Source organism: Prionailurus viverrinus, chromosome C2, assembly GCF_022837055.1.
Source record: "Prionailurus viverrinus isolate Anna chromosome C2, UM_Priviv_1.0, whole genome shotgun sequence".
NCBI lineage: Eukaryota > Metazoa > Chordata > Mammalia > Carnivora > Felidae > Prionailurus > Prionailurus viverrinus.
Genome location: NC_062569.1, coordinates 30,553,549 through 30,697,510, shown reverse-complemented (window position 1 = coordinate 30,697,510; position 143,962 = coordinate 30,553,549). Strand labels below are relative to the sequence as shown.

At 48.6% G+C, this 143,962-nt stretch overlaps 1 protein-coding gene across 1 annotated transcript; it reads left to right on the top strand.

Moving 5' to 3' along the window:
* Positions 1-97,199: 97,199 nt before the first annotated feature.
* KY (kyphoscoliosis peptidase) lies at positions 97,200-143,326 on the top strand. The gene is made up of 11 exons (XM_047873964.1): positions 97,200-97,335; positions 100,379-100,441; positions 104,242-104,304; positions 114,047-114,121; positions 115,851-115,913; positions 118,860-118,942; positions 123,298-123,406; positions 124,922-125,039; positions 133,595-133,783; positions 135,049-135,239; positions 138,934-143,326. The coding sequence occupies exons 1-11, from the start codon at positions 97,200-97,202 to the stop codon at positions 139,827-139,829; spliced, it is 1,986 nt and encodes a 661-aa protein (XP_047729920.1). The 3' UTR covers positions 139,830-143,326.
* Positions 143,327-143,962: the final 636 nt, after the last annotated feature.

Below are 143,962 nucleotides of genomic sequence, written 5' to 3'. Positions count from 1 at the left end.
CCCCGCCTACCCTGGATGGCTAGATCCACTTTCCCCGCACAAAGATGTCTGCAACTTGATCTCACCAGCACGCTTGCAAATAACCGTCATCCCTGGAACTTTTCCTGCCTCTAAGTCAGGGATCCAGAATGCATACAGATTTAAGAATACCCTTTAAGAATATTCTGGGTATTTCTCAAGGGTCAGTGGGCAGCAACCAGAAGATGAACTCATGTGGATCCAGATGGATATGGATTACTCTTCATCAGCCTTTCAGGCTGTCCACCTCCACTCAGCCTGGATGAAAGATAGACAAGGTTCTTTTGGCTGGATTCAAGAATCCAGCAAAGTTAATGGTATGGAAGCAGGAGGCTGGGTTTTCCTGCCTTGAGAATCTTAGCCTGTTGTGAGTCTCAGCACCCAGAACTGGAAGTGAGGATGTTGACTTCCTGTGTTAGCATCTGTCCAAATATATTCTTTTTTTTTTTTTTATAATTTTTTTTTCAACGTTTATTTATTTTTGGGACAGAGAGAGACAGAGCATGAACGGGGGAGGGGCAGAGAGAGAGGGAGACACAGAATCGGAAACAGGCTCCAGGCTCTGAGCCATCAGCCCAGAGCCTGACGCGGGGCTCGAACTCACGGACCGCGAGATCGTGACCTGGCTGAAGTCGGACGCTTAACCGACTGCTCCACCCAGGCGCCCCATGTCCAAATATAGTCTTAAAGTAACTTTCTGGCCAATGTGGATTGATAATTTAGTATCAAATCTGGGGATGGTTACTAAGGGAATGGAGAGAAAAGTGTTTGCTATGTAAATCTTATCATTGTTTTCCAAATTAGCATCAACACAAGCTGTAACTCTGAAAGACTTAGAAGCTAATTAGCCCAAGTACTGGTAAGACAAAACAGACACAAGAGGAGACTTTCTGGAGTGGGCCTGACAATACTATTATTTAACTATTTATAGTTTTCCTTTGACCAGTGGAAGGTGAAAGCTAAGAGGGAGAATGGCAAAGACCCCGTGGGTGGGGAGATCAGTTCCATCACCCCTCATCCACCATGCTACACCTAAGCAGTGATTGCATCTAGAAGGGGGAAAAGTAGAAGCATTTGAACGGTGTTTGATGACAAACTAGCTTAACGGCCCAAAATCACAAGGGGAAGAGAATTAAATTCTGAAACCAGAGATGAGGATGAGAAGTACCACTAAGTCCTGAGAACAGTGAAAAAGGAATGGAAGATAAGGAGAAAGAATTGTAACTCTTCTACAGCGTTTGCAATTCTTTAACTTCTACTCTAAATAATGCAGCTTTGATGATACAATCTTTTTGCTAAAGCCAGTTTACATTTAACAAATTTAAGACCTATTCTCATTTTCTAGAAAAAGAGTTATAACTTTGTGAAAAGAGTAGGTTAGGATGCAGTGATCCCCGAACTCCCATGGACTAGTGACATCAATCTCCAGGGGTCTATTCAAAGTACTGATCGAGAGCCCCATTACTGAACATCCTGATTTAATGGGTCTGGATGGGAACTGGTAGTATGAATTGTCACTCATCTCCAGGAGATTTCTATGGGCAGCCATATTTGAGAACTGCGGTTTGGGTCTCTCTCTGTTATCCACTCACTGGAGAAGACTGCTAGCCAGACTACAAAGACAAGGACCCACCACCGCACACTTGTTGGCAGCTTACCTTAGAGGAGAAAGTCTCCCCACAAGAAGACATGTAGCCTTGACGTGCCAGCCCTGCACATCAGTGAAATGACATGGAAGATGCTCAGAGGCACAAGAGAGAAGCTGGCATACTACAGCTACCCCATGTCTCAGAAATGCACCTGTTTACACTGCATATCCTAGGGCTGAAGACATGATGTAAAGGGAAATAGAAATAAGTGTAAGCTCTCCTCCTACATCTGCGTCTCATCTCCACCTCTTCTGGCTAAACAGAAACAGAGCAGATTAGAGGTCAGAAGACTGCTGGGTTGGAAGGATGACACCAGGACCAAGGCTGGGTGCACTCTTCCAAAAGCTGACCCCTCCCCCGACAATTCCCTGGGACCCCCAATTGTCCAGCTGTGGGGTTACTCCTCTTCTGGAGAATCACATACATCAGGATTTTTCAGCATATGTTATTAACCATCCATGCAGTCAGGCAATATTTATTCAGCTTCAATAATGTGCCAGGTACCTGAGCAGCAATTCTCAGTGTACGTTGGAGTCACTGACAGAACTGTTAAAAATTACAAATGTGCAGATCCCACCCTAGAAACGTTTAATAAATTGGTTTCATGTAGGGTCTAGGCAGCTGTAGTTTTGAGAGTATCTTGAGGGATCCTGATGTGGGGCCAAGGGGGAGACTGTGGTCCTCGTGTTACCCTAGTAACCCTCAAACACTGGAGCATCAAGATCACCTGGAGGGCTTGTTCACACAGACTCCGCCTTCACCCAACACTTTGACTCAGCAGTTCTGACATGGAACCCGGCAATCACTTCCCAAAAGTTCCCACGGGATGCCCACCCCACTGGTCCAGAACCACACTCAGAACTACTGAAGTACTTGGTACCTGCATCTCATGAAACCTATGGTTAATTAAAAATAAACTCTCTCATCTGTTTCTTAGCCAGCATCAGAGTCCACCCAAAGCCGTATCTCCCTCACCATAAAGCCACCCAAAGCTATTCTACTTCATGAGTCTCCAAGCCCAAGACTCCTGGCCTAACTTCTGTCCCTTTCTTATCAAACCAGGTCCTTGAGTCAGGCCAGGGCTCTTCGTAAGATAAGAAAGGGACAGAGAGCTATATTGCCTGCTGGGGGCTCTGGGGGAGAATCCCTCTCATGTACTGTCAGGTTACTACCAGAATCCAGTTCCTTGAGCTTATGGGACTAAAGTCCCCATTTCCTTGCTGGCTGTCAGCCGGGGTTCCTCCGAGTTAGTGCCTAAAACTAGTCTGATCTTTGCACACGGCCCCTCTATCTTAGAGCCAACAACAGTGCATCAGAGCCTTCTCATGCCTGAAACTTTCCTGCATCCTCTTCTGCTTTTAAGGACTCATGTGATTACATGGGGCCCACCTGGATAGCCCAGGATAATCACCCTGCCTTAAAGCCAGCTGACGGACAACCTTAATGCATCTTCAAAGTCTCTACTCAGCAGTACCCAGATTAGTGTTTGACTGAATAACTAGGGGGCAGGAGTTTTGAGAAGCATCTTTAGACATGTACCTACTCCAGGACTCTACCTGTTTGTCGTGCTTCCCAGCAAGCGAGGACTCGCAGAAATTACTCCTTCCTAGTGTCATCCATATAAGCAGTCAGTACCTGGACACAGAGTCTCAGGGCTTCCAGCACCTTGGCTCACCCAGAATTAGGAAGGGATGCCAAGGCCAACTGAGAAGAGAGATGGGTTTTTAGAGCCCTCTGGCACCATGAAGAGGAAGAGAGGGAAAAATGCCTCTGGTTACTGTTAAAACCTTTCATTGCCTTAATTAGAGCTCTAATAACCGTTAAGCAAGGTTTGCAAAATGAAGATCCGTAGGCAAAGTCTGCAGCAGGACAAACGCAGTCCTTGTTCCTGGGAAACTTGCATCTGGCTAGCTAAAGATAATCCTCAATAATGGGGTAGCATGTTACAGACACCCTTCTGACTCATGGCCTTTAGTCCATTGGCTGGGTCCACAGGCACAAAAGGATTATCCAAAATGCAAATCTGATCACGTCCCTGCCTGTTTCCCATCCTCCTCTAGCTCCCCATTTGATGCCAAAGATTCCAAGTTCCTTGAGTATGTAAAAGACCCCCTGATCTGGCCTTCCTGGTCCCTCCAGCCTCATCACTCCTGGCCTCACACCGTGTCCTGCCTAAATGTTCCAAACTCCCAGTGCATGTTGTGACATTCCACACATCCAAATCTTTGTTCTGGTTGACTCTGCCTAGAATATCTTTCCCTGGTCTTTGGAGGATCTTTAATCACCCAACACTCAACTCAGGTGTCTACTCCTTCAAGAAGGCTCTTCTCTCTCCATAGCTGGGCCAGATTAGGCACCCCTGAATGTTGATTATCCAGTTATGCATCTGTCTCTTCCCCTACACAACAGCTCCCTGCACCAGCATGCGCCTGGCACAGCATGGGCACTCAAAGATGTTCACTTACAAGCAACAAGAATAACGCCTTTGGCAAGAACTTAGGGTACACAGTCCCAGATTTGTGCACCTTCAAGCTGCACTGGAATAATCAGTGTGGGTGTCAGGAAAGAGCAAGAATAGGGCTCGGTCTGCAGGCCTTGTTTCTTTACCTATAGGGTTCAATGCAAAATGGGAACACAGGGCCCCTTGTTAAGATTTATTAAAAATTTCAAGAGGGCAGAGCATTAAACCAAGCAGGGTATTTCTGAGTGTGAGTGTGGAGCCCTGTGTGTCTTCATAGGTCACACAGCCATGAAGTCAGGCCTGCCAGCCTCCAATATTGACATGGGCTAAAGGGTGGAGCCAGAAAGGCCAGAATACTCACTTTGCATTTCCCAAAAACCTTCAAGCCTATCAAGTTAACCCTTTGACACAGTCTTTTAGTTGAAGGGGGAACGTAATTCAGCCTCCTCTTTGGCTAAGAGGAAAATACCACCTGTGTCAGAACACCAGCCACATGGCGTTGCAAGTCTATGTCCATAGCTGGGTACCTGGACACCTGGGAGCCCATTTTCTCCACACAGTGGTTGAAAAGGCCAAGTCACACCAATGTTCACATGTCCACACCAGCCTCCCTCCACAGCTGGGCACATAGGTGGCAAGATGGTGCCAAATGGGAAGGCCAGGATGCAGACCAGACTGGTCCCCAGGGCACAGTACAGTCTCCATCAGGGGGACAGGCGTCCCCGGGGCAGAGCAGACTCCGGACAGACCCAATCAGTCCCAGGCATACAACCAGTGATGAGGGGCAAAGAGCTACAATTAACAGAGATCTCTCAAGCCAGTTTTTAAAATGCTGTTGGGTGGGGGTGGAGAAACTCTCGCTGGATGCCACAGAGTGAAACTGGGGAGCTCCAGATCATGGGAAAACTGGAACTTGAGGCAGCCAGAGAGCAAGGAAGCTGTAAGGACAAGTTTCTCCCTCAGTGCCTCTGTGCATGCCTATGTCTTCCCACCTCTCCCCTCTGACCAGCACCTTCTGCCTCCATGTGCTTTGGACTGCACAAACCCCCGTGGCTGTGCTGGACTTACTCTCCCTGCACAAGGGCTGCGTTACTTCAGTCGCTACGCACATGGCTCAATCCTTGGTAATCTCCACATTCCCAAGGGAGCAGTCTGAACTGGCCTTAGTGAGCCCAGGCACAGAGTCCCACATGCCTGGCCAAACAGTGACAGAAGACCATTCTTGGTCCAGCTAGCCATGCTCAGGGGACAGGTTACGGGGTCCAGCCCCCAACCAGGCCCACTCAGCCTCCACTGAGGGTGTGGGCAGGGCAGGTAGGAAGGACCCTCTCTAGTACCAGACAGAACAGTCTGTACAGGGTTGTCCTGGTGGTTAAAGACCCAGATAGACATCAAGGCAGTGCCATAGGATCACTGAGATAGGCTTCACACTGGAGGGGCAGGATCCCAAGAATCTGAGGAAGGGCTCCCATCAGGAAGCAGACACCAGAACCGGGTGCAAGAAAAGGCAGAGCAAGACCTGACTCACAGTCACAGAGACTCTGCTGCATCCCAGAGGGAAGCTCATATCTGCATCTCCGACCCTCTACTGTCAGTCATCAGGAGGGGGAGTCCCATTGGAGAGGTAGATCCTAATACTAGAGACAGACAGAGACAGAGAGAGAGAGAACGAGAACAACACCCCTATCCCAAGTACTTTTATAGTAGGAGTATGTTCAACCCCAGCCGTCCAGAACCTTTCATGAACCAGAACACCCTTTCTTCCCACACAAGTTAATTGAGTTGATTCTACTGTAGGTATATATTAATAAATATATTTGAAAGTCATAGGGAGCCAGGCTCAGCCAATACTTTTACCTTCTGCGCTCTGTAAATATGGCCCCAAGGCCTTGCTTCAAAGAAAAGACAACTAACCCTGAGAATAAAGATATGCAGAGAAATGTAGTTGAAGACATTCTCCACACTGGCCAAAGAGATTTCCTGAAAATGCAAGTAGGTCACATTACCATTTTGTTTAAATTCTTTTCACTTGTTTGCTTATTCAATAAATATGTATTTACTGAGAAATGATTCTGTGATGTGGGTGCTGTAGGATCAAATCCAGATGCCCTAGTACAACTTACATGGATTCTATCCAGCTTCTGCCCACTTCTCTAAGTCAAATAGTTCTCAAACTTGAGCAGCATCAGGTCACTTGGATGGCTTGTTAAAACTGAAATGGCTCCAGGGTGCCTGGGTGGCTCAGTCAGTTGAGCATTCTACTCTTGATTTAGGCTCAGGTCATGATCCCAGGGTTGTGGGATCAAGCCCCACATCAAGCTCCGTGCTGAACGTGGAGCCTGCTTAAGATTCTCTCTTTCCCTCTGTCCCTCTCCCCTGTGTGCTCTCTTTCCCTCTCTCTAAAATTTAAAAAAAAAAAAAAAAAAAAAAAAAAGGAAGAAAAAATTGAAATGGCTGGACTTCATCCCCCCTTTGGCTCTGAGCCAAAAGGTCCTTGATGGGGCCTGAGAAGTTGTACTTCCAACGAATTCCCAAGTGATGCTGATGCTGCTGGTGCAAGAACTACTTAGGGAGTCACTGCCTAGCATCCCTTGTTACCATGATCAACTCCAGACTCCTGTCTCTCTCTCTACTTACTCCCCTTCCTCCTCTCACACACAAACACCTTCCCCACCAGCACTGAACTTCTTCCAGCTTCCATGTCACACCATGCCATAACTCTCCCCAGATCTTTAAACACGCTCTCTAGTTTAGCTAGAACACAATCCCTCCCCAAATTCCCCTGTTTCACTCCTATCTCTGTTTGAAGATCCAGCAGAGATGCCACTTCCTCCAGGAAGCCTTACAGGACCAGTCCCTTCCCCCTTATTTGCTATTCACACATGGGACTGGGCTGGCCCCCTGCTCTGAGCTTCAGGAGCAGCCTGTACATCTCCTACAGCCCTGAGTCCACTGAATCATCAGAGCTGGTCTGGCTCATCCTCTGTGAGGGTAGGAGTCAGATCCATCCTAGCCACCATTTCATGCCAAGGCCTGGCTAGTGAGTAATAGGTGGTCAGGAAATATTTGTTGACTAAATGAACAACATGAACTTGATTGTTTGTCTTACAGAGATGTTAGCCTACATTCGTAGTAGATGGGGTTTGAATACCTTAGGCCTATGCTGCCACAGTGGCTCTCAAGATGTAATTCTCCACCAGTAATATCAACCTGGCCTGGGAACCTCTTAGAAATGCAAATTCTCAGGCCCCACCCCAAACTCTCTGAATCAAGCTCTGCGGGTGGAGTCCGGCAATCTGGTTTTAATAAGCCTCTGGTGAGTCTGGTACATGCTCAAGTCTGAGAACCGCTGCACTGCCATATAACGAGTCTTCAAAGGAGTGAAAATACGACAGCATTCTAAAGGTCAAAGCACTCACCTGTATTTGGTGAAGGGCACTGACATGCGAACACTGCTAGACAGAGGTCTTGGGGATGGTCTACACTCGTGGGCAGCTGTAATCTCGAAGTAGTCACACTGGGGTCCATAATTCTCCAAATTATTAATATTTATAAAAGAGTCACTCCACGGGTGGAGGATTCACTGCAGACGAAGAGAGCTTGAAGGAGAGATGATCACTCTGTCAGGTGAATAACTTGGAGATCAAATCGAAAAGCAACAACAAGGAAACCCAGGTGAGCTGATGGTTAACTTCATGGCAGAAATAAGAAGCACTAGTGTGGGGAGGTGTTCAATTCACTGGCGAGTTTAGGGGAGCAACCCCTTCCAAATTCTGGGAACTGCCCCCTTGCGAAAAGTAAACACAGTGGGCATCAGAGGTGAGTGCTTCAGAAATGACAGCCAAGTGGCTGTGGGAATCTTGGGGCTTGAGAGGAGGCTCCAGGCCAGAAGTAGGGCCACAGGAGGGGTTAGGAACGATAAACAGTTGGACTCAGACAGATGAAGCAGGTTAGTACTGCACAAGACAAAGACTGTCCATACTCTCTCCAAGGTCAAGGTAAAAGAACCCAGGTGCTGTGGTCCAGGGGAGAGCAGAACATGGGTGGCCTCAGAGGCTTTGGAAAGAGGAACCCCAACCTGAGCTTGGGGGACTTACCCCTGAAGTCCCACCAGGAAGTGTTCACTTTCCCTCAAAGACTAGGCGTGTGCAAACTCATGCAGCCACTTGGCATTGAAGCAAAATGGAAATAAGAGGCTAGACTTGCTTGTTGAACCATGACGAGTGGCAGGCTGCAGATCTACCATATGCTTCTCAACTGTCCATCTCTGTAGAGTTTGCCCCCAGATACTCTTCAAATGCCCACTGAGCATACTGTACACAGTAAATGAAAATAGTCTTGGGCTGCCTTTCTGACCCAGAAAGTATACAGACCAGGCATGGATCTGCAGGCCTTTTCACCCTACCTTGTGCCTTGTATGGTGACACCCCCCTAGAAATGAGCAGTGAGGGATGGTACCCACCCTCCCCCCAACATTAAAAGCAGTTTTGCCACCTGGAGCTAGAAAAACATTCACTGGATCCTAAGAATGGGACCTTATTTAAAATGATTACTTCTCCTAAATTAGGCCAAAGCTCAGGGAGAGCGGCAGCAAGGACATCTCAGATATCTAGTGGGGACACTTGATTCACAGGAAACTAACTGTTCTGAAAAGCCTATGTGCTTTTGTGGGAGATATTCCTCCAACACACAGCTGTGTGAGTTCAGGCAAGTTACTGTGACCCTCTGATTCTCAGGGTTATCTCAAAATGGAAACAAAAATATCTCCTAAGCAGGACTATTTTAGAATTAAACAAAATATCACAGTATCTCTCACAGACACCCAATAAATCTTAAAATCTCACACCTCTCAATTATGGAGTCCTGGCCTGTCTGAATCCTGTTTCATAAAAGGAAGGCAGATATGGAACACCATAACATAGCCCTGAACTATGGAAAAGCCACAATTTGCAATGAGCCTTGCGAATTACTTTGAAAAAATTAATGATGAAACCCTTCTTGCCCTTGGATTTGGTTTGGCAAACTGCCTTCGCCTTCTTCTTCAAGTTAGAAATGTCATAAGCACATACCCCAGAAGTTGCCTGGTGAGGTTTCTGGGACCCCCTCTCCCCCTGCTGCCAGGGGAGGAACTTTTCATCCCCAGTTACTAAGTCCTAAAATTTTAGCTAGAGGTGTTTTTTGTGTAATTGTGTTTTGTTTTGCTTTGGCTGATGAAGTTCTCTGTAATACTTTGCCCATAACAAAGTACCACAAACTGGGTGGCTTATTCAACAGAAATATATTGCCTGAGGGTTCTGGAGGCTCAACATCTGAAATCAAAGTGTTGGCAGGGTCTCACACACCGCTGGGGGCTGTGAGGGAAGGCTTTCTCTGCGGCTTATAGATGACCTTCTCCCTGTGTCTGTTCACATCTCTCCCTTCTGTGCAAATTGCCCCTTCTTATAAGGACACCAGTCATATTGAATTAGAAACCACCCTAATGACTTCATGTTAGCTTGATTACTTCTATAATTACCCCATCTCCAAATAAGGTCAATGGGGGATGAGAGTGCCCTGTTACCTGGCTCAGCTCCTCCGGAGAATGGCCCATTTCCAGAGTGGAGGAGAGAAATTTTCACTCCTCATACAATATTCACCCTCAACAAGACCCAGCCCGGGGCAGCTAACTAGGAAGGTATGCACTTGGTCTCTCTCAGGCTGATTCCCTTTGGGCCCGCCAGTATGTTTAGAGACTGAACCTATAGGCTAGGCCTATCTTCATGGCTGTATTAACCATCCTGTAGATAAGGACCTTCACCACAGTGGTATCGATGTATCTGCTGGCCCCACACATCAGAAACTATATAACCAAGGGGTTCATAGCAAGGTTTCTCACTTCTCATTCTGCTCAACTAGCCACAATGTGGCAACTCCTGGGGCGCCTGGGTGGCTCAGTCGGTTGAGTGTCTGACCCTTCATTTCAGTTCAGGTCATGATTTCATGGTTAGTGGGACTGAGCCCTGTGTTAGGCTCTGCGCTGAGAGTGCAAAGCCTGCTTGGGATTCTGTCTGTCTCCCTTTCTCTCTGCCCCTCGCCCCCTCTCCAAACAAAATAAAAAAACATTTTACAAAACGTGGCAACTTTGTTAAATCTCAAGATAAGAACTGCTGGAAGGTTTTGCTCCTACAGGAACAATAAGGAGCAGGCAGTGAGTGTTAAAGGAAGTGGTGTCGTAGGTAAAATGTGGAGAGAAGCTCCCACAGGGTTCCGCTTACTTTCAGGCTTGGTGATTGAGAGCTTCAGGAGAAACTCCCAGAAGCAGCTCCACCTCAGGGACAAAGGAGGAGAACAGGTGACAGGCTCAGGCACACACCAGGTAGAGACAAAGAGGCAGCCTTTGCAAATTCTGTTCTGAATCTCCCATTCAAATCTGAAGCACAAATATGGGGCCAGGCTGCCAGCCCCCTGCCCTGAGTGTCTCACCCACTCGCTGCCCACAGTGGAGGCAGTGCCTTCGCTGACAGCCTTCTCAGCCAAAGTGCAGGTTCCCCCTTGCCCTTTCAGACAAAATGAATGTTTCTCGGTTCAGCTTTAAGATGAATCCAGCAGACACGTCCTCAGAGCCATCCTCTCTGAAGGCTGCACCATGCCAAGGGGGAGCCTCCTGGAAAGAGTCCAAGTCCTGACCTTGCCCTTCCAGCTACAGTAGGCCTTTCCACACCGGGTCCTCTCCCAGCCTCCCTTATGTTCCATATTCATGTATATGAAAATTAAAAGCCCTGAGATTTAATTAGGGGGATGTGTTGGGAGAACGAATGGGCAGAGCTTGGTGGTCAGCCAAGGAAGCCTTGCAGGCTCGGGGTGGGGCTGTCTGAACGTTCAAATGGAAGAGGACAGTGGATGTGCAGACCAATCACCCCATGAAAATGGAAGCTGGCTCCCATTCTTCCTTGGACACGAAGCTGAAATGCTTTTGCCTTAGAAGGTTATCATTTAAGAGCAAAAAAAAAAGACCCCTCAGCCTTTTTTTAGCAACAGTCTTTTGAATATTGAGTTTAGTCATTCCAAAGAATTAAAATTCCAACTATGGGGAAGGGTCCTCGCATGAGGATTTGGTGGAGGGTGCTGGGAAAGCGTGCCGTGGGCACTGAAGCAAGCACGAACTTTTGTCACCTTGAAGCAGCAGCCTGCAAGCAACGGAGAGAGAGAGAGAGAGGTCCCAGGAGAGCAGTGTCCCTTCTAAGTCTGTAAGTACTCATGAGGAAGCTATTTGCATTGAATTCTGGGCTCCTCTCACGTCAGGAGCCCAAGAGGCCTACAACATTTCTAGCTCCAGCTTGGCCAGTATGTGGCCACTGACCATGTGACCTCAAACAAGTCCCTTAACCTCTCTAGTCTCCACTTTAGGGCATTGTTATGAAAACTGAATGGGCCCATAATAATGTATTGACACCATCCCCAGCAGGCACATAAATGCTAACCCTTTCAAGTATCATATTTACTCTCCCATAACACTAGGTCGGGGTCATGCTCTGCAGATACCCCAGACAGGCACTGAGCAGGGATGGGGGTGGTGACTTTTCCTTGGACCCGTCTCTTGACCTGTTTCCTCATCTGAAGAATGCAGGCAAGGATTACTGCCTGCTGCTCTGGGCACCGTGACACCAAGAAGAGGAAAATGCTTTGAGATCTGTGGCGAAGCAGGTGCATATTTTTACACTTGATTCAAGAGTGTGTTCCCTAGAGTCAGACTCATCATGCGTTCTAATCATCTTTTAAGCAATTGCTTAACCTGTGTGCCAGTTTTTCATCTGCAAAACAGGAACAATAAAGGCAAACATTGTATGTGTTATTGAGAAGATTAAAAAGTATATGCTACACGTTTTTGTCTTGTGATGAGAATTCTGAAGATCCACTCTCTTAGCAACTATCAAATACACAATGAATGCTGTGTTATGAACTATAGTCACCATGCCGTACATTACACCCCCATGGCTTATTTATTCTACAACTGGAAGTTTGTACCTTTTGACCACCTTCACTTTTTTTCCAAAAGAAATTTGTAACTATGTGTGGCCACATCAGTGTTAACCAGGTTTATTGTAGTTGATCATTTTGTAATATACATGAGTATGGAATTATTACATTGTATACCTGAAACTAATATAATGTTACATGGGAATTATATCTCAGTAGAATAAAAGTTACATGTCTATGCACAAAGGATAAAAAAAAGTATGTGCTAAATACTTAGAAGAGTGCCTGGCACATTGCAAACGTTTGTTAGTCCTGTTTTATTGCAGTTTTTGTCTTTGTTGTTATCAATAGTAGCACATGCAATGATTGTGGCTGTATTTCCTCTTTTAGGGTTGCTTGTCCTAAAAGTTGTTCATGCTTATATATCACTGCCAGCGACCCAGCTCCTTATACATAAAAATCTGACCATTGGAAAAGTGACATGGTTTCTCTTCCTCCATGGGTAGCTACCACTTGAACTAGGGGTTCTTTCCACACCACAGTCCTACAAGTCAGGCTTTACTGGTCTCATGTTTTAAAATCCAGGTGCTACAAGTCAGCATGAGGGCCTGCCTGTGCTTCCTGTTCATTTGGATTCATTTCCTGTTGTTGGGAGCAGGATGGTCTCATGTAACAGCATTAGAGGGGAATGAGGTTTCCCTTGCCAGGAAAATTCTGTGGGTGATGATGCCAGAGGCAAAAGTCCGTCCTCTGTACAGGGTCAATTCATGCAGAAATACTGATGAGCTGATAGGGTAAGGCTCTGATTCCTAAGAAGACATGTTGGCCCCAGCCAACAGGGCTTTTCTTCTAACAGGGAAGGCAGAACCACTTGGTTACAGACTATATCTGTTTCCCAATGCTGCTATAAAAAACGACCACAAACTTAGTGGCTTAGAATAACACAAATTTACTATCTCATGGTTTTGGAGATCAGAAGTCTCAAATCAAGGTGTCTGTAGGGTACATCCTTTCTGTGAGTTCTAGGGGAGAATCTGTTTCCCTGCCTTTTTCAGCTTCTGGGGGCACCAGGTGCTCCATAGCTTGTGGCCACATCATCCCAATCTCTGACTCCACCTTCACATGGCCTTCCACCGACCTTCTCCCTGTGTCTTTTCCTCTTCTGCCTTTTATAAGGACACTTGTCATTGGATTCAAGGTCCAGCCGGTTAATCCATAATGATCTAATCTCAAGATCCTAAACTTAATTACATCTGCAAAAACTTTTTTTCTAATAAAGTCACATTCACAGGTACTGGAGGTGAGGACTGGGATATAACTTTGGGGGGGGGGTCACCATTCAACCCCCCTGTAATTCAACAATTACAGAAGGAATTGTTGGGCACATGAATTAATGAGCAGGATATGTGCCTGCTCCTTAATAACCAGGACCCCATCCCATGGGGAGGTACGCATAAGGATGGTCTGTGGGCTGGAAGGACCGCAGGGCATCACCAGCTTGACCCTAAAGCTGAAGCTGAGTCCCTAGAGAAGTGGGTGTCAAAACAGCACACACCCTGGGTTTGGATGTGGGCAAAACATCTGGGAGCTGCCTTGGACTGGAGCAGCTGGACGGTTGGGTAACAAAGAGCAAGAAAGGAAATAGTACAGGGCCATGTCTAGGGGACTTGGGTGTGGCTGCATTGGAACAAGGGGGCCAGAGACAGGCTGAGATGGGCCCAGCAAGTGAGGACTGCTGAGGTGCAGGCAGGTGGGAGACCCACAGCCAGACTCTTCTACTTGAAATAGCCTGTCAGGGTTACTGGCCCAGCCCCACTTTACAGGTGAGGAAACTGAGGCCCAGGGAGAGACAACACTCGCTCCCCCCTCAAACTACAATGGTCAATGTTGCAGCTGCAGCTGAGTCCTGGCTCTTTGCTCTTGGCCCAGGACCTTCCCTCTGTGTAGAAAGTGTCACTGTCTCCTGTGTTCTGGGGAGTCACAATGATGTGACCACATTACCCAGAGGGTCATCAGGCCCTGTGAGTGGTAGAGAACCTGACAGACATGATCAGAGTTGAGTGCAGAGTTCAAGGGCTCCCTAAAATAAAGCTAACCAGAAATGTGAATATTAAGTGGGTGGGGAAAATTGATTTAATGCAGTCTTCTGATGGAGCCTGCTATTCTTTTAGATAAGAACTTCTTCACATATGCCTGTTGGAGCCAAGGCTTCAGGGTAGGGGTACCTTCCCCAGGAAGACTCTAAAAGGCAGAGGAGAAAAGAGAGGAAGAGGAGACAGCTAGAGGTGAGGGGACGAGCTGGGGAGGGACAGAGATGGAGCAGGGCTGGTGTGATGCTCCCATGGGGGACAGACAATGAAGACAGTAAAGAGAAGGGGCAGGGGCACCTGGGGGTCTCAGTCAGTTAAGCATCTGACTCTTGTTTTCAGCTCAGGTCATGATCTCACAGTTCATGAGTTCAAGCCCCGTTTTGGGCTCTGTGCTGACAGTGCAGAGCCTGCTTGGGATTCTCTCTCCTCTCTCTCTCTCTCTCTCTGCCCCTCCCCTGTTTGCACTGTCTCTCTCTCAAAATAAATAAACTTAAAAAAATTGAAAAAGGAAAAAAAAAAAAGAAGGGGCAGTTGCATGGTCACTGCCTTGCCTTGACGTACACCTGACCTCAGGGACCCTGACCTCCTCCTTCAGAGGAGCCTGCGCTGTTCAGTCTCTGGAGAGCTCCAAGGAGAGGCTTACTTTGGATGGCAGTCAGACAACACAAGCAGCAACAGAAGCAGCACTGGAGGCAGAGAAGGCCTTGAGCAGCCTTTGCCCAGACACCTGCAGACACTTGGTGGAGCCTGGGCTCCCCAGACTGTGCAGTGGGGGTGGGCTTGGGCCCATCTAGTCCAGCTCTCCTGAGGCCCCAGCTGACACTCCCCAGTAGCAGCCCAAAAGTGGCAATAATCGATAACAGCTGGGATCAAGGGGGACTTTGTCGCAGACAAGTTGTGCTTTTTAAATGTTTTTGTTGTCCCGTCTCTACACACAGCACTGAAATGGACACTTTCCCGGCCCACATCTCATCTTGGGCTCAGCACACTTCACCACACACAAGCACAGGGTGAGGGAGGGGAGCACACACATGCTCTGGTTCAGGTTCAGCTGGGCCGGCACTCACTACCTCCCTGCTCTCCTAGCCCCTCATCCGGGCTCAGGGCGAAAGCCCCCACACCGACCCCTCCTCTCACTCAGTGCCAGGGCCCCTCCTGCCTCCTTTCCTCCCTCCTCAGTCTCTCCACTCACTTCTGCACCCCAACCCCCCTTGGACACCTCCACCACAGACTACACCTCTATCGTGTTCCCCTCAGCCTTGTTTGTAAACTGGTCCTTCCCTGATCCCTCTACCCCCATGTCGCCATCCCTCCTCCCATTCCCTTCATTTGGCAGTGAATCCTCAGCACCGAGGCTGCCTTCAGCTCCCCTCCCACAGCACCCTGCCCTCAGGCTCGATCCCAGTGCCCTTCTGCTCATCCCACTCTGGGATCCACTCAGCCCTGCTGACACAGGTGACCACGGAAGGTCCCACTCTTGTCCCAGGGACTCTGCCATCCTGATGCCATCCTCCCTCCCAGTGGCACCTTCCACGACTACCATCCCATCTCCCCACAATCTACTACACACACATATCTTAAACTTGCTCATCTCTTCCCTTACTGTGTATCTTCTTCCTCACTTGAGGACTCAAAATTTTGGAATAATTCTTGACTCCTCTTTTCCTATACCTGCCCTTAATATTCTGCCAGTCACCAAATCCTGTCCATACTTCATAAACATTGTTGCATTGAAGTGTTGATAAAACACCCTTGTTGTGGGAGTACAGAGTTCTGAGTTCTAGAACAAAGTCTAACACTGGCTATAGAACTATTTATGGATCTCGGTTTGCTTATCTGCAAAGTGGAGGTTTGGACTAGAAGAGCTTTACAGACTCTGGTAAACACTGCTGGTTACCCATTTAACATCCTTTCTCTTTGTGTTCCTTGGAAAAAGCATGCTTCTGTCCTGCATAGTAACATGCTCCCTGGTGGCCAGTCCTGGCCTAAGGGTGACATATGCTGTGCCCTGCAGGTCCTCCTGGTCCCAGAGTCACCAGCCATGTGTAAGCAGCCAGCCCTCCGGGAAAAAGATGCAAAAGCAAAGGCCTCTGCTTGTTTGATGTCTCTGTGGGAAGACAGTAGCCTATGTTTAGACACTCAGAACCTGCGGGGCTGGACAGAGACTGAGGTCCACAGGGTCCCAAATCCTATTTCACTCAGAGACCTGGATATTACTATGAGAGTCTCTCTGCCGTTGAGCTCAATCTGGGCCCATATAGAAGAATCTCCTACCAATCCTTCTGGAACCCGAAGGACAGAGTTCAGGACAAGCTTGCAGATGTGAAAGATGCTCTGTCCCTTGTGTCTCCTTTGTTCCAGGTTTAGCTGGACCTTCAGCTATCAGGACGGAACTGGTTTCCTGACCCCACCTCATACTGGTCCTTGAAATAGTACCAAACATTGCAGCCCTCCATGCCTGCACATAGTGGCATTTAATTTTCCCACACCAGCCTCTTGATAAAGATACTCTGCTTAACTGTTTCATGGCCTCCCTGACACTTTGCATGGCATTCAGTGCCAGGATGAGAATTTCCCAGCTGTCCATGGACAATCCCTCTGGAAATGCTCATTACATGGAGGCGTGGGCCCTCTTCTCTTCTGATCTTAACCTGAACTCAGGAATATGGACTGGAGAAAGCCATCTAGACCAGGAATACTCAAAATAGTCTTTGAGGCGCTGAATGGAGACATTCCCCTCTGCTGGGCAAACGCCCCGGCACAAAGGGCTCAGTGATTGTTAGGAGCTCCTCTGTCCATCCCTGCCTCCAGCTCCACTAACTCCAGCTTCCCAGCAGGACCACAAGTGGGCTTGGCCCACCTACGGACCACGTGTACAAGCCTTTCTCCAATCCAGGGGCAACTCCCCCTGTACCATCCCTCAGAGGCAAAGTGAGAATACCACTCTGTGCTGTGTTGTTAGCAACTGTTTATGGGAACTTCGCATTTGGGGGTATTCGAAGCCCCAGCACAGTGCTCTCACAGTTCTTTCTGGAATCAGACAGTCCGAGAACCAGGTAAGCATTCAACTTACAACTACTTAGCAGCAGTAGCCCAGCTGTGTGGGAAGTTACTGAAGTTCCTCTCAGGGATCTTCTCCCCAAAGGGAGCCGGGCTGAAGGAAGGAGGGGAAGGAAGCTGAGATTTGGCCACAGCCACAGAAGAAACACCTTGAGTGGGGCTGGGGGAAGCTCTGCCATGTGGGGAGCCCCAAGCAGCTGGCACTGAAGACCTAAGGAGGAAGGAATGATCTCTCCCCACATAGAGGCCAATCAGCCTTGAAGTAGCCCTGTGACTGCCCTTAAGCCAAATTGCTCGGTGCATACAATATGGCGGACCCCACTCTTTGTCTCCAGCAGAGCCCCCTGGAGATGCCTTCTGGAAGTTGAGAGGTGCTGACCCACCTGAGGGCTCAGTCGCCATTTGCAGACTCTCCACTAGAGGGCAGCTCTCAGCGGGGGCAGGGCTCTGCTGCTCCTCTTGGGAGCTCCCAGGGCCTCCAAGGATCAAGGCTCTGGAAGGAGCTCCCAGATTAGTGGAGGATAAGGGAGGTACTCCCATTCCCTCCACCGTAGTACATTCTGGGTTCCCCATAAATCAGCTCTCAGAGACCACATGAATGACCCAGCACCCTCCATCTGAGGTCACAACAAACTGACCTCACACCCAGATGGCCTGGCCTGGTCTGGGGTGAAGACAGAGCCGAGGGTGCAGCTGAGATGTGCAGAGGCATGTCAGAACCACCCATGCAGCCCCTGAATGTCCCTTCCAGCTCTCTCAAGTGGTCTGCTTCTCTCAGAACCACGGGGGAGACAGGGAGGGTTTTAAGGGGTTGAAATTTTGCCTATCCCTAGCTAAGAATCAGGAGGTAGGGCCTTGAGCCCTTTTTAAGAAGACAGATAAAAATGTGGCACGGGCCTGGGTACTGGCTTAGCCAAGCTATTAGAAAAAAGCCCAATTTGGAGAATATACAAAATCAGGGCTGCTTTGGTCAGTGGAGGGTAAACAGACTCCCATCCTCCGAGTAGCCTGTAACTACCCACTCTCTCCAGTCCTGGCTTCGAGCAGTCACTGAAGCACCTCTTGGAAAGGCTGAGAGTCTCAAGGATACAGTTTGTAAATCACCAGGCAAGTCTTGCTAAAGGCCATCCCTGTGCCTAGTCATAAGCCCAGGCAGCCCCAGGCCAATGCGCATGGGGGAATAACCTCCTGCCAGATAAAGGGAAGGGGGTTAGGAAGCAGGAGGGACACTCCTCACATCGGGGCAGCCCTTCTGTTTATAAGACAAGCTGCGTCATCCCCAAAAACCCTAGGAAAAAACCTCTGACCTTCCAAGTAGGTTCCTGATGGGCAAAATGAATAGCCCGGGGTCTCTGAGCATGAGCCCCACTGCTCCCATGACTGTCACAGCCTCAGCCAGAGACAGCCTCAGACACAAGGATTCCTTGAGGCCAAGATACAACCTCGCCTGCCTGGCCCAGCCCCAAGTACCATGCCTGTGTGGTGCAGGATGCCAAAGGAGGCAGGAGTGTGCTTCAGCTTGGGAGGCAGGGGCCTTGCACTGGGCAAGTCCCTTGGGCTCAGAGACACTGTTTTGTCACATTTTTTAGTAAAGACTGAAAGGAGCATTTTACACTGTCCTAGGGGAGTCCCTAAAAAGGAAGCAGATCTTTTTTTTTTTTTTTTGGATGAAATTAAAAGGCTTTGCTTTTTTATTTTCTCCTTTTAAAAATCTTTGTTTTCCAATTTTATTAGCATGAACTACACATTTGGAAAGATAAGAAACCCTGTGGATCCTTTTCAGAGAATTCCTACAACACAGAGTGAAAGAAAACGATACGAGTCAGGGGTATGAGCCATATTGGGGTATGAGTCAGGGGTATGAGCCATATTGGGGCTCCCTGGGCCTGGGGTCCTCCATGGTGGCTCTAGACCCTCCCCTCTGTAGAATGCCTCCTTCAACCCGAGGGTGGGAACTGTCGCCTCTCCTGCAGAATTCTGGCCCCAGAGTTCATCTCGGGGAACATTTCTGGCAACCGTCTTCCCCTGTGGTCCAACCAGCAAGGCAGGCAAAGCCCACACCTCTGTGGCCGCAGCCAGTCCCAACCCAACTATGCTGACCAGCCACCCTCCTGTGTCCTGTGCAAAGCTCAGAGGTTCCAGGACTCCAGGCAAACTCTGCCCCTGGCCGCCATCCCAATACCTCTGCCCAGGTTCCACAGGTTCTGTAAACCTCATACACATGAAGTTTATTTTCAATTAGGGAAAAATAAAGAGAATGGTCACTGTCCCCCTGACTAACCATGTCACAAAAATGCTTCTGTGCAGCCTTTCCAAAATTACTTCTAATTGGTAGAAATCATCCCTGGATGATTGGTTCATTCTGTCAGCTGGTATTTACTGGATTCCTGCCATGTGCCTGGTACACAATGCTTGCAAGTGAATTGATTTAGACCAACAGCCCTGGTGCAGGAGTAAGAAGGTGAACAAGACATTGTCCTTGTCTTCAAAGAGTTTAACGTCTCTAGAGGGAGATAGATAAGGGCCTGGAAACATGGTGACAGAGCTTGTGGGGAGTCACAGCCCCATTCATCAATGGACCGTTTCTGTCCACAAGCTTCCAAACCACACACATTCTTGTACCCCGTCCCCAGCCCTGCACAGTTAGATCTCAAGGGGAATGGAGTATTAGGGCCATGAGGAGCCTCGCTTCCCTTGGGCCTCCCCTGGTGCCCAAATTCTCTGGAACCCAAATCTCAAAAAGGAAGCAGATCTTAAAATATACCTAGCAGCAAACATACAAACAATCCCCACACATGTGCACATATAAACCTCACAGATACAATATGAGATACACATGAGTGTGTGGCTTACATACATTTGTGGCCCACATTACAGTGCCCTGAGGCAGTATTGCAAAGTGGTCAGGTGGGTGGATCCTGGGCCAAGAGCACTCTATTACTGTCTAGCTCTGTGTCCTCAGGTAAGTTACTCCACCTCTCTGAGCCTTTGCTTTCTCCTTTGTAAAACTGCATGTGTCAGAACCATCTACCTCCAAGGCTTATTATTAGAGCTGAATGGGAAGATGGTCTGCAAAACCCTAGCCAGAGATCTGTGCCTGGCCATGTGCGTGGACACCCAGGACAACAGTGTTGCACAGGGGACTCTGGAAACCAGGAGGCGCTCACTCAAAGTGTTGGACCATGGCCTGGGCAGCCATCACTGCTTTTAGGCCAGTTTTCCCACTGCAGTTTTCCCTGAGGAATGAGGGTCCACAGCCAGTGTCAGAAGGCCTGAAGCTTGGGGACTATCAGAGGGATGGAGCTGGGCACTTTCCAGCCTGCTTGCCGCCTGCCTGGAAGAACCGGGAGGGAGTTAATGACAAGTCCTCGTGGAGGAAGGCACTGACTGCAAGGAGACAATGCGGGGAAAGAGCTGGGATAAATATAGAGAAAGAGAAACTGTAAATAGAGCAGTGACAGATGCAAAGGGAATGAGCAGAAATGGCCTGTGTAGAGAGAGCAGCTTAGGAAGGCCGTGGAGAGACAGACAGCCAACCGACAGACAGAGAGAAGGACCACTGTCCAGGGCCATGGGCTTGAGTAACCACACAGGCACAGCCGTCCACAACTGAGGACGACGGGGAACAAAGGATGGAAACACAGAGCCCCAGCCGCCCATGACCTCTGTGCCCACTTCCTGCCTGGACATCCCAAGGGCCTTTCTCTCTGGGCACTAAGTTTCTGCCAGGCCTCTGGCTACCAGACCCGATTCGTGCCCGGGCAGTGGCAAAGCCTGGCGGGGCAGGCAGGAGGGGGCAGCGCAGGTCACCAGCAAGCCCAGGCAGGAGGAGAAGGAAGAGACGGCTCTTCAAAGAGCTCAGTCCCCGTGGGGCCATGGGCAATCACCAAGGACCTTTACTTGTCAGCCCTGCATTCTAATGACCTTAATGAGACCTTGCGCAATTTTCTCCCTGGAGAAGGTGCTTTTCTTCTGTGATTCCTGGCCCTGTAAGGCTACACCTCTTTCCTGTCCTGGCTTCACCTACTCTGTGGGGGAGTATGGTAGAAATTCTTTCTGTCTTCTTTTTATGATTGTAATTAATTTTTTCCAAGGGGGATAAATGAGCGCACTGTCCAGGTACCTAATCATCTGCCATCCCTCTGGTGATTCACCCAGAAGCGTAGCTGGCTGATGTCCACCACTAAGGAAGGGGGGGTGAGTGGGGGAGGGTGGCTTCCAGCTTCTTGATGGGAGAATGGTGGCCATGTCGCGTGCTCACAGACATACATGTTGAATGTTTACCTCTGGCACTGGGATGGTGACATCTGATATGGCCTCTGCTCTGGGAACCTGTGCCCAATGTCCACACACAAGGTGTTGTTGGGATGAGGTGACTTACCTTAAACTATGTCCCCTTGTGGGTTCCCTGGTTCCTTCCTATCTTTCTGAGCATTTTTCTTCGTTTCTTTTATTGATTAGTCTTTTTCCACTTGCCTTTAGATGTCAGGGTTCCCCAGGTGCCACTCTGGCCCTCTTCGCACTATGAAGCCCTAACTCAGGAAATTCATTCACCCTCAGGACCCACTGCACAAGAACACCAGCCCCTAAGCCAGGCCCAGAGGAGCAGAGAGGAAAGACCAGCCCGTGCCCTCAGGTTGCTCAGCCTTCCACAAGAGCAGCTAGAAACAAAGCAACAAGAAAATCGATGAGCTCTGTGCTCATGGGCTGTAAGAAGGGCTGAGGGAGCCCAGCACTTTTACCCTTATATGGTAAATGAGTATATTTCATAGAACCTCATAGGGGTGTTGAGGTGGTTAAGCAGCAGAAAGTACTCACAATGGTGCCTGAGAAAATAAGTGCTCAGTAAGTGAAGGCGCATGTGGCGGCCTGAGCCACGGATGAGCCCCACTTCAGTGTGCAGCTCACACCTTTCCCTATGGTTGCAGGCGAGCACAGCTATCCCTCCCCACAGACCGGTCCCTGGGGCATCCAACAGGCACTGCAAATCTGACAGATCCCAACGGAGTGCACCTCCTGTCCCCTACTGTGTTCTCCGTGGTGACGACACCACCATTCAACCATGGGACCGGTTGTCTGAGCTACAACCCAGGAGCCATCTGCACTATCACAGTGTCCTGGGAACTCTGGCGAGGTCAGGCCGAGGCATGAAAACCCCTGGACTAAAAGTTAACAAGATAAACATTGAATCCTCACAAAATCCATTCCCATATAAGCCATTCCAACTCATAGGTATATCCCCCAAAATAACTGAAAACGGATACTCCAACAAATCTTTGTACACAAATACTTATAGCAGCACTAGTCACAACAGCCAAGGCAACAACCCAATGTTCATCAGTGGATGACTGGATAAATGCAATGAGGTATATCTACACAGTGGAATACTATTCAGCCATAAAAAGGAACCAAGTACCAAAACACACCACCCACAATGCGGATGAACCTGGAAACTAGGCTAAGTGAAAGAGGCCAGACACAGAAGGTCACATATTAAGTGATGTGTCCAGAGTAGGCAAATCCACAGAGATAGAAAGTGCACTGGTGGTTACTAGGGATTGGAGAGAAGGGGAAATGAGAAGTCACTGCTTCATGGATACAAGGTTTTCTTTTGGAGTGATGGAAACATTTTGGAACCAGATAGAGGTTGTGGTTGCACAACATTGTGAATGTACTAAATGCCACTGAACTGTTCACTTTATGTGGTTGGTTTTATATGATATGAATTTCACCTCAATATTTTTAAAGGAGGCTATAAGGTTTTCTCCGGAAAATCTGTTGATCTTGGACACAGACCCCTTCCTGTTATCAGAATAGGAACACCAGCAACTTCCAGACAAGACTGGCTAGAGTGTGGACACTAAGTGGGGAAGACAGAGCTTACAGAAAGTCCCTTTGTCCACTAGAACCCTCCTCAGATAGGGGCGCCTGGGTGGCTCAGTTGGTTGAGCGGTTGACTTCAGTTCAGGTCACGAACTCGCGGTCCGTGGGTTCGAGCCCCGCGCTGGGCTCTGGGCTGACAGCTCAGAGCCTGGAGCCTGCTTCCGATTCTGTGTCTCCCTCTCTCTCTCTGCCCCTCCCCCATTCATGCTCTGTCTCTCTCTGTCTCAAAAATAAATAAACGTTAAAAAAAAAAATTAAAAAAAAAAAAAAGAACCCTCCTCAGATGAGCTGGCCTCCCCCCAACTTCCCTCATGAGGAGGATGCTGTATTGTCAGTGTAGAATTGGGAGCCTGGGAAAGAGAAGCTTGCCTGTGTGGGGTGCAGACAACAGCACTGAGGCCTGACCCCAGCAGCTCAGATGCTCAGAGCAGCCTTGCAGCTATCTGATCTTCAGAGCAGAGGGCAACTCCACCCCATCCCATGAGCTGCTGAGCAAGAAGATCAGGAGAATCCTGCTGCTCTGGGCTCAGGACTACTGGGGGGTAGCCCCGCTCCGGAAGTTCCCAGGGTCAGGAGCAGGGAGGATGGGTTCTGGAGGTGCTGGGGCTGCTCCTCCAGAAGCTGCCTATAGGGCCAGGACATTTATTAGCAGTGGGGGGAAGGGCTCTGGCCAAAGCGATAGGCCAGAGACCAGCCGGAGGCCCCTCTCCATCATGCCTTATAGCCTTGGTGAATGACTGGCCTGGTCTTGGACAAAAATGCTCCTACTGGAAGGAGTCCCAAAGGGCTCACACACTGGGACTGTTGGCCAGGGGAATCCTAAGGCTGACTCAGTCCTAGAGCATTGCAAACTGCAGGATTCTGGGAAAGCAGCAACCCAGGCAAAGCAGATGAAATGGTAAAGTGTCGTTTGACTGAGTGAGGCACTTGCTTCTAAGTGCCCCTCTCTCCAAAGCCAAGCTGCCATCCACCAGCGGTTGGTAGCATGGGCTGAATGAACCTACCATAGGGCATCGTGACCCATCAGTGGCTTGGGACACTCAACCTCCCACAAGTGAGGCCCAGAGCTGGAAGCTTGGGTCTGTCTCCTCTTACTTTACACCTGTCTGCCTAGCTCTCCTGGCCTCTGGATTTCAGATGGAGATCTACTTTATGCTTGTCTCTAATTTTGTTTTGTCAGCCCTCTTTAACTCCCTTATGGCACTTTTCCTCTCTTTGAACCATTCCTGTTGCTCTTCTAACTAGGTGGGGAAGGAGGTAGAAGGAACAAAGGGAAGGAAGGTGTGTACCTCTCCATACAATCCCCCTAGCTGGACACATGGACTCCTGGTCTGGAGATTTTGAGATGATGATAAGATCCACTTGGGTTTTTATATTATTTTTCCCCCAAACAACTTAAGTCCTGTTGATTCTCCATTTCTCCTTCCCATTCCCCTCTCCCCATCTCCAACTCTCCTCCAACTGCTTTGGGGGCCCTTCCAGCTCTCCACTGAATCTGTGGCAGCCAAAAGCCTTCTGACCCACCTACCTCTCTCTCCCAGAAAACCTCTGAGCATTTCACTTCCACACTTCACACCAGCATCAGCATCCCCTGGGAACTGGTTAAAAAGCAAATTTGCAGGACACATCTCAGACCTACCAATTCAGCAACTCTGGGGCAGGGCCCAACAATCTGTGTTTTAACAAGCTCTCCAACTGTTTGTGATACCTGCTGAAGTTGAAAACCACTGACCTACTTAAAAGCTTCAGTGGTTCCCACTGCCAGACCCAGATTCCTTGGCATGGTATCCGGAACCTCTGGGACCGACTCCCTGCCTATCTTCTGAAGCCCGCTTCCTCCTTCCCACCCTCTACAGTCATCCCTGTCCCCAGCACACCTTGCTTCAACTCCTCCCACCTGCCTACGGCTCCCTGGACAGGGGCTGCTGCAGGCCCCTGTGCCCTGTCCCCTCACACTAAGAGACCTTCTCCTCTCCCCTCAGAGCACACTGGCCACTCCTTCTCTGGATGTCCCCTCCAGCCTTGCCTCACCTACAATCCTACTACTTAATAGCAGCCTGTCCCTCTCTCTCTTCCTAGACTATGAGCTCTCTGAGGGCAGAGCCACAAGTTTGCCCTTTTGAAGCCCAGCACTTTGTATACACATGGCACCTGATTCCGAAGCCTCAATGACTTAAGCACTGTTCCCTGGGCTGTCACAACTTCCCTGGACACACACTGCCACACGGGGGTGGCTGTTTCACTTCACTCCTGGGTTTGATATTCCTCCAGAGATGTTGCTGGGCCCCCAAACGATACAGAGCAAGTTTCCCACAGCTCTTCCAGACCCGTGCTCTTATTAACATGTCTTCTGGGGGTGCCCAGAGTATGTGGAAAGAAGTAGGGAGTTGGAGTCCAAGCACCTGTGTTTGTATCCTGGCTCTACCACTTTCTAGCTCCATGTTTTCACCTGTACAATGGAACTGCACATCTAAGTTCAGATAAGTATATGTCTTAATTTGAGTCCACCCTGAAAGCAGAGCCTTGAGACAAGGACTTGGATGCAGGTCACTTATTTAGAAGGTTAACCCAGAGAGTGGGAGAAAAGATTTGGGGAGAGCACGTCAGGAAAGAGGAACACCAACATAACTATTGCTGTAGGTAATCGGGCCTTCATCCTGCCAGAACCTCTGAGAGGCATACGAGAAGCATACAGAATGCCCCCTTAAGGCTGTCCACCCAAAGCACGGGAAGTGGTGCCACTCATCACACCTCCCATCTGCTACTGGTTAAGGACTGACATGGCCATGAACTCCCCACTCCCTCCTCCAGACTATCCTTCTGAGGTGCTCTTGTTGGCAGATATGTGGGTTTCTGAAGCTTCAGGGAATGCCTGAGGCAGAAAAGCGGAAAGGTGCAAGGTGCACTTGAGGTGGGACTGAGCTCATGTGGAACTTTCCACCACAGCTGCAGCTGAAATCAGAGGTGGGCCAAGGGAATATGAAATGGGGCCCTAAAAGCATCTGCTCCAGTCTGTGAACACGCACTCCCGTAGAACGCCATGACCACCTTATGGGGCCCTGTTCCTTTGAACTGAGATTGTTTAGTTGTCCGTGTCTCCACTTGACAGAGATTTGCTTGAGGGCAGGGACTCTGTCTGTCTTGCCCATCACTGTATCCCCAATGGAGAGAGAGCTCTGCACACAAACATTCTCAAAACCATTTATTTGTTGAATGCCTGGAATGAAAGTACCTCTCACGTAATAGATACCCAAGGCATCAACTGCAACACTACTCAGACTTACTGAATCAAAGGAGAGAATGCACCATCTTCTTACCAAGTTGCAGAGAATCACTATCCATTCAAGATGGAGTAACAGAGACCAGGTTTCCCCTCTGACCTGAAACAACTACAAGCCCAGACAACCTATAGGAAACATGGTGCTCAAGACATTGGGCATTGGGCGGCAAAGAAGGGTTATCCCTTACAAACGGGAAACAAATGAGGTGAGCCCTGTGACTGCCCCAGTTTAATGCTCATGGAAAGTTTCCAGGCAGCAGTGAGAAGAGGAGATGATTGGGGGGGGGGGGGGGGGGAGGGGAGGTATAGGATTGAGGGGCACATTACAAAGGGACATGAGGGAACATTTTAGGGTGATGGATATGTTCACTACTTTGATTATGGAGATGATTTCACAGGTATATACATATGTCAAAACTTATCAAATTGGGGGCGCCTGGGTGGCTCAGTTGGTTAAGCGTCCGACTTCGGCTCAGGTCATGATCTCACGGTTTGTGAGTTCGAGCCCCATGTCAGGCTCTGTGCTGACAGCTCAGAGCCTGGAACCTACTTTGGATTCTGTGTCTCCCTCTCCCTCTGCCTCTCCCCCACTTGTGCTCTCTCTCTCTCTCTCTCTCTCAAAAATAAATAAAATGTAAAAAAAAAAAAAAAAAAAAACCCTACCAAATTGTTTGCTTTAAACTATGCCACTTTACTGAATGTAATTATACTTCAATAGGCTTTTTTTTTTTTTAATAATTGAGGGGACTGGTATTTCTGTTCAGGTAATGAAGAATAATCTACATTATAAAAACACATGCAGAAACTCATTAAAGAGTGTATAAGTAATCAATATCTTTCTGGTAGGATGCTTATCTCTCTGATTTTTGACAAATGATCTCTGTCCAAAATTTGTATCCAGTTTCCAGTGAGGGTTCAGGATTTTGAGAGCAGGCTAGACAACCAGAAACACATTTATAAGCTCCACATGAGTCTCTCCCCCATCCGCATCTTGAGCCAGTTGCCATAAGAGGGGCACATCCAGCTTACTAGGCCACCTGCCAGCCTATTTTCCTCTAGAGCTTTAACCTTGTTCCCCATATTCCACTGCCTCCGCCAGAGAAGCCCTAGGAGGCTACTTCCCACAGCTTCCCTGCCACACCTGGATCATTACTGCCACCTTCCTGAGCTCTCTGTCATTTGATCCTCTCTGCATCCACCCATCACCCCGCTCATGAACCACTCAGGTTCCCACTCCAAGGGTAGAGCCACTGGTCCCTCCACTAATCACTCAGCCCCTTGCTTCCCCCTGGGCAAGGAGAAGGAGGAGGCCCCTGCAGAGCTGTTTGGGCCCCTAGTAAAATTATTCCTCCCAATTTACCACCTATTTACCTAGCAGAGTAGCTTAAGTTCTTAAAGACACAATTCTTTCCATTTGCTCTTATACCCACCTCCTCCCCAGAATCCAAAGATGTCCCTAGGGAGCTTTGCTGGCACATATTCAAGCTTAGCCTGGTGCTCCCTTCTCTGCAGGACCTGAGGCTAAGTCTGGCCACTATGCCAAATCCCTTCTGTATTAAGGTGATCTTTTTTCCCCCTCAGGGCCCTGTTATGCTTCTTGACAACCTGGCATCAGTCTGCATGGTACACTCCCTCCTCAAGCACACACCCCCCTAACACACAGCAAATCTACCATCCAGCTATAGATAATTGAACCTCAATAGAGGACAGGGCTCTGGTTATTTCCCAATGGGATTGTGAGCCCAGTGAAAGTCAGCATAGGTGGGTGTTCGAGGCTGGGTGAACACCACACTCCACTGAGGACCCACACAGGCTCATACTAATAGTTCAGGATGGTGGCTCACCTGGGTGGTCAGTCGGTTAAGCATCTGACTCTTGATTTCAGCTCAGGTCATGATCTCATGGTCATGAGTTGGAGCCCTGTAAGGGGCTCCAAGCTGGGCATGGAGCCTTCTTGGGATTCTCTCTCTCCCCCTCTGCCTGTCATGCATGCTCTCTCTCTCTCTCTCTCTAAAATTAAAAAAAAAAAAAAAAAAAAAAGTCAGGATGGCCCACATAAAGCACTGCAAAGAGCACCATGACTTCCAGGCTCTGTCTCCTACTCCAACACCTTCTTGGAGAGAACGGTAGGGGAAAAGGGGGCACTATGGGAGACAAGATTGTTAACTGCAGGGGATTGTGTTAGAACGTCCTAGATCCTGGGGAAGGAGAACTTGTGTTGTGGCTGGAAGTTTGATGGAAGTGTGTTAGAAGGGAGAGTCTGGGAGAATAATGAAAGAAGCAGCCTTTGCCAAGTTCCTATTAAGGCAGATACGCTCAGCTTTCAGGCTTCGTGTCAGGACTGAGTAAAGAAAGACTGGTGGGATGTCATGGCTGTTGCAAACTCTTGCATCCTATGACATTCCTGACGGGACAAGAAGACTCGGGTCCACTCCAGCGGCTCCATGGTAAGCCCAGCAGTACCAGGTGCTCACGGTGTGAAGAGAATTCTAACCCAAACAGTTCCAAGAGCTCTAACAGCCCCCTTATCTCTGTTCGCACGGCCTGGCCCGAATCCTCGCCCCTCATGTGGGTTCCCGCACCAAGATTTCTGCCTCCGGTCCTGGACCCTCCGGCCAGCCCTGTCCATTCTGCCACCAGAGAGAGTTTTCTAAAACAATGATACCCGCCTTTCGTGCAACGCGCTGCGGAAACACGCGGTGCCGGCCCCATGCTGCTCTTAGTCACATCTCCTGGCATCTCCCACCCACCCAGGCCCATGTACCTACCCCTCGGGACTCGTCACCATCCACTCCACACACCAGACCCTCTCATCCTCTGTGTTTCGGGGGACGGAGACGGTGGAGTTGCAGGAGAGAGGAAGAATGGCAGATGGAAGGAGGCCCAAGTTAAGGACGGCTGAGGCAGCGAGGACAGAGTGGCAGCCGACTGCTGGCGGGCCAGAAGTGAGAGATGAACGTTGAAGGACATCCTATCCTCGGCCGCCACCATCTGAATTAAGTAGGAAATGGGATCAAAATCCGCGTCCCCTTGGAGCGCGCGTGCGCGCCCGCAGGCGCACGCGCACTCCTAGGCGCACGCTCCACGGTCACATGCTTACCGTCTCCGGCTTGTCTCTCTATGGTCCAGTGTGAGCCTCCATGAGCAGAAACGCAGACGTCCTGAGCATCCCTTAATGGGGGCAAGTCTGAGGACCCCCCTGGGGTCTAGGAAGTGCAGCAGAAGGGAACAAACCATCCCAGAAACATAAAAACACCCGTATTTAGTTTATGATAAAATTTTCATTCCTAAAACCATAGAGGAAATAAAGGGCTATTTAATAATTTGCCCTCAGACAATTAGAAGAACTCCTATCACACACCAAAACATACCCAGATGGGTTTAATGGAAACACAAACCATGATATAACTGGGGGAAAAAATAGGTAAATGTCTTTTCTAAAAGTCATTTGGTGGTGAAGCCTTTCTAAGCATGGAGCAAAAGCAGAAAGCATAAAGAAAAATGATTATCAGATTTGACTAAGTGAGAATTACAATCCCCATTTTTCAGATAAAGAAGCTAAGGCTAAAAAGGTCAGAGAGCCAGCCATTGTGGATGCTGACAGCCAATATGCACCTGAGACACATTTCCCTACCACATGAAAGTCTTCCAAGGCCATGGATCAGCATCTCAACTCTATGTCCCCTGGGGTCCGGCAGCGGGGAGGGAAGCAGAAGGCACTGTGTGTAGGTGTGTGAGGGAGAGACCCTGGAGAGAGGGAGAACACACACCCCAGCTAAAGAAGACAGTGTCCCCGTGCCCATGAACAACCCTGAACCCAGGCCAGGGAGGGACTCCCTGCCAGATCTCCAGACCTCCTGCCTTGTTTGTATGTTTACAGAAGGGGGAAAACAAAGCAAAGACCAAAATGGCCAAGTCTCCAGGCCAGACTGACGGCCTGTGTCCTCTGAGTTAGAGCTGCATGAAAACCTGCCCTGTGATGCAGAGCGTGGAGGCAGGCACGGAGGGGCAGAAGTGGAGGCCACTGAGACTGAGGGAGCCGCTTCAGTACACAGGCACCGCACGTCTGTTCAGAGGGGTTTCATGTTACCGCGTGAAACTGGGAGCTGCCCTCAGCTTACACCCACCAGCCTGCCCACCACCTTTCTTCCTCAAATAGCAGAGATGCTTGATGAGTAACATCCAAATAGGAACCAGTACAGGATGTCTGCCTCTGTCCTCCAAAAAGCAAGGTGAAAGGAACAAAATGGGCTGGAAGAGTTTGTCAAATATGAACTTATGTGTGTCCCCCTGGTGCTGTGGGATGTACCTATATGAGCCTCTGCCTTAAGTTCAGCCCTCATGCTTGAGGAGAGTTAACTTGAAGGGACCAGAAGGCAAAGGAGTCAGTCTTAATTTTGAATTCTACATCGGTGTTCCTCAACTTTCACGTGCAAAGGAGTCACCTAGGCACCTCGTTAAAGGGAAGATTTTCATGGCTCTGGGGTGGGCTGAGCTTCTGCAGTTCTCACAAGCTCCCAGGATGCTAGTTGGCACACCACATTTTGAGCGGTGAGGATCTAAGGTCCAGGACAGGAAAAACGGGAAAGAATACGTGATCCACCCTGACTTCCAAGACAATCAGTGAAAGGGAGAGGGGAGAGCAAGATAAACCCGGGAGAAAACTAACTTGATCATGATGTTTTTCCTACTTGCTGTTGGATTCAGATTTCTAGTATTCTGTTTAAATTTTTAATCTATTTTCTTGAGTGCTATTGTTTAATCAATAAATGTCCTCTGTTGAAGGACATTTTGGTTGTTTCCAGTTTGGGGTTATTACACAGATAAAGGTGCTGTAAACATCCATGTGTAGGTTTTTATGTGAACGTAAGTTTTCATTTCCCTGAGATCAATGTCCAGGAGTGTGATGACTGGGCCTTATGGTAAATACATATAGAGATGGCTTCTTTTCCAATTCTCATATCTTTAAGTGTTCACTCTTACCCAGTTGCATTGGCTAATGCCTCAAGGACAATGCCACCTCATACAAAGATAGTGGGCATCTTTGCCTTAGTGGGAATCCCTCTAGTGTTTCCCCATCGAGTAGTACCCTGGCTTTAGCATTTGAGTTTCATGCTAAGGAAGTAATCGGTTCCCCAGGGCCATAACAAAGTGTCACAAACTGGGTGGCTTCAAGCAACAGAATTGGTTTTGGAGGCTAGAAGCCTCAAATCAGGGTTGGCAAGGCCATGCTCCCTCTGAAAGCTGTCTAGGAGAATCCTTGCTTGCCTCTTCATAGCTTCTGGTTTGCAGGCCAGAGCGCTACACTCTCTGCCCCCATTGTCACGTGATATCTTCCCTTCTCCTTCCACGTCTCTGTGTCTTCTTATAAGGACACTGTCATATAGGAGTAAGGGCCCACCCTACTCCCGTGTGACCTCATCGTAAGTAATTATACTGGCAAGGACCCTCTGCCTTCTTTTGTATGTTTTTCTTGAGAGGAAGGGTAGAAACTTAATTTTCTTATGCACTGAAGTAATTTCATAGTTTTTCTTGGAAGCCCTGAGGACTTTTCTTTATCTATAAAGTCTAACAGGTTATGTCTCAGATTTGAGATGTGATCGTTCTGGGACAAATTTCTAGGCAAATGTGTTCGGAGACAATTCTCCACAAGTCACTCATGTTTCTGTATATATTTTGAGTGAGGCGCTGACTGCCCTTCACTCCAGACTATCTTTTCAAGGAAGTTTGTATCACAAACAGCCTCAGAAGGTAGAGACAGCCTCCAGGACAAAGAGAAGAACATGCTTATGGTCAACATAATGAAGCAAAGGGAAGGGATGTTTCATGCCCATTATATAAAATTCAGGTCAGGGGAGCCTGGGTGGTTCAGTCAGTTAAGCATCTGACTCTTGATCTCAGCTTAGGTCTTGATCTCAGGGTCATGAGTTCAAGGCCCCGATTGGGCTCCACACTGGGTGTGAAGCCAACTTAAAATTAAAAAATTCAGATTCCCTAAACTCAGAATTTCTCTCCTATAACATTGTATGTACAGATATCAGCCATCCCTCTGCCCATCACCCTTGAATACTAGAGCTTAGGGAACCAATATAAAAATGACAATACACTGGGTACTACCATTGCTGTGAGCAATGTATTATCTTTACCCTCTGGTCTAGGAGGCTCATGTTTTCTATTAACATCCATAAAACTGGCAAGCTAACTTATCAGCTTACAAGTAGGACAAAATATAAGACTCTTCCCAGTGCTTGACAATATAATGGGCCATTGTAATAAAGTTATTTAATTTTCTCTTATTTTTGGAAAGTTTCCTTGAATACAGTTTTAAATATTTATTTTGTTCCTTTGTTTTGATCTTTTCTTCCAGGAACTCCAAATACGTGTAGACTGAACCCTCTTTGCCCATCTTCCATTTCAATCACTTTCTCCCAGAAGCATTTCACTTCTTTCATTATTTTATTTTTATTGTTTTGGTTGGTTTTCTGCCTGTCATCAGTGGTTTTTTTCACTTCAATATATTCCTTCTTTCACACGTTCTAATTTATTCTTTATTTCTTAAATTGTGTTTCCTTTTTCTTCAGTTGCCTTCCTGAGTTTGGTCAATGTTTATTGCATTTTGCTCATTTCTGTTGTTTTTTTTTTTTTTAAGTTTATTTATTTATTTTCGACAGAGAGAGAGCAAGCAGGGGAGGGGCAGAGAGAGAGTGAGACGGAGAGAGAAAATAACAACAGGCTCTGCACCATCATCACAGAGCCTGATGTGGGGCTCAAACTCTTGAACAGTGAGTTCATGACCTGAGCTGAAACCAAGACTCGGGCATTCCAACTGACCGAGCCACCCAGGCACCCCTGCTCATTTCTGTTTTTAGTTTCTTAATTTTGATTCTAATTTTTTAAATCTCCGAGTGCTTTCTTAAGTGTATTCAATTCACATTGAAATGTGTTATCAGTTTCTTTCATTTTGTTGGTGTTTGTTATGGAAGAATTTTGGTCAGCAGTTGTCTTATATGGACTTCGTTTGCTTTTTTTTTTCTTTTTTTTTCCTCATTCCTGAGCATAGTGTAGACAGAGTTCACAGTTTAAGAGTATCTCTTTCATCAGTTCAGTAAAGTGCAGTTTCCTTACAGATGATCATGAGAGGAATGAAAAAGGTTGGCATATCTTGCTCCTTTTTCATTTCTGCAGGATCAGTACTTTTCCTCTCTTACTGTATCACTGTGATATACCGTGATTCACTTGGATATGATTACTATGTCAATCTACAAAGGGCATAATTCATCCCTACTTATTTGATTATTGACTAGAAGCTGTGCTTCTTTACAGCTGCCATTTCCTGCCCAGCTCACTACCAAGCCACTTTCCCTTTGGATGCTGGGAACAACTGTGTCCCAGACCTGTGCTCAGTATTTTGACACTCACTGTTGCCTTTATTTTTCTGGGAGTGATTTTGTGTGTGCTTTAGTATAGCTCTTGCAAACAGAAAAGATTTTTTAATTGAATCTGATAATTCTCTATTTTAGCTACAGTTTGGTACATTTCTATTGTGATTACAGATATATTTATATATTTATATAGAATAATTTTAGAATAGTTTTATATAGAATAATTTTTCTGTGTTATTTGTTTTTTACATTTACTTCAACTACTATTTTTTTAATTTACAGATTTTTTTAAGCTGATTTCTCTTGCTGTGAAAAAAAAATTTACCTGGAATTTAGTAATTCTATTAGTTACACTTTAATATTTTCTTCTGTCAAATCCAAGTAAAATTAAATGTATTGTTACAGGGGCGCCTGGGTGGCTCAGTCGGTTGAGCATCCGACTTCAGCTCAAGTCATGATCTCACAGTTTGTGAGTTCAAGCCCCACGTCGGGCTCCGTGCTGACAGCTCAGAGCCTGGAGCCTGCTTCCGATTCTGTCTCTCCCTCTCTCTCTGCCCCTCCCCCACTCATGCTCTGTCTCTGTCAAAAATAAACAAACATTTAAAAAATTAAAAAAAATGTATTGTTACATACATACTTGTATATATGTATACATACACACATTTCTATTTGTATCTATTTTTCCTACAATGAACACATATTATCTCTGTAATATAAAAATTATTTAAAGGTAGAGAGTTTAATATATAAATGGATAAATAAACGAGCAAATAAAAGTTATATGGAAATGATGTTGTTACACACAGGTAGACTTACCAACAGCCATAAAATGGAAGTATTCTGAAGGCAGGATCTCCTCAATCCCTCCTCTTCTAAGTGGTTTCACTTGCAAGTAGTAAACAGGTGCAGAAAAAGAATGGGTGCAAGCAGGAGTGTCTGAGCTGAGCCCCTATGGTAAGGTTTCAGATTTAGCAAATAAAAACATGACACGAGATATCCTTATACTAAAAATGTATATGCTGTATGTCTGCGATTGAGATATAACTGTGTGTCCTATATTTCAAGTGGTCTCACCCATGCATTACACAGGGGAGTGGAGGGAGGGCAAGAGGGCTCTTCCCTGTAAACCTCTGGTCTCTCCCTGCTGAATGGAGCTGAAATGTATGCCCTCTGTTTGGGCATCAGACTCATCATCTCTTATTTGCCAACACTCTCTCAAGGGCCACGTTAGCACTTAATCTAAGGAATGAGGACACTACTGCCATTGGTTTTCAGCCTAAGAGAGTCAGCATCCCAGAGCTCCAATCTGGCCCCTTGCTAACAACTCTCCCCGCCCCCGCCACACACACACCCAGACCTTCTGGCAGGTTCAGACCTCAGAAGCTGGAACTGACCAGAAAAAACCCACACTGAGGGATCATGGCCAGGTATTGTTTCCTCCGAAGCTCAAGAAGACTGTTAACCAGTTGCCCCAGCAGGACATTGCTTGCTTAAAAACAACATATGTATTGATTCCAATGGGTGTGAGCCCCCAAAATCACTGCAAAATCTGCCAGTATCTTTTGGTCACTCCCCACCCCCATCCTCACTCATGAATTTTCCTGCTAACAATTATTTAGAGGTTTCCACTGTTTCTTCTCCTTCCTAAAATAGTTACAATAAACTAATAGTTAACCATTTTGTATAAAACTCTTCAAGTTTCTGGTATATTCTTTCATTATATCTGTGATGATGATCTCTCAGTCAAGCTCTCAGAAAACGTGGGCTCAAAACAGGCTTGAGTTTGAGGCCTCAATCAATCATTTAATAGCTCGTGATTTGGACCAATTCACTGACCTTCTTCAAGATGTCTATCCCCAATCTATAAAGTGGGACTAGTACAAATGCCTTCTGTGAGCCACACCCTACTCTGTTAGAAACCATTCAGACTGACAGGGGAAAACGTTTTACACACCCCACATTTGAACTAGATCTTAACCTTTTAGAAGCCACAGCGATGAACAGGAAAAAAACAAAAACAAAAAAACTACAAGCTTCTTTTGCAGCAGAACTAGGAAGCAAATAGCCAGACTACAATGTATCTATCTGCAGGTAGGCAGGCATTACAAATTAGGAAATTCTTTTGTCTTCACAGGGGCAAGAGGTAGACTTCATTTTAGTGAGAAAGGCAAGATGGAAACAAGTATGTATAGCATGCAGCATTTTGTATAAGAAAGAAAAAATGGAAAAATATATTTTATTTTCTTATTTTATAGAAACGATACACAGAGCGTAATCAAAGTGGTTAAATCTGGTGTGAACATGGGGGATTGGTGGTGCAAAACATAGCTGTTCAGGAAGGGGGTGGGAATGAGATTTTTTTTTAATTTTTTTTAACGTTTATTTATTTTTGAGACAGAGAGAGACAGAGCATGAATGGGGGAGGGGCAGAGAGAGAGGGAGACACAGAATCAGAAGCAGGCTCCAGGCTCTGAGCCATCAGCCCAGAGCCCGACGCGGGGCTCGAACTCACGGACCGCGAGATCGTGACCCGAGCTGAAGTCAGACGCTTAACCGACTGAGCCACCCAGGCGCCCCGAGATTTTTAAACTGTGTATCTTCTTACACTGTTTTGATTCTGAGAACATGTGAATATATCTTATTCAAAAATAAATCGAAAGTTGAACAGAGGGGAGGAGGGTGTGGGGATGGGTTAAATGGGTGATGGATATCAAGGATGGCACTTGTGATGAGCACTGGGTGTTGTAAGTGATGAATCACTAAATTCTAACCTGAAACTAATATTACTCTGTATGTTAAGTAACTAGAATTTAAATAAAATCTTGAAATACATACATACATACATACATACATACATACATACAAAATTTAAAATAAAGTCTAGGGGCACCTGAGTGACTCAGTTAAGTGTCTGACTCTTGGTTTCAGCTCAGATCATGATCTCACAGTTTGTGAGTTCAAGCCCTGCATCAATCAGGCTCTGCACTGACAGTGCAGAGCCTGTTTGGGATTCTCTCTCTCTGCCCCTCTGCTGCTTGCATGCTCTCTCTCTCAAAATAAGCTTAAAAAAATAAAATAAAATAAAGTCTACTCCAAAAGTTGTGAGTTAAATAAGACTATGTGTGTTAGTGTATTATGTGGGGGGGGGGGGGGGTGGTGAAGGCGTCCAGAAATTTACTATGGCATATGATGGTGATTTATTAAATGTAGCCCCCTTCTCTTTTTTACAGTTTTTTTCTAGTTATAAAATTATACAGTTTGATTAGACAAAATTTTGCAAGTTAGAGGAAAGTCTAAGGAAAAATCATCATCCATTTTCCCACCACTCAGAAGTAACTCTCTTCACATTTTGCATATTGCTTATTAATCTTTATATTTTATTTAAATATTTCTACATAGGGCAATATACCTTAACTCAATGACATCCTTTGCAACCTCTGTTTTAATATCTGCAATATACTCCATTATATAAATGTCCTTTCTGTTCTGTTTACTTGCCTACGTTCCCATCGCCCTATCACCTCCCTGAGGATAGGGACTGTGTCTTCTCCATCTTTGTGTCCCCTGTGTGTGGCTTGTGGAGGGATCTTGGTAACTATCTGATGGAGAAATGCACAAATTAATTAATCAAAAGCATCTAAGTAGATGCTTATTGTTGGGTGTTTGGATCATTTCCAGTTGTTTTTAATCTCCTAAATAACGCTAGTACGGTCATCTGTATACATAAACCACAAATCACCACACGCGTCTTCACTTGTTTCCTTAGGCAAAATTCCTAGAAGTGGAATGACTGGCTGAACGGATAGGAAAAAACTTAAGGTTGTGGAAATCACATTGCTAATTTGCCTTCCAAAAAGTTGTCCCGATATGCACTCTCAGCAGCTGCCTAGCGGGGGCCTGGTACTGAGGCTCATCCTTGAATCTTTGCTCATTGCTTAGGAAGACCAAAAGCATCCTATCACTTTCATTTAAATGTGCCTCATTGTTTCAGTGAGGTTAAACAGGCTCTCCAATCTTATAAGACATGTTTTTTTTAACCAGTTGTCTGCTCAAACCCTGTGTTCATCCATCTCCTTGGACCTTCATGTTTTTCTTCTATATCTTCTCTTTTTAGATTTTGAATCTCCCTGCTTCTCTCCTGATTCATAGTTTACCTAATTGTCTCCGGGGAATTTTTCAGAGGCTTAGGAAAGATGTTGACTGTGGAAGATTTCCAGCAGACATGAAAGTAGACAGAATAGTACGACGTACCCCCACCTTCCTATCGCCTAACTTCAAGGATTCTGAACATTTGACAATTTCATCTGTTTATCTGTTTCTTCCCCAACACACACATTTAGACATTTAAGAAAATTTTTTTTCTGGAGTATTTTAGGCAAGTCCTAGACATCATAGCATTTTACCCATAAATATCTAAAGAATTTTTAAGCTGCCATATGAGTATTTCTATTTAAGTGCACGGATTGACTCCACAATTAGGAATTTATTTATAACCTTTCAGAATGCTGCCCTCTATCATTTCGCCACATTCCGTTGACACTTTCTTACATCAAATGTGGCCTTTGTCCTTCTTCAGGCCACCTGCATAGGGTACTGCATGGGGTACTGGTGAACTATCACAGTCATGCACTTAGAACAAACGCATGGCCAAGGCCTTGCCAAAGTCACCCAGGTAGGCAGGAGAGGAGAATCACCAATTTTGCATTTTGCACGTAAACAACTTGTCTCCAGGCCTGTGTTTTACTAACTGGCTTCCCACCTTAATCAAACTCAGAATTCAACAGCACCAACACTGTTAAATCTTCGTTCATCTTCATTAAATAGTAGCTGATGTTGACAGGGGCAAACGGGTTTATTCCCTTTCCCTGCCTATTAAATGCAGATTTCTCTGCCATGCTGGAAGCAGCAAATCACACTGCCTTCCCCTTTGCACACTGTGTTTCATGCAGTAACAGAACTCCAAAATGGTGACAGTATCTTTCTTTCCTCTGGTGAGACCATTTTTATCCAGTTTTAAGTAGCCATAGAAATCAGAATCCAAGCAAGCTGCCTCAAATGTGAGGACTACAGGTGTGCAGAGTGGAAAAGGACAGAAGAGAGAGAGATCATGAAGAAGACATGTCTGCAAGACAGCAAAAGTCGATTTTTAAAAATAAGTGCTTGCAAAGACATAACTGCAGCCAGGCTGGAAGAGGAGAAGGCCACGCCACCCCCGAGCTCCCGAGGCCCGTTCCCTGTGCTAATCCCAGTGAGAGCAACAGGAGCCGCCGGAATCTGAGCCGCCTGCCTGACTTCAGCATCTGGCGCTGCAGCCTAGGGCTGTAGGTCCGGAGAAGTTATGTCGTGCGAGTGAAGAAACACGGCTTGTCAAGGCCCGGGACCAGCCGTGGCCTGGGTCCCGAGCCTGCTCCAGAAAAGTCAAAATGCCCTTTATTGACCAGCACTTGCATTCAGGTCAAGCTTTCGCCCTGTGCCAGCCCTTTAGCATCTCCTGGCTGGGTGTGCTACGGGGAGAGCCAGGGGCAGCTCAGCCTGCCCTAATATCAAGGAACGTTGTTGTTGTTGTTGTTGTTGTTGTTGTTGTGTGCACATGCATGCACACCTTGCTGTTTCCTGCTTTGGAACCTGGAAGCTACAAAGCACCTCATTCGAAATGAAGCCTGCTGTCAAGTGGTAAACAAGGTGGATTCTGGGAATTAAAATGTCAACCCCGACCCAAAGCCAGGCCTTTGCGAACATGAGTGGTGGCCAGGTGGCACCCGGAAAGGTTTTTAAAGACTCTAGGCCGGCACGAGGTGTGTGAAACCAGAGCTTTGCCTTTCCGTGGAAAAAGCTAGGGGAGAACAGGAGGAGACAGGCTCTCTCACCATGAAACGTGTTTATAGGAGAATCTTTTGAATTAAAATAGATGTACTCCCGAAATAATCTTGTTTTGAAACATCAGAAATCTTAGGAAGAGGAAAAGGCTATCAATACACTTACCCTTTGAATCTGTTATGGCCCTTGCTATTTATAATGTATTTTTCCTCCATGTGGCTTAAAATAATCAACGGACATTATCACATTAACTCTTGCAATCCCCCCTGCCCTTCCACAGAAACCTCACCTTCAGGGCCACAGAGGACACAGCCCCAGGTCTGTGGATGTGGCCTCTGCTGCCCTTGCTCCTCTGAGCCCCCAGGCCTGCCGAGGCCCAGGAGAGCGTCCTGGCCGCCACAGTTCAGTCTTTCCTCACCTGCACTGCTGCCAAGTGGCAGAGAGCCTGCTGGACAGAGACCTTGGAGCATCAGAGCCACGGGACCCTAGACACTCCCTAGGCCCCAGTCCCTGCCACAGTGTCCTGACCTACTGGTGTCACTGTGAGGCCCACGGCAAGTCACTATGGTCAATGGTAAAGTGCTGGCACTTAAAAATTGTTCACCTTTTAAAAAGTAAATTAGAACAGGGTAGAGCTATCTCAAGAGAGGGTGCAAAGTGGCAGTCCACATGGTATGTGCGTGTTCACTTTTAAGACTGAGGAACGCTCCTATGAAATTTCGTATTATCAGCTTCTCTTGAAAAACCTGGGGCTGGTGCTCCCAAGCATCAGCCCTTGATGAGAGGTGAGGGGCCCTGCCCTTTCGGCAGTGAGTAGGTCTCTCTCCAAGGGACACTGTGAGTTCCTGAGGAGGCACGCCACTCCCAGTGAAGGTACTCCTGGCCCCTCACAGGCATTTGGGGTATGGCCCCTGGCAGGCAGAGGCAGGAGCAGGCTTTCCGGGGGGCCAAAACCTATACAATTTGGGAGGTGCGTTTTATGGGAAAAAAAACCAACAAAAAAAAAACCTATGCATGCGAAGTTAAATGCAAAATGAATATTTATTTACAATGAGAAAAGAATTGATAACAAATTACAGTTTTTGTGACAAATATCCATGGTGACAATTAGAAATCACAGGGATGACAATATATACACAATATGCACGAAATCTAGAAAGATAATACAGTGTTGAAAAATAATACTTCACTGCATGGCATCCTTCCATAATACTCTTGTCCTATGGTTTTTGGCTGTATATAGTCTGATTACATCTCCATATGAGATGATTTTATAACATTTTCTCTAGAGAGAATAGATAGACCTTTACTCTTTCCTCTAGATCAGCTGGCTGAAATTTAGTGTAAATTATTCATAGTTCAGAAAAGTTTCTTCTAGCTTCGCCCCTCATTATCAGTAATGTTATGTGCATTTTTAGGATTGTTGTCAGATTTAGAAAAACTTCTATCAAGTTTCTTTTATTGATGAGCTGCCCACAGTTGTACTTGAGGTTTGATATACTTCTATAGGCCTGTGCCTGTAGCACAGGAATTCTAATCGATTCTATTTTACATAATTCTCATAAAAAAAGGGTATATAGTACAATTATAATTGTATGCTCTGCCTTATTGAGAATATTCTTGAATAAAGTGGACTTCTGTTTTGACTAGGCACTGATGAGAATTGAATCCATTGCTTAGAGTTTTATGCGCCCAATAATCAGAACAGTATCCTACCATAGTCTCTGTACATTTCGAGCCTTGTTACTCCTGTGTTACCCAAATGCTTCAGGAACTGCATACCTTGGATACATCCATGTCATGATGCTGAGAGAGTTCACGGAACAGGCAGGAAGAGCATTCTTGGAAGCCATTCCTATACCAGCATGGCCAGCAATGACTTATCCATGAGACTGATGCAGACCACAGAAATACATCCCACTAAACCCAAATGGATCCCAACTTCAACCCCCTTCACAGATACCAGCAAAGCCCTTGGCCACTCCAATGACAGTTGACAGTCTCCAATGACAGTCTGGCAGAGCAGAAGAGAGAATGGACAGGCATCAGCCGTTGTACTATTGCAGTTCAAACCTCTTATCTTGGCCAATTTTACAAAAATGCAGAGCCATGCACACACACTATGAAGGTCCCTCCCAGGATTCTTGAAAGGGGGCCTGGAAAATCAGGGTCCTGAAGTTGGAGCTTCACTTGCTTCCAGGTGAATTTGCTTCTGGTGGATTATAACAGTCTCATTCCCCTGCTTTCTTAAATGGAAAAGAAAGAGGTTCAATAACCTGGAGAGACACACCCCACCGTATAAGCCATAATCCTGTGTGAGTGCCCTTTCCGGCAGTACCGCTGGCTGTCGTGGTGCTTATCAATCACTGAAGTGACTTACTTCCCCAAAATTATCTTTCTGAGCTCTGTCAAAACCTGGATCTTTTGGAGGAAATGCATCTTATATATGGCCATTGTCCACCAGATATGCCACACTTGCAGAAAAATGGCCAAGGACTGCTGTGCTGAGAAACCCTTATGCTACAGGTAGAGAGAAGTGAGAACTGCCCAAGGTGGTTGGGGCCAGGATTAGACCCCTCCTACAGCAATCCTTAGCCCAAAGCAATATTCTGCTAGTTCAGAGCAAAGTCTCAGCTTTAAGGTGGCTCTACCATCTCTTCTCATCCCTTCTCAAATACCACATGCACAGCCTTCTGTAGGGTCTTGCTTAGTGTATCAATCAGGTGTTGCTCCAATATTGTATAACCATCCACTCCAAAACTCCTTGGCTTGAAACCACCATCACGTATTCTCAGGAATCTATGGACTGGCTAGAGAGGCTCTGCTTCATGCTGGAGGATTGCAGGTCTGGGTCTGTTCCACACATTTCTCATCCTCCTTGGGCCAGAGGACTAGCTGAGGCATTTTCTTCTCAAGGTGATGGCAGAGGTACAAGATGATGAGCAGAAACATGTGAGGCCTCTTAAGATGCAGGCTTGGAATTGGCACACTATGGCTTTCATCCACGTGCCATTGGCCAAAGCAAGTCACACTGTCAAAATCAAAGTAAAAGATGTAAAGTGTACTCCACTTAGAAACTCATGACGAGGGTGTGAATGCAGAAAAGTGTGAAAAATTGGGGACAACTTCCACACCTAGGGAGGAGCACAGATGACAGATGGGCAAGGCCAGCAGCCCACTGTAGAGATGAGAGGATTGGGGAGCGCCACAGACAACACAGCTTTAGCAGGGCATTTGGCAGGGGCAAATGTGGACAGCTGGGTAGATTTATTGCTGAACCACAGTGCCCAAAGAGCATTGACTAACGGATTGATGTCCATCTGGAAGAGGTTTGCAGTGGCATACCATCAGCTTCTGCTCTGCTCCGCTCTTTTCATCCACATCTTGGTTGTAAGTATTTGAATCATGTTTTATCAGATTTGCAGATGATACACAGCTGAGTAGTGTGACTAATGCCCGTTGATGACGAAACCAAAGCTCAAACTGGCATCAACAGTCTGAGTTTATGGGCCCGAAATAACAAAGATGAATAAATTAGAAAGGAAACTAACATTTATTGAACACCTACTGTATGCCAGGCACACATTTTAATCCTCACAACACTTTGAAGCAAATATTATGCACATCTTTCAGATTAAAAAACCATACACTAGAAAAAGAAGTATAAACTACATCCAAATCAGGCAGAAGTATGGAAATAAAAAATGAGCATGGAAATTAATAAAATGGAGAATAGAAAGACACTGGAGAAAAATCAACAAAACCAACAGCAGTTCTTTAAAGATCCACAAAATTGACAAATCTTTAGCTATGCTGACCAAGAGAAAAAGAGAGAAAATTCAAATACCTAAAGTCAGGAATAAGAAGATATCATTACTGACCTTACAGAAATAAAAAGGATTATAAGGGAATACTATAAACAATTATACATCAACAAATTAGATAACTCAGGTGAAATTCCTAAAAGACACAAATCAGTGTGACTGACTCAAGAAGAAATAGCAAATCTGAACAGGCCTATAACAAGTAAAGAGATCATATTGGTAATTTAAAATGTTCCCATAAATTGGGGCACCTGGGTGGCTCAGTCTGTTAAGCATCCAACTTCAGCTCAGGTCATGGTCTCTCAGTTCGTGAGTTTGAGCCCTGCATTGGAGTCTGCTTTGGATTCTGTGTCTCCCTTTCTCTCTGCTCCTCCCTCACTCATGCCCTGTCTCTCTCTCTCTCTAAAATAAACATTAAGGAAAAAATTTAAAATTTCCCATAAGGATAAGCAGCCCAGGCTCATAGGGATTCACTGATAAATTCTACCAAGCATTCCAAAAAGAATTTATACCAATTCTTCACAACATTTTAGGAAAATTAGAAGAAGAGGAAACACTTTTTCTTAAATTTATTTATTTATTTTGAGGGGAGGGGCAGGGACACAGATAGAGGGGAAGAGAGAGTCCCAAGGAGGCTCCATGCTATCAGCACAGAGCCCAATGCAGGGCTCAAACTCACAAATACATGAGATCATGACCTGAGCTGAAATCAATAGTCCGACACTTAACCAACTGAGCCACCCAGACGCCCCAAGAGGAAATACTTTTCGATCAATTCCATGAAGCCAGTATTACCCTGATATCAAAACTAAAGACATCACAAGAAAAAGAAATCCTACGGAACAATATTCTTTATAACATTAGATGGAAAAACCCTCAACAAAATTCTAGCAAACCCAAACCAACAACATATAAAAAGAATTACGTGCCATGAGCAAATGGTATTTGTCCAGTGAATGCAAAGTTGTTTTAACCTTCAAAAATCAATTAATGTAATACAGCATATTAATGGAATAAAGGACAGAAAACATAAGGTTGTTCCAATAAATGCAGAAAAAGTACTTGACAACAATGAATTTTTTTGTTTTTTTATAAAAAAATGATTTTTTATGATAAAAACACTCAACAAACTAGGAACAGAAAGAAACATCTCAATCTGCTAAGGGATATCTATTTAAAAACCCATAGCTAGCAGTATACTAAATGGTGAAAAACTAAACACTTTCTCCCTAAGACTAAGATGTCCGTTCTCTCCACTTCTATTTAACGTGCACTGGAGGTTCTAGTCAGGGAAGTTGGGTAAAAGAAAGAAATAAAAATCATCATAATTGGAAAGGAAGAAGTAAAACTATTTTCAGATGATATGATCTTGTTTATAAAAATGTTAAGGAATCCACTTAAACACTATTAGAACTAATAAATGTATTTTTATAAACTAGCAATTCATAATTGAACAATGAAATTGAGTAAGTAAAATTAGAATTAGGAAAACAATTCCATTTACAATAGCATCAAAAAGAATAAGTACTCAGGTGTAAATGTAATGAAAGAAACTTAAGACTTGCCTTGATGAGAGAAATACAGGAAGATATAAATAAATGGAAAGGCATACTGTGTTTATTGCTGGGAAGACTTAATATTGTTAAGATGGCAATACTCCCCAAATTAATCTCCAGATTCGATGCAATCCCTATCAAAATCCCAGTTGCCACATTTTTTTTTTCTGAGAAATTGAAAATCTAAACTTAAAATTCATGTAGAAATCGAAGAGATCCAGAATAGCCCAAACAATCTTGAAAGCAAAGAACAAAGTTGGAAGACTCCCATTTCCCAATTTCAAAACTTACGACAATGCTATAGTAATCAATACTGCGTGGTACCAACATAAGAGAAGATGGATAGATCTATGGAATAGAATTAAGAATATAGAAATAAACTCTTACATTCATAGTCAATTGATATTTAACAAGTGTGCCAACATCATTCAGTGGGAAACAATAGTCTCCTTAATAAATGGCGCTGGGACAATTCAACATGCAGAAGAGTGAAGTTGAAACTCTACCTCACTCCACAGACAGAAATTGATTCAAAATGGATCACAGAGTCAAATGTGTGAGCCAAAACTACTCTTAAAATAAAGCATAAGAGTAAATTTTCATGACCTAAGATTTGGCAACGGATTCTTAGGTATGACATCAAAAGCAAGAGACAAAAGATAAATCGAAGTTGAGCAGAATTAAAAACTTTTGTGTGTTTTGATAAGGACATTATCAAAAAGTATGAAGACAACCTCAGAATGGGAGAAAATATTTTCAAATCCTATATCTGATATGAAAGTTGTACCTATAGTAAATAATTCTTCTAAATCAATAGTAAAAAGACAAATAAACAACCCAATTTAAACATGGGCAAAGGAGTTAAAAACATTGCTCCACAGAAGATATAGAATGGCCAATAGGTACATGAAAATATGCTCAAAACCACTAGTCATTAGGGGAATGCAAATCAAAACTACAGTGAAATACCACACATACCCATTAGGAAGGTATAATAAAGATAGACAATTTGTGTTTATGAGGAATTGAAGAAAATAGGCCCCTCGTGCATTGCTGGTGGAAATGTAAAATGGTGCAGCCACTTTGTAAAAGAGTTTGGCAATTCCTCAGAAAATAAATGTGGAGTTACCATATGGCCCAGCAATTTTACCCATAGGTGTACAGACAGGAGAAATGAAAACATGAATCTACACAGAGACCTGGACACACATGTTCATAGAAGCATTAGTCACAATAGCCAAAAAATGAGAACAACCCAAATGTTCATCAACTGATGAATGGAAACACAAAGTATGGTACATACACACAATGGAATATTATCTGGCAATAAAAAAGAATGAAGTCCTGATTTGCTGAAACATAACAAATCTTGAAAATATTATGCTAAGTGAAAGAAGCCAGACACAAAAGATCACACATTTTATACAAAATGTCCACCATGAGCAAATCAATAGACAGAAGGTAGATTAGTAATTACTTAGCACTGGGGGATGCGGGTCCGAGGGGAGTAGAAATTGATGGTTAATAGGTATGGGGTTTTCTCATTAAGGGGACCAAAAATTCTCTAAAATTAGAATGTGGTGATGATTGCACAATCCTGTGAATAAACTAAAAATACACATTGAATTGTATATTTCAATAGGTAAATTATGTGGCATGTGATGTATCTCAATAAGGCTCTTTAAAAAAAAAATTGCACAGGTGGAAAAAAGAGCTCTATCCTAGGAAAGTGCTTCTCACACTTTAATGTGCACGCAATTCACTGGGGGATTTGTTAAGATACAGATTCGGATTTATAGGTCTGGGATGGAGCTTAAGACTTGGCATTTCTGCTTGGACCACACCTAGAAGAGCAGGGCCCTAAGGTAGTTAGACAGCTTTCTCAGGGTTAGACAGCTACTAGATTGGGGAAGCCTGAGTTCCATTTGTGCGACACGGAGTTGCTAACAAATGTGAAGGGTGGATTAAGCCTGGTTCTCCTCAACTGCTATAAAAAACAGCTCTATATAACTATCACCTGAATGTATCAAGAGTTCACCACAGGCACTGAAACTCTGGACACTTAAACTGAATTAGTAGAAGCAGAGAGTCCATCCCAGTAAGGAAAGCCCTGGGTGCTCCCGTCTGATTAGATGGCCTCTGGAATCCCAGGTTCAGATGCGGCAGCCACATTTAAGAGGAACACTGGAGAGTGCTAGTTTGCCTAGAAGAAGGTAATGTGCATGGTGAGAGTATGAGAAACCTCACAAGGAGGACTGATAAAATGACTGGTGAGGTTTAGAAGCCAGAAGTAAAGACGCAGGCAAGCAATGCTGGCTTTAAATGAGGGCTATCCTGTGAAAGAGGAAATGAATGTTTTCTCTGTGACCCAGAGGGCAGAAAAAGATTAAGAAAGGAAGGTTGTTGGGAAGTCACTCCAATAAATTAAAGAGTCATACAATTTTAATAATTAAAAGCTTCCTGGATCATTCAGGACTCAGAAGCCGAACACAAATTGGCTCAAGCCAAATGGGAGGGTTATTTTTCATGTAACACGAAAGTCCAGAGACAGGTTTTAGGCATTCCATCTTTGCACACTGTCTTCCTCTCTGTTAATTCCATCTCCAGGCGTGTCCTCCTCTGGTGGTGCCATGATGGTCACTAGCAGCACCAGACTTAGCTCCTATCCGTTTAACAACCAAAAGAATGAGTGTGTCTCTCCCAAGGATTCCATCAAAACTCCCAGGACTTACTTTTGCTGCACAGCTTGAGTCACATGCCTATTCTTGAACCAATCGTTCATTATGGCTGTAGTGTGAAACGTGATAATGTGCCAGGCTGGGATCACATGCCCACCACTAAAGCTGCCCACACCACGAGAACTGAGACTGGAGAGGAGATGATTCTTCAAAGAAAGAAAATAGACTGGCTGTTTTTTTCCTGAAGGGAGAATAGAAGTTTGTCAGGAAAACCAACAGATTTCCCAAAACTGCAAATTAAAGAGGCTCCTTTGGGAGGGAAAGAGGGAGAGAGATCCCCATCTCTGGAGACCTCCAAGCAGAGGCTGAATGCTCACCATTATGATGCCCAGTAGGGTACAGTGGATAGGACGGATCCCACAGGATTGCCTCTAAGGACAGCAACTCTCCGTCGTCTTCCTTCTCATTCTCAGGCACTTGCTTCTGCCTGAAAATACCTTGCGTCATAAAGGTCCTAATTCATATTGCATAGAATTTTTCAAGCCCTTTCAGAAACAGACGTATTTCCTTTTGTCTTCCCTCTTCAGCTACTTTTTGTGGCCTGAATGTTCACTCACTCTCTGTGACTGTCCTTGGCCTTTTGTCTTTGCCATAATTAAAGATGCTCTCTGCAAGGACACATGGAATGAGGAGGCTTCAGCAGAGAATTATCATCTCTTGTACATTACTTTTTGGCAATTCACCCCTTATTCAAGGTAAGGCATTTTGTTTTGCAAGAAAACAAGATCACTCAAGCTAACTAAAGAAAGAGGCGTGCGTGTCTGTGTGCCTGTGTCTGTGTGTGTATGGAGCAGGGAGGATACAGCAGTGTCTGGGGATCATCTGGAACAGGAATCACTGTCAGCCAGCAGTCCTCACAGACTAGAAACTTACTGAGTTCTCACACTCAAGATCACCATCTCACCCAGCACTCTGCATTATTCACCTGGCCAACCATCGGTCACATGTTTGAATCTTCACATTTGGCCACCAACTGACTTGCTTTTCACTGTCTCAGGTCCTGGAAGAGGAATGTCACTGGACCAGCTCTTGCTTTGCCCTCAGACAATAGGCCAACCCTGGTCTAAATCTCAACTCTTTACCAAATATCTGTGTCCAGGAGGGAAGATACAGATTTGACAGCCCAGGATGCTCTTCACCAAGTCCATGGGTAAACCTATAGAACATGGTGTTCACCTAACCTGCGCCCCAAATTTGTCACGTGCATCCCTCCTCTTACACCTGAGAGTTGCAGAAAAGATTTAAGTGTGCAGCCTCATGTTCTCCCTATAAGTAACCAACCAACTTGAAAGGGTACAAACTGATTGGACCATCAGGCAACACAGAATAAATGTCTTTCCAAATGGCAAGGGCAGAGGAGGCTGGGAGTCTGTTGCACATGGCCTCGAAGACAGTGCCAAGAAAGGGGTTGAGATTAAGGAAAAGGAAAAAAAAATTCATCAAAGCTCAGGTGTCCTCTGCACCTCCAGCCTATGGGAGAGGGAGGCTCACACCTATGAGTCCATAATCTACCCAGAGATAGAGGCTACCTGTGTGACAGGCTGAACCAACCCTAAGAAGTCCCAGCTATGCACAAAAGGAAAGGCACCTGAGTCCCCCAGTGCCCCTGTTCAGAGACCAACCACCCCCTCTAAACCTCATGTCCCCTCCCTGTGGGGTTGTCAGGGGATTCACACAGGGAAGCAGCCAGACCAACAGGACTAAGGTATCAGGGAGAACCAGGCCACGTGTGACTCAGCCACCTGCCCCTTGCTGAAAATAAGGCTGAAAATACCTAATAATGTAAGTATCTGAGGGCTCACCAGCCCTAACTCAAAGACACCATTCCTATGAAAATATGCAGCCAGATAGAGAGAGACTGGAGGGAATTCTAAAAAATTGAAGGGAAGCACTGGTTCCAGCCACTGTGAGAGAATTAGACACGGTAATTAATGGAATCTTATAAAACAAATTCAAATTGATCGGTCAGTAAATGAGAGTATTGCCACCCAGACTGAAACGGATTTAAAGGAATATAAATTGAGTCAATAACAAACGTGGAAGGAGACAGGAGTCGGGACAAAGCAACTAGTGTAGCATTACTGGAGTTGATGTTATTTATTATAGGGGATTAATAGTAATAAAAAAAAAAAGCTCCCATGACAAAGTCTTTGAAAGAACCTACAATGTAAACTTAGATCTATAAGTAAGATCTGGTTTTAAGAGCTTAATTGAAAATATTAAGTGGGGGAACAGCAATTTAATTAAATATAAAGATGATGATAAATCACCAGGATTGTATTTAGTCATGGGAAGAGAGATCCTGAACAAGGGCTCTGGGGTAATAAAAATGTTGGGAAATGCAGACAGTTTTCTAAAGAGGACATTTGCAAAGCATCGGTTGTGAACTCCCTCCCATGCCTCCCCAGAGGGATACTGTACCAGGACCCCTTTAAGTGGTCAAGGCCCTCTGGGGTCTGTCTGTCTCCTACCCCACCTCAGAAAGAAAAAAAAAGAAACAAACAAAAAACAAAAAAACCTTCCCTGGCTGCACAGACCTCCTGTCATCAACCTCATCCCTGAATATGCAAAAGGGCAGGCCCCATCCCATGCCCATGACTCATGGAGCAGGAAATGCCAGAACCCCCTCACATTCTATACACAAGCCAGGAGAAGGGGGAACCCCGGGAGCCAGAAGGAGTGCAGTTCACCACCAGATGGCTCTGATTAATAAGTGAGGAAACAGGATTAAAGAGCCACAAAGCTGCTTAACCCCAGAGTAGCTGACGTCCAACCCTCGCACTTAAGTAGAGGGTCCAGAACATGTCCCTAACCTCAACAGTGCCACCCACCATGCCTCGTCCACACAGTCTCTCACAAGAGAGGCTGTGGCTGGCACAGGCTCAGTGTGGAGAGGAAGGACAGCGGCGCCGTGGCAATTGGACAAGGAGGATGCATGCAGATGACAGGAAGGAATCATGAGCTAAGAAGGGGCGGATGACTCTCACAGCAAGAGACACACAGCCCATGAACAAATACAGCAGGACCTTCTCCTCCTTAGCCCTGAAGACTTGGGCCTGCATTAGCAAGTTGGGAAGGCTTCCCTAGATCTCTTGCCTCCCCACCCTTGGGGCATCTGGGTGGCTCAGTCAGTTAACTGTTCAACTCCTGATTTCAGCTCAGATCATGATCTCATGGTCTATGAGTTTGAACCCTGCATGCTGTCCACATGGAGACTGCTTGGGATTCTCTCTCTCCCTTTCTTTTTGCCTCTCTCCCACTTGAGCTCTCTCTTTCTATAAACAAACAAACTTAAAAAAAAAAAAAAGATGCCTGCCCCAACTCTTCAGAAACAGCCTGACTTGGTCATCTCTCCATACTGCTAGACTCCAAAGAAGTGGCCTCTTTCTGAGCACTGGGGCCTGTGCTCTTGGGTGTGGGGAGAAAGGGGGCACATCCAGAAGGCATGAGTTAGTATATGTGGAAGCTGAGAGACAGGTACATGACAGCGTATTTAAACACCTCTCTACTTTTATATATGTTTGCATTTTTCCATAATAACATCATTTTAATAAAATAAATTTTAAAATCTAAAAAGACATTGACCTCAAATGATTTTCCCTAATGGTCTTACTCTCTCCCCACCTCCTCTAATACAATGGTTCTCAAACTGTGGGACCCAGGCCAGCACTATTGGCATTATCTAGGAACTTACTAAAAATGCAAATTCACAGGCTTACCTGGACCTACTGAATCAGAAATTCTGGGGTGGGACCCAGCAAACTATGCTTAACAAGTCATCTAGATTATTCTGAAGCATGCAGAAACTTGAGAATTACTGGTCTAATGGATTTTCTTTATGATCTTCCAACTCATGGCGTTCACAGATTGGTAATATTTCAAATTGTTGCAAGTCCCCTCCCCACTGCCTTTGAGAGAATGTGTTTTCTCCACAGCTGGCATCCCCTCAATCCCAGTCACATCTTACTCCCTGGACCAAACCTGCACCTGGCTTAGATCCCTGTGCCTAACTCCATGATTTAAGTACATATCCAGGTCCTGGAGGTTGGGACTATAATTTATTCACCTTAGTAAGACTTACCTTGTCACTTAGGGGGCTTCTAGGTACAAGGAACAAATTACTGGACCTAGACAGCAGGCAAAAGCTATCACCTCATCTAGCCGTTAAGGTGGCTGTGACAAGTTAACACAGTGGTTCCATGGTGCCATCAAGGATTCAGGCTCTCTCCTTCTTTCCTCCTAGCCACCTCTGCTTATACCTCTCTCCTCAAGATCAACCCCCATCATGGTCACAAGATGGCAACTGGCATCATGATCAGACAGGAAGAATAAGGGCTATTTCTTCTAGATATCTCCTATTTCACAGTAAGGGGTCCTTTCTTAGCAGACTTCTCCTCATGTCACATTGGCTGCAAGTAGGTGACATGCCATCTCTGAACCAATTGCTGCAAGGGGAAATGAGAATGCTTTGATGAGATTAGCCTAGTCTGTGGGACCCCTGAGTTCCCTGGTAGAGGTGTGGACATTCCAATGCAACTGGGAGTTGGCCAAAAATAAGAGGAAGGAATGGCTGCTCTGGGTCCTTCCCCAGGAGCCTGTGCATGGCTGTGGGGGAGGGGAAACTGTCCTAGTGTGCAGCCCCAGAGAGTGAAAAGCAAATGTTGCTGAGTTTAATCACTGAGATTTTAGTACTGTTAGCGAAGCCTATCCTGACTGACAGACGTGGGATTCCTCCCCATGCTGCACAGACATGAAACTGGATGATTTTGCTCCAGAGAAATAGAATCAGACAAGCTTTGGACTGGAAAACACCAGAGGTGATGATGAGTGGGATGAGGCATCATTCTGAGAGTCTCAGCCATCTCCCTACCATACTTTGCTCCCAGGTTGCTGACGGCCAGGCAGGAAACTGGAGAATGTTCTGGAAACTGGAAAAAACTGCCCCAAGAGAAACCACTCTCAACTCCCTTGAGTTCTTCTAACAAGATATCCAAGCCCCTGCCTGACCTCCCTACAGTGAAGCCCCCAGTCACCACACCCTGTATAGCCAAGAATACATCCTCTTAATGTGAACAGATAGCCAAGGGTGGACAGCATGGCAAAAGTTAAGACCAGATCAGATAATTACAAACAAACTGAAGCAAAAAAGAAAATTAACAAACTTGGAAGAAACAAAATTCAGGGAGAAGAAAATTTTTAAAAAATAAACAGTGAAATAAAATACTTCATATACAAAAGAATTATAAGAAAATAATGTCATTTTGAAGAGGTAAGAGAGAACAAATTTTGTTTATGAAGTTTTAAAAAATGGTAATTTAAATTTAAAAATTTCATAAAAAAAAAAAACAAGGGTGTCTGGGTGGCTCAGTAGGTTAAGTGTCTGAATGATGGCTCAGGTCATAATTTCGCAGTTCTTGAGTTTTAGCCCCGCATTGGGCTCTGTGCTGACAGCTCGGAGCCTAGAACCTGCTTCGGATTCCGTGTCTCCCTCTCTCGCTCTGTCCCTCCCCTGCTCATGCTCTGTCTCTCTCAAGAATAAATAAACATTAATTTTTTTAATTTAATAAAAAACAATAGAAAATAGAATTAAGGAAATTTCCCAAGAAGGTAGAATTTTTTAAAAAGATGACACTTAGGGAGAACAGGAGAGGAATAAAATAATCAACTCAGGAGTTCCAAACTCCAACAAAGAATTTGCAGAATGATAGAACAAAGAAAAGGGAGGCAGAAGAATTATCAAAGGAGAAATAACACAAGGGATTTTCCCAGGACTAAAGGACATGAATTTCCCAATTGAAGGACCCACTGAGTGCCCACCACAGAGGATGAATGAGAAACCCTCACCAAGGCATATAATCATGAAGTTTCAGAACACTGGGGCAAAAGTTCCCAGAGAGAAACAAATAAAAGTCATGTACATATGATCCAGAATGAGAACGGTATCAAGCCTCTAACCAAAAACTTTTAACAGTGGGTTAGAAGACAGCAGCACAGTGCTTTCAAAGGGATGAGGGAAAATTATGCTAATTAGTCATGTTACAACGTGGATGGAACTTGAGGCTATTATGCTAAGCAAAATAAGTCAGTCAGACAAAGATGGATATCATATGATTTCACTTCTATGTGGAATTTGAGGAACATTTTCAGACATTCAACAAACATTCAAGATCTCAGAATCATGCACCTTTCTCCGGAAGCCACAGGAAATCATGATTCACCAAACAAGGGAATACACTAAGGAAGAGGAAGAAATAGGACCTGGGACACAGGTGAATTTCTGAGATGGGGTGAAGGAAAGCCGCAGGGTGACCACCACAGGTGTGCAAAAGGTCTGGAGAGAAACCAGGAAGGTTAGAGGAATCTAGGGCAGATGTCCCCAAAAACTGTGAAGCTGGCAGTTCCCAGCTGTATTTGTAAAAGAGAATGGGAAGATTTCACGACAGAGACAGAAAGACAGAAAGTTAAGCAAATAAAAAATGAGGCAATTATCCCACTTCTCCACCCTCCCAGAAAACAAGAAGCAATAATTTGTCAAAGAATGGAAATGTAATCATGGAACAATAGGCTGCTTAATTGTCAATTATACTTGTAGTCATACTATTGTAAACACCAAATCTTTATTTAATCAAATCTTGTGATACAAGCAGATTGAGAGAAGGGAGGAGTAGAAGTGTGTGTGTTTGTGTGTATGCGTGTGTGTGTGTATGTTTGTAAAAGAGCTAAATCCTAATCTTGAAATAACAAGTCAACAGATAATGTTGAAGCTCGAAAATCAAAAAATTGAACTATAATCGTGTGTTTTTGAGAGAGGTGGACACAAGAAACCAGAGCAAGGGCTCTGTTGAGAATGGCACGCTTGGGTGGAAGAAGGCAAGCAAGGGCATCTGTTGTCCACCATCAGCCAGACTGTGCTATTTGAATTATTAAACTATGTTCCTGTTCTTTTTGCAAAAATATCTTCTGAAGATATAAATGATTTCCACTTGTTCCAGGAGAACCCACCAAAGCCTGGGCTTCTCTTGGAGATCCTGTGGGGATTCCAGCTAGAGGGCAGACACGTCCTCACAACAAACAGCCAGTGGCCCCCTCCTCACTTGCTGCAGAATCTTCATTTGTAACAACTGATACCACTGAAGCTTTTGAAAGCTCCCAGGGAGAAACCAACTAGCCACTCCCAGGTTAGCCTCAAACCTCCAAGGTGACCTTTCCGGGTCACCAAGACCAAAAGCGGTGGTGTCCATGTGCCAGGTTTCAGGGGCTGCGAGCCAATCCTGGGGCTCCAAACAGTCTGGAGCATCGAGACTGGGGCTAAGCTACAGCACATCTGCCCCAGACGGGGTCCCAGCCAGGCGCAGACCGACACGGGTGACCCCTCTCCTGCCAGCCCCAGACCTCCTCACCCCACTCACCGCACTTGTTTACACATCTGGTTACCTCTTCCCATGCAGAATCCCCCTGAAGCTAGTGCCATGGGTGGAGTGAAACTGAATCCCGATAGGAAAGACCGTGTGTTCAAATCCATACACGACCCCAACTGGCTGCATCTATGATCTATTTTTCTGCCATCAGCCAATCAGCAACCACAGTCCAGTAGCGGCAGCTACAGTCTAAATACTTTACCTTTCAGGGCACCTGGGTAGCTCAGTCAGTTGGGCATCCAACTTCGGCTCAGGTCATGACCTCATGGTTCTTGAGTTCGAGCCCCGCATCAGGCTTTGTGCTGACGGCTCAGAGCCTGGGGCCTGCTTCAGATTCTGTGTCCCCCTCTCTCTCTGCCCCTCCCCTGCTTGAGCTCTCTGTCTCTCAAAAATGAATAAACGTTTAAAAATATATAAGTAAGTAAATAAATAAATAAATACTTTACCCTTCTTACTCAAGGAGGCCGAATGACCACAGCCATATAGATAGTAACTGCCAACTCTGCCCTATTGGCTCCGACGTCTGAATTCTTTCCTTTATTCCAGCCTATCTCTATAAGTGGGGAGGGATACATTTTATTCCTGGGAGGGATGCAAAGTTTCCCTGGGAGAATATTTGTAAGCATCACTACACGACACAATTTGTTGATTCAAGAATTGTTTGTGCAAGGTCCGATGCTAGATGCAGTCCCTAGACTCAGAGAGGGCAGAGCCCAGTGTGGGAGGAAGACACTACAACAAATCAGCACAGCTTTGTGATAACAGAGTCCGACCCCCTACTGATTTCCAGGAATGCTCAAACGCCTCTCCTGTGCTGTGGACGTGTCCCATGACCGGCCACTTAGCAGCAGTCACTTTGCTCCTCTTTATTCCCTCTTGTCCAGGGCTGTCTGCTGCTGAGGCCTCAGCCATCTCCAAGCACCCCAGCGCCATGGTGCAGCCACCCTCACCATGCACCTCCTCTACCACCACAGCAAGAAAGCTCTGGAGTCCTGAAGCCCCCAGAATGTGGCCGTAGCATCTGGAGCCACTTTGCCTTCTGTGCCTGAAGGGAAGCTCTGTCACCTGGGGCCACAGCGAGGGAGCTCCTGCACCCAACATCTTTCAAGGTCTCCACTGAAAAAAATCTCCTTCCGTCTGAACCTTGAGTTTCATCTGTGTCCATAGGACATTGGGTTGGGGACAAATCCAAGTAACAGCCCTTCTAAAGACAAAGGTTTTACTCCTGAGCCTAACTCCTGCCTGTCTCCCTCTTCCCAAGAAGCTCCTCAATCCCTCATAAATATAGTCCATTCCCATCTCATCTTCCAGACACACACTGTCATGGCTCAGGGCCTATGGCGGGCTGACGCCCCAGTCCACACACATGTGCACACACGCATGCAGTTGCACACACCTGCACACACACACAGCTGTCCTCTGGTGCGTGACTGTCCCCCTGTCCATCCTGACTCTCCTGCCTGGTCATTCTGCCATGGTCAAGGCCCAACAACATTACACCGTATCAGTTGGGTACAGAAGGCTGCAAAAGGGCATGTGTCCTCCACACATTTCAGGACAATGTCCCGAAATTTCAGGAGGTACAAGTACCTAGTGATTGATGGTTATGTAATAGAACATAAAACCTGGTAGTCTGAGAATAAGTTGTCCAAAATGGGAGATATTGCCAGAACTGTGTTTGTGCTATGATGGGATAAAAGGCACATACTTCTCAACCATTTAGACACTGCAGAACAAGGGAAATAGGAGGGCCATCCCAAGCCTGGAGGGGCCTCACTGATGGGGCTCTCAATGACCACTGCAATCACATTGAGCCTCTAAACTTCCAGACTTCTTGATCATTCCCTCAATGACCCATCAAGATAATGAAAATCCTCCCTATTTCCTCAGGGCCCTGGCCTCTGCTAGGCAAAGTTTTATTGTTGTTGGAAATCCCTAACCAATCAGACAAATTAATCTCTGATAAAAGATTAATGTAAGGACGGCAAATGGATTTCATTTCTGCAGCCTGCCATGATTGATTGGTAGGGCAACCTGAAGTGCTCATCTGAAGACTGCCGGAGCTTAGCACAGCAAGAGTGCTGGGATCAATGCGGGCTGTCTGCCCCCAGCCCTCCAGGGACAATACCATCACAGGTGCTGCTTGTCTGCCATCCTAGCATTAGTGGCTGCCCTAGGTTAACCTGTGCCTCTCTCTTGGGCATGGTTCTTGGGAGAAGCAAGTCTTATTCCAGACAGGGAAAGACCTTGAGCCCATGAGGAGGTACGTGGAGCAGGGGGACCCCACCGGCCCTCTTAGGACAGCCTTTTCCATGCTCCAGGAAAACCTGAGCTCAATCAGTAGCATCTCAGAGGGGCCGCAGCCGTACTCCAGCCCAGGGTGAGATAAGGGCTGAGCAGCCATCAATTGCAGTTAATCACAATGAACATCATTAACCTGTACCCTCCAGGGTGGTAACAACCATCCACGTGGGGGTCAGTGTGATCTGCCCGTTGGTGGTTGGGCCCAGGTACCAGTGAGCAACCACCACCTGTTCTGGAGACTCAGGTCCCAGGAAAGAGGGTTGGAATCTGATCAGGCACTTACCGACATGAAGAGAAAGTGGATCAATCTTGTAAAGAAACCCTGGGTGCACTGAGGCCTCACAGTGGGATGAGGGATCCTTAGCCACCAGGTTATTTTTTTTTTTTAATTTTATTATTTTTCCAGGGCTGCTTATGCTCTTGCTAAAATAGTAAATATAAAGGGCTCTGAAAAGGTAGGAAGTTCCTGGGGACATTGTGTGGAACCCGTGATTTCTGGAACCTGGGTGTGCGAAGTAAGAGGAGAAGCAAGTAGAAGTAAGAGAACAAAGCCCATTCTGTCTGCTTCTGTGGGGCTGGCAGACCCTGAGCTGTCTCCCTCCAAGGAGAGTTCACAAACTCATGCCAGGCCCCACCTCTCCAGCAAGCCATGGCCCTTCCATTCTGGGATCCACACACTATTTGCAGAAGTTTCCAGCCCATGGACAAGTCCCAGCTTGCCCAGTTAGTCCAAATAAAGCACATAGGGACCATGATGGCAGATTGGCTCATCAGAGAGGTACACTGGGAACAGACTCCCGCAAATAGCAAGTGTGAGCTGACCCTGGCTCCAGAGGAGAGAGACCCATAAGCATCTTCCGATGGCAGCTTTGGGGTTGGAATGACTCTTAATACAGTGATCTCTGGGGGCGCTTGGGTGGCTCAGTTTGTTAAGCATCCAACTCTTGATTTCGGCTCAGCTCATGATCTCCCATTTTCGTGAGTTGGGCCTCTGTGTCAGGCTCTGTGCTGGCAGCACAGAGCTTGCTTGGGATTCTCTCTCTCCCTCTCTTTCTGCCCCTCCTCCCCACCTCAAGCTATCTCTGTCTCCCTCAAATAAATAAACAAGCTTAAAAAAATTTTTTTTAATACAATGATCACTAGATTCAACTGGAATTCCCTTGTAAGATGGCCTTCCATCATTTTCTCTTTCTCTTTGTCTTTTCTGTTCTTTACCTAATTCTTTTATCTCTTTTTCTTTCTTTTCTCCTTTGGCTTTCATTCTCTCTTTGTACAAGTGTAGACATCTACTGGATGTCAGGTGTGGCCCTGGGTGCTGGGGATGCAGAGATGAACAAAGCCCAATCCCTCTTCTGGGAGCTCTCAGGCTAGAAAGGGAGATCATAAATCTACATGCACGGAAGTACATGACAGTACAGAGCACAGGGAAAAGGGCAACTGCTACAGAGAATTTGTCATTTGGGTTGGCATTTAAAGGATTAATTGATGTTTAAGTGACAATCAGGTAAGGATGTTTCAGGCAAAGATGTTGTCATGGGTGAAAGTACCCAGGCCTGAGAGAATATGTGGTGTTTGGGAAAGTGCAGGCAACAAGGTGTTGCCAGAGTCTGTTAGCAGAGGAAGTGTAGGTGGGGAGACTGAACAGGTAAGTAGAGAGCATGGAGAACAGTGTGTGCTAAGATAGGATTTTATCCTGAGACCAGCAGGAAGTGGCCTCACTGGATTTACCTGAGAGAGAATTCTGCATTCGGGCCAGATATGGAAGAGCATGGCAGGCCAATGCTCCTGCTGCAGTGACTAGGGGGAAAAAAAGATAAATTGGGAAAAATTTAAAGATCTTTTATTATATCTTTTTTTTCAGATCTAAGAGTACTATAGAGGCAATGAAGTCCAGATGAACTAAATTTCAGCAAAGGAAAAGCCTTTCCTAGGTGAGCTGATGAATGTTGGCTGTGTTCTCCCTTGGAGACTCTCGCCAGTTCAGGACACAGGCTCGTGATGGGACTTGGCCCAGCCAAAGGAAACTTACCAAGGAAAGAGGAACAAGCAAAGTCTTCAAGGTCATACAGGCTGGCCGATGGATTGGAAATAAGAGGAGTCCCGAAGGCAAAGCTGGTTTTGACCTAGGACAGTGCTTAGAGGCTGGGCACCAGGGCTGGAAAAGGAATGAAGTCTCCCCCCATCATCAGAAGGAGGGGGGCTGTCACAAACATTCCAGTCTCCTTTAGGATACTTGCCAGATTTTGAACCCACCCAGAGTGGAAAGATAAAGATCTGAGCTCAAAATATCAGTGGTGTTAACTGTGTTAACTTAGCTAAATTGGAAGTGCCTTTCCCAGAATCCTTTTCCTTGTTTGGTACCAGATTATGGGTGATCACAAGATAAATTGGAGATTTGGAAAGTGGATTGAGGCAACAGTCCTCTGCTGATCTACAGCAACTGCAGGGCCCATCCCTGGACACAAACACAGCAGCCTTCCACAGACTCCCCCACAACCCCCTTCCATAACCACATAAGGTCTAATTCATATAATCACTATTCCATGTCATTCAGACTGGTTCTGCTACTCTGATCAAACTCTGACACAACAGAGGCCACCAAACTTCTTATGTAAACATTTTATTTAATAAAAGCTATTATCATTATTATTTATAAATAATATAGATTTATGTCATAAATATTTTTATACATGTCTTATGGATCAAGAGGCAAAAATGATATTATAAAGATACTTATATCTTTATAATGGCTCATTCGGTTGAGCATCTGACTCTTGATTTTGGTTCAGATCCTGACATCACGGTTGTGACATCAAGCCCTGCATCAGGCTCAGTGTTGACAGTGCAGAGCCTGCTTGGGATGCTATCTCTCCCTCTGTCTCTGCCCCTCCCATACTCACATGCGTGTTCTCTCACTTGCTCTGTCTCTCAAAATAAATAAATACACTTGAAAATATAAAAAATAGAGGTACTTATATAACAAAAGAGAAAACTGAGTTCCATAAATTTTTTGACTAAATTCAAAATGCAGTAAAAATAATTTGAAGAGGAATATTTTTTTGGTAATACAGGTCTGCTTATAAGAGGAACAGAATTCTTTTGGACATGATAGCTTTTCACTTAATAGGGAGGGATTCAGAGTTAATGCTCCCCATCACTAAATAGATTACAAATTCTTATCTCTAAAAACCATTCTTAGCTTGTGGGTCATACAAAACCAGGTGGTGGCAAGATATGACAGGTAAGCCATACTTTGTTGGCCCTGTGATACACCCTTTAAAGGGGAAGAACTTTTAGGGCTGAAGAGGTAGAGTGCCAGCAGGCTGTAAATCAAAACTTCAGAAAGATTTCACCGATGGAACAAGGACAAACTGAAGATAAGCTGAGTCTTACTAAAACTGCAATCCATTTCCAGCCCAGCTCAATCTCTGGCTGGATTGAGCTGGTAGTCTCTTTATCCTATCTACCTAACAAAGAAGGAATCCTTGCTGGTTGAGGATATTACCCAAAGCCTCTATAATTCTGTTATACACAATGACCAATATGTAATGAAAAATTACTAGATATGCAAAGGGACAAGAAAATGTGATTGATGATAAGGAGAAAAAACAAATAATAGAAATAAGTGAGAACACTTTTAAAATAGCTATAATAGTATATTAAAGAAAGTTGACACAGCTAAACAGAGGATTAGTGAATCCAAAGACAAGTCAATAGAAGATATCCAAAGTAAAGCACAGAGAGCTTTATCTGAAAGAAAGATCATTATGGCCGCAGGGTATAGTATAAGATGGATTTCTGGGGACAAAAATTGAAGTCAAAATCCTTTGAGGAGATGAGTAGAGATTTGCTTTTTAAAATCTTCTAAAAGCAGCCAGGATGAGGAGCAAATAGCACCCAAAGCCTTCTTCTCTCCCTCCTTAAGGAAAAAGGATCTTATTCAAAACACTGCCTACCCTGCCATAGCCTTACTCAACTGAAAGCAAATAAAATCAGAGGTCTCTCAGAGAAGCATCCCCATCTTAGGGTCAAACTAGGTCTCTTTGTTTCCTTATGATAATTGTATTTCTAGCTTGGCTGAGACTGGAGGAAGAGAGGAGGAAGAAAACCTTAAGATTCTCCGAATTCCCTGGCTCTTCCTTGGACAGAGAGAGAGAAACATTCCAGGCTCCAAACCAGCCTGCTGACTATCTCATCACTGACTGTTTCCCAGAATGTTAGTGGAGACTCTGCACCACTACCAACCCTCCTGGAAAACCATAAGCTTCCAGCTGATCAGAAGTTGTGAAGTGCAGCCAATTCAGGTCCTGGCAGAAAATCAGTCCACGTTAAAACGAAATAGCGAGCTGGGGGTAAAGGTGGGGAAGTGGGCAGGAAAACTCCCTTCAGGGGGAAAGCTCTACGTGATGCTCATTCGTTCAGCAACGTGAAACCTCTATTATGTGCCAGGTATAGGTCTAGGCCTGAGAACACAGCAGGAAACAAGATAGGCAAGGCTACTTGACTGTATCTCAGGCACTTTAATCAGTTTATACAGTAAATAAATACATAAGCAAGAAATTATCAGTTTGTGAAAAGTGTTATGACGAAATTAAAAAGGCATGATGTAGTAATATAAAATGGTAATTTGGGTGGCCAGGGAAGTCTTCTCTGAGTTGGTGATGTTTAGACTAAGATCTGAATGACAAGAAGGAGCCAGCCATGTGGAAACCTGAGTTAGGAACCTTTTAAGCTCCCTCACCAACCCCACCCCTCTACACCCCCCCCCCCCCCCCCACACACACACCAAAAAAAAGATCATTTCAAGCAGAGGAAGGAGCTAGGACAAATGTCCTAAAGGCTAGTGTAGCTGGAGGATAGTGGGTGCTGGGGAGAGAAAGAAAGAGTAAGGTAGGAAATGTGGGGGGTACCTGGGTGGCTCAGGTGGTTAAGCATCCGACTCTTGATCTCTGCTAAGATCATGATCTCACAGTTCATGAGACTGAGCCCCACATTAAGCTCTACACTGACACGTATGGAGCCTGCTTGGGTTTCCCTCTCTTTCTCTGCCCCTCCCTCACACTTGCGCTCTCTCTCAAAATAAATAAACTTAAAAAAGAGGGTAGGAAAGGTGGGAAGAAGCCAGTTATATAATTTCTTAATCATTATGACACAGAGCTTGATTTTATGTGCGATGGAAAGTCATCAGGGATTGAAACTACATAGAAGAGCCCTCTGCATTGTTTCCTGCTTCGGCTTGATTTCATGGCTCTGATCTCTGGTTACTAATGAATCTCTCCCCAAATTCTTCTACCCCTCAGCCTTTGTCAGGCCTTTGGCTCAGGCCAAAAATCTTGGAGTCACCCCTGACTCCTCTTTCTTGAAACCCCGAGAAAATTCTGTGGGGTTTACCTTTGGTGTATGTCAGTATCCAATACTTCTCACCAACCCCTCTGCTGTACCCCACATAAGCCACTGTCATCCCACACCTGGGTGATTAAAACTGTCTTTTTCCTCTTTTTTTTTTTAAATGGCTATCAGCAATGTTCATGTGATAGCCTTTTTTTTAATGTTTATTTTTGAGAGAGAAAGAGTAGGGGAGGGGCAGAGAGAAAGAGACAGAGGACCCAGAGTGGGCTCTGCACTGACATCTGAGAGCCTGACGCAGGGCTCAAATTCATGAACTGTGAGATCGTGACCTGAGCCAAAGTCGGATGCTCAACCTATTGAACCACCAAGGCGCCCCCCAGAGAGAGCCTCTTAAATAGCCAAGCATACCAGTTTATGCCACTCCCATGCTCTGAGAGCCTCCTTGGTTCCCATCTCACTCCAGGTAAAATCTGAAGTTCTTATACACAGTTATCAGGTCTCTAGGGTATCTGCTCCTCATCACTTCTCTCCCCTCACCACCTCCCACTGCCCCTCACTCACTCCATCCCCGGGTCCCTGGCCTCCCTGCCACCACAATGCTCTACCCCTGGGGCCTTTGCAGTTCCCTCTGTCCCGAACACCCTTTCCCTGGATAACCCACAATGTACCCCCTCCTCCAGCAAATGTTGGGTCAAAGGCTACCCCTCAGCAGAGCCCTGTTTGTCTACACTGTTAAGTCAAGCAAACTGTCCCCATCCTGGCACTCTGTACCCTCCTTACACAGCTTTAATGCTCTTTTGTGTGTGTGTGTGTGTGTGTGTGTGTGTGTGTGTGTGTGTGGTCTTGCCACCTTCTAAAACACTGTACAATTTACCTATTTATTATGGTAATTGATTATCATCTGGTCTGTCCGCCAATGTGGATGAATTTCTGTGAGGGTATACATCATGTCTATTTTGTTCTCTTTACGCCAAACCCCTGAAGAAGCATATAGTCAATGCTCAATTAGTATTTCTGAATAAACATTGTTGAATGTTTTGATAATTTTGAAATTTTTACGCTCTGCCCTAGATCAGCATAGGACATGAAAATCATTATATGTGACAATATTTATATCCACAGCATGTCACTCAATCATTCCAGAAAAGGTTTTTGAAAAGAAAAAAAAAAAACCAGTTTGAGCAGTGTATGCTGACCGCAAATGCACTACCTTGGCCTCCAAGTTGAACATGATGAATTGAATACATGCGTCCTCCCTAGATCCCAACAAAAAAGGCAGAATGAACCCATAAAGACAAAAAGAACAAGAGGGAGGTGACAGCAGACCAGATGCATGTACAAGGACTAATATGAAAAGCAGGTGGACAGGGGCAGCCACACGGGTGGCAAGGGAGAACTGTGCTTGTCCGAAGGGAGGGAAGCCAGGAAGGAAGCTGGTTCCTGCTGAAGCATCTAGAACTGGAAGAAGGAGGCTGCTCTGACAGGTGGGGTTGAGCACAAGAGGATGGACTGATGATCCGTGTGAGAGACAGCAGAAACCCCACACCCCCTTCCACCCCACGGACAGCAACCACACACGGACTGCTAACTTCATATAACTTGTGATGTAGCTACTTTAGAAAGATGTTTTCAGTAGGGTGTTGGGGTGGCTCAATCAATTAAGCGTCCAGCTCTTGATTTTCACTCAGGTCATGATCTCATGGTTTGCGAGAGTGAGCCCCGCGTGGGGCTCTGTGCTAACAGTGAGGAGCCTGCTTGGGGTTCTCTCTCTCTCTCTCTCTCTCTCTCTCTCTCTCTCTCTCTGTTCCTACTCTGCTCATGCTTGCTCTCTCTCTCAAAGTAAGTTTTATACAAAGAAAAGAAAAGAAGAGAAAAGAAAGATGTTATTAGGACACGTCTGCGAGATGGGGAGGGGATAAGAGAAAGAAGACGTATTCCATGTTTGGAATTCAGCAGGAAACAAGGAAAACCTGAAGCTCGCATGCTAGCAGTATTAGGAGGGTGGCAACTGCTGAGAGAGGAAAGTGCTCACCTGTGGGAAGCATGAGATGTGACGGAGGAGGGATGGAACAGGAGCCCGCCATTCTCCTCTATAAGCATTATAGAACTAGCCGTCTTTTAAACTATGTCCGTATAGCCCTTTTGTAAAAATGAAAACTGAATTTCTGGCTGCCATGTGGAGAATAGACTGGAGAAGGCAAGAAGGGAATGAGGGAAACCCCGTAAGTAGTCCAGGGGAGAGGTGGTAAGGACGGGGCCAGCGTGGCAAGAACAGAAGTGGAGAGAACTGGCCACATTTGCTAAGTTCACGACAGAGTCTACATGACTTCCTGAAGGACTGACTATAGGTGTTCAAAAGTAACAGGAATCAAATTTAATTTCTAGGCGTCTTGTTGGAGATGCTTGGGTCACAGTGGAGAAGTGAATGCCTAGGGCACAGCATTCAAGGAGGCCTTGCTCCCAGGGCCACCTAGGTCCAGGTGGGCACCTGAGGGTGAGGGTCTCCTGAACTGCTGTGCTTACCTCACTCTAGTCCCAGCCTTGACTTGGAAGATTCTAGTGCTGTTTACTGAGATGGGCAAATGAGTGGGAAAAGTACAAGTCACAAGGGAGGACAGAGAGTGATAAAAGTTTTAGTTTGGACAAGTCATGAATTGTCAAGCTGTACAAGTCTGCAGCTCAGGGGTATAGCCAGGTTGGAGATGGAAATTCAAATGTCTCAGCATAGAGATTATCCTGAAAGTCATGGGTCAAGACTGGATATCCCAGAGAGAGCGGGTATGAAGAGTAAAGGAGGGACCAGAGGAGAGATATTCCAACCTGTAACAATGAAGAGGAAAGGAATGAAAAGGGTGAAGGAGCAGCCAGAGAAGTAGGAAGGAAACTGGGAGAGGCTGCTGTTCCAAAGCCAAGAAGAAAGCCTTTGCAGAGGAGACCATCCCGAATGCTTCACAGCCCAACCCCTTACGGAGATTGTCCTGTGAAGAAGATAAAATGCATGAGGCGCCTGGATGGCTCAGTCGAGTGTCTGACTCTTGATTTCGACTCAGATCATGACCTCATGATTCATGAGATCAAGTCTCGCACTGTCAGTGCAGAGCCTACTTAGGATTCTCTCATTCTCTCTCTCTCTCTCTCTCTCTCTCTCTCTCTCTCTCCCTGTCTCTCTGCCCCTCCCTTCCCCCCCTCAAAATAAATAAATCCTAAAAAAAAGAAGACGAAATGTTTGTGTGCCCCATCTTGCCCACAGCCAGCCTCCATATGTCCACCTAGGACTTTAGATAACTCAGCTTTCCTCCACCTGTGGTATGGCCTGTCATTCTGCTTCCTCCCAGATTCCAGGTCATGCCTTTCCCTGCAGTCTGTGGCCTATCCATTCCCCAGGACTTCAGACGCCTCCTGTCTTGACCTTTGCTTTCTAAGGACTGGACTTTGGTCATTCATTCAACAACTGTTTACGAAGAACCCAGTGTGCCAGCTATGGTGCTGGGCACAGTGAATACAAAAATAATTAGGGCAAAGTAGTTACCCTGAAAGACTCTTGCCTGCCATGACACTCTCTGCCCTGCGCCCTTTCAGATAAAACTCTTCACCTGCCCGAGTCTGTATTCTGGCTCCAAGCCCCCTGGCCAAACCCACCAGAAGCCGCAGTGAGCCTCCACGGGATGGCGAGGGGCCTAAACATTTCCCTTTCCACGAGGTATGGCCTCATTGGAACACAGACCAATCCACTTTGGGGAAAGGCATGCCTAGGATAAGCCAAAGTATGTGCCCATTCAGCCCAGATCCTAGTACAGTGCCTGGCACATGGTCGTGCATGGAATGGTAGATGAATAAATGAAGTGCCCACCCTGATTTCAATTCAAATGATCTTTTGCAACAACAAAAACAAATACATAAGGGATCTTTGCATGGCAGACACTGATGAAGGTTGCCTTCGGGAGGGGTGTGCAAAATCAATCTGCCTAGAGACAAGGAAGGCATGGACGAGGGAAGCCCAGACATCTCCACTCCCATGGGACCCCCCGATCCCAAGCTGAGACCATGAACCCACTGCCTATTCCATCTGCAGTCTGATGCTCCGGCTGGGTCCTGGAGCTAGCCCAGCATCCCATTCTCCAGAACATGTGGCTGTAGCAGCAGTTTGGAGCTTGGAGCAGCCTCTCAACAATCTCAGCCTGACACGCAGCAACTGAAAACTCCCAACAAGAGGCTGCATTCCTGGGCTGGGGGGTGTGGAATGGAGGTGGGTATTCCAGACCTCTTATGGAAACTGACCCTGGACACAGAGGGCGGGAAGGGCAGCCCCAGGCTTTGTGCCACCTCAACCCCCTTCACTTAGAAGCCAGAGAAACTAGACTGCCTGACTCTAGCTAGCAGATGAAAGGAACCCGTTTACTGATTCGTGGCTCAGCCAAGGGACTGTTCAGCTCTTATTTCAGCCAGCCTTGTATAACTTTCCAGAGTCAACTGTCCAAGCACGTATATCATCATCCCAGCCTAGAGCTGCTTTGGGAACCTCTACACACGACCACATAGATACACAGCTTGTTGGTTTTAAGGCAAATCCTATTCAGGGCTCCCTCCCGAAGGTAAGTTGGAAAGTATGCCACCCATGCCCTCTCCCAGGGTGTCCGGCTGCCAGGCATCTTCCCCGATCCCCACCATTGCATCACAGCCCCCACGCAGACAATCTTCCACATCTGGACAAATGACCTGCACCACCATGCTGTCCACCCAACACCCCTGTCTGAATGTGGGGACCCCTATGCATCAGGGCAAAGCCCCCATCCCACTCTGTGGCCCCACCTGGCAGCCAGCTGGCCCTTCTCTCACAGCCCCATCAGCTTCATCCGTGTTGATTTTCCCATTAGTTTAATAGTTCATTTCAAAGTGCTAATATTGATTAGAACAGGTCTCAAAAGCTCAACACAGTCGACATGAAGGTGGGAACCTGCAGGCATTACCGGAAAAAACAAACCTGTAGCTCTGAGTTGAGGCTCACCAATCAGCTGTGTGTGTGTGTGTGTGTGTGTGATTGGAATGAAGAACAAATTCAAGAATGTTAAGGTGCCGGAACATACATTTTGAAAGACTAAGTCTCATAGGAATGGCCTCAGTGTTTACCCCCTGGAACTCTCTCCTCTCCCCCAGCTCCATTTTTAACATGAGATTCGACTCAATGACCTGTCCACACCCCACCTCTGTGGATGCTTCCAGGAAGGCGCATGCCCAGAGCCAGGCTACCTCTGCCCCAGCAGGCAGCATGTGCCTCAGCATCCCAACCCCCAACCCTGGCGAGTTCCATCCTGCAGTGTGAGGCAAAGCCTCCACGGAACACTGAGGTTTTCTCTTCCTTCGATTCTTCCTACATTCAGCCAAGATGCTACTTGTTCTCCGCATCTCCCCGTGGTGCCAGTTTCACCTTATGGAGTCATCGTGAGAATTCACTCCCCTTCTCACAGGGTGTCCCTTCAAACATTTCAAGGCAGCTGCTCTGTTCACACCTCCTCCCTTTTCAAAGTGAAAGGGTTCTCATCTTCTCAATAATCCCTCCAAGGAGCTGGTATCCACATCAGACCAATCTCTTGGCCCTGGACGTATTCTCCCGTGTCAAAGCCCCTCAAAGGTAGGCTGGACCTTTGCAATGGATATCAAGGAACTTGACGATGTTCCTAGCTTTTATTTCCAGAATCTACTTCTGGAAATCCATCCTAAAGAAAAGATCGCATACATAGCCAAGTGTTGTTCTTACAGCTCTTCCCTCGCACTGCTGGCCTTCATTATGGAACAATATACAATAAGGTGGGCGAGTAAATTATGGCATGTCCACATAATGACACAGTGTGCGACAACCATGCAATCCTATTTTTGGGGGGAATATGGAAAAAAGCAATATACGTAATTACATACTCAGTATCACACAGACGCACACCCACATGGCACACTCACATGTACTCATGCACACGGGGGCATGCACTGAAACAAGAAGGCACACCCTTAAACGTGAGCAGTGGGAATATGTATCGGTGGCATTCTGGGTGAGGATTCTTTTACATTCTGTCTGTATTTCTCAAATATTCAATGATGAGCATCTACTACTTCTCATTTGCAACTAGAAAAGTTATTGTTTAAAATAGAACTGGGAGCACCTGGGTGGTTGGTTAAGCGTCTGACTTCGGCTCAGGTCATGATCTCACGGTCTGTGGGTTCAAGCCCCAGGTCAGGCTCTGTGCTGACAGCTCAGAGCCTGGAGCCTGCTTCTGATTCTGTGTCTCCCTCTCTCTCTGCCCCTCCCCCACATCTCCCTCTCCCTCTCTCTCTCTTTCTAAAATAAAAAAAACATAAAAAAAAATTTTAATAAAATAAAATAGAACTGGACACAAGGCCCTCATATTGTCTGAACAGCACAGGGTGTGGGTCACTCTCCCTGTGCTGTGTCCTTGCCTCCCTTGTCCTGAAGCCTGATAACCACACACTCGTTGTCAGCCAACTGCCCTGAGGTGCTTTGCAGGAGCTGCCCTTACCCAGTACCCCTGCTGGTGACACCATGGGACATGTTTTTGCCTGGGGCAAGTCTTGTCCCAGACAGAGAATGCACACGCAGCAGAAGACAGGAGGTGGTGATTCAAGAGTAAGTCATACTTGGGGAATAAATAAAATACTGCCCACAGTAACAGGCCTGCCTTGCACGTATTCCCCTTGGGACCAGATCTTACCGGGTCATTATCACAGATGAAGGGTGGCCACAAGGGCAGATTTCACCTACGTTGTAAGTCCCCATGAAACTCTGAAAGAGCCCATCCAGGTGGTTGTCTCTTACATATAGACAGAGGGGAAAGTAATACCAGGAGGACATGGGAGGAATTCAGTGAAGTGGTGAAAAGCCCAGAAGCACTTACTAGCTGTGTGACCTTAGGCAAGTTACTCAACCTCTCTGAACCTTAGCTTCTACCAGTATGAAATGGAGATGATACTAGGACTGCATACCCCGGTGGTTGTGAGGATTCACTGAGTTCAATTCTTCCAAACACATAAAACAGAAACTATCAGCCATCGGTGTTCACAGGTTACATGTGGCAGACCAGGGAGGGGACCCTGGCTGCCTGGCCCCACATCAATTGCTTAGGCCATTGGGCCTATCGTCCTCTCTCTTTCTCTGTCCTTTAATAAATTCCCTGTGTGTAGACGAACTGCAGAAGCAGAAGTGCGTGCAGAGCAGGCTCTGAGCTTTTCTCTGGGAGTGGTGCAGAGCCCCTTCCTCCCCTTGGGGACTCCGCAGGACCCTAGCGTGGCGCCTCTGCTGTGCAGTGCCTCATGCCCAGCTTCCCCACCTGCCAGGATCCACATCCATCTGTTCACAAAGACCAGATGGGCCCCAATCTCCTCCTGTGAGTTGAGTATCTGGTCCAAGGAAGCAAGAAAGGTCACTGCCGTGTGTGGGCAGGCCCCCTCTCTCTGTAAACTCATCTCTCAATAAATGATGAGTGTTGTCACATCTCACTCGAGAAGCCAGAACAATATATGCTCAAGCCTTTCCAATCAGGATTGTTCCCACAAGCCTTTGGCTTGTGTGGGGAACATTTGGTTTAAAAGGAAATGGAATTTCCCCTTCAATATTCTTCTTGGATGACAGGTCTGTGATTGGAATCAGGGCATGAAAAATCATGCCCCGGTGGTTATTTCCATTAGTGGCTTTTGACTTTGCAGGGACACCTGGAGCACAGGGTGCCCAGCCTCTCCCACCTCCCACTTCCCACCCCCACGGTGTAGGCAGGTCCTGGCTGACTGACCTGGGGCTTCCTGATATTTCAGAGCCCTGTGCTGTCTGTCCAAGAGCATGGCTAACTCATCTTGGCAAGAACCTGCTATGCAGTCCCTCCTCACATCATTGTCCCTCTAGCCCACGTTCTAGTCCAGCCTTCTTCCTCTGCAGAATGTGACAGAACACCTGAAATGCACATGGACACACACGTGTGTGTGCACACACACAGTGAATGCTTGCTTCTCTGACTGTGATAAACAATCACAGGGAAGTTCTAATTGTCAATAAGACAGAAGAACTGTGCATTGTCTAGGTTTCAGGATACCACTGGGTTGTAGAATCCAGTGAAGGAAATGGACATGGGGCCTACAGACTCAAGGGAAGGATAAAATGAGACCACACTCAAGAATGAGTCCTTGAAGAAGGTTCGGTGGGAAATAGCGTGGCAGCAGCATCATGGCTGACTTGTGTGTGTCTCCTGTCCTATCCTGGAAGCCCTGGAGGGTGGCCACACATCTATGTCCCTCACCCCCAGCATGGGTCCAGGAAAGGCAAGTGCTCAGGAAATGTATGCTGATGATGTAAAGAAGGAAGAAACAAGAGGATCAGGGTGGCTAGCTTCTGCTCAGAGCTCTGGGTGCTGTTTTACTTTACTTCAGGCAGGGCTTGGAGAACAACAAAGTGTGTGTGTGTGTGTGTGTGTGTGTGTTGTGCAGGATGTAAACTAAGAGGAGCCAGGTCCTCTGCAGCCAGATGCGGAGCCTGGTCTGGTGACTCGGAGGGGAAGGCACCAGCTACATGATGCTCACACCCTGCTCCTGGACCAGGAGGGCGGGGGTGCAGATGCAGTGTAGTGAACGGGGTCACAGCACCTGCCTGCCAGCAGCACGGAGCCCACGCCAATCCCATTAACATTGAGAAGATGTCAAGAGCTCCCTGCCATTTTCTATAAAGAATCTTTCTATTCAATAAAGAAAACAATACCTTGCACTGTTTAAAGGTTGTGTTTGGCAACAGAAATCTGAAAAACAGTGACTTAAACACAGTCAGGTGAGGGCAGGCCATGACTGGCCCATCCCGAGAGCCGTGTATCAAGGACGCTGCCCTTCATCCTGCTGCAGGACCCAGGCAGCCTGGATTCCTGTCTTTTTTGACGCCTGATAGTCTACTCTCTTGGAAGTCTAGATATAACCCCCATGTTCTTCTGAAGTGGCTTTTAAAAAGTTAAGTTGAGGGGCGCCTGGGTGGCTCAGTCGGTTAAGCATCCGACTTCGGCTCAGGTCATGATCTCACGGTCCGTGAGTTAGAGCCCCGCATCGGGCTCTGGGCTGATGGCCCAGAGCCTGGAGCCTGCTTCCGATTCTGTGTCTCCCTCTCTCTCTGCTCCTCCCCCGTTCATGCTCTGTCTCTGTCTCAAAAATAAAATAAAAACGTTAAAAAAAATTTTTTTTTAAAAAGTTGAGTTGAGTGGGGTTCTGTCACTTGCAACAGCACCCATTTAAACTGTATACTTCCTACAGCCTCGTGTTCCTGACCCCAGTTGCAGCCAAAATGCCAAAGGTTTGCCTGAGCCCAGCAGGCAGCATGGGGTCAAGATTTATTCTTAATGGAGACGATCACTGGGGAAACCCCTGCAGCAACAAGGAGGAAGAAGCCATCTCTCAGCCTTCTGGGCACATGGGGTGACAAACAGCTCCTGTGTCCAGTCTGCAACTCCCCTCTCTGGACCTGCTGCAGGCTCAGCTGAGTTACGTCAGAGTTTCTCCTGGAGGAGCACATAAAGCGGTGAGAAGAGCCTGTAGCCTTTGAGAAACTGAATGAAGATGGAGGCACACTTGGTGGGTGTCAGAAAATGTGAGTCCTGGTGCACTCTGAGAACTTCTGCATGGTGCATTTTTTCTGGGGGACCACAGTTGGTTCTATGAAAGCATAGAGAGCTGTGTGTCCTGGGGTGAGTCATCCAACCTCTCTGAGCTATAGTTCGCAGAACTGTTGTGAGGCTTGGGGATGAGGGCAGCATCCCAGCATATGGATGATGCTTTCCCCAGCTTTCTTGGTAGGTCAAAGTTTACTGAAGGGAAGTAAAATAAAATGACCCTGCCTTAATCTTTTGCTTTGGGGGAGATGTTTGGGCATCGCAATTAAGAAAATGAACTTCCACGTTAGATGTGTCTACTGCAAGCCATACTGTGCCTGCCGTGTGTAGTCGGTCAAGTTACCCCATCTCATTAGCCTGTTCCCCCACCCCTACAATGATGCTCATGATAATGCCCTGCTCAGCAGGTGTGCTGTGAGACAGAAAGCAGCACTCACCAGCATTTGCTGATTTTGTAGCTGCTGTTAACTTGCATTTTTCTGACCTTTCCCTGGGTCGGGAGCTGCCCTTAGGGCTGCTGATGGGGAGCTGTCTCCAGGAAGAGACTTGCTATGTCTGGGGTGAACAGTGGGGTACCAGGATGACAGGAAGGAAGACTGGGGGATCCAGAGCAGCCCCCACTGCCCCTGCCAGGCCTCTGGCTATGAGAACCTGCAGCAGCCCCTGCTGGAAGGCCCTTGGCCAGCCAGCACCTCAGTGTGCCAAGGACACTGCTGACCCCACCCCAGGTCAGATGTGCGCTTGGTCGCCTGAGCTCCCCAACCCCTCCCGGCCCAGAACAGCAGGTGTATGTGCTCAGTAACTCGAGCCTACCTTCTGAGGGCCCAAGCAATTGAGAGAGGACAGACAGCTCTTTCTTCAGACAACCACAAGGCCAATAAACAACTTTTCAGGGAGACTATGGCCAGCTCAAGATTCTGCAGGGCCGGCTGTCAGTTTGGGGATTATCCAGGACCTTTGCTTCTCATAACAACAACGGCGGCAGCAACCAGTACCATTTGTTGAGCAGCCCGTGGTTGCCGGCACTGTCCCGGGTTCTTTCCACGCTGTCTCCCATTTCTTCCTCTCTACAGCCCTACGCGGAGAGTGACTGATAGAAGCAGAGTCCCAGAGTCACAAAGAGGAGGCTTGTGCCTCAGCTCTGTCACAGGCCAACTGTTTGACCTTGAGCAAGTCAAATTAGCCTTGTGGAGCCTCAGTTTCCTCATGTGTAAGATACAGCTGATCATCCCTACCTCATATGCTTTTTGAGAATGAGCTGAAGTAATATAGAAAATATTGGTAACCCAGAGCCTGGCACAGAGTAAACCCTCAAGACACGGCAGCAGTCTCCCCACTCTAAGTGCAAGGACACTGAAGCCCATTCAGGCAGAACCTGAAGCGGTCTGACAAGCTCATGCTCTTACCCACTATGTACTCTCTGGCACGTCTGGGTTGTTTCCCCAAGTCCCGGTAACTCTGCCAGTGAACAGAAGAGAGAGAAGAAAATCACTGGATTCAGGATTCCAGCCAGAAAGAGATAGAAAGCACCAGCTAAGACAGGGGGTGGGGGCATGGATGGCTTCTTCTTGTCCAAATCTTCTTCCTGCCCCAAATCTAGAACGTTCCCAAATCTTCCTGCCCCAAAATCCAGAACGTTCTTCAGAAAGCACTAAAGATGAGTACACAGAGAAGAAATCCCAAGTTATCTTGTTCCAAACACTGACTCTTCCCAAGGCACAGAAAGCCGCAGACCACATGTCCATGCCCCTGGGACCAAGGGCAAAGGATAAAAGCAGATGAGAATCGTCATTCAAAGGGTATGGTGACCGTCTTCAGAGAGAAGCCCTCTGTGTGTGTCTGTGTATGTGCTCACTCAGATGCCATGGGTCAAAGTGTACCCAAAGCTCTACAAAGGGTCCAAGTGACCACAATTCCCCAAAGTCTTAATTATTCTGATTATTGCTTCATTTCAACATAGCTTAAGCTGGGATAAATGTATCTATCAAGAAGACGTTTGTCATGAGGCTATGTATTTTCTTCATGACAACAATTTTATACACGACGTTTAGAAGTTTAAACCCATAAGGGTCTATTTAAAACATAATATGTAAGCAATGCCATGTCTTTGGGTGAAAATACATTTACATTAGAACATATTAAACATGTACCGCCCAATCAGACATGAAATGTCTACCCAGACCCAGCCCTTTCCCCCTCCACTCAAGCCACATGACGCCGAGGCCCCTAGCCCAGCCCCGGCTCCCGGGAAGGTCCTGGTTAGATAAGCACATCTCTTACCAGTGTTGTGTTCAAGAATCCAATCAGCACCTGGCATCCCTTTGGCAACTGTCATGGGTCCAGGGAGGGATGTGAGGGATGTGAAAGAACATTCCTTCATCCTGTGGGTGGAGGACAGGGCTCCTTGCCCGGGCCTCACTGTGCCGCACCACTCAGCCCCACCTCTGGACTTCCTAGTTGGCAGGATGGTGAACTCCTCTGCTGAACTGGAGGGGATTTTCCACAACTTGCAGCAGGAAAGCATCCTTGTGCTGGAGACAGGCCTGGAGATAATGGAAGGGAAGGGACTCTTGAGATAACTAGGCAAAACTGAAGGCAGTAGTGGAAGAAGGTAAAGTGTTCATGAAGGAGCCTTCGCTTAAGCAATAAAGACATTTCCCTGCGTAAAATTATTTGATTGGAGAATCGCAGGAGAAGATGAAAGGAGGGCCAGACTCGAGCCCCAGCCCCCGAGGGAGAAGGACGGTCAAAGTGGAGAGAAGTTTCCTGTAGGTGGAACCACACAATCAGCCCCAAACAGCTGGCTCCCATTTTTCAGGGAAGAAGTAAGGGAGGAGGGGAGAGACAGTGAGCCCCATGGGAGAGGGCACAGAGGGGACACGCAATCGGCGACCACGTTCCCGGGATGTGGGCACCTTTCTAGGGTCTCTGCGCCAGTTTGAACTTAAAGCCCTTGTAGACAGCTACTATTGTCTGCCAGGGGCTCCCTTCCAGCCCCTGATATATGAGAGAGTTCTTTTTCCTTTTCTCCCAGTCCAAAAGAAGATCTTAACTGTTCTCCAGGCCTCAGTCAACACTACATTTCCTTCCATGGCAAAAGCCAAATGAGAACGAAAACTGTCTTACAGCAACTTGCTCTCATGAAACCTTATAGTGCACATCTGTTGTTTTGCCTGCCTTACACCCATTTCTCCTGGGTCTATTGACAGCACCCCATCTTGCCCTGAGGCAGTGTGGTTTGCAGTGCATTTGACCCCACTCCGGGTCCAAGGTCCAGCCAGTGAGAGCACTGCACCTCCCAGCCGACAGTAATTGCTTCCAGTGTGGGCAGGTGGCCCCACCCCAGCCAATCTGAGCTAATGAGATGGAGCTGGTCGTGGTGGTAAGTGGGGAAGAGTGTTATCTATCTGCTGAGCCTATAAAGGTGCTGGCCACCTTGGAGCTGCTAGGGTAGCTGATGAGAAGAATCTGCCTGAAAATGAAGCAAACGTGGAAAGAGAGAAGCAGACCAAGAGACAGACTGAGTCCTGATTATATCATCTAAGTGCCATGTCTAAAGCCAGTGTCCTGGACTTTTCACTGACATGAGCGAATGATCTATTTTCTACTTTTGCGTAATCGCTTAAGTTGGTTTTTCTGTCACTCGTAAGTGATGGAGTTTGGGTTAACAAATTTCAACGTTAGAAGAGAATGATTTTCCTTCTCTCTTACTATTTAATTCCTAGTCCTACATAAAAGGCTTAGGTTATTCCTAATGTCATCAAATGCTTGCTGTCTGACCTTGAACAAGTCCTATCCGTGTGCCCTCATCAGTAAAATGAGGGCATTGGGCCCTATCTCCCCAGTTCCTTCCAGCTCTGAAATTGTACACTTCTATGAATAGTCTCTTAGCAACCTTCACGCTCAGAATTAGATACAAAACTATTTTCTTCAAGAGAGCGGATTCAAAACATTAAAATAAAACTTGAAAAAGTTTAAATCAAATGTCAGATGATGAAAACCACACAAGGCCTCTTTCTTTTTGCAAAGCATAGAGCCACATGGCACGGATGTGTCACCTGCTAGTTTCTGGTGCCTGAAAACTCCCTCCCCACCGCCCCCTCTCTCGCCCCTTCTCCTGAGGAATTTCCAGGTGTGGCCTCAGCCAGTCTATCCCATTTTGCCATTCGGGGATGGGGTAAGCATAACAGCTTAACAATCTTCAGACAGGTTTAAAAACAAGACTGTGGTTGCTTTGTCCGTAGAATCTCAGGTCCCTTCTCAAAGCCCCTCAGCGACTCTCTGTCACCCAGATGCCAGGTCAGATGTCTGTCCACAGGCTCCAATCCCTTCTCCTACTCCTGCCTTCTCGAGCATCCTCCATGCATCACTTAATCTCTTGGGGCCTCCGTTTCCTCATCTGTAAGGCGAGATGGTACCTTCCTCCCAGTGTTGCCATGAGTACTAAATGAGTAACATCCCCAGAACAGCACCCAGCATGCACTGAGGACCGCATGAGTGTTCACTCTCATCTCCAACGTCATTATCCCTGAAGAACTCCTCAGTGTCCACGGGTGTTTGCTTGAGCGGGTAGGTGAACAAACATGTGAAAAGCATCAAGTACTCAGAAATATTTCATGTCCAATAGGTTATTGGTAAATACTTATGAACAATGGCGTTCTAGAGACATAAAAGCGGCGATTCAGAAGGAACAAATCACACAGCCTGCTCCCCTTCCTGCCATTTCTGCCCACTCTCGGGTCCCCAACAAATCCTTTCTGTTTAGAGCTTTTGCTACTGGCTTGCAGGGCCTAGGATATCTAGTTAATGATTTGCGGATCTTGGCATAAATTTGCTCTTCTTGGTCCCTAATATGAACTGCTCCCAAGACAACTGCAGACTCATTTCTCACTTCTGTCTCTTTAGGCTGAAAGATACCCAGAGTGACCAGATGACCCCAGACCTCAATTCCCTGGGGCACCTGGAAGTAACAGGATTTGGGAACTAATTCTCCTAACCCGTTCTTAAATGAAACATCCGGTCAGTCAGAAAGACCATGTACTGAGAGTAAGAGGAAACAGATTAGACCAGAGCCCCAGTCCCTGGTTGTCGCTTAGAGAGTTCTCTCCCAGGAGACTCACCCTCTAAGCACCCAAAAGGCTGCTCACTGGCTGCAGAACAAAGTGGGCCGGCCGATCCGGAGGCGTAAACCCTCCAAATAGCATACAGAGCAAAATGAGAACAGGCCGAGGACCTGCAGAATTGGGTTGTTACTCTCCCAAGATTTGTTAGCTGGGTGACTTTGGGCAAATTCCTAACTTCTCTGAGCCCCGGTTTCTCCCAATGCAAAGAGGGACCATGATACTCACCCCACGAAGTAGCTGTGAGAACCGAGATCATACATGTAAAAGGCCTGCTACATCAATAAATGGTACATCTCCGTTGTTTTGAATGTCCTTCCTTCTCTTGGGAAATATTTCTGTGCCGGCAGCCAACATCAGCCCCTGGATCCACTCACTCCCCCTCATAGTGATGCATAGACTCCAAATGGTTTTCATGCTTACCTCCTGTCCCCAGATTCTACCATCTCCTACATAGCTTCATGGCAGTGCTCCCTGTAAAATACCCACACGTTTGCCCGTGATTTCCACAGGCTTACAGACTCCATGAAGCCTCTTCACATGCCCTCTAGGAACACAGCACCCCAAGGTTAAGATCCCCTGCCTTAGCTGACCTTCAGCAGCTTCTGGCCTTGCTTGGTGCTTGGTCAGTGTTCCTGTTACCAACGTGCTCTCAGCTCACCCTCAAAGGTGGGGGGTGGGGTGGTGAACAGGCCCTCACTTCACATTTACAAAGGGACATATTCTCACTTGGATGGTCACAAAAGGCTAATTCCACTCCTCCTCAGCCCCCTCTGTGTGGAGTCTGCCTCAAAAGGCACGCTTTCCCAGCTTTCTGCTGAAAATCAAAGGCCCCTCCCAGGAACTGGGCCTACAGAGAGCCCACCACCCACTTCCCTCCAGCTCTCCCCGTCCTGAGCCTCCTCCCACTCTGAGGCCCACCCCTGTGTGTTTCCAGGCTCCGGTCCTGAGAGCCACCTGTCCCTGCACTTCACTGACAAGTGCCGCTGTCCTGTAAAGCTCCTCTGGGCTCTGTCACCAGGGCAGGAGGAAGAATTAAGATACCAGAGTTGAAAGATAGCAGGCTTCAGAAGCAGGCTCTAAACAGACTTGAATAGCAGGAAGTTTCAAAGGCTTTCGCTGAAGTCCTCATAAAACTCCTGTCGCCTCTTCTATGAGCTGGCAGTCCCAGGCTCTTTTAGATCTCTGAGCCACCTCCTCACTGAGCCACCAGGTCCTGTCCTGCCAAGAAAGCAAAGGGCCTTTTGTATTTAAGCCTCTCAGTAGAGAGAGACTGGTGAGGGGCTTTGGGCCCTCCCAATCTGAAACGTGAACGTCTCATAGCATCACTAAGCCAGAAATTCTCTACCCTCTCCTGCCAGGGAATGATGACAATCTTGAGCTGGAAGGGGACTTAGTCACATGCCTCCCCATGCTCATCTAGCAGATGAGGAAACTGAAGCTCAGTAAAGTCTACTTGTTTGCCCAGACCTCTTGGGAGGGAGTGGCCGAGCTGGACACGCTCATGGTGGTGCAGACTCCTTGCCTCATCTGAATGCTGCTCAGAGGGTGACGTAACAGGAGTCACTGAGCCTGTTCCTCAATAGCCAGTGTTGTGGGAGACTTCACGGCATGGACAGGGCTAGGGCTATCAAACACTGAACATGAACAAATGGTCACACAGAGCTTTGAAATGGGTACGCGTCTTGGTCCGCTCAGGCTGTCATAACAGAATCCCACAGACTGGGGAGCTGAAACAACAGACATTTATTTTGTCACCATTCTGGAGGCTAGAGGTCTGAAATCATGGTATCTGTCCACAAGGGTGGTTTCTCCTAAGGCTTCCAGGGGGCCACCTTTCGGCTGTGTCCTTCCCGTGACTCTATGTCTGGGCTCGCACCAGCTGGTGTCTCTTCCTCTTGTTAAATGGACACCAGTACCGTTGGATTAGGGCCACCACGATGGCCTCATTTTCCCTTAATTACCTCTTTTAAAGACCCTATCTCCAGCCACACCTGGGTGGCTCAGTCAGTTAGGCGTCAGACTTCAGCTCAGGTCATAGTTTCATAGTTCGTGAGTTGGAGCTTCTCATTGGGCTCTGTGCTGACAGCTCGGAGCCTGGAGCCTGCTTCGGATCCTGTGTCTCCCTCTCTCTCTGCCCCTTCCCTGCTCATGTTCTCTCTCTCTCTCTCTCTCAAAAACAAATAAACATTAAAAAAAAATTATAAGACCCTATCACCAAATACAGTCACATTCTGAGGCATTAGTGGTCAGGACTTCAATACAGGCTGAACAGCCCTGCCCGTAGTTTTCTCTTTTCAGAACATACACATTGCTAGAAGCTGAACTGTGCACACACATGCACATACACACACACACACACACACACACACACACACACACACACACACACAAATATACTGAAGTCCTAATCCACAGGGACAGGCCCCTGGACTGTGCTGAGACACCTAAGTGCAAGACTTCCTCTGGCACCCGCTAGCTGAATGATGTTTTCCTACACGCTGGCGTGTGGCCAGATAGTGTTTAGACACTTACATCAAGCAAGGAACACGTGCAAGCATAGAACCAATAACCCTGGGTCCCAATGAGCTCTGGTGCCTTGGGCAAGTGACTCAGTATTGCTGACACTGAGCTGTCTTTCCAGTAAAATGGGGCTAACCTGTCCTGAGCACTTCACAGGAGAGCAGGGAAGATCAAATAAGATAAACCAAACAAATGGCAGCATATTTTGAACTGTAATCATACCAAATAAGGGAAAGTTATTAAAACTTATGTTACTTCTTCCTTGTGAGTAAACTAACATGTCACCCACAAAAAGATGACATTTCCAAAGGCATGGCTGTCATTGGCGGTGCTTCTTCACAGCCGGTGTCTGATGGGTCCATATGTCACCAGCCCTACTTGGGCTGGAGCCTGAATGAGCTCTGGGGGTGCTGAGACTTGTTCCAATGAATGGTATATGTAAAGGGTTCCTTCCTGCTGTGCCAAGGAGCTCCAGGTGGCTGAGCACTGCTTGTGCAGAGGTAGAGTGGGGCCTGAGCTGGGTCCTCGGCAACATGGAGGATGTGAGTGGGCACTGGCATTCCAAGTGGAGAGGATCAGGGCAGAAGTCAGTGATTTGCAGAACCAGCACAGTGTGGTGGGTACAGGCCAGCCCCTGGAGCCAGGTTTGAATCTAGCTGCACATCTTTGGGCAAGGCTCTTAGCCTCATTGTGCCTCACTATCCACATCTATGACATGGGAACTTTTCATGGAGTGGTGCCCACTCTATAAGGTTGTTGTGGGGTTTCAATGAGTCCTATATGATGCAGTCTTAGAGCAGTACCTGGCACATGGTGGGCGGCCAGGGAGCATTAGCTGTTATGGTTCACCTTGTTCTTTCATTAAACTCGGTTAAGCTGCTGGTTTGTGCCCAGCACCGTGCTAGGCACACAGCCTTGCCCTCCAGAAGCATGCGGTACACATAAATGTGAAAAACACTTGAACGACTGACAAACACTCTCAGAGATAAGCCCAACCATTTATGGAAACCAGGAAGAGTACGTGGCCTGGCCTGAGTAGAAGTGGAGAGAGGACAGACATGGGATGGTAAGTCCAGAAAGCATCCCCAAGAAGGTATCACCTGGTCCAGTCTTGAGGAGTAGTAATACCTTCAGAGGGGGCTGAGGGAAGGAGAGCACCACGTGCAGAGAGATGTGGGGGCAGTGGGGTCCCCATGGCAACGAAACATCAGTTCTGGGTTGGGGAAGCCTAAGCCCAAGTAGAGACGACCGAGAATACATCTGAGAAGCAGGTGGAAGCCAGTGCCTGGTGGCTCAGGTACCCTGCCATGAGCTTGTACTTGATCCCATGTGATTTTGAGCAGGGAGTAGCATATCTAGATTTGTGTTTTAAGCCTGAGCACATCAAGAGCTCAAGGTGGAGGGAAGAACAGTAGAGGGGAGAACACAAAGTGACCAGCGAGCAGGACAAGGGGCCACGGCGGTGGGGATGCAGAGAGAGCAAGGACACCAGGGATACTTAAAAAGGACATGGCATGATGTGACTGGGGGACTACATGAAGAGGAGGAAAGGGTGCTGGCCCATGAGGGTGCCTCAGAAGGAGAAGGGGTTTGGAGGAGGACGAGTCTGACATGCAGTTATAAGTCCGTAACGTGTAGTTGTAAGTCCTGAGCATGGAGGCAGCAGCCCAGGGAGAGGGAGAAGATCAGGGCAGAGGCCCAGCCCAGAGTCAGGGAAGGCACAAGCATCCGGGGATGAGTAATCAATGAAGGGACCTCCAGGAAGCAGAGGAGCAGAGGTCAGAGCCCACCCTGGTGGAGGGAGGATGTGGTGAGGCTTGGCCACAGGAGGGCAGTAGAGTGCCCACAGAAGGCAGGCCAGAGAGGCAGAGGGTGAGGAGGGAAAAGGGACCGCCAGGAAGCAGAATAGCACATGTGGACCACCCTTTGGGAGGTGTGAGTGAAATGGGGAAGAGAAAAAGGTGTAAAGTAGAATGAGGGGAGAACTGTTTTTTAAACGGGAGAAGCCTGAACGAGGACCAGCTGGGGCAGAGGAGGGGGACGGGAGAAAAAAGTGCTGCCTGCAGGGCCCGGCCCCCAGGAGGGCAGAGGGCATGTGTGCCGGCCCGGGATCCTTTGGGGGTAAGTGACGGAAAACCTGATCTACCCTGACCTAAGAAACAGAGAATCTGTTGGCTCATGTAACTGAAACATTCCAAGGTAGTCTGACTTCTGGCACAACCGGATATCGGGGCTCAAGCGGGATCACAGGATCTGGCTCCTCTCCCTCTGTCTCCTGTCTCTGATTCCTCACTGGCGACCCCATTCTCAAACAGATGCACCTTTTTTAATTCTTCTTTTTAAAAACAGATATAACTTACTTCTAAAAGTCACCCTTTAAAAGTGTACAGTGAAACTTTACAATTATTTTTAATATATTGACGATCACTGCTATCTGATTCCAGAATATTGCCATCACCCCCCCCACACACACACACACACCAAAACTCTGTGCCCATTAGCACTCCCCATTTCCCCTACTCCTGGCCCCTGGCGGAGAGGCTGTGTGCAGTTTGGGGAAGAGTGTGTTCACATTAGAGGCTAATAAGTTGCAAAACTTTTTGTGAAAATAGCACAGAGAGCCTGAAAAATCATACCTGATCTAGTCAGTAGTAGTTAAAAACCTCTTCTTGTGCTCAGAAATTATTTTCCAGTCCCCAAATTCCATCTTTTTAACATGCACTGGCTCTATTTTTACTTAAGATCTTTGACCCACTTACCCAGGCATTTCAGTCCTCCAGAAGCCATGGAATAGTGACTAAAGAGCTTTCCCATGACTGAAATCACCATCAGCCTCATCAATAAGTAACAAGAACTGAGGCACGGTTAGCCTAGGGCAGCATTGGTGTTATGTAAAATACTTAATGATCCACACCGCACAGGAGCTGAGCAATCAGAACAGATAGCAGCTGTCAACAGCCTGGTGGACCCATACCCTGCAAACCGGCCAGAGAGGGAGCTGGGCCCCAGAGCCCGAGAGCTACTGCACTGCCTGACACCTGAATTATGTGAGTGACAAGCATCAGGGCTGGAGGAGTGGGTAGAGGGAGAGGCCAGGATATCACCCCAGCACAGTGTCTGACCAGAACCCCCAAGAAGAAGCACATGAAGAGGAGGAAAAAGGCTGTTGCTCTGAATCCATGGTCTGTGCTCCTCTGGCTACTATATAGCCCGTCTCTTTCATTACCTGCAACTTTGAAGATTGATGGTCTCTGAGATGTAAGACAAATCATTTTGGTAGTGAGGGTAAGAGTGAAGGTGGTGGAGGTGATGTCGGTGGTAAAAATGGAGGTGAGATGGTGATGGCGATGGAGGGGGTGATGGTGGTGAGGTTGGTGTTGGTAATACTGGTGATGGTGGTGGATGAGTGATGGTGACCATGATGGGGACGGTGGTGGAGATGGTGATGGTATTGGAGGTGGAGGGGAAAATGGTGACAGTGGTGGAGGTGATGACCTCTTGATAGACATGTAGCAATAAGATGTGCTTTACTAAGAAGGAACAAGTCCAAGGGGAAAGTAGAGAGTGCACTCAGCTCTGTGGAAATCTATCAGATATGAATACTTGGCAGTCAACCTGAAGAGCAGTTGAGTTCAGTGAAGAAACAAATGATTTTATGATGGGAATTAACTGAATACCAGTCAGAGAGAAAGCCATTCAGAAGACGGGAAGGCCCGCTTTGCTAAAAGCAGATCCAGAATGTGTTCTTGCCTTGTCTTGAAGGTCAAGACAATGCCACCTCCACTTCTCCCTGCTCTGGGTGGACTCATCTCCCGGGAGCCAAGAGCCACCCGGCAGCTCCCCTCCTGGTTGGCTCACAGCGGGACAGCCTTTCTCAGTCCTCAACTTCCTCCTCACACTGAGGTGGACAGCTGGGCCGACAGGGAGTCCCATGGTCATGGGCTTCATGGCTTCCTCCATCCATGACCCAGCCAGGTCATGTCAGAGCACCCCAACAGTTTGAAAGTGCAGGCCCCAAGGTCCTCCGTCTAGAGCAGCCCCACAGTGCAGCCCCAGAGCACACCGGAGCCCCATACTTCCAGGTCCTGCACTTCCATCAGGAGGGTCTGAGCAGAGTCCCGTGATCTGATGTATGACAGCTCCCTGCAAATCCTTCCTCAGTGGCTAGAGCACAAAGTCTGCCAGCTGCCACATTTGGAGCCAGAGAGTCAGTCCCCTTCCAGGATGTGTCACTAGTCAGATAGGTCTGTGAAGCAGACCCATGGGTGTCCCACTGTGTTTTTCATACTTCCAGGCTGTGAAATCCTGAAATACACATATTAATTTCTGCCTCCAGTGTCTGCTCATATTTGGTCTTTGAGCCCAGTTCCCAACACAGAGCTCCTCAAAACCTTGTAATTTCCTGGGTGATAGGAGGCTAGGAGGAGGTGACGCTTGGTGGACTCCTGGGTGGGGGCTAGTCACCAGAAAATCCAAGCCACGATTAGAAGCTTAAGCCCCAGCCACCATCCTCCAGAGAGGGGAATGGAGCAAGGAAACGGGTTAATAATCATGACTATGTGATGAAGCCTCCATAAAAAGCCCAGAAGCATGGGGTTTGGAGAGTTTCCAGGTCAGTGAATACATCCATGTGCCAGGAGGATGGTGCACCCCAACTTCATAGAGACAGAAGCTCCTGCATTTGGCACCCTTCCAAGTCCTCACCCTATATACATTTTTAATCTTTTTTTTTAAAACATTTTTATCTCTTTTTTGAGAGACAAAGAGAGACAGAGCACAAGCAGGGGAGGGGCAGAGAAAGGGAGACACAGAATCCAAAGCAGACTCCAGGCTCTGAGCTGTCAGCACAGAACTCAATGCAGGGCTTGAACCCACAAACCATGAGATCATGACCTGAGTCGAAGTCGGACGCTCAACCAACTGAGCCACCAAGGTGCCCCTAGTCCTCACCGTATGTAATCTCTTTACCCAGTTGTTCACTCCTATCCTTTAAAATATCCTTTGTAATAAATCAGCAATAGTAAGTAAACTGTGTCCTGGGTTCTATGAGCTTCTGAAATACACCATTTCAAGGGATGACATCCCACTAATTTTTTTCTGGACCCTACCCAGTGCCTGAACAAACTGGCTCTATTTCCTGGGACTGTGACCAGCCGAGCAGCACCGCTTCCTGAATCCTCCTTCCCCTATCTCGCTCACTCTTGCTGCCTTGGAATTGCAGCCCAACCCCACTTCATTCTCACAAGGTGTTAGCACGAGAGTCAGCCCCAGGCTCTGTTTCCTAGCCTGGAAAGACAGCTACCTGTCTGTCTTCCTCCTCACTTCCAGGGATATAGGTAACAAGTCTGGGGGAAAATTGAGTTGGAAGAGTACCGCCTGGGTCTGCGCTAAAGATACAAAGGCTGAACTGGGGACGAGATATTACAGTGGGAAACTGTAGTGACTGAAGATTGCCGTGAGCTGGCCCAGGCAGGCCTGTGACAATGATTGGATGGGGTCAGGGGAGGAACCAAGATAGCTGTGTTTGGGATCTCAGCCTGAGAGGCAGTAGAGCCATTAATAGAAATAGGGAAGAAGCTTGGACTTGAGCATGGGTTTTCCGGTAAGACAGACGTGGAGTCTGGTCCAGGTTCTGCCATTTACTAGCTGTGTGCCCTTAGGAAGGTTACTTGTATCTCTGGGCTTCATTTCTTCACCTTTAAGGTGGAGACAGTGATGACCTTTCCCCTGTTTAAGCCATAAATTGAAAGAATATTCAGCACAGAGCCTGGGCCATAGCAGGAGTTTGAGAAATTAATGTGTCATGTCACCTTTATTGCCTTGGCCTAGCCACTGAGTTTCCTCATCTGCACAGAGTGGCTGGAACTGAATCATGACCTCCAAGGTGCCTCTCTGCCTGACCATCCAGGGGGAGACAGAGGGCCCCAACCCTTCCTAGGATCACTAGCTGGTGAAACAAGGGATGTGGGAAGCCTCCAAGTCTGTGGAGGGAGTTCCCTCGGAGCCCTGGTCGCTGCCCATCCAGGGCCGACAGCGAGTGGGGGGACGCAGGGAGGGGACAAGGGGACCGACTTCTGACTCCTCCTGATGCAGTGTCTCTGACTGTGATTAGTGTGACCCCACAACAGAATCTGATGGAAATGCAGATTCCTGGCCTCACTTTGACCAGAGAATCAGATTCTGGGGATGGGCCTGGCACCTGAACTTGAATGTGCCCCCAGTGATTCTGCTGCCTACTAACACCTGAGATCCACCGTCAGGACCCTGAAGCCAGGAGCCCAGGGTCAAGTGCAACTTCTTCCTCTCCATGTGCTGAGCTAAAACGACCTTGGTTTATGAGGGTTCTCCTTCCACCGGGAGCCTGATCAGAAGCCTTTGTCTCTCTCCCTTCTCCAACCCCAGCTACCCCAGCATGCACCCCCCTGTTTATGTCTCCAGAATTTCTTTGTCTCTCTCTGCCTCTCTCCCTGTGTCTCTCTCCATGTCCATCTTCCCCTGTCTCTCTACTTCTCCCTCTCTCCCATACCCCTCTCATTCCCCCCACCACCCCTCTCTCTCACTCTCTTTGCTCCTCTGCTCCTATTGTTCTCCCCTTCTGTCTCTCTTTACCTGTCTCTGTCTCTCAGTCCCTCTATTTCTCTGTCTGCCTCTTTCTCTCTCTCTTGCCTCTATGGGTTTTTCCTCTTCTCTCTGTCCCTCTGTCTCTGTGTCTCCCTATTTGTCTCTCTCTGCCTCTGTGTCCCTATCTCTGCCTCTGTGTCCCTGTCTCTGTCTCTCTCTGTCCCCTGTTTCTTTTTCTATTTCTTTCCCTGTCTTCTCCCTCCCTGGAGGCCTCCCGGCTGGTGGCTGGAAACAGATGGCTGTCAGGCCTTGGCCAGAGGCACATGTCATCACAGGCTCCTCCCCCAGTGGCAGCTTTTCAGCCACCACCTGGGGAGTGCAAACTGTCCTGCCACCAACAGGTCCCTGTCATCACTGTGCTCCAGGGCCTGGCCCAGCCCCCAGCCCAGCCTGCCTCAGGTAACCCTGTGAGAGAAGGCAAGCTCCCTGCTCCCGCTTGCTCAATAGCCACTCCAGGGGCCAGAGGCCCCGCCTCAAGGAAAGAGCAGGGGGAGGAGGAAAGCCTTGCACCAGTAGGCTTGTCCCAGTTGCAGCACTGGGAGCTAGGGGTCCTCTGTGGACACAGGCCAGCCCTGACCTCTCTCAATGAGAGATATGGTTAAGGTCTCCACCCTGCTCTGCGTTTCCTACCAGGAGCTGGGGGAGAAGAACCTAGGCTGGTTGGAGTGCCCTAAAGCCCCCACACCTTATTTCTCCCAGACCAGCAGGGTGGGGTCGGAAGTGACCTTGTGCTGCCGACCTTAGGCCGGCCCTGCCCCACCTCAGTCTGCATCAGTGTCTCCTGAGAAGCCAGGGCTCCCCACACCCCTCTTCTGGCCAAGAAGGGAGGGGTCCCTTCTTCCCTGGAGCAGATCCCAAGGCAACCTGGGGAAAACCTCAGCACCGGATAGGGAGAAAGGGAATGGATGTCACGGGATCCCTCGTTACCGCGTGTGCCATGCAGGAGGCCAGCTGCTGACCCCAGAACAGCTGTGTCAGGCAGGAATCAACACACCCATTGTCCCAGAGAAGGGACACGACTCTTCCAGGGCCCCACAGCATCTGTGGGGGACCCAAAGTGGCTTTGTTACACACATGCACGCACAACTGGAGTTGCTTTAAGGGCACACCCGCTGCAGGGCTCTAGGAGAACACAGATGAATGGCATGGTCTTGACAGCAAGAGTCCCCGCGCACAAATACACGGTACGCACACCACCGCCTGATGTTCCTGAGATCCCACCAAGAGGTGCACGTACGGGGGCTGTTTCTGTCCTTGCTCCTCCCATCCACAGTCCCAGAGGTGCCCTGATAATGAGGTGAGTGGTTGCCTATCTGAGGTTGTGTCCCAGGTTTGGGGACCAGACTGGCTCTGTTTATGGACCATCACGGTCGCATGCCGGCCACGTGCTGGGCCACACTCTGCACCACCTCGCTTTGTCTTCTGCCCTGGGCAGCGGGCATGATTGCTGCCAGGTTACAGATCAGGAGACTGAGGCTCTGACTTGCCTCGCAATGCTGGGACTTGAACTCCCTCGTTCGTAGGTGACCTTTTTAGGAGGAAAGCAAAAACAGCCAGCAGGGCCTCCCCACCTTAGACCCAGGGAGGTGAGGGGAAGGCAAAGCCCAGGGGAGGCAGGAGAGGCTCTGCTCGACTAAACTGGCCTCACAGGTGTCCAGATGCTAGCAGAGCCGAGGGCAGGCCCTGCACATGTGGGCTTAGGGGGAAGACCTAGTTTTGTAGTTTTCGTGCATCTAGGAGGCCACTGAGCCTGGGAGCCTTCCCCGGAGCCTGCCCTTCCCTGTCCCCAGCCCCCTCCCTTCATTCCTCCTGGCTGGACGGAGGACAGGAAGGCAGGATGCAGTGGGAGAAGGCTGGCTCATGTTTCCCCCCTCTCTTCCTGGCAGGGATTACATGGTGAGGAGGGAGGACAGCTGAGCTGGCAGGGGGGTGGCCTGGTCATGCCGAGGGGGAAAGCTGGGGAAGAAGGACGGCTGAGGTAACTGGGGCCTCGAGCAGCCACTCTCCTCACACATCCCCCCTTTCCAGCCACTGTGGGGCCCCGGGGCCCAGCACCGATACCTGGGTGTCTCCATTCCCTTCCCCCAAACTCTGCTCTCCAGGGTAGGCAAGGGCAGACAGACAGCCTGACTTCAGAGAAAGGAAGACCCACAAGTCCGTAGGACACAGAGGGGCTCACGTGAATGAGGCCTGTGTAATTCTAGAATCTCTAATTTGCAGTGCCCCTCACCCAGCCCCCGACAACCCCCCCTCTCCACAAGCTCTGCAGGGGTTAGAGAGCCTCTGTCTGGTAAACTGCAGGGCCACTTCACCCCGCCCGAACCCCTCTCCCTGAGTTGTCGCTAGAGCCCGTGATTGCTTGGGCCACCTACCTAACCATCTGGAAATACTCCGGCCTTGGGACAGTGGTTGTCAACACTTACAGTTACTCATCAGGTGGTCAGGGAACAATTTGGTGGCATCAAACAACAAGAACTAGGTATGGATCCAGAAAGTGCCAGGAGCGATATGTCAGTGGGAAACCGTACATCCTGGGTGCCAGAGGGGCCTGGGGCTAGGGCTCACAGACTCCTGGCTGCAGCCCTAGCAGATGGGTGGTGAAGCTGAGCTCTCCTGCCTAGGGCTATGCTGAGTCTCCCCAGGAGGAGAGCTCCGACCGGAAAAGTAAAGCAAAGCTGGACACTAGACTGGTGTACAAATGCCTACAGCCCTGCCTAAGGTGCTTGGTGTGTCCTGACAGAAAGAATCCAGAGCCAGGAATCTTCCAGAAGGACCCTGGACCTGGCAGAACCACCAAGGCATGCTCCAGTTCCACGTCACACAGGTACAACCTGGCATCTAACTCCAACAACTGTGCGTGGCCCTGCACCTCCTTCCAACTGGTCACCGTAGGAGTGGTTCCTACCCAAACACACTTTCAGGCAACAGTCCAGAAGTTAACTGTCAAATGGCATGCTTTTCAATTGTCCCGGACCTGTTTGCTTCAGGCTCCCGTTCTGATGCTCAGTGTTAGCAAGCACTTTCAACCTAGCCCTCCCTTCAGGTTTTATTCACGTGGAATAGGTGCACTGAGTCCTAGTTCCTCATCTCTAAAACGCAGGGAATCACCTCAAAAAGTTGCTGGGATAAGTAAGTAAGACTAGTGAAAACACCTAGCACAGGGTCCAGCACAGAGTAGGTGCCCAACACACATTTATCCTTCGTTCCTTCTTTTCTTCCTTCCTTCCCTCCATCCCACCCTTACTCCTTCTCTCCCTTCCTTCCTTTCTCCTTTCCTGTCTTCCTTGTCCTCCACCCAGTCTCTCTCTCTCTCTCTTTCCATTATTATTCTCCCAAAATGCAGAGTCTACGTATCTCGATTGATCCTCCTACAGCCCCTTCTCTTCTCTTTCAGCCTCTCAGGACTGTCTCGGTTCCACTTCTCCCTTCATAAGTGGATCCGTACACTGTTTCCCGGGTCAACTATGAGAGAGACCCATTCATCTCTGTGTCCCCACAACACCAGACACAAGGCCTGGAGCACAGTGTCTGGTTCCAGATGGTATGAAAAAATTGGTAATGGATGGAGTGGGGGCACAAATGGGTGAACAGATGAATAAGTGGATGGGTGGAACAAGTTAGATGGAAGGGATAGAAGAATGGGGGTGGCGGAGAGACTGAGGGGTGATGTTCAGGTAGAGACGGAGGCGTGGGTGAACAAATAGCTAAGTGAGATGGATGGATGAGAGAGTGACTGGATGGGTGGAGAGATGGAATGGATGGACAGATATGAAAGACCCTGTGAAAGCATGGATTTGGGGTGGATAAATGGATGGACAGAAGCACATGCCATGGCTGGCTCTAGACTGAGACAGAAAGGTACAAAGAACTCACTCTGATGCTTTTCATCCCAAATCAATGTTTTCACTATCTCCTTCTGCTCTCGAACCCTAAAGATGTGGTAGGGAAGGAAAGGAGTGGCTGACAGCAGCAGGAGCCAGATACTATCTTCATGGCAGCTTTGCCAAGCACTCACTCACTGAGTCCTGCCCCAGGCCACAGGCATCGTGGTGCTCAGAGCCACAGGACTGGAGAAAGGCTGAGGACACCCTTGCCCCTCCCTGGCCACTGCCACCAGTCTCACCCACCCCAGAAGATGCTGCACAGAAGGGGACTGACTGTGTGAGCAGAGCTTTGAGTGCCCTCATGCTCAATACCAAAGGCTGGAAACTTGCCAGTTTCACTTCCCAGTCTGCCTCTCCCCCAGCACAAACTTGCACACTGGCCCACGCTGAGGTTTGGCTGGAAGTGGCTTCTATGCTGCCCTCGCTAAGCCCAGAGATCTTGAGAGCAACTGTATCACCTTCACTGCCTCATCCCAGTGATAGAGCTCCTGACACAGAGTTGGCATAGAAAAAAATGTGGTTAAATAAAATGGATAAAGAGTCTTAGACATGACTGACTATCATTTGGGAAAAGACCAATGTAATACAAAACAGTGGTAGACCTTGATCTAGGACACTGAGCTTGAAGCCCAGCTCCCCTATTTCCCATCCATGTGGCCTTGCACAAATATCTGCACCTCTCTGAACCCGCATTTCCTCCTCTGTGAAATCGGGATAGTAGTTGACACCTGCTCAACTCTCTTCTGAGGTTGCAAGTTTTCCTTCAGGAATGGGCTTCTCATCTGGTCCTTCCCGGTCACCCCCACCAGGGAGGCTTAATAGCCAAACCCCAAAGCTGAATCCCTCCTGCCCCACCTGGTCACCCAGAGGGCAGAGCAGAACGTTTTGGGAGGGGACGTGCAGGCTGCAGGAGGTAAGCATGTTCCACTTTCCGGCTTCTCTAACTGGGGCTATGCATAATCACCCTGACCTCAATCTTTCTTGGTGAATTATGGAAAAAGAGTTCTCAGAAAATGAGGCATGTGCAAAAGTTCCACTAGGCTCCCTGTCCTCCCCCTCATTTCACCCTTCCCAACTTAATAAAGACCATGGCTTATTAGCTGTTCCTATCCAGCTCTCCTTGTCCTGTGCCTGCACACGTGAGACTAAAAATACCCGTGGCTCCTATTAGAGGCTCTGCCCCAGGGACAGGCAAGGCTGGAGTCCGAACTGACACTAGAAACTCGTTCCCTTGTGCCCCCTGGGATCCAAGCCACGGCACCTGTCCCGTTTGGGGCAGATGGGCACCAACCTCATTCCGACAGTCCCCAGGGGTCTTCAGGGGTGATCAAAAGGCTGTTCTGACTTCATTTGCGTTTTTGTTCAGACACTCCAGAGCTGTCTCCTGTGACCCTCCTCACCACCTCATTAGACAACCTCCCACCACCCAGGTGTGAGGGCTCTCTCCCAGGGGGCACATGTCACTCAGAGCCCTGGCTGGGGCCCTGCAAAAGCGGCTGGCCCAAACCTCAGCCTGCCAGTAGAAACGACATCTGTGCCCCTTTTCACTAACACACACAGAACGGCAAGCGTGTTAGGTTTGGCGTGAGCCCTGGGCCCACGTAGAAGCCATTGGTGGCTCACTGAGAAAACTGCACGAACTCACTTCTTGATCCTGTTTCAGCATCAATAAAATGGGTGTAAAGGCATCAGCCCAGCCCCAGGGCACTGTGAGGGCTACATGAGTTCATGGAAGAAAAACACAGACTTCTGTACAGAAGTAGCTGACTACCAAGGGACAAACTCTGAAGCGTCAAGTCCGCTTCAGAGGACCTTTCGTTTCCATCAGGGAGGCGGATCGAGGAATATGCGAGGGGCATTTCAATAGCTCGGCAATAAACACTTGGGGAAGCTGAAGAGGTAATCTCTCCATGGGCTTTCATGTGCCACTGGATACCTCTGTTGGCATGGCCTGAGATATTTTGGAAGTGGTGATGAGAGACAAATTGATTTTCATCATCTCCATCCACAGGAAAAGGCCAAGAATGCCATCATGTATAAAGACTCCAAAACTCAAATGACCTGGAATTTGGGAGGTAGTGCTCCCCATGTTTACACATCGTTATGTGCAAGAAGATGGGATTGTAATAAGCTACAGACAGAAAAATAGGGAAAATCAATGAAGGTGTCACGGATAGAAATACTGAAACAGGCTGACGGGCCGATCAGGGAGAGACATGCCAAAAAGGCTGAGAAAGGGAATTGTGTTTAGCAGAAAAGTCACAGCTTATGGCTCCTGATTGGGGCGGGGTGGAGGCGGCTGCATGGGACTGAGCAGGGCTGTTAGAACCAAGCACTCCCCCAAATTCATGCTCCAGATGGCTCTGTCAGCAGTGGGAGAAGGTGCCTTTAGAGCTGCTTGTCCTCACTTAACCTCCTTCTCTTCCATCTCGTGATGGTCAGAGAAAAAGGCACAGCAGAGCAAACGCTACAAATCTACGGGAGGCTGGCGCACCTCTGGGCTAAAGGGAGAAATCTTGGCTGACTGGGAGGGTTCGTTCTGTCTGATTTGATTCAAACATTTATTGAGCACCTCCTGTGTGCAATACACACAGGAAGCTCAAGTCTGATAGAGGGACATGGGAGGGGACTCAAGAATGAGGAAGACCATGACCTGGCCCTCGAAGAGCTTAACATGGTCTAAGGCCAGGCCATGACTTCATCATACACTTTGCTATGAAACAGGAAAGACCTGCCGTAGTTTGGGAGAGTATTTTTTTTCAAACCTTTAAATGTCTGTGCCATTCCAGTAGGAAAAAGAAAATGAGGATGGTTAAAAAGCACCACAGAGAGCTGGCATCCTCTAGGATCTCCAAGAACTGGGGTAACCAGGCAGGCTTCGGGGTGGAGGTGAGGGCTGGTGTCAGACTTCAAAGGATGACTAGACTGTACTTGCCAGGAATGTCCAAACAGGTATTTCGGGAAGAAGTGACAACAGTAACAAACTCAGAAGTGGGAGTGAGCCAAGTCAGGCTGGTCAAGACACCACAGGAAGCCTATACCAGCTTTCAAAAAGGTTTGCGGGAAAGGCGTCTGTCTGGTCCCCCATGTAACAGTTTGCCCATATCAGCAGAAGCCAGGGTGTGAAGAGGCTGGGATGTGGTCTGTGCTCTTTACCAATGTGCCCCCACTCTCTTTGTGCCCCTTCCCCACTGCACCAATGGAGAAAAGCATGTCATGTCTACAAACTGCCTGCTAAAAGCCTTTCATGTACTGGTTTTGTCTATTACATCTCTATAGAGAAGAGAAAAACTTACCTCCCGGGATTTCTAGAGGGGTGAAAAAGTTATGACTGGTGATCCCCCGAAGAACCACTAAGCCTTTGGAAAAATGAAAATGTGAGTCAGAACACACCCTTTCTGGTGAAAGCCTCATCTGCCAGAAGCAAGCCTCTCCCTGTCAGCCACTCACCATCTCCAAGACAGCTCAGGGCTCAGAACCATCCGGACAACTGATGAACCCCATCTTCAAGCAAAGGTGTGGAAGCAGTGTGGATAATGGAGGATAACGGCAAAAATACAACCATTTTGACTGCTCTTTGTCTTTTGGTCTCCTGAAGTTTCCAAGTCATTGTGATGAAAATTATTAAAGGTCTGCCCAAGAACGGAGACATCCCCTGATTTGTCAGATCCTAAGACAAGGATGCAGATGACTTCATTAGGTCAGAATGTGGAAGTCCCTGAATTCCATGTTATTCAAGACGGTGGCAGGATGGAGAGGCCAGCATGTTAAGGAAAGCCTAGAAGCAGAGAGGTCAGATAGATGTGTTTGGGGAGTAGTGGGCATGGCTATGGCTACAGCATGTGTGGGTTGGCAGGGAAAGTAGAAGAGGTGAGTCTATAGAAGGAGGCTGGACCCAGGGTGTAAATCACAGGCTGAGGGTCTGTTCTCTGTCCCATCGGTTGAGGGGGGGTTTGAGCAGAAGACATAGACCCTCTGAATAATACCTCATAGCCTCCTTCTCTCCTGCTTCCCCTCCGCTTTCCAGATACATCCAAATGCCTTCCTGTGGCATCCTCCTCTCAGCCAAAACAAGTAGTGTAGATGAGAGGATGGGTCGACAGAGTCTAGGGCTGAGGGGAACATGAAGACTGAGGAGAGCATCTCATCTTTCTGCCCATGCTGCTGGCAGGGAGCAGCTGTGCAGGCCCAAGACACCAGCTACTGGACTGAGAGCCATGGGTGGGAACATGTGGAGAGTGGGTCCAGGTTCTAGGCAGCATCAGGATCCAGGAGCAACAGCATTTTCCAGAGAAGTCAAGGTAACACAGCCCCTATTTCATGTGTTGGTTCCAAAGCAGTGTTTTCACTGCATTTTTGTCACTCAGGAAACATTTATCAACATCTGGACATGCTCTGGGCTCTTACAACAGGGAAGTGGGTGCTACTGGCATCTAGTTGGTAGATCACAGGGATGCTGCTAAGAATCGTCCAATGCACAGGACCACCCCTCCCTCAACAACAAGGAATTCTATGGCCCCAAATGTCCATAGTGCCATGGATGAGAGGCTCCTCTCTAAAGGATCTGTCTTCAGACATCCTGGAGGGGCAGGAGGCCCCCAGACCAGCTTCCTGGACCTCTGGGTGATACAACCCCCCATCATCTCCTGCTTCAGAGGCAGCTCTGGAATGGGATGTCATGTGAGCAAGCTCCTCACAGTGACGCTCTCCAGCTGGGGAGTAAGGAACAAGGATGGGAATGCAAATTTCAGGCAAGGGGGCTTCAGCTTCCTTGACCTTCCCACTCGGCCCCATTGAGTAATGAGAGGTGCTGCACAGAAGCTTCTGTTGGGACCTACACCCTTGAAGGAGGTACACGGTGCTTTCTCGGGTCAGATGGGGGATGCCACCTAGGCAATCTCTAAGACTCCAGGAACTTTGAAGAATCCATTGTTCTTACTTCCCTAGCCATCTAGAGAACAAGCCTCAGCCAGCCTCCCAGGTGTGTGTGTGTGTGTGTGTGTGTGTGTGTGTGTGTGTGTGCGCGCGCGCGCGCGCATATGCACACATGCAGGCAGGACAGCAAGGGACAGGACTCACTACATGAGGAAACATGACTTGGGAGTTACCCACCTACGCCAGTCCCGCAGCTCAGCTCTCTTGGGACTGCAATTCAACACTGTCAGAAACCAGTGACATCTCCTTCCTCAGATGCCCAGTGGGCGAGGGGTAGTGGTGACGCAGCAAGGTGCTGGCCTTTACTGGCAGACAAACTGTGAGTCACAGTCCGCGGACAAAGATCTTCAGAATCTGAGGGTAGATCTGTGTGTCCCCCACCCCCCACTGACTTGTCACCTCACCTGTCCTTTTCCTCCCCCCTTAAAATCAAGTATGAATGACAGCTACCATTGCTGCACGCCAGGCACCTCAAGTACACGTTCTCACAACAGCCCTGTGAGAACTCGTATCATGCCATGATAGAGGTGGGGAAATGGAAGGAAATGGCTTGTCCACAGTCACACCGGCAGCGAGTGACCAAGCTGAGACTGGAACCTAGGCCTACACAGTAGAGTCTGCCTCCGAGGGGGAGGCGGGGGCTCTCAGGAACCACACTGCAAGGTAGGGTCATCACACTCCAATACGAAGGGGCCCAGAGCAAAGGCTTCCGGGTGCACGACATTTATTAATGGTGGAAACTAAAGTTAGGGGACTGGCCCAGGTTGGGTGGGCCCACCGTGCCAAGGGCTAGCAGGCAGATGCCGCTGTAAACACTCCTGAGACCCAGAGCCAAAGGGCCTGTTGCTGCTGCTGGCTGGGCAGGCCGGGCCCCACTAAAAATAGATGGGTTCTCAGGTCCAGCTCCCTGAGCACAGCAGGCAGGCTGCTCCCTGCACCAGCCTCCTCCTCTGCCCCTCCCCCCTTCCCCAAGGAGCATGAGCCAGGCTTCTAGAAGGAACAGAGATGTTAAGACTTTCACCACAAGCCAGAAAGAACTGTTAAATTGATGCCCAGTAGTCATGTTCCAAGTTCTGGTGCAGCCATAATCGCAGAGGTCCGGACCCCAACACCCTACCCATCTCTCTCTTATAGGGGAAGCCATCAACCTCCAAAACCCACCCGGGGAAGGGAAGGAGCGGGGCCACCCCGTGCTGCTTTTCCTTTTCCCGAATTTACTCTCACTGTTGACAGCACCGTGAGATTTCTGCGTTCGCCGAAGGCTCCGGAGAAGGTCTACCTCGGGCCCTCCCGGGAATCCCGGGACCAGCTGCAGAGGCCAGGCAGCGCCCGGCCAGCGGGAGAAGGGCTCTGGAGCCCGGGACGAGCGCTCCAAGCGCACGGGGTAGGAGGCGCTAGAGCCTGTGGCTGTGCCGCCCGCGGCCTGCGTGCAGGTCAGGGCTCGGCCCGGGATTTCCTTTCAAAGGTGACTTAGAGCGGCTTCATTAGGGTAGCGCCCTCCCGGGCGGGCCCTAATGGCGTGTTTGGCAGAGTCAGCGAAACGCGGCGCCCAGCGGCTCGGCGGCGGGGGAGCGCCCTCTCCCGCGCCCTCGCGGTCTCCCGCGCCGGCCAGCGGCGCGCACGGGGCCATTTGCAGTGCAGGCAGCCTCGAGAGCGGCCGCGGCGCAACGGCGGGGAGCGAGGCGGCACCATGGAGCTGAAGAAGGACAGCAACGCCGTGTCCATCGACATGCTGTTGATCGTGCACTCGGAGAAACGGCGCGCAGCGCACGGCACGCACTCGGACCGGCAGGCGGACCCGGGCGCGCTGCCGCAGCGCAGAGGAGGTAACGAGCGCCCGGCCCGGGCCCCCAGACCCCGGCACCTCGGCCTCCTCGCCTGGGGCCCGCCCGCCGGGGGGCGCCCCACGCGCCCCCAAAAGAGGCCAGGGAGACCGACCCTCTCTCCCCACCGCTGCCTGCTCCTCTTGCTCCTCTGCAAGCACTGGCGTCCCGTCCCGTCCCGTGGCAACGCGCAGCCCCGTGATTGCCCCGGGTTGACTCCCTGTGCTTCCGTCACCCCCCGGGAGCCAGCTTCCTCCCAGCCACTCTCCGAAGGGTGCACGACAGGGTTGGAAGATGCCTGGGAGGAAGGGGGCCAGAACCTCAGTCCTGGCCCCTGGGTGACCGAGGCCTGCTCCTCACATGGCACTTTGTAGAGCGCAGGGGACCCAGGGGAATCTGTGTGCTGAATCAGACTTTGAGACGGGGAGCTCCCTTGGTGTCCTTGCACAACTCATGGCCTCAGTTTCCCCTTTCTTGAAGCCTCTCTCAGCCTCCTACAGTAGAAGGCATAAGGGTGGTGTAAAAGGCTTGCTAGAGTAAGCTGAAAATCTGCTCTCTCGGCTCTCACAGATCTATTAATTTTACTCCTCCTGTAGACTTTCTGAGAAAGGGTAGACTGGAAAAATAAAGTGACTCTTTATAGAGCAATTGTGGAAAGCAGCACTCAGGCCTCTGTAATCCCAGAGGAAAGGGCACACTGAAGAGAATACAGATGGAGAATAGGGGATGTTAAAGCCCCTCAGAAGTCCTAGGTGTATGATGAGGCCATTCCAAGCCTTCACGGGGGCTGGTGTGAGGTTTGTGCTAGGTTCACGGAGGGCCAGTGCTTTGGGACTGATGTTTTAACAGCCCTTGGTGCATTGCACATCCACCTGCCACCTGCCACACTGAAGCAATGGTGCCTTGAATGGCTTTGCCCCCACCAGTCACATAGGCTGGACCTGCCCCATGGTTCCTTGTGACCTCTTGGGGAGGAAGGCAGGGAAAGAAATAGATTCTGGAGAGCTGAGAATGTTGATAGGTACTCCGATCTCCCGCGGGATTTGAGGCCAGTTGTTTGGGTTAGTTGGTTCTTCCATTCCCAGAGCCGCTCCCAGGAGAGGCGGAAATGCCCCCCACCCTGCGTATTTGTAATGAGGAAATCGGCAGAGGCCCTCTGCTCCTTGATAGAAAAGAGACTGCTTCTACTCTGGACACTGCAGTCCGGAAGGCCTCCCCCTATGCATGGCAAGGCCAGAGGACCTCCACGAGGCCTGGCTCCAGGCCAGCCTGTGAGTCCCTCCCTCCCCCGCCCCCTCTGATCTCATCTCTCCTAAAGGCTCCAACACTAGAAAGAGAGGGCCTTTCAACAACACAGGGAAGCCTCGGAAATGCCAGGGATCAGGACTGGTTCAGAGGTGTCTGACCCCTAGCACTAACCCTACAGGCTCCAGACCAATGCATTTCACACTCATGACCATGATGCAAGGCAAGAAGGCCCTGCTTGCCAAGCCCTTTCTGCTAGTTTCCTCCACAACTTTCCTGATGGAGGTTTTTTCCCAGACACTATGGCAGTGCAGAGACCAGTGTCACTTATTTACAATCAGACAGTTCTGTACCAGAGTATAGAAGAGTGAGAATGCACAGCCTCTGAGGCCTGCTGGGCAATGGTGATGTCCAGGAGACCCCTGGCTAAGCCAGCCTATGGGCCCACACAGCCTAAGGCAGGGAAACACTGAACTAGACAAGCTTGTTCTAAGGCCTCCTGTTGGTGCACAAGATCCAAAACGCCCCCACACCTCTTCCAGGCATCTCCTCCTGTCCCCCCACCGCCCCCAGCCCAGGTCCTTGGCTCTGCAAAGGAGGGCCTAAGCTCCATTACTGTCACTGTACAGAGGACTGGGTGGCTTTCTGCTCTGTCCTTGTGGCAGAAAAGAGAGGGAAAGGAGGCAAAGGCAGCATGTGCCAGGGATTTGGGCTACCAACAGATGCTCTCTGCTCTTTCCCTCTATGGCCCTAGCATTTTCCATTGTGCAGTGCTTCTCAAAAATATGCCTGGGTGCCCTCACTTCCTGTCATATACCCCCTAGCCATGGAGGAGGTGGCCTAAAGTCCCCTGCCCCAAGTCAGGTTTCATCCCCCAAGTCAGTGTGATGTGTGTATTCTACTCTACGTGTGTGTCAGCGATGGTTCTGAGCCACAAGCCCCAGATCTTGGCTGCAGAGAGCTCTGCAGAATAGAAGAGCATCAGGAAGGGACAGAGGGACTTGAGGAGTGGTTGAAAGGGCTGGAGAACCAGGCTAGAGGCACAGCTTCCAGGAAGAGTGCCATAAGCTGCACAGCAGGGCTGGTCTGGTGAGGAAACCTCTGTTGCCACCAAGGAGCCCTAGATACTCCGTCCTCACCAGGAACTTGATTTTATTGCAGCTGCTCCCATTGCCAGAACATACGCCATTTCTGCGCCAGGAACTGGACCTTGCAACCACCACTTTCAGCCAGGACCAGAGAGAGAGTGCGCATGCACTTCCATTCCCTTCCCTCTTGCATCACCAGGTCTCAAGATGGAACCAGATGCAGGTGCATCTGACTGGCTGTGCCTAGGCCACATACATCCATGCTCTAGCTGCAAGGGAGGCTGGGAGAGTAGGCAACAATCACTTGCAGTTCCCACAGGGATAGACCATCTTTGCCCATCCCCCACCTCACATCATGACCCTAACAGTGGGAGATTCACCACATACAGGAAGAGGAAGGCAAAATCAATGGCAAACATCTTCTACAATAATACTTCCATATTTAAGAGGTAGAGATGTGGAGTGAAGAATAGGCATCTGCACTGTGAAAATTCTCCCTGGATGATGCTGATAACCAACCCCACCATCCTTGGAAACCACTGTTTTAATATTTTAAAGTGCATCTCATTCACAGGCAGTCCCCCTTGAATCCTGAGAGAGCCAAGTTCCACCAGCCCCACTTCACCCCAGATACATTTGCAACTGACCTGTCACTCGCTGGCCTGGGTCTCCCGGCCACTGAGAACCTCACTCCAAACCTTGTTATCCCACAGGACTCCAAGGTGTTGGAAATGGAATCCGGAGATGGCAGAAATTCGAAGGAAATGACGTGCATGGTAAATTCTCTCTTTTCATTTTGTTTTCCTTTCAATCTCTGTAATTCAACACATTGAAAAATGACTGGAAGCATTAGATTTCACATGTTCGAAAACTGGCTCTAGACATCTAACCACTCAGGAAGTAGCTGCTCATGACTCAGCAAAGCTCTGGGGCTGCTATGACTCTAGAAAGTTTTCCCTGAGATCAGGTCCTCCAGTTTCCTGGACGCTGTGAGGGGAGAGGAGCAATTCCATAAGGTTGAGCACCCACTTGTTCACTGGCTATATATAGGGAAGGACTTAGCATCATCTGGCACAGTGAGGTTTGAGTGTGTTCCCATTGGGGGTTGGGCTGCTTATGTCATGCAGGGCAGCCATCTTTGAAATTTTTTCCAAATGGAGAGGACAGTGGCCTGCTTTGGGACATTATTGCTCCAGGCCTAGGGAGATGGGTGCTATGGTTCCCGGATGGCCTGGGACCCAGAATACAATAAGCTCAGAGAAGTCAGTTTCCAAAGCCTCCTTTCTCTGGTGCCAGGCATCTGTTGCCCTGCAGGGAACAGGCCCAGGACATCTCTGGGAGTGCCATGCATGGATTGACTATACTAGGCCTTATTCTGTACCTTTCACAGATTCATTAGCCCAGCTTCCAGAACAAACATCAGTGAAACTTCACTGTAGGCACGTGAGAATTCTACTAAGAATTAGGCCTCCACTCCCAGAGCTCCATCAGGGGGCTCAGTCAGATCTGGGCCCATCAAATGCCAGTGTGAAGATACCACCCCCCGTGACCCTCTGCAGATGGGGAATCAGGACCCCAATTGCCTGAGACCAAACAGCTATGCTCTGCTAACAAAAGGGAAGTAAATTCATTCACTCATTCCCTTAATAAAGCTCTACAGGGCTTACTTTGTGCCAGGCAGGGATCCAGTTGTTGAGATGAAGATAGTCAGGAACGCTACCCTCATGGCACCACATTGACGGTTATAATCATGATGCTTTTCACTGCAATAGAGTCTCAACTCCCTGGAAGTGAAGAGCTTTCCTGTGTCCCCTGCCCTGTGCATGGGGACATGTTGTCCTTAAGACATACCCCTGACCTGAGGACTACCCCTCAGGGTCCTGGCTAATGGGCATACACGGTGGGATGGCTTCTTTAACCTTGTTACGAGGCCATAGGGCGATAGATGCGTCAACTCTGGCTGTACTGAAGCAAATGCCAAAGTTAGCAAAACTATGCTTCAGGCTCATGAGAATTATAAGAATCAGACCACCAGAAACCTGTCAGCTGCAGAAATGCACAGCAGCTGGTACAGGTATGCACTGCTTGGCCAGCGTACAAGTGGGTGAGTGGGCAAGTGGGTTGCAGTGGGAGGAAAGAGACACGGCATCTTCCTTTGTTACAGCTCTCTCACCTTGAGTTGTCTGAAATTCATCTTATGACTTCTTGGCCACATTCTTACATTAGAAGATTGAAATATAGTAAATTTATCCTATTTTTACCATCTTTAGCATCCCTGGTTTGAGGGAAATTTAGTGGAAAAATACAACAAAATAAATAGGATCATGGGGCACCTGGCTGGCTCAGTTGGTGCAGCATGTGGCTCTTGATCTCAGGGTTGTGGGTTTGAACCCTATGATGGGTGTAGAGATTACTTTAAAAAAACATAAAAATATTTTTAAAAAAATAATTAAATAAAGAAGATCACTAAAGTAGTTCTTGCAAAACTACCCGAGAACGGAGAGTTTCAGGTAAATGGAGGGCTGGAGAGAGGTTCTACAGAGGACTTGAGCCTGGAAAAAATGATGGCTGCACCACTCCACTGATACATGTAATTTAAAGTAAAATTTTATTTTTATTTATTTTTCAAATTGCACGTTTGCATGCATGCAGAAGTTAAAATTACAGCTTTTTTTCTGTGTTTTCTAATGGCAAGATTCTGGGTACATAATTGCCTTGCTGGTGCCCAAGGCACCCAGCCCTGGAAACTGGACGGCTTTCATCTGCAAAGGAGGCAGCTGACGGCTTATGCTGGTGGAGTGTGCACAAATGTGGCTGAACATGGAGCTGATCCAAAAAGGCACATGTTCCCCCTCTTGCTGCCCTGTGCACTCCTTGGGCTGGGGCGTTGGCAGGGTGGGGGGAGCCTGGACTGCTCCAAACTTTTCCGAGCAGCAGGTGTTTGGGCCCAGCCAACCCCACTAGCTTGCCCAGCAACGGGCTTCCCCTACTGTGATTGGCTGCTTTCCTTGGTCCTGGCTGAAGTCTGCCTAGCAGCACAGGGACTGACACCCCACAGCCACAGGGAAACCAATTGTGCAGCCCTGACTATAAATACCCACAGCAGCTATGCCAGCCAATCGTCCTCCTTGAGGATTCCCTCCCAGATCCTGTTTCTTTCATCGGCCAGCCCAGCAGAGAAGTAGCCAGCTGTGCCTGAAGGAGGTGGCCTCCCTATCCTCCCCTAAGTCTGGCCTAGAGCTCCAGACCAGCATCACCCTGGATTGGCACACACAGTGCTCCTAGCCCCTGGCCAACCCACCGACCTCAGCCCATGGGGTGAGGGTCCTGGCTGGGCCTGCTCATAGGAGAAGGCTGGAGCAGGCAGGTTCTCCAGGGCAAGACCCTGCCAGCTGGATCACAAGTCCAGCCCAGCTCAGTGACCTGCCTACCCACCTTGACTGGCTTCTACCTAGGCCAAGGTGTGGGAAGCACTGAGTGGCAGATCTGATTGGGTACAGAGAAGTCATCTGAATGGAACCTGCCTAGGCCAGTGCCCCAGAGGCATGCTTATTTCCAGGCCCAGTCACTGGTCCCAGTGGCTACTTCCAATGGCAGGCCCAACACCGTTTCTGCAGACCAGTGTGAGGCCAGGGGTGAAGGTGGCAGGTGAGGGTGGTAACAGTGGGGGAACCCCCTGCTGCCACAACCCTGGCCCTTCTCCAGCCCCTCCCTTGATCCCTCTGAAGCAGCCTCAGCAAGACCAGGCCACCACAGCAGCTGTTAAGGGAAAGATGTAGCAGAAGGTGTTGCATCCCATAGGAGGGGCAGGTAAGCCTGTGGGTTCCCCCTTCATGGCCTGTGGCAGGAACTGGGCATTTCTCCACAGCAAGCTGACCCCACTAGGCTCTGAGGACAGCTCTGTGTTCCAGGACATAAATACCCTTCGTGCATGGAGAGAGCTATCACATAGCGGATGCCCTGCAAATGTCTCCAAAACTGACCCATACGGCAATCACCCCAACTCCTAAGCTAGGAAGGCTGCCCCCACTCTTCTCAGAGGAGGAAGCTGAGCTAGGAATCAGGAGACTTGGGGTTCAGGTCCCAGTCTGACCTACCCTAGCAGGAGGGTCTTTGGCCAGAAGTTAAGCCTCCAGGCAGCAGGCTCATCCGCTGTAAAATGGGGATAGAAAGGCATGATGATCAGCGAGGCATCTTTTTGTATTTTGGCAACTGAGCCTGGTGACACTAAAGTTGGGAGTTATGGTTACTCAGCCCACTGGAGCTGTCCCCACCTTATGGAGAAGAAACCCAGCCTCTGCTGGCACCTGCTGAGAGGTGTGAGGGTGTGTGCACACGGGTTCATAGTCATTTGCCTCTGCATTCATGTGTGGAACTGTGCCTATTCCCACGTGTGTACACCATGGGGATGTGCTCGTGGGTGTGCGCATGGTTAAGCCAGGCCTGGGGTGAGCTTGACCCCCACCAGCTCACCTTTCTGGCGGACGCACACAGCTCCTTGCTCCTTGCTTTGCCTGGGGCAAACTCCTCCACGGTCCCTGTGGCCACTGCAGGTCCCTCTGTCTTGCGTCTACAGGAAACCTGGCGGAGAAACAGCACCCTCAGCAGACCCAGGTCATCACTTCCTACGACAACCAAGGTAAGGATTCACTGCTACCCGTGACCTCTCCTCCAGTTCCTGTGTGGCTGGATCTGCTGCCCAGGCCAGAGACAGCAAGTGCAGAGCACAGACTGTGGGGAGCAGGATCCCCTCTGCCCTGTGGACATTGGAGCACCTTTTTCTTCTCCCTCTCCCCGTGTCCCATGGGAAACAGTGAGAGGCTGCATGGGATAGAGTGATAAAGTCCTTGGGCCACAGAACTCACAGCTGTCCTCTTCACCCTTGCTGTCTTCACTATAGCCAACATTTATGAGTGCTAACCGAGTGCCAGGCACCCTGCCGATCCATTTACATAATTATTCTCATGTAAATGAAGCTTACCTATCTGATAGGTCCTCTTAACTGTCCTCAATTTACAGATGAGTAAACTGAGGCTTGGAAAAGTTGTCATATGTTTGAGAGCACATGGCTGGTGAGAGTCAGAGCTGGGGGAACCTGCCCACCCCACTACAGCCACCACCAAGGCCTCAGCTGTTAACCCTCACACAGCCCTGCTTCCACAACGCCTCTGAAAACCGGCCTCCCCACTGCCTACCCACTGTCCAAGCCTTCCCTCCTCCTGAGTCACAGCGGAGTCTGAGTCTTCCAGGGCCCTCCCCACAAGGAATGAGTTTAACTCGGCAAGGGGAAGTGAGAGGGCCCTTCCCCGAGAGAGCTCTTCCCTGAGAATCCTCACTTTGCTGGGATGGGTTCCGGGGCTCTGGGAGGGCAGGCAAGGGCATCACCATGCTGACTCTGCAGTTGACCAGATCTGAGAACACAGGGTATGTGGGGTGGTGAGGCTACAGTGATAGAGATGGGAGGACTTTACAGCTCCGGCTGGAGGGGAGGCCAAGTTAAATAGAGACTCCCACCCCCTACTCAGCCCCCTCCTCTCTCCCTCCCCACCAATAACCTCCCACCTTGGCCTCCTGCTCTGCATTAAAGACTCAGAGCCTGGTATCTATCTGAGAGCTCTCATAGACTCAGCCCTAAGATTTCACCCCTATTGCTCTCAGCACTGATGTCCTAACTTGTAAAGAAATTATCTGCTCGTGTTCAGGGAGCAGTGGCAAAGTAGGAGTCCCTGGAGGACTCGGAGCCTCTCACGGAATCACTCTCAGAATCACAGATTAACCCACCATCACCACAGAAAGGCACTGGCAGGCGGTGAGGAAGGGCCTGTCAAGATGGGTTTACCAGCACGACACCGACCAGTGTATCTTACGGCAGAACTCCGGGGAATATGGCTCCACAGCAGGCCCCCCTCAGTGGGCCCACCACAACCTGCCCCCTGCCCTGAGCACTGCAAAGACAAACCCAGGCCCCCCTGCTTCCCTGAAGTGAAGTAGCAGCACACAGCTCACCACAAAACAAAAATAAGCAATACCTCACTAAAAGGAAAGTGGATTAGCCACCGCCAATCTTGCTTAGTTCTGGCTATGCCGCCCGATAGGGCCATGGTGTTATCCCCATTTGTGCACAAGAAAACTGAGATGGGGTACTGTGGTCCCCGAGTCAGGCACACCTGCCAGACCTCCACACTGCACTGTCCCCATGGTGTCCCAGACATATAGGAGTGGTATGGGGCCCACCAGACACCAGAGCCCCACTTGGCACACCACACCCTGGCTCTCATGGGCCACTCACATGCCACCCACCTGCTCTAGGGGACAATCTGTTCCTTGACTCCTCCAGTTTGTAGAGGCTGCTGGCATTTCTTGACTTGTACACCTGCACCACTCCATTCTCTGTGCCCATTGTCACATGGCCTTTTCTCCACATTAGTAGTTTAATCTCTTGACTCTGTTTTATGAGAATCCTTGTGATTACTTAGGGCCCGCCAGATAATCCAGGATGATCTTCCTATCTCAAGATCCTTAACTTAATCACATCTGCAAAGTCCCCTTTCCTATATAAGGGAGCATTCACAGGTTCCTAGAATTAAGGCATGGATATCTTTAAGGGCCGCTATGCAGCCTACCACATGGGTACAATTTAAAACAGAGTAGTTGAGAAGGTGACATTTGAATAAGGGAGGAGGTGAGGGAGCAAGCCATGTGGGCATCTGGGAAAGAGCATCCAGGAGAGGGAGCACCAGGTATGATAAATTTTATGCAACAGCTGACAGATCAGTGGAGTCTCGAATCTCCATGCGGAAGGGTGCTTCAGAAGATTAATCTGTAATGGGTGTGTGAGGGAGGAGACAGGAGGGTGGTTGCTGGAGTCCCTGTGACTTGGGGCCCCAAAAGTGATTCCTGAGGAGCCAGTTTTCTTTGAGGCTTCCTTTCTTGCTGGTCATTTGTCCCCAAGCAGACACTCCATTCCTTCTTTGGTCACGCAGGCACTGGGGTCAGACGGCCATGTTTCCAGATATGGGATGCTCCTGTGGAGCTCCGTGCTGCAGAAGGGATCATGAATGGCCCTCTGTTTTCAAGAGCCCGGTGAAAGCCGGGGTCGGTCAGGGCTGCAAGACACACCCTTCATCACCCCCTGGCTGGTAACCCAGCCGTCTCAGCCCGCTCGGTTGTCAGGTTGTCACCTGGTGACTCGGGCTGCTGAGTGGGCCTTTCACACTGCGTCCAGTGGAGACTGACAAGGGTTCTGCAGAGTTAGACTGTCCCTGTCATCATCCAGCATGCTGCTCTTGGGCTGTCAGAGCACTAGGCTTCCTGCACTGAAGCGGACTACCAGTCCCTGGGCTGAAACCACGCACAGCCCTGCTGAACACCTACCCTGGGGCTCTTTAAGGGCGTTTTTAAATTACAGATGCTTTAGCTGAGGCTTCCTGACTCTAAACTACTGCAGAGGAACATTCCAAGGCAAGGAACCCGGCTACTAACCTGGGTACGGTTATTAACCCGGGTTCCAGGTACAGAAAATGTTAGTGAGCACCTTAAAGCAAGGATAGCAAGTATCTGACCTGAATCCTGCAGCCCTAGGCACACAGACACCCCCCTACGTGTGCATGCTCACACACACTCACATTCATAACACACACACGTGCCTGACAGTCTTTGCTAATTGATCAACACTCCAGGCAGCTACTTGCAGCCAGTCAGAGTTAATGAACAACACGAAATCTGTTTGCCATCTCTGCATTAGATATTCTGAGCAAATTAGGGCTTTAGACAAATCCTGATTCAGACCTGTAGAGACCTGCGGAGAAGCCGCTGGAGGGAGAACTCTCCCGACCAGGTAAAAGGCAGACCCAAGGCAGTAGGGCCACTGGCAGGGACGTTCTGGGGCTTCCTGCTGCATCTCCGGATCTGAGGGCTTAAGAGGAAAGGACACGGAGCTGGTGGCACCTGGGGCAGGGGCCTGGGAGGCACTTCTCAAGCAACTGCTGATATGCTGCTACTAAGACAGCTAGGGCTGCAGCCTCAGAAGTGGTATTTCGGTGACAACTGGTAGAACCAGGGAGGGACGCCATGAGAGAGCCAGCCAGGTGACCTGAAGTCCCGGGAAGGACCTCCTGTGGGTTTGGTCGTGACTGTTAAGATTGGTGTAATGGTATCTGACTATACTTAGGTTTTAGATCTTACTTTAAATTTTGCTCCAAATGATGTTCCACTCTCATTCATTGGAAATTGGTCAAATTAATTTTCTTCTTAGATTAAGAGTTGATGTGATACAGGAATATAGTAGTCTGCAAAATCTTACCATTTCACTCCTTTAGGGAGCACAGGGCTCTCCAGTGACTGCTGCTCACCTGTGACAGCACACCCAGGCCCAGTTTCTGGGGCAGAGAGGCCTCCGAAAATGCCCTCACACACCTGTGTGTGACAAGAGTGGGTATGACACTCCCACAGATCAGGAAGGCTAAGGAGCTGTGCTGTTTTCCTCAGCAGGGGGCTGATTAGCAGCGCCTCTTTGGAGGAGAGTCAGGAAGTGGGGCTCAGGAGGATATTGGAAATTGGGCCCCTGTCCAAGAAGGGGGAGGAAAGAGGAAGTTCAGGAAAGAGAGAAGGGATTGGAAATGGTGCTAGGTGGAGGTTGCAGAACAGGACCACATCCGGGTGTGAGAATACCTCAATGTCCACCTTTACCACCGCTTTACCAGTACCTAGTTTCTCAGCTCACCCATTCTTGGACAAAGAGCCAGGGCTGAATTGGGGGTGTTTGGAAGCACCTGTATGTTAGATGTGAGAAGTTGGGGGAAGAGGTTTGCTGTTGACTAAACCAAGTTGTTCAGTTCTGCACCTTCTTTAAGCTTCTGGAGGTTGTTGCAGTCCAGCGTTTTCCAAATTGTGTTTCACAAAATAGTACTGGGTCAAACTGACTTCTTCGCTGCAGGACTTCTCACAGCGTTACACATTACAACCTACAAAAAGAGAGACAGTGGACATGTTTCTCAAATCCTTTTCTTATAAAGCATCTTGTAGCCAAGTACAGCTTGGCACCCACTTTGAAAAACACCCGAAAGTGTTTCAGATGGGAAAAGTAAAAAGGCAAAGGAGAATAGGCCTGTGCTTCACGCAGCATGGGAAGACACACAGGAAGTGTTTGCTCTTGGCATTGACACTCGATCCTATAACCAGAACTGAATTATGCTTTGAACTCTGAAATGCTTAAAGTCTTAATTATAAAGTCACACACTGATTTTCTTTGACAGTGAATGTACTAGAAACTACCCCCAAAGTGAAGGTTAACCCCTTCAAAGTAATACCTGGGAAGGTCACATTGTATCTTATTAAGTTGTTTGAGAATGACCCTCTTTGGCATGCAGAGCAAGTTTCTGAGCTATACAAGATAGTCAGTATTGTCATTCTGTGAAAACCATCGCAATACATTTAGCAGGGAAAGGGTTAGTAAAAAGAGCTCTTACAAAACTAATAAGGAAAAAATAATACAACTAGGAAAATAGGCAATTCACAAAATAAGAATTTCAAATGGCAAATAACTATATGAAAAATACATTAAAAATTAAATGCATAAAAAAGAGATGCCATTGTTCATTAATAAAAGTTCAGAGATTGATAAAATCACACGTCAGTGAGTATATCAGTGATCTATTTTTACATTGCAAACCACCCCAAAACTCAGGGGCTTAAAATAATAAGCATTTACCAGCTCACAGGTTGGCTGTGCGTTCCTGCCTGAGATACGCCCAGTTCATCACGGGTCTTGGCTCGGCTTGCTCATGTATTTGTGGTCAGCTGGTAAGTTGGCTGGAGACCAGGTAGGGTAGGGTGGCCTCACCTGAGATGCCTCTGCTCTGTTCCACGTGGTCTCTCCACCCCCAGCAGGCTAGCCTGGGCTCATTCACACGGCAGTTGTGGCTAGAATCCCAAGGATGAGAGTGGAGGCTGCAAAATTCCTTGAGACCTACGCTCAGAGCTTCCCCAGGACCACTTCTGTTAATATCCCATGCTAACTAGACAAACCAAGTCCTATAGATAGCCCAAATTCAAGGGGCAGAACAAAAGACCTCTCGTTGGAAGTACGAAGTTTTGTGATGAATTTTGCAATCAAACACAGTAAGAATGAGCAAAATGGACACTCCCTTGTGCTGTTGGTGTGATCAACTGATAAAATCATTCATGGGAAGTTTGCCAAAATACAGCAAAAGATCCATATTTAAAAATGTATTCAAAGGGACTGATTTGAAAAGTGTGTAAAGAGATGTGTATCAGAATGTTCATGCATCACTGATTCTAATAGCAAAATATTTGGGAGAAGTTAACCAACCAAAAGGGATTGCTTATATGGATTATAAACGATGTACAGAATAGAGTACTATCCAGCTCGCTTAAAACGATGACATAGGACCAGATTCACTGACGTGTGAAGACTCGAGAAGGAAGCAGGTATTTACTATAATCCTGCTCTGGACTTTGAATTTCCATTTTGTATTGTTCTGGATCATCCAGTTCTTGTTTTAATTCTTCTCAGGCTTGTTTGCTCAACTGGTACTTATATTTATTTTTGTTTTATTTTAAATTACTAAAATTGAATTGTCTGGCATATACTTGCATGGGTTTTAACGCATACAGAACGCATGCTCATATTCTGACTACTATAGTCAGAATACAGGGCAGTCTGTCACCCCAAAATCCTCTTGTGCAGAATGTCAGTGGTTACATCCTCCTGTCTCTCCTAAGAGTTTCTTTGTATTGTTGAGAAGTACTCCTTGATATGGATGTACCATAGGGTGTTTATCCATTCACTCATTGAAGGACATTTAAGCTGTTTCCAGTTTAGGGTGATTATGAATAGAGCTTCTATAAACATTTGTGTATAGGTTTTTGTATGAACAAACGTAAGTGTTTATATCTCTGGGATAAATGTTCAAGAGTGCAGTGGTTGGGTCAGATGTTCAGTATATGTTTTGTTTTATAACAACCTGACAGACTGTTTTCAGAGTTGCTGTATCACTTCACAGTCCCACCAGTGATGTCTGAGAGGTCTGATTTCTCCACAACCTTGTCAACGTAGAGTATTATCACTATTTTTTATTACTTCTCTTCTAATAGGTATGATATCTCATTGTGATTTTAATTTGCATTTTCCTAATGGCTAATCATATTGAACATCATTTGACGTGCTTATATGCCATCTGTAATCTCTTCTTTTACCCATTTTCTAATTGAAATGTCTTTGCACTTTTGTAAAAAATCACTTTGCCATATTTGTGTGGGTCTATTTCTTAACTATTTATTATGCTCCATTGATCTATATATCTGTCCCTTTGACAGTATAACACTGTGTAATGACTGTAGCTTTATAGCACATCTTAAAATCAAATAGCTGGTTCCTCCAACTTTTTTTTTTTTCAAAATTGGTTTGGCCACTGTAGTTGCTGTATCTTTCCATCTAAATTTTAGAATTATCTTGCCTATATCTAACATCTATAAAATTCCTTTAAGGAGTCTGAATGAAGTTGCATTAAATCTATAGATCAATTTAGGGAGAATTGACAACAATATTGAGTCTTTCAATTCATGAGCATGGTATGTCTTCCCACTTATTCAAGTCTTCTTTAATTTGTTTGATCATACTTTATGGTTTTCAACATACAGCTCTTGCACTTTTTTTTTTAGATTTATATTTAAGTATTTCAATTTTTGGAGCTATGGGAAATATTGATTTTTAAATTCAATTTCCAATCATTTATTGTGACTATAAATAGAATTGATTTTGTATCTGACCTTGTATCCTGTGACCATGCTAAACTTACTAGTTCTAGGAGCTTTCTTTGTAGATTACTTGGTATTTTCTACACACATAGATATGTCATCTGTGAATAAGGAGAGTTTTATTTATTTCTAATCTATAGGACTTTTATTTATTTTTCTTTTCTTCTTTTCTTATTTCTTATTCTTTTTCTTGTTTTATTTCACTGGGTAGAACTTCCAGTGCAATGTTTGTTAGGAGCAGTGAGAGTGGACATCCATGCCTTGTTCCAGTCATAGGGGGAAAGCATTCCATTTTTGACCATTAAATATGCTGTTAGCTGTAGATTTTTGTTAGATACTCTTCTTCAGATTAAGGAAGTTCCCTTCTATTCCTAGTTTATTGAGAAGTTTCATCATGAATAGATGTTAAATTTGTCAAATGTACTTTCTGCACCCATTGAAATGATCATGTGGTTTTTCTTCTTTGGCCTGCAAATATGGCAAATTGCATTAATTGGTTTTCAAATATTGAACCAGCTTTGCAGTGCCATGGTATTCTTTTACTGTATTGCTGGATTTAATTTTCTAATATTTTTTGAGAATTTTTGTGTTCATAAGAAATATTCGTCTGTAATATTCTTTTCTTATACTGTTTTTGTCTGGTTTTGGTATCAGATTAATGCTGGCCTCATATAATGGGTAATGAAATATTTACTATTCTGTTTTCTGAAAGATCTTATTTAAAAATTGATCTTATTTCTTTTTAAACGTTTGTTAGAATTTATTGGTGAAACCAACTGGACCTGGCCTTTGTTTGTTCCTGGAAGATTTTGAACTACAATTAGTTTTCAAAATAGATGTAGAGATATTGAGGTTTTCTATTTGGGTGAGTTTTAGTAGTTTGTAGCTTTCAAGGAATTGATCCATTTCATCTAAGTTGTAGAATTATGTGCATTAGGTTGTTGGTAGTATTCCCTTATTATTCTTTTAACACATACAAGATCTGTAGTGTTCTCACCTGTTTCATTTCTGATATTGGTGTCTTAATTTCTGATTTGTGTCTTACCTCTTTTTCTTTTTGGTCAGTCTGGTTACAGGCTTATCAATTTTGCTGATCTTTCCTAGGAATCAGCTTTTGGTTTCATTGATTACTTTCTCATCATTTCTTTAATTTTTTTTTCTGTACCACACTGTTTCTCCTCTCCTTCTGGGATCTCAGTAACATGAATGTTAGACCTTAAAATATTATCCTACAGGTCTCTGAAGTTCAATTTATTTTGCCCTGTTTCTTATATTATCTTTCTTCAAGTTCACTGACTCTTCTGTCATCTCTATATATTATTTAGCATATCCAGATAGTTTTTCAAACTGTTATATTTTTTACCTCTAGAATTTTGTTTCTTCTTTGTATCTTCTGACGTTTTGCTGATTCTTGGTATCTTTCCATTTATTTCAAGACTATTTGCCCTTATTTGTTAGAGCATGGTTTCCATGGCTATTTGCAAGTCTGATAATTCCAAAATCTTTATCATCCCGAGGTTAGCATCTGTTGATTATCTTTTCCTTTCAAGTAGAGATAACTCCTCGTTCTTCCTACACTGGATAGTTTTGAATTGTAGCCTTTGCAATGCTCTATAGATCTTCTCAGAACATGCACCCCCAGTGGCCAGTCTAGGCATTGGTCTACACCATAGTTTAGTTCTCCAAGACTGTGGTATAATGTTTAGGATGAGATCCATGTGTGCTCAGCTCAGAGGGGACCACAAGAGTTCATCCAGAACTCTATGGGTTTGCTTTCTTGAGCTCCCACCCCTTCACAACCCGCTTCTCAATTCTCCAGCACAAAAGCTGGACTCTAATTTCCCCACTCTGCCAGGCACTTCTCACAACTCTGTCTACATCTAGAGACAATCAGTGGGGAACAGAGAGAGAGAAAAAACAGTGAGTATTTGCTCCCACACTCTAGGGAATCATAGCTTCCCTCGAAGACTCGAGTGCTTAAGGTTTGGGCTGACCAACAAAATCACTGCTACACCCCTACCAACAGACTTTCCTAGAGGCTGAATGGGGAGATAATAGAAAAAAGGGATGGGGGAGGTCCAACAGGGGATTTCCCCCATGCTCTCTGACTCTTAAAGGTTTCCCTTCTTACTTCACAAGCTGGAAGAAAGAGCTTCTCTTGGAGCACCATTTCCCTGTACCCACTGTGCACTTCTGGGTTTGGGGCTGTCTGTGAGTCAAGTCTAAGTAATACCATATGGGAAAAGGAATAGTAAACTCACTGAAAATTTAGTGATGCTTTAAATGCTAATCTTATTCCCTGACTTGCCTTATATGATTTACAGAGGACTACAGAGTCCTCAAATAGTTGCTCCGTGCATTCTTTCCAAGGTTTATAGTTGTATTCACTGGAAAAGACAAGGTAGTGTTCTTATTTCATCTTGCCTGGGTTTGGAAACTGTCTGCTTGTATTTTGTTTTTCATTTCTTTAAACAAGAATTACTTGTATATTCAGAGGAAAGCTTAAAACCAATCGTGTTTTGTTGTTCAAACATCTGTCATGGGACATTGCACCCTTTGCTAGCAGCATCTGGCTGAGAATGTCACCTCCCATTCCTTTGCAGGGACACAGCTGACTGTGGAGGTCCACCCTCGAGATGCCATGCCCCAGCTGCTCAAGAAGTTCTCCTTGGCTAAATGTACGTACGTACAGGGCTGCTCATGTGTGGAGGGCTGGAGGGAGGAGTGACAGTCACTTAATGGGCCAGAGTCCAACCTGGGCATCTTGTGGGGGCAGGAGAGGAGTAACCTAGGCCTACACACTGGAAAGAGGCAGAGGCATGACAGCTTCATTCTAGGGACTCCCTTCTCTATATCTAACACCCACTGTTCTTGTGTCTGTGCACTTAGGTGTGGGTAACACAAAGCACTTCGCTAAAGATGAATTTCATCACAAGAGTGTTGTTCTTAGATACCATTTATTGTCTGCCTAAAAAGTGGCATACACAGTGGTAAGCACTTTACATTCATTAACTTTTTAACCCTTTGATAGATGCCTCACTTTTTAAATCACCAAAGTGAGACCCAGAGAGGTGAAATAACTGCGAAGGGACTAGCTAGGAAGTGGGTCAAAACCAGGTCTGACTGAGACCTGTGCTCTTAGCCACCACGTTTGGCTGCCTTCAGTGCAAGGTGCATGGGGTCAGACCCGTGATGTCTTTTCCACTCCCTTCTTGGTCCTCTCTGGGCATCTGTCTACCTTATAGCTACAGGGGCCTGGGGAAATGCTGGCCAAGGAATGAAGTCTACAGAGCATCCAGGGCTCAGGTTCTCTCCGTGTCCATGCCTGAGCAAGGCAGGCCCTCCCACCTGCCTTGTCCTGTAGCCCTCAGAGGTCAGGGTCTCAGAAGGGCAGTCAGGTATAGAGCGGACAGGCTGGGTTCAGATCTCAGCTCTTACCTTGGGCAAGTAACTTAATCTCTCTTGTGGAGTCAAATTCCTCATCTATAAGAGGAGGAAAATAATTCAGCTTCCTTCATAGGACTGTTGTGAAGTTAAATGAGACTGTCAATATAAAGCACAAGGCAGGCATAGTAAGTGCACAATAAATGCTAGCTACTATGTTGAACCCTCATTACCCTATCAAAGAATGGAGATGGAAATAAAATGTAGGTGCAAGAAACACAAGGACAACTCTTTGTCAGAGCCTCTATATATTTGCAACCTTCCATTGTTATATTTATAGCCTTTGGTGGGCTTCAAGGGCATAAAACAACCTGCCTCCTCAGCTCCCCCTGGCTCCATCAGGGACCCATATCTTCCTGACCTGGTTTCAAATCAGCAGCTCCTTTCCTGTTTCCCAGGAGTCTAATAACTATTGGTAACCATTCTGCATTAATGGGTCCTGGATTGATAGGATTTGGTTGCCCTTGAACCTTCCTGAGGAATAATTTAATAATTGCTTGACTTTTCTGGGCTTCGGCTCCATAGAAACTGCCTTTCCCTCGCCCACATTCATTTCTTCCCGTGGTCAGTTCTTATGTGGCAATGAATTCACTGGTGCTGTTGGCATCCCCAGCTGTGTTCCAAGATGGCAGGGGAATCCAGAGGAAGGCAGGAGCTCTAGGCTGTAGGTGGACCCACTGAGAAACACAAAGTTTTGATGTCGGGGTAAATTCTCCCTTTGCTTACAGACTGCAGTTCTCTTTGTTGTCATTCCCTCCCTGGTTGTCAGTCCTTCCTCCGCCTCAGCAGGAAGTCCAGAACAATTCCAGCAGTAATAGACGGTGGGTGGATATGGGAGCAAGAAGGTGGGGCACAGACATAGAAGAGGAGGGGTCAGAAGCCAGGACCACCACAAAGAGAATCGTCTATGCTTGCGTTTTGACTTCTGAGGTGTCTCAACTTCTGACCTTTGGGATATTGCAGGTTTACAAGGTGATAAAAATGGAAACACAAGACCCCGGCAGCCTGGAGCAAAAGATGCCCATGGTAAGTTGCAGGGCCTTCTCCAGGGCCGTTCTGTGAGATGGTGAACTGGTTTAGCCCCATGGGCCAGTCTCCAGTCAATTGGAAATGGCTCTCTGGGTCCTATGTGAGAGTCTGGGGCTACCTCTGGGCTCAGGGTGGGGAGGAGTATCATGATTGATTAGCAAGGTCTGCCATGGACATAGGCAGAGTAATGAAAAGCTCACACACCATATGAGCCCAAAGCTGAAGCATAAACCCCAATAACAAGGCAGCCCATTACAGAAAACATATTAAACACAGAATTCAGAACTGTGTTAACTTTAAATGGAATGCCAAACCTGTGTAAGGTAGGAGGCATATGAATAAGTAGAATGGGACAGAGGGTAGAACCCTGAATGGGGTGATCGATGGCCTGGCTTTGAGTCCTATTTTTGTCCCTCCCTCACCTTCCTGGGGCCTCAGTTTTCTTCTCCATAGACCAGATGGCATCTAAGGTTTGGGAGAGCTTGGCACTTCTTCCCATTGTTTTGCTTTAAAGTTAGAATAATTTAGTTAATGCCACTGGTATTTTAAATGTATTTATGCAAAATCATATTTAGATCTTATATAATCTCTTCAGAAGGTAAATGTAATGAGGCATAAATCATTGTGGGTATTTTTAATGTTGAGATATTGTAAAATGGAACCAAGAAAGGGTAAAACTAGTAATAGGGTTTTCAGTCCCATTTTAGAAATGTCATCCTTCTCAATGGGGGCGGGGGAGACCTCATTTGCAGAGTTATACCAAGCAGAAATTTGTTAAATGTAAGTCCACTTCATATCCACTTAGGTCACCCTGCTAGCCCTTGTCAGAGAATGGCAAGAGCCAGATTCTGCAGAGGGAAAAGGCACTGAGGACCTGCTGCGGGTCCCCACCCCCTTCTGAGAGGCTGGCTGGACAAGGGCTGCACTCAGACCACACAGGACAGGGGCTGACAGGGATCTAAGTGATGAGAGACAAGCGATCCCAGCACCAGCACCAGAGGAGTGACCCACAGTGGTGCTGGGCTTTCAGGGAGCCCCAGTGTAAGGCTGTACAGGACACAAGGATTATGGAGGGTCCAGGAAATATCTTGGTCCTTATAAAAGAAGTAGAAAAACGAAGAAAGAAAATACTAGGTTGGTGGTGACACCACAGCCTTGGGGTAGGGTTTTACATAGCCTGCCTGCCCCCCACACGGTCTGCCTCCTCTTCAGAGAGGAACAGTCCTCAGGTCCTGGATGTGTCATAGCACGGGACATGGTGAGGACCCAGTCAGAGGCCTAGGGTCAAAGGGACCAAACCCCTCTAGGGGCTGCTGCAGAGTGTCAGCAGGAAGCAAGAAAGCAGAGCAAAGTGGCCTTGGGGAATGTGCCAGACCCAGTTGGGCTGCAAAGAAAGAAGGCCTCGTTCTCAAAAGGAAGGGATGTTAGAGTAGTGGGGAAATGAGGACGGACCCACATGGCCTGCGCCTGACAGCTGACTAGAGGCTGGGTTCTCCTCTGTGGCTGGAAATTGGTCAGCTCCCTAACCAGCTGGCACTGTGTCTCAGCCAATGCTGGCCCAGAGAGGATCTCACAGGAGCTCGGGCCGGAGCTGGTGGGCCGCCCCCTCCCTACTCTCACTCTCCCGCCACATCTCTTGGGTCTGTAGCACCAAGGCCTGGGTCTCTCACAGACCTCGAGGGATGTCTGGGCAAACGCAGCTGCAGCCCCCACACCGGGCACGGACGCTTCACACCTCTACCCTTGTACTTGCCCACAGAGGACCCCCACCCTACACCCTCCCAGGGAGCAAAGCGGCACTGACCTTACAGCGTGATCCACTGTCTCGTTCACTCTCCCAGCTGCCCCATAGATTGTGCACCTCATGCCTGGCGGCTGAGTCCAGCAACCCCTAGCACAGTGGAGGTCGTGAAGGTCAGGCCCCCACTAGAACCTAGGCTTCATGCAGCCCCCACCGGCTGCTTCCCCATGTCACTCTGCTCTTCCCAGGCTGGCTGCCGTGCCCTGGGGCCCCACCAGCACCCCCACAGGGGAGTGGGGTTATCACTGAGTTAGGGGATCAGTGGCCCTTTGGCCCCACCCTCCTCACCTAACCCCTGGCCTCCCACCCAGCTTGCCTGACTTGGTCAGCCTTGAATAATGGGAGGACCTTGCCGGAGCCCAGGCTCTCTTTTGGTCTGAGACAGGGATTTGCTGCCCATCCGTGGCTGGTCTGATGACTGGTGTGCCCGGCTTCCTATAAGAAAGGCTGGCACAAAGGAGTGATTCTGGGGCCCGGCCTCCCTCAGAGCCCCCCCCCCCGCAATACCTGGGGCACCTGTTGCTACAACACACTTGGCTTTCTTGGGGTGCTCCAGTCTATGGCTGACTGTGGGCAAGGGAGGAAGCCTGTCTGGGTGCCAAACACGCCTCACCCTACAGAAGCCTACAGAGCCTGGCTCCAGCACACCCTCCTTCCATACCCAGAGCACCCTCCACCCTGGGCGTCATAACTAGAGTACAGACCCTCCTTTCTTGAGCCTGTCAGGGGCTGGCCGCATTGCCTGGACACTTCCCACAGAGCACTCATTCCTGGAAAAGTTAGCAGGAAATCTGCAGAAAACTAAACGGTGGGGAGAAGGGGACTCCATCATTAATCTGCCTGGGCACTGCTGAGTTAATTGAGGTGAAACCAGTCTCTTTACTGCTGACTTCCCAGGGTCTGCAAATAGGCTCATGTTCCCCGTGACTCTCCAGACGAACTAGAGAAGTTGCCATAGTTCACAAACCAATTTGACCAAGGAACCCCTCTAGGAGATACAGGTCTTGGGAGCAGTTTTCCAGGTTCTGGGAATCATGCTGAAGGTCGGGCAATCACAGCACTTCAAAACGACAGAGAGGCCTGGGCCAGGCAGCACTCACCAGCAGGCCTCAGTGGCTGACTGAGCCTCCCTGTGTTTCCAGTTTACCCCTGGGATCGGTCCAGCCTGAAATCCATGCCCCTGGACCTGCAGGAGTTTGAGAAACTGGACACGTATGCCTCACAGGTAAGAGAGCAGGCCTCTCTGCATAAGGTGGCTCAGAGTTTCCCGAGTCAGAGTAATGAAGTCTCTGCTCAAGCCCCTCCTAAATGCATCCAGAGTCCCTTGGATAGATGGCCCAGAGTGCCTTCTCACATCACATGGATGGAGAGAAGGCCAAGTCACCAGGCCCCTGCTCAGGATGGAAGACCATTCTATCCCCCCCAATGCCACCCATGGTCCTGATGCTCCCACCCCAGGCCACACACCCCGCAGGCACCCCACTGGCAGGCCCCTCTGGCCGGCCCTATGTTGACCGCCTGCCATTGCCCATTTGGGCATTGCTGCTACTGAGCCAGGCCACGCCCGGCCCCACGAAGAAAGGTGGCAAGAGGATGAGGGAGGGCCATGGGTGCAGCTGGCCAGCACCCACTGCAACCACAGCCTTGCTCACCCCTGGAGCACACGGGCTGCCAAGCTCTCACACATCTGGGTCTAGGCTCTTCTGGGGTGGGGTTGGGGAGGGACAGCTACAAAAGCAGAAGCACTAGAGACAACTAGAGTCCTGGGAGCCAGGTGCTGCCTGATTGGAAGGGCCAAGGAGCTGGACCCATTGCTGATGTCAGAAGTAAGCCATCATAGGCCAGTAAGCAGGGAGATCATCTACAGCCTAAAAAGACCACCCTGTGGCTGGCACATAGCAGGTACTCAGGAACCTTGTTTGCTAACCAATGAGTGGATGGATAGGGGCATGGATCCAGAGTCAGGTTAGAGGCAGGGCCATCAGTGGGGAGCCATCAGCTGTCCCAGCAGGAGCAGGCATGACCTGGATTAAGTGGGAACACTGAGAACAGAGAGGAGCAGAAAGGTCAACACTGAGCTGGGGACAGAGGGAGGACTCTATCCCAGTGTGTGCAAGGCAGTGGATGTGTGTGAGGGAGGGAGAAGGCAGGGGGCTCACAGGCTGCAGACTGGATGATGGAGGGAGAATGGGACAGCCAGCTCCTCACTACAAGAAGCAGTCTCAGGGGATGATGAGATCGTTTAGGGGCAGTGGGCTCCAGTATCTGGGACAGCCAGTGGAGGTGGCTGGGTGTCCAAGCCTGGAGCTGTATCCAGCCTGGAGAGGTCTGGGCCAGAAACACTGATTCAGGAACCATCAGATTTAGCTAAGAGCTGAAGCCACAGGGTGGCTGTCATCTTGGGGAGGACAGGGCAGGAGGTCCAAAGGGCCCGGAGCCACCTGAGGCCGAGGCAAGATCAAGAAGGATCGATGTTCTGGAAGGTGCAGGGAGAGTTCCCTGAGGGCGGGGATGGTCAATAGTGCGCAGTCTGGTCAAATGAGGTTAGGACAGACTCATTTCTGCCACTTCAATACTGAAGTGCTTCCTACTCCCAGAGGGGAGCGTTGGAGCCTCAGTCGGACTCTGGCAGGCCAAGGAGCAAAGCGGGGGTTTGGGGGGGTGAAGACCCCACAGGAGCCTGGCAAAGAGGGGAAGGCTAGGTGTAGGCAGTCCTGAGAGATATAGGGAGGGGTACAGACAGGAGGGGATAGGGCAGCCAAGACTGGAAGGGAGAAGGTGAGGACACAGATGAGCAGGGGCACTGCCTGAGGAAGAGCAAGTCCTGCAAAGACAGGAGGCATGGCTGAGCAGGAGGAGGGCTCATTATGCAGAAGTCCTGCCTGGGCCTTGTCGAGTCTGAGGCCAGGCTGTCTCTGAGGAGAGAAGGGGGTGCAGTGCCAGAGTCTGAGGAGGGTGGGCTGTGTGGTAATGGCCACCCGGAGGGATGGGACAGGCTGCCGGTCCTGCTTGGAGAGCAGTGCCAGGAGCACATCTGAGGCCAGAGACTCAGCCACAGAGCAGTGTGTGTCCAGAGCCAGCCGGGCCCAGGTAGAGGGGACCAAAGGACCAGAAGCCACAGGGTTTTAAGTCAGGAATCAGCCAGGCTGGTGTGCAGGCCCTGCAATGTGTCCAGTGCTGTCCTTGGCCCGGGGAGAGCAACAGAGACCAGGACTGTGGAGTTGGAGCTGGACATCGAACAAAAGGAGGCGGGCAGCAGCTGGGCAGGTGGGAGGCAGAAGAGGGGTCCAGACATCTCCTTGTCGTCAGACAGTGGATCCTGGGGTTCGGATGTGAGTGGCGAAAAGGATCCAGACGCTCAGAGAGCTTAAGATGGGGGCTGGCAGAGGTGTGGGCAGCTATTGTAGAATTAAGCACTGGGTTGCCCCAGGTTCTCTATAAAGACTGAACATAGTCAGGGCTGCCTTTCCCACAACTCTAAACCTTGACCTAATTTGTTCTTTTTTTTTTTTTTCAGTTGTGGTAATATAATAAAATTTGCCCTTTTAATCATTTTTAAGTGTACAACTCAGCAGCATTGATTGCATTCACAGTATTGTACAACTATCACCACCATCTGTTTCCGAATCACCCAAACAAAAACTCTGTACCCATGAAGCAATCCCTCCCCATTCTCCCTGGTAACTTCTACAGCACTTACTGTCTCTATGAACTTTTTCACTCTCGATTCCATTTAAGTGGAATCATACGTACATGTCCTGTTGTGTCTGGCTTACCCAGCATCATGTTTTCAAGGTCGGTCCACACTGTAGCAGGTGTCAGAACTTCACTGCTTTTGATGGATGAATAATATTTCATGGTACAGATATATGCCACATTTGTTTACCCATTCATCTGTGATGGACACTTGGATTGTTTCTACCTTTTGTCTGTTGTGAATAATGCGGTCATGAACGGAGTTTGAACAAGTATCTGTTTGAGTATCTGTCTCCAGATCTTTGGGGTGTATACCTCGGAGTAGAATTACTGGATCGTATGATTAATTCTGTTTAGCTTATTGAGGAACCCCCCCAAACCGTCCTCCACAGCAGCTGCACTGTTGTACATTCCCATGAGCCATGCACAAGGATTCTGATTTCTCCACATCTTGGAGATCTTTTTGATGACAACAGCCATCCTAGTGGTTGTGGTGTCCTGTGGTTGTGATGTGCATTGCCCTGGTGGCTAACGATGTGGAGCAGCTTTTCATCGGCCGTTTACGTATCTTTGGAGAAGTGTGTATTCCAGTCTACCCATTTTAAAATTAGGTTGTCTTTTTGTTGTCGAGTTGTGGAAGTTCTCTTACATATTCTGGATTCTACACCCTTATCAGATACATGATTTGCGAATACTTCCTCCCATTCTGTCAGTTGTCTTTTCACTGTCTTAATAATGTCCTTTGATGCCCACAAGATTTTTATTGTTATGAAGCCCAATTAATCCATTTTTTCTTTTTTACCTTGTATCTTTGGTATCATACCTAAGAATCTGTTGCCAAATCCAAAGTCATGATGATTTACTCCTGTGTTTACTTTAAAAAAATTTTTTTAATGTTTTATTTATTTTTGAGACAGAGAGAGACAGAGCATGTGCAAGGGAGGGGCAGAGAGAGAGGGAGGCACAGAATCCCAAGCAGGCTCCAGGCTCTGAGCTGTCAGTCAGCACAGAGCCTGACGTGGGGCTTGAACTCACAAACCATGAGATCATGACCCGAGCCAAAGTCGGATACTCAACCAACTGAACCACCCAGGCGCCCGTCTCCTGTGTTTACTTCTAAGAGTTTTATCATTTAAGTTCTTTTAAGTGATTGATCTTTTTTGAGTTAATTTTTATATACGGTATGAAGTAGGGAGCCAACTTCATCCTTTTGCATGTGGATATCCGGTTGTCAAGCACCATTTGTTAAGGAGACTATTCTTTCCCCACTGAATGGACTTGGCATCCTTGTCAGAAAAGTCAGTTAGCCATAGGTGTATGAGTTAATTTCTAGACTCTCAATTCTATGCCATTGGCCTATATGATCCTTATGTCAGTATCACACTATTTTGATTACTGTAGTTTTGTAGTAAATTTTGAAATCCAGGAATATGAGTCCTCCAACTTTTTTTTTTTCAAAATTGTTTTGACTATTCTGGGTCCCTTGCAATTCCATATGAATTTGAGGATGGGCTTTCCATTTCTGCAAAAAAGACCTTTGGAATTTTATAGGGATTGTGTTAAGTCTGTAAATTGCTTTGGGTGGTATAGATCATGAGTAGGGGCTGCTACAGCTGCCCAGATGTCTGCCCACCTGGCTGGCCTCAGGGTCTGCAGTGAAAAGATGTGTAGCTGTAGGGCCAGTGACTCAGCTGGTCAGCCCTACCTGATATGTACAGCCCCCTACCAAAGGTTGCCCTCAGCCTAGCCTTTGTGCTTCCGGCTCTTTCCTCCTCCTCTGCCTGGAAGAAAAGCAGCACCAGCTGCAGGTGTCAGGGCACTGGGCTCTCACAGCCCTCATCCAGGGTCTGACATATGACATAGCATACCCCTCCCACTCCCCAGGTGACAGTCAAGAGTGGTCTGGACGAGCTGGTGAGCGACCTGCTCCAGGAGGCCCACAGTGACCTGGAGAGGGTCCGCGTGATCTGGATCTGGATCTGCCACCACATAGGTAGGCCCACCTGTGGTGCCACTGGCTCTAGGACTCCTTTGACGCCATTTCCTGAAGGACCCTGTTCCCAAGGGAGCCTCTCTGGGATTCCCTTGACCAGCAGTGTGTAGGGAAAGAGATGGACGGTGGAGGAGAAGGGTTCCCAGATGGCTAGGTTGAACCACCAAAGACTAATGAAAGAGGATAAAACTCAACATGTGCTAACAGTCTCCATGAAGGGTTGTTTAGTGGCGGGCGGGGGGGGGGGGTCCCACGTGGTCATCTGCCCACAGCCCGTGACCAGAGCTAAGGTCCCTTCACTCAGCGGCAGTATTCCCTCAGTCCTGGCTTCCCGGTACACCTGCTCCACAGACCTGAGAACCCAGGACAGAAGGTCATCTCCAAGAAGGATGGGGCAGATTCATAACTATTGGAGAAGTTATCGCCACACCAAAGGTTTCTTCAAGTACCAGTGCCAGGAAAAGTAGGCTCTCCTCCCCCTGCTCACTGATCTCACACCGGTAACCTCAGCCACCAGTCCTCACCCCACCTCCAGGCAAGCTCAGGGCACCTGGGCCTGTGCAGCTGTCCCCAGCTCTGCACAGGACAGCCTTGGGGGTCTGACCAGCTCACGCCAAGCCCCACAGGTGGTTGCTAGGGGGATGCTGGATGCAGCCCCTTACAGTCGATGGAAGAGCCAGGTGGTGGGGTGGACTTCCAGTGTTTTCCTTGTGACATAACAAGCGGGGCTCTCCTGATCTGCTGCCATTGGGCCTTTCCTTTGTCCTCCCAGAGCAGCAGTGAGGGATGCCACTTACAGCATGAACTCACTTGACACAGGTAGGATATCTTGACCATAGGGCCTGAGAGGCCATTTCCTCCCACCCCAAGCCCAGCAGCTCAGTTCAGCCTGGGTCTTGAGAGGGCAGAATCAGAAACAGAACATTAGGTAGGACTTCATTTACTGCCTGCCACCCTTACATGTGTTCCCTTTGTGCCCTTAGTGGCCACAATGATTCCTGCCTCAGGGCCTCACCACTGGCCTTAGGCTGTTAGTGAATGACAAGCTATTTGGCGGTAGCTCGGAGTGCCCCCTGTGGGTCAGTGTGAGGCCCTGGGGGGGGGGGGGTGGCTGCAACAGGGATAAACTGCTTGCAGACCTGCATGGTGGGGGTGGGAAGGGAGGGCAGAGCCCCCACCTCTAGTGCTATCTTGGTCTCCTTCCCTCCCAGGCTCTCCCTGGAGGCCGAAGGAACCAGTCAGCAGCCTCCTCTGCCAATGCCTTGTTCTTCCTCTCGCCACTGCACTTTTCTCGCCACAGTGATGTTTCCGAGAGTTGGCCCTGGCTGGACATGGGTTCCCTTCAGCCCACAGCAGTTTCTCCCTGACCTGAGAGAGGTCCACCCAAATGGTGCTGAAAGCACAGCCGAGGGTGAGGGTGGGGCCACAAGCCATGGACTCCCCACCCCCTTCTCCTCTGCACCAACCTTGGTTGCCTCCCAGGACCTGTTTCTCACAGCCTCCTCTGCCCTCTAGAGTATGACATTGAGGCTGCCCAGGAGAAGGACCGCCAGGCCTTCAAGCCCACTGACATCCTGCGGACCCAGAAGACCAATTGTGACGGCTACGCTGGACTCTTTGAGAAGATGTGCAGGTACGAGAGGGGTCCAGCAAAAGGCAGGGAGCCCTGGGCTGACCACCCTGACCCATCCCTTCTCCCCTTCCGAAGCACCAAGCACCTTCACCCACATGCCAGGCCTGAAACCTGAGTTTGCAAACTCTGCTCTGGAATCCAAGTGAGTCCTGAAAAGGTCAATTTCTCCCTTTTTAACACCAGCATAATTGACTCTGTACCATCTGCCGGGCTTCACGATGCATTAACATAATGGCAGATGAATGCACTGAGATAATTTGGTTATAAAAGGCCCTTTTCCCACCTTCTCCGATCTCTGTGCAGCTGAAGGTTAGAAGAATGGCAGGTCCGGGAACAGGAGGACAATGGCTGCTGACGCCAAGGGGTCTGTGAAAGCTGTCCTCAGGGCTGGCACAGGGGCCCTCTCCTGGGGGAAACAAAAGATCTCCTACCTGAAAAGATCTGTCAGTTGGAGAAGCTGAATAACTAGGAAGCAGCTTTTCTCCTGGAGCCTTTGGGCTCCACTTTCATTGCTCTGGGAACACGCACCTGGTCACGCTGCCCAGGTGGGTGACAGCAGGCGAGTAGCTGGTAAGGAAACCACTTGTGTTCGGAGATACTGTTGCTGCTTCTAGGTGACCTCGAGACAGGCTCCAGGCTGGGGGAGCCCCGCCGACCCCATAGCCTCCTGTGCCCAGTCTCCAAGGTCTGCGGTGTTCCACAGGACACAACCAGTCAGCCCTGGCCTCCTCCCCAGGGAGATAGACAGGCTCTGCCCACCGTCTCCACAGGCCTCTGGGGAGAGGGGCCCCTCGGGCACCCAGATATCAGCCCACCAGGACTCAGGTGGCAGTTCATCATCAAACCAAGCACAGCAACAGACACTTAAGAGTCCACAGGTGGGCATTTGTATTCTGTCCTCACTGCACACACAGCCCATTCCCGGCCTAGCACCCAGCTGTCGGGTTCCCACCCTGCAACACCACCACCAGGCATAGACATTTGCCTGCCCCCTTGTGGCTCCAGGCCTCCTGCCTGTTCCCCGCTCTTCACTCCCCCCACCTCCAAGCCCTACCCCTGAGACCACAGTCCCAGAGGCAGCCAGGGCAGGTCCTGGTGCAGAGGATGCAACCCCTCTGCAGCCCATCCAGTCCGCCGGACCGGTCCTTCCGACCCCTCACATTTTTGCCCCCACTCCAGGCCCGGACACCCTAACATGCCGGCGGGCCCCTCCAGGAACCGGGACCCTCACTGACCCTCTGCCCAGACTCCCTAGGCCCTGACTTCCCGAACAGGACTACCGACTCATGCTGTCCTGTAAAGTCCTCTAAAATCTGACCTCCGGCACCCTTCCAGCCCTGCACCTGTGACACTGCCTGCACTTCCGTGTCCTCAAGCTCGCTCTGCTCCCGTCTCTCATGCTCCTTCCAGGATGGCCCCCTCCTTTTCCCTCCCTTGATGTCATCAGCACACTTTATACACAAGCTCCCGTCTTGCCTTATGCTTCTATTTAGTAATTTTTCCAAATTAAAAAAAATACTTGTTAATGATAGATGACTTTTAAAATGCAAAGAAAAAAGAAGAAAATTCAGTTACTCTGACCATTTAGAGAGAACACTTCACATTGCCACATTCCTTTCCAGACTTTGTTCTAGCACAGATGTGTTCCCTGTGCTCATCTTTTCTTATATGTCTTATAGGTCTAATACATCTTTTATGTGTCTTTAGCTGCTCGCTATTTCTGCTTCCCCTATTAACACCCACTCAGAATCCTTCACACCGTAGGTCCTCAATGACAGGAAATGACAAGATATTCCGAGTGCAGTTGTATGAAATGGGCCTTATTCTCTTTTTAAATAACGGAATAGCCCTTAGACTGTTTTCAGCTCTATTTGTCCCTGGCATCTTTCAGAGTGTAATTTTCATCTTAGTTTGCCAACTTGAAAGCACTCAGGACTTTTAAGTCATATAGTGTATCCTTCTTTATCCACCACAAGCTTTCCAGCATGGTACAGAAAGGGTGCCAGATTTAAAGCCAGAAAGACTTTTGCAGTCCGCAGTTTACCAGTCCTTAATTTCCAGTTCTTGATTTACCACTTGTTAGTTCTGTGTGTTTTGGAAAGGCACTGAACCTCTCAGAGCCTCAATTTTCTCATCTGTACATGGGGACTGTATTGCCTATCGGCAGTTCTGTAGGGCTAGATGAGAACACGCATTTTAGAGTTTGCTCACCTGACATACGGGTTGTTTTTTCAACCTTGCCTGTCTTTCTTGAGTATGGGAGTGTTGTTGCTCTGTGGAACTTTCCTACAGACACACATAGACTCAGAAAATTGACACTTGCCTTGAGTGAACCTGTCAGCTTTTTGGCCTGGTCCGGATGCTTAACAATGGCCCTATTCTGGCCTGCAGCTGCTCATTAAAACATCCCAACATTTTACAGCATTTAAAGCTAAGTTCCAGCCTGGCAGTTAGCATGTGGAAAACTCTGCACATTGCTCAGACGTTTAATCGTAGCTCACGGTTCCCTGGGTCCCTTTAACTTTTGCTTTAAACATCAGTAACCTCGGCCATGCATCACTTTCCTAATTCCCCGACCTTCCAAATAATTGCTGAAGGTTTGGTAAATTCATTAGCGGAGTCCTTAATAACAGAAGACATGTAATCCACACTTGCTGATTTATCCCGGCTCAGTTGTCAGGGTGGCCTCTTAGCAAGAGTAGTACCCACGCGGCCATCATTACTTCTGCCAGTCCATTCTGCCTCCCTGCAACGGCCTCATTAAAGACTGATTTAATAAAGTAATTTGGTGGGGAACTCAGATATTTTTGCAACATCCTTCACTTCCTCATCGTCTTTCCTGAGTAACTGATGGGAGTTGTTTTTTGGGGTTTTTTTGTTAGTGCTATTGCTTGTAACTGCTGGTCTGGTTTCTTTCTGATTGCCCATCATCCAGCATTAATGTCCTTTCTTCCGCCTCAATTCCCCACAGCCTTCATGAATTCTGCTTAACTTCCTTGCAGGGGCCAAGCTCAATTCCCCAGATTCCTGCCACCAAGTCAGCCTCCAGTACAGCCCCTCCCCTTGTTATCACGGCTCTAGCGCCATCAGCTATAGCAGATTTTCTAGAGACTTTTGGTAAAGCAAGGAGCCTATTACAATTTGAGGCTTTGATATTGTGGAGACTGATTGTCACCAATCAGATGTCAGCCTGTTTTGCATCCATCCTTCAGCTGTTCCCTGAGAACAAGAGCAGAGGCACACTTCTGCTCAGCACGATGTCCCAGACGATCCCAGCACAACACTTGGTTCCAAAGGCCCCAAAAGGCTGGGGATGGACCATCTCAGCCTCCTAGAAGAGGCAGATACCCTGCATAACCTTAAGTTATCCCCAGATCTGACTTTGTCATAAAAAGCCTCTGAAAGGGACATCTGAATTCCCTCGGCCTTATAGATATGCCAAAGGATAGCATTCGCAGACATGGATGACATCACCAGAACAAACCATCCTTTAATTTTGCTCAGTGCCCCAACCATACATTTATAAATTAAAACAAACCTTGGCAATCAAAACGGCTGCTACAATACAAATCCTCCGGAACTATGTGCAGCAGGACAACTGAGTCCTGGTGCGGCTCTGGCCACTAGTTGGCTGTGTGTCCCCAGGCAAGTCGGCTTCCTTCTCTGTTCTGCTGACTCCTCACGTGTCAGAGAGGAGGCCCCTGAGATCACACCCCACAAGGCCCTTCGCAGGGTCTCAGCATGAGACTTATTACTGTGGTTATAGTTACTGACCTCACCATAAAGGCTGGTGCCAGAAAAGGCAAAGGGGACCGTATAGCAGAAATAGAGACACTGTTGAATTTACAAGAAATCAACTATATAAACTGTGAAACATAAGCCATGGTTATGATTGTCCTGCTGCAGGAGAGAAATCACAAACTGTTTTTGGTAGATTCTAAACTACCTTGATTGCATCAATATTAACTTTCTTGAGGACCAATGTTTCAGGGACAACAAGGGCCTAAAACTTCTAATTCGCATATGCTTGTCCACTTAAAGTGACCATTAGGCTTAAGGTTAGTGAAACTACATTTCCAATAAAAAATTAGCATTAAAAATCATGATATTTTCCTCAAGATACAAAAAAGAAAGCATGCTTCATTACCTCTCCCTTGGCAACATCCCTCCCTCCCTCCCTCTCTTACTTTCCACATGATTCACACACCTTAGAGAGGTGATCAGAGTTGGGGGAGTCCGCTATGGTCAGAGCCTGATGCCCACAGGGCACATTGCCCACCCCAGACGGTGCAGCCACCCTGCTGGGGGCCTGGCAGTGGTGTGGCTAACACAGCATTTATGGTTTTCATGGCAGGACCCTGACCATGTCTGTATAAAATAACAGTCTCCCAGGCTGGTTCTACCACATCCTCAATCGATACCACTAGTGTTGGTGTTTTAAAAACGGTCAAAGGGCGCCTGGGTGGCTCGGTTGAGCGACCGACTTCGGCTCAGGTCATGATCTCACGGTTTGTGAGTTTGAGCCCCGCGTCGGGCTCTGTGCTGACAGCTCAGAGCCTGGAGCCTGCTTGGGATTCTTTGTCTCCCTCTCTCTCTGCCCCTCCCCCACTCATGCTCTGTCTCTGTCTCAGAAATAAATAAACATTAAAAAAAATTTTTTTAACGGTCAAAAGAAAAACCCAAGATTCTGCAGCCTGAGGTTATTAGGTAGATGTCGTGGGATGCTATTTTGGTCTCTAACATGGCTGGTCAGATCTCAGTAGTAGGAGGTGGAAACATTTCTGTCCCTTCTTCAATGCTTTTCTAGATCTTTCTAGCGAATTCCTCTTCCTTTGGTCCCCTAAAAGGGCTGTTTTCATCACTGGCATTTTAGTGATGGTGCACATATCTGCTCCCCTTACAACTATGAGCGCATCTCGGGCAGCCAGTGAACTTTACTTTTACAATATTTTATTACGCTATAGTATTTATCATGCTATGAGATATGATATTATTCCCTGGTGCCTGGTACAGTGCTTTTCACATAGTGTACACAGCCAGTGATCTTCTGGTAACATGAAATGGCCGTGGGTCATCCTGACTAGCACCCAGCAGCTGGAATGACTAGTTCCACTATTTTGCATGAGAATTATGGATTATTAACAGTAACGCCTTATGACTTCTTTGTCCAATTCATCTTGCATATTGCTGCCAGGTAACAAAATATCCTCCTATCATAGTTAAGCATGGCATAAGCCTACAGCTGAGTTTATTTTTTCCTCTTTGTTCTGCCCCAGGCATTCCCCATGGCCTTCCCAGTTTCTGTTCAGTCTGTCACAGGAGAATTAGCCCCTAGAGATCAGTTCATGCCAACCTTTCTTTTTGCCCGTGATGGGCCTGGCAAGGTCACACTGGAGGCGACCGTACAGCTGAGACGGAGCCCTGATCCCCTGGCTCAGCCCAGAGCCCACCCATCCTGCCACCCAGTTCTGCCTCCTTCCGCCCTTCGCAGGCTTGGGACTGAGCCCACTGCTCCTCCCCGACTTGGGTCTCAAATCCTATCTCCACCCCTCAGTGGGAGGGTACCCGCAGGTCCACTGCCTGGGACACGCTTCTCCTGGGAGGGCATTCAGGCTGAATTCCAGTGGGCCACACTGCCGGCAGCGGCACCTGGGCCGTTGCCCTGTAACACGTGGGGGCCGTGTGGACGTTCAGTGCTCAGCTTCCTTCCTGGACTGCAGGGGGCTCTGGGGCGAGACCGGGCCCCAGTGGGTGGCTTGTCCAGAGTGTACAGCCCGCCTCAGTCAACTTACCCCTGCGCAGGACTGTTCCCAGGGCTCCACGTATCCCTCCACATGCTCCTTCCTGCAAGTGAGCGCGCACGGACGTTTCTGGGCAAGAAAGGAAAATAACTCACTGAAGAATGCAATTTCAAGTAGTATTTATGGATTTTTTCCAATTCTAAAAGTAACACATAATCATTACTGAAAATTTAGTAGATATAGAGAAGTTTGAAATAGAAAATTACAATCACCCCTAATCGCATTACTAGGAGACCAGGTAAAGACAGCCGCGGCTCGCTCTGCCCTCCTCCGCCGCTTCTCCCCCTACACATGCACGCACACGCACCCACACGTGCACACGCGCACGCTCAGGCCTTGAGCTGATGGCAGAGTTTTATAGGCATTTGTCAATTAACATTGTCTGGGGCGTGTCTTCCCTCACGTTTCGCACTCTCTCTGAATAGATGGAACCCCACCCTCTAGGAAAGCACCCCCCCCCCCCCCGCCAATGCGCACCTCCATCCCACCCTCTGGCCTTGGTTTCCCCCCTACCCCTCTGTGCTGCGCATTTTCTCTAAGACCTTAAACATGTTCAGATCCCCCCACCCCAGAGAGGCACCCCCCCTTCTCCTCCTGCAGCTAACGAGGCAGGGGGCTCTCCAGAAGCACTTTCTCTCCTCCTGGGGGCTCCTCCGCTCCTCCTCCACCCGCAGCTGCCTCCTGTGCCTCCTGCCCCAGGGCCACCCTTTTGCTCCAGGAGTGGGTTTTGGCTTTTACCAGCAGGAAAACCTGACATCAGGATCCAGTCCCTCTTGCTCCCTGCTCCCATTCCCCCACGTGCTCCTGAAACCCTTCCCAGAGGGCTTCGCTGCTCTGCTCGTGTGGCATTTCTTAGACAGCCTGGGAGGCCTGGACCCGCTTCTGTGAGGCCGCAGGCAGAAGGGCAGGCCTGCCCCCTGCAGAGGAGGAAAGCTCAAGCAGACATGGGAGCAGCGGTTGTCATGTGCAGGCAAAGCAGCACCTTGGCAGGGTGGGAGGTGGAAACGCGCAGGCTCCCCATGTCGGCTTCACAGACTTTCTCAACAAATGACAAGTAACATTTAGATACATAATATTTCATCCAATATTCTGATGTGGGGTTTTTTGGGGGTTTTTTTGGTTATTTTTTTTGTTTTTTGGTTTTTTTTTAGAGAGAGAGAGAGAACATGAGCAGGGCAGGGGCAGAGAGAGAGAGGGAGAGAGAAAAAAATCCCAAGCAGGCTCCCCACTGTCAGCACAGAGCCTGATGCTGGGCTCAAACTCACAAACCCCGAGATCATGACCTGAGCCAAAACCAAGACTCCGCGCTTAACCAGCTGAGCCACCCAGGTGCCCCCAATATTCGAATTGCTAATCAAACATATATTTTTAGAGGGAAAATTTCCCGTTCCTGTGATGAATGCAGAACCATTCCCCCTGCTGGTTACCTGGAGAGGCTGCGTGGCCCTCTTTTGGAAGGCCCCTGAGCCTGCAGGCCTGGTCTGCAGAAGGACCCTGGCCCTGGCCACCAGGGACCACCGGGCCTGATCCACACCCACAGTACAGAATTGCTTCATATGAGGGGAGTGCAGACTCAGCGGGGACCTTGCATGATACTCAAAGGAGCTACATTTGAGGGGCCACCATGAACGTCCTGGATAGCATGCACTGTGTGTTTATTATACCCATCTGCCACAAGTGAAGGAAAAGGGTCATGAAGAAGGAGCACCTTTCTCTAATTCACACAAAGGCCCCCAGGAGAGCTAGCACAGGGTGTCCCCGGGGTCAGAGTAGCGGTCTACACTGGTAACTGCCATGCAGTGGGCAGGGCCACTGAAGAGGAAGTCCAGCTGGTCATGGAGGGACTCTCAGGGCTCTTGCTTTGGCCTTGGGGTGGTGCCTCAGGGTTTCAGCTGTAAATGCCCAGGTTGTAGCCTGCATGATTTCTGTGGTCCCCACAGGTGACCAGCATCCATCCCCCCACTGTCCAGGCCACAAAAAGTGGTGCCACCTAGGTTGTGAGCTCTGGGGGAACACATTCTCAGGAGAGTGGAAAGCTCAGGTTGAGTGAGCAGTCAACATTTTCACCCCCAAAGGACATCCACAGGGGACTCTGAAACTGCGGCCAGGGCAATCAGTCATCAAATGAGCTTAATGCACCGCAGTGGCCCTGGCAGTCAGCCCTGAGTAATCTTAGCAACGGGCCGGTCCTCTCCCAGTCAGGGCTGGAGACACTGGCTGCCCCACCCCAGGTGTCCCCACACAGGTGTCCTAGGGCAGTGTCCGCTTTCTTCTGTACTCTCACATCCAGCACCCCTCCCTGATACTGGTCACCTAGACCAGCTCCTCAGTCACCTGTTTAGAGCCTCTGGTTCTTCAAGAACATCGTCATTTCCTGGGTTTCCATGTTCTTGGGGTGACCCTCACCATTGCACCCACTGTCCTCCGGAAGAGCTGCAGGTGAAGCACCAGGCAGGTTCAGTCCAGGGAAGGATGTTTCAGGAGTCTTTAGGGATGCACAGGCAGTAGGGACTAAAGCCAGTCTGTGCAGGTAGGACCCACCGACCCTGTGTCCCCCTATCCCCCAGCCCTGGAAATAAAAGCCCTCAGGCCATCTGTATGTGGCTTGTGAAAGGCAGGGAAAAGGAAGGGGGGGGGCAGGGAACTGACGGACAGCAGATATGTCTGAGGCCTGGGGCTGTGGACAGACAGACTTGTGGGGGAGGGGCAGCGCCAGCAGGAGCCCACCTCTCAGACCCCCTGTCCCACCCTCAGGATCGCTGGAGTGCAGTGCATGACCGTGCCTGGCTACTCCAAGGGCTTTGGCTACCAGACAGGACAGAGCTTCTCGGGGGAGTTTGACCATGCCTGGAATGCTGTGTACCTGGAGGGGAGATGGCACCTGCTGGACAGCACCTGGGGCAGCGGCCTGGTGGACTCTGCCACCTCCAAATTCACCTTCCTGTAAGTATAAATCTCAGTTCTGTTGCCTGTCTGCTTGGTGGACATGGGGGAGGTGCCAGGTTGAAGCAGCGGGTAGACAAGCCAGGTGGATGGGGAAGGTGGGCTCTGCTTGCTGCTGGCCACTCCCGCCCTTCCTCCAGCTCTGAGATGAGCCAGCTCCAAGCCGACAGTAAGGGTCCAGACATTTCTGTCACCTCACCCTCCACCTGCGAAAATCCCTCCTCTGGCTCCCCGTTGCCCCCTCCACCCAAGTTCTAAAAGCCCAGCATTTGCCCACAGGCCGTATGGGAGAGGAAAGGGGGGGCTGAGAAACTTCTTTAGCAGTCTGTAGATTCCCTTCAGGCCTTTGGCCCATTGACCGTGTTACAGCTCTCACTGGGATGCCAGAATTCTCTTCCTGGTGTTTGCTTCCACCAGACACCAGGGTTCCTCCTCCTCCTCTCTGGGCTGAATGCAGCCACATCATATCTGTGCGGAAGGGGTTATGGCTTGTAGGAAGGGATGCTGTGGGTGCACAGAGTCACCGCGAGACACGGTGGGGCAGGGTGGAGGGTGCAGGGCGCTGGAGCATGTCTGTTCTCCAAGGCTTTGACCAACTGTGGTTTTAACCTAAGGCCGTGACATTCATCCTGGATCATAAACTCTCTCTGCAGCTCAGATTCTTTTTTATTCAGAAAAATGAGAGCACTGTCTCTGATTTTTGCAGTTTAAATCTCTACAGTTCTGCACACAGACCAAATATAAGCCAAGAGTGAAGCATCCCCATCTCAGATGAACCTCCCAATTCTTCTCTTGTTCCCTATCACTAACCTCTAGAGAGCCATGTCTCATTGGCCCCAGGGACCAGAGGAAGGCTGCCCACCCAAGACCTTCCCTGCCTGCCGGCCCTCCACCCCACTAGCTGCACCTGATCCATTGGTTATGCCTTTGCTCCCTCAAATCTCTGTTTGGCTTTGAGACTAGCAGGAGCCCATCCCCCACCTAGACAGCCCCAGTGGACTATGGCCTTCTCTTAAAAGGGGCCTCAGATCCTGCCATGGCTCCTATTTCTGGAAGCAGCCACTGAGGGGCCATCTGCAGTGCCCATGTTAAGACTGGAGATAGTGGCCCTTCCACTGGGTTGTTGGCAGGGCCCCTACTGTGGATATGCTAGGCAAAAGAAGGCCCCAGAGATCCCCCTGTGAGCCCCTGCCTCCTTCTCCACAGAGCTGAGGCCTATCACCCCACATGGCTACTGACCAGCTTCCCCCTTCCCCAACCTCTAGCTACAATGAATTCTACTTCCTCACCCATCCTGCACTGTTCATCGAGGACCATTTCCCAGACAACAAGAACTGGCAACTGCTCAAACCTCCTCAATCTCTGAAGCAGTTTGAGAGCAACATGTACCACAAGAGTGAATTCTACAACAAAGGGATGCTGAGTGCCCACCCAGAGACTTCGGTGATCAAAACAGGTAAGCCCAGAGCAGGTGGCCAGTGGGGTAGCAGCAGGGACAGAGCAGCCTGCTCTGTACCTCAAGGCATCCGGGCCCCCAGGGGACTGCCAGGGCCCGTGAGCTTGCTGTAAGCTATATGTATGTGCAGGTGCTACTAAGGCAGCCAAGGCCAACAGGGTATCAGGGCAGGACGCAGCCATAGGTCACATTTGCAGGGACAGATGCCTGAGCACACCTACGCATCCTTGCGTAGGAAGTCCTTGGGTTTCCCTAGCCCCTGAGGGCCACACTCACACCCCAACCTGTCAGCAAGTCAGGACTGAAGGGTCCGTAGCTAGGTGAGTCTCTCCCAGTGCCCACAGCAGGGAAAGGACTGCCTCAGGCCTGGCTGTACCCACCTCCCAGTTCAGGTCCTCGACAGAAGCTCACTAGCCTGCTCTGTTGTTCCGACCTCCTGGAAAAGAGGACGTGTTGGCCCAGCCAAGCTGGGATCTGTGTGTCAGTGGTCTAACCGGCTAGTGGGGGAGCAATGGGGGTCTCCCAGGACAGAGAACTGGGGGAGGCTTTGTTACGGGGAGTGGCTGCCGAGCTGGGTCTTGGGAGCTGGAAGAGAGCAGGTATCACGGTACACAGGGACAGACATGCACTGGCAGGACACAGCAAGCCCTCCAGCACCCCTAGGCTAGGGCTGGCTCCAGAGGAACAGCCTGGCTTCCTCGGCGCCCTTCCCTCACTAGCCCAAATGCCCCTTGGCTCTGCTTCCCTCCTGGAGGCAGAGTCCAGCCTTTCCCAGCCAACTTCCCTGGGAGTAGGCAGTGCAGGACACCCAGCTGAGCTGTCCCATGGCTGACCTGGACTGACCTTTGCTCCCCGGATCCCCACAGCGGCCTCGGGCACCCAGCCGGGTGTGTTTGTGCGCTCTGAGGTTTACGGGGGCCACCTGTATGTTGAGGGGAGGGGAGGCCACAGAACTGTGGTCACAAGCCTCACAGGGCCGACTCCAGAGGACTTTGTCTTATGTATGTTCAAGGCCCTCGTGCCTGGTCTGGGGCTGGGAACATAACCTGGACACACTACAGGGCCCAGCACAACCCTGTCAATGCACCTGCCCCCACCCAGCCACCCACCCACCACACACTTTAGCAAAGTGCTAAAGGACTGCTGGTCAGCACCATCTCTGCTGCATGGGGCCTGGGAAGACCTGAGCTCACACTGGCTGTTAGCACAGAGAGGTCTGTGCGCGGGTCTGTGGGTGAGCCCCACCCCACACTGCCCAGTGATAGGGGTGCAGGGAGCACAGGTGTCCCCACACTCCTTCCAACTGATTTGTCCCTTCCACCTCACAATGGTTGCCGTAACCAGTCTGCTGAGCTCTGGGCTACTTTTTTAAAACTACAAATACCTGGAGGCTCCTGCTGTTACAATAACAGCATGAGGTTGCTGTCTTTGAGAATGCATTTCCGTGCTTATATCCGATGGGGAGCCTGGTTGGTCTGTTGTGGCCCATGGAACCACAGGGAAGAATGGACCAGGCTACAGCAACATCAAATTAATAGTGGAGTAGAACTTGCCTTTGCAAGAGACACAGAACTGTAAACATTGGGTTTCTTAATATACAGTAATCTCAAATTTGATTCCATATTCATGATGCATATTTAAAGAATTTTTGTTTGTTGGAGCTAGTTTTGTTAAGAGTGGGGACGGGAAGAAAGCAGAAGAGGGAAACAGGTGGGCAAAAGCAGGGAAGGAAGAGGACACAGGATGTAGGGGGTGGAATACCACTGAGATGGATGAGAGGAGGTGGAGGGAAAAGGGATGCAGGGGTGGGTCACAGGCTCCTGCAGAGTCCCTGGAGTCACCAGCCCTTATTTCAAGTCTTCCAGCCATTCAGCCCACCTTTGCCTAGAATCTGCTGGGCCAGGCACCCTGGTCCTTTCCCTGCACAGTCAGGAAAGGAGGCAGGAGTGCAGTTCCCCACAGCCCCACCCCTGCAGGGAAGACAGACACTGCAGAGAACTAATTCATTGCACTGGTGCTAAGTTTCCTGAAGGAGATGCAGAGCTACAAGAGAGGCTTCCGGGGAGCTCAACGTCACTTGAGGGCTGGGAAAAAGGCTTTTTTTTTTTTTTTTTGCATTCTTTGCAGTCAGACATTATACTAAGGTCTTACCTGGTTTGGAGGAAAGCAGTGGAGGGAAGAAGACTGTGAAGGCTACTGGATGTGAGGAGGTGTGCCCTGGAGGATGTGAGAGAATGCCCTGTGGTCCCCAAAAGGAGGGTCTTGACTCAGGCCAGGCAGGAGGGACAGGTCTCTCACTGGTCTCCAGTTTGATGGTGACCCACACAAGTGAGCCCAAGAGTGACCAGGTATTTTCCTCGGGGTCCTCGGGCAGCCATGTGGAGGTGCTGGTTGGCACTCCACATCAGACATGAATTCCACAGGATCTCACCAGCCAACTCTCATGCAAGATGGAACAGACTGGATCTGTGAGCAGTTGAAGGCTGAGACAGCTTCTGCCCGCTGAATTGGCTTAGAAGAGGAAGCAAAGAGAGAGTAGAGATTCAACCAAGAGAAAGAAAGTAGACAAAGCAAATAGCACCAAAGCACAAAACACTCCACAATTGATATACTGGAAAGGAAAGGGATGGCAGCAAAGATGGGGCAGTGGTCAGCGGGCTGGGAAGAGGGCTAGGCTAGAGAGCATGGTGGGTGAAAGGGGAGAAGAGCACTTCCAGGAGGGCATGCCAGCAGTCCAGACTCTAGGAGGAAGTGACTGAAGTCTTTGGAGAGTGGGGTCAGGGGCCAGAAGAGAGTTACATGGGTGGAGGGGAACTGCAGTGGGAATGGGTTGGCAGTGGAAGGTAGGGAAAGGTTTCCGCATGGAGGAAGGTGGGTGAGGCTCTGAAAGGAGCCACCGCCCCTCCCCATGGTCCCGTGAGGCAGCGAGAACCAAGTAGGGGAATGCTCATGGGCTATAAAGCCAGAGAACTGGCCACCTGTCCCTGAAAAGGTGACGAGGACAGAGGAAGACAAAACTGGAAGGCACAGGGAGAGGCAGAAGGTGGGTAGATGCAAAAGGCCCTCCCCTTCACCTTTGACCTTTCCAGAGACACAGGAGCCACGTCCATGTGGGAGGCCTGGGTGGGGGCTCCAGGAGCTAGGAGGCAGCCCCACCCCTTGAGCACAGCCTTCGGTGGTGAACCATTCCAGCCAGGTTTTAAGGTCCTGCGTTCACCTGACAGCTGCTGACACTGTAAAGAACAGATGCCAGGAGGGGGAGGTGTGAGGCAAGACTCGAGACTGGAAAGAGACAAAGGGTGTCTCTCCAACTGGTCATGGACCCTCTCCCCTGCTCCAGAACCAGACTAAGCCTCCATGCAACCTTCATCTAATGTGAATCACCTGGGTGGCGCAAGCACATCCAGCCGGGGCAGATTTTCTCTGGAGACCCTCAGCTTTCAGCTCACTCTAAGAGAACCACCCGCAGCGCGGAGGGGAGTCCGCAGCTGGCTCACATCGTGGTCGGTGACATCACTTCGACTGCTTAAAATCCATCGTGCTGAAAGTATTTACACCATGGAAGTAGGCAGCCACTAGAAATTAGGGCTTCCCCCACCCCCACCCCTCGCCCAGAGACCCAGCTGCTAAACATTTACCACCAAATCAGCACATACTGGGCCCATCCCACCTGACCCTGGTTCTCTCTCCACAGTGAACGGGAAGGCCACTGTCACCGTTGAGAGCTGCGCCCCCACACTCTTCATGTTTATGCTCAATGGCAAGCAGGAGCATGGGCTGCTGAGCCTCAGGAAGAACGGGATGAAGCTGGACATATACCCTCCAACCGTGGGCACCCACAAGCTGCAGATCTTTGCCAAAGGCAAGTCTGACATCTACAGCTCAGTGCTGGAGTACACGCTCAAGTGCAACTACGTGGACATCAGCGTCCGGCTGCCAGCTGAGCTGCACCAGCCCGTGGGCCCCAGCTGGTTCTCGGAGCAGATGGGCATCATGAAGCCCTCCCACCCCGACCCCATCATCCACACCAGCGACGGGCGCTGCTCCATCAGCTTCGGCGTGGAGGAGGGCATCAGCGTCCTGGCTTCCCTGCACGGGGACGAAGGCCCCATCACCGAGGAGACGCAGCGGCGCTACATCTTCCAGATGCAGCGGGAGAAGCGGGCAGAGCTCAAAGTCCAGTTGCCCCAGGCCGGCAAGTTTGCCCTCAAGATCTTTGTCAAGAAGAGGCTGGAGCCAGGCAACTATGTCTTCGTCTTCAATTATCTCCTGTGCTGCACCAACACCAAGGTGAACTGGCCCATGTTCCCTGAGAGCTTTGGCAACTGGGGGCAGGACAATGAGCTGCTGGAGCCTCTGTCGGGCGTGCTTCCTGCCAACCGGAACGTCCCGTTCAAACTGAAGCTACATGGCATCGCCAAAGCCCTGGTGAAGGGGCAGGACACGTGGCCCCTGACCCTGAATCGAGAGGGCTACTGGGAGGGCAGCTGCAACACAGCCGGCTGCCAGGAAGTCTATGTCATGGTGCTGGAGAACGCCAACCACAACTTCTACTCCTACATCCTGAAATACAAAGTGAACGCCCAGTGAGGGCCGGCACCCCGGCCACACCCTCCCAGAGGGCCGAGGCCACACTTGCCCAGGGAGGGCCCAACGGGAAGTGCAGAGAGCCCTGGACACCGAGTCTGCATGAAATCACTTCTAGGCCTCTGCCCCAGTCTCTCCGCTCTGCCGCGGGAGCTGTGACGCTTCTGTTCTGATGGCTGCACTCGGTTGTGGCGGTGGCCGAGGGGACTGAGGCAAAGGCCCTTTAGAAGAAAAAGGTGCTATGTAAATCCAAGGTATTGTAAACTGTACACCCCTGCCCAGATGCCCCCTTCTCGTGTTAATGCTGTTGTTGTTTTTATAGGGCTGATGTGGGAAAGCAGGGACACAGCTCAGGCAGAAAGCTTTTCACGTGATGGTGGGAGAGTTCTCCTCTGTGCCCAAGAGGGACCTGATCTGCAAGGCTGAGTTATTCTGAATCACAGAGCCCCTTGCAGGCAGCATCAGTGTGTCTCACCAATTCCCGGACCCCCGGGAGGGTTGCACTGCCGTTTTTTTCCCAGACCTGACCGTCTTCAGCATTCCTGCTGCCTCTCGCTCCTCAAGAGCCTTAGAAAAAAGAAGGTGTGAAGAGGGAGCTGGCCGGCCCACGATGGGCTGGAGGCTCCACAATCCCTGTGCATACCTGTGATGTGGCAACAGAAAAGTTACAAGGGGACTCCCGGTGCCCACCCTTGGGTGTCTGGGGTAGAGGGCCCGGGGGTGAAAGATGCCACGTTAGCCCTGCCACCTGAGTCTAAGGGTGAGAGACCTCCTACTCTGTGCTCCCAGAGGAACCTGAGGGTCAGTTCAGTCTAGTTAGTTGGTGGCCCTCCAGGCCCTCTCAGAGCCTGACCGCAGGCCCTGGCCTGCAGCTTTCATAAGAGGCTGCTAGAGCCTTGAGGGGGCCTTGTTGGTAACCCTAAACAAAGACCTGGGCAGGGAGGCCAGGCAGGAAGTAGTGCAAATACCATAGTGCCAAGCAGACTCATGTAAAAACACGGTTCTGCCGGCCCCCAATGGTCCCTACCAGCAAAACCTGGCTGGGGTTGGGTAGGGGGACCTCCACCGGCTCTGAGAGCAGTTTCTGTGCTCGTCCATATTCCATCTCCCTTCCTTCCTTTCTCTGACATGAGAGACCCTGGGGTCCTGCCTTCCACGCTTGCTCAGCCCTGGGAGCCTCAGCTGCCCACCGGCCCTCAGCAGCACCTCAGGCCGGTGTTGCCATGGCAACAACCAAGAGGCTGGCTCCTGCAAGGGCAGCGCAAGAGGGAGGGATGGAGAGGCCTTGTGTGGTCACTGCAACACCATCCTGGCTCCTGGAGGCCCTGCAGGTGCTCCCTGTCTCCTGGCCTCTCAGCTCTGTGGCCCTTGCCTAACCCAGCACCCCCACCCTGAGAGCTGGCACTGGCCAGCACTGCCCCCACCCCCCACCATTCTAAATGTCCTCAGGCTCAGCCACAGCCAGGGCCAGCCTGATGCTCATGCCTTCATCTGCACATTTGTGTCTTCAGCAAATGTTCATGGGGCACTTAATATGCACCAGGCACTGTGCTAGATGCTGGGGTTATGGGCAGGACCAAGGGGCCCCTGCCCCTGCCATCTCAGAGCTCAGGGTGGGCAGCAGCAGCCTCCCCTGCACAGGCCTGTCTAAAGCTCCATCCCAACACATCAGGCCATCATCTCCCCGAAGATCCCCGCTGCCACCCAGCTTGGACCTGGCCCACGGCCACGTTACAGGGAAGCCCATCCTCTACCAGGCTGGGGGTCCTGGAAATGAAGGGAGTACACCACGAGGGTCTGAGCTCTGCCCTGGCCTATGTCCAGTCCTCTGGCAGGCTCCGCCACCCAGGCATTTGGCACTGCATCACTCAGGCCTGGAAAATGCACAAAGGCCCCAGAGGCGGAACTGCTATGCACTAAGACAGGAAAACAAGGGGAGTTTTTACACCCTGAAAACAGCCTCTTTTCACACCTTTGATTTTATGGGCTGAAAGAAATGTGCTGTGTTTTGTCAAAATAGTAAGTGCCTTCTGTGATTCATGTCACTCACTGGACCCAGAGCCATGGCTAGTCCTGATGAGAACGGCATGTATCTTTTTTAAAATAATATAATTAATACCTTCTGGAGCATGCAGAGAATGCCACCCAGCAAAACAGGAGCTGCCCCAGGAACCAAGACAAGGCCCAGCCTCTCAAAGTGTCTGCAGAGCAACCACGTGCCCCCCCCCCCACCTTTGTAAAGACAGCTGTAGGCACAGTAAAAAATCACCTGTATTTCTTTCCACTGAAGTAAAAATACATGAAATGAAATCCAATCTTCATGAATTTTTATACGCATGCTGCTCAGGGTAGAATTCGGGGTTGCATTTTGAAATCTTTTATTCAAATCCCCATCTTTGTCTCCTGGCGGTGGGGTCCCAGCGCCTGGTGGAATGACACGGGCGCTCCCTGGTGCCCAATGTGTGGAGCTGCCGGTGAGGAAAACTGTGAGGCTGAGTCTAACACCAGGGTTTTTACGCAGAATCTGAAATATCCTGCTGAGATGTTTGTGTTAAATCCACTGGGTGCTTTCTCGTGGAATCTCACCGCTTCCTCGTGTGCACACGGAGCACATCTTTGCTACGTACAAGCTGTGAGGTGAGCTTGGGGACTGCCTGGCAGGGTGATAAGACTCGGAATATAATATTGGGGAGTGGTTTGCCCAGGAATCACATCGTGAAATGGAAACCCTGGATATGGGACTAGAAGGGACAGCTTTCACCGCACTCATTACTTCGCCAGTGAAGGATTGAAATTGATCAATCTCAGAGCTTTGGCTGGCACGTCCTAGGGTGGCAGACCTCAGGCCACAGGCAGAAGGGTCCAGAAGGCTGGGGAGGGTCGGGCAGTGGGAGGCAAATGGGCTACAACCACAACTGCAATTACCTTCTTCTCGCTGGTTTCGGAAATGCCAGCAGCACAGCTGGACTCCCGTTTCAATCTGATTATGATCATTGTGAGTTCCCCATATGCTACATTGTCCCACCAAGACAAACTCCTCACAGCCTGCTGAGACTAAAAGGAAATAAATAGATTAACTGAAGCATGAAGGATTTAGGATAGACATAAAGAACTACTTCCTGTTTTTAAGCAGGAGAGACAAGTTGCCAAGAAAGTTTGTGAAATCCTCTTCTGAAAGGACTTGAAAAGTTTTCCCAGTGGTCTGGGTTTTAGATGCCATGCTAACTGGAAGGACTAAATTCTCTCTAAACCAGTGAATCCTTGAAATACACTAAGTGGCCCGCAGCAAACACAAGGCGAGCGAGGCTGCTGCATCCTTTGCTGTTAGCAGTGTGTTCAAAGGGGGTGTGCGTCTGTGTCCCACATCAGTTTATCTGGGGTCTATCATTTCTTTTCATTTGGAATAAGTAGCTGGAAATCTTAAGAGGTGATTACTTTTCATAACGTGTGTGTTGAGTTGTGGGGGCCAGTGGCTGTTGCGTATGCTTTCCCCACATTGTTGCTGGTGTTGTTTTTCAATAAAATTTATATTCATTTTTATCCAACAATGTAATTATCGATCTGTTCTTATCACTGCTCTCACAAGGGGGGAAATAGGAAAAAACACTTTCATGTTCAAAGGGAGCCCGGGCGGGGGGGGGGGGGTTGGAAATCAATGTCCCATCGGTGAGGTGCAAATGCAATGTCAGGCAAATAGCTATTTCACGTTAAAGAAAACATAATTGGGTTAGCTCCAGCCCCTCTCTGGCTCACATGCCTTTGAAGAACATGAAGGCAGTGTTTCTTTCACTGAATCTTGTTTAACTTGAAAATTTTAAAGTCAATCCTAATTTCTGTTATTAGGAGGAGAAAAAAAAGTACCCAAAATGCCTATCAGCCTGCTTGTTTTGTTGTTTTCACTATATATATTTCTTGATTTTCATATCCATACAGAAACTTCCAGTAGGTTACCTAAACAGACTATTCATAAATTAGACATTTAGGGAAATAGAGAAAATGAAAATGTAGACCTCTGAAAAGCTGCCGTAACCATGGAGACCATCCTCGTAGCTGTAGTGTGAAGGACAAAAAGAACTTGTGTTCCCAAACCTGGCCTCGTCGTGTCCCTCCCTGCTAGATCCACAAACATGAGCCCC

What these genes read in the sequence shown, in the direction of transcription:
- KY (XM_047873964.1), top strand. Translation starts at nt 97,200, where the DNA reads ATGGAGCTGAAGAAGGACAGCAACGCCGTGTCCATCGACATGCTGTTG. An exon ending in TGGAGCAAAAGATGCCCATG is followed by an intron (nt 115,914 to 118,859) that starts GTAAGTTGCAGG and finishes CTGTGTTTCCAG; the next exon opens with TTTACCCCTGGGATCGGTCC. An exon ending in TGGACACGTATGCCTCACAG is followed by an intron (nt 118,943 to 123,297) that starts GTAAGAGAGCAG and finishes CCCACTCCCCAG; the next exon opens with GTGACAGTCAAGAGTGGTCT.